This window comes from Thermobia domestica, chromosome 8, assembly GCF_964235325.1.
Source record: "Thermobia domestica chromosome 8, izTheDome1.hap1.1, whole genome shotgun sequence".
Lineage (NCBI taxonomy): Eukaryota > Metazoa > Arthropoda > Insecta > Zygentoma > Lepismatidae > Thermobia > Thermobia domestica.
Genome location: NC_137461.1, coordinates 149261334 through 149392209, shown reverse-complemented (window position 1 = coordinate 149392209; position 130876 = coordinate 149261334). Strand labels below are relative to the sequence as shown.

General features: G+C 33.8%; 1 protein-coding gene across 1 annotated transcript; it reads right to left on the bottom strand.

The window, feature by feature from the left end:
- Positions 1–16896: 16896 nt before the first annotated feature.
- LOC145693273 (clavesin-2-like) lies at positions 16897–58260 on the bottom strand. The gene is made up of 8 exons (XM_081769117.1): positions 58063–58260; positions 51189–51344; positions 47839–47930; positions 46192–46342; positions 40640–40833; positions 28645–28755; positions 24582–24726; positions 16897–17444 (listed from the first exon to the last, which is right to left on the bottom strand). Exons 2-8 carry the CDS (start codon positions 51331–51333, stop codon positions 17416–17418), a joined length of 867 nt encoding a protein of 288 aa, XP_081625243.1. The 5' UTR covers positions 51334–51344; positions 58063–58260; the 3' UTR covers positions 16897–17415.
- Between the last annotated feature and the right edge of the window lie 72616 nt (positions 58261–130876).

Below are 130876 nucleotides of genomic sequence, written 5' to 3'. Positions count from 1 at the left end.
TAGTGATATGCGGCACGAGCGATCAAATAAATGAATTTGTCGTAAATTGAAGGGCTTAAATTAGTGTCGTTGCCAATTTAGGGATTTTGTCGTTAAATCTAGCGATTTCATTGTATATTTTAGTGAAAATTTGCTTCGTTTACCAGTGTTAAACTAAGGATTTAGCAACTTTTGAAATGTCGTACAACAAAAAACTAGCATTATTTCCAATACGATTATGGTTTCCAGCGATTTTTAGCAGTACGTTTAGTGACATTATTGTTAATGTTGTTGGCAACACTGCTTATGAGAAAGTTCCACTGTTCTTCCATTCTTGACAGTTAACTGGGCTCACTTTACGTTCTTCGTTCAATAAATTACATGTATGAGCGAAATATATCAAATGCAATTTCTCAGTACTGTGACGTGATGTGCAAAAATTATCATCATTTTCGTTTTCTACGCACCAAAATCATTCAGAACCACCTATTCTTTTCCCGGGAGGTAAAAACCATGTTGGGCAATGTAATCATCCCGTATCCAGCATTCAAGAGGTCATTCAAACACAATTCAAGTAATACAAAATGAAATAGTAATGCATATGTTTTACGTATGTTTTACGCATCTTATGAATGTGTTTGTAATATTATGTGTTTTCCATCCTTCACACAGAACCTATTCTTGAGCGGTGGTCCACAAACTACTCTTTACGAAATATAATTGAAATTTACGTAATGCAATACAATGTCACTGCTTATCCTTCAGCTATCAGGAGAAATTTAAAGGTAATAGACTCTTTTATAATTATAATAATGGATGAGTTGAAAAAGGTACATATTCCAAAAATATCACAAATTAAACTGAGATAGCAATTTTTTTTTCTTTGGACGTATCTACATCCATAGAGCAGAAAAAGAAACATATTTCACTATTGCAAATAAGCTTGTCAAAAATATGTAAATGCGATTGAGTTGAAGAAGGAACATATTCCAGGAATATGTCCCTTCTTCAACTCAGCCGCGCTAGTGCTCAATGTTATGACTTGAAAGGTGAACTGTTGTTTAAGGTAATGTTGGTTATGTTTAAAGTGGAAAGTGAAGAATCCCATTGCGAAAAGTAGTGTAGTGCAGTTGATTAGTGTTTCTTTGCTTTATACCTAGTAACAATGTCCGAAACAGACAATGACAGTGGTGAACCAAGCCGTAAAAAGGGTAGAATTAACAAATTAAAACGTGTACGGAAGATGGAAAGTTAGCAAGGCGTCGAGGTGAGGAGTTTGTAGATTCATCAGGCGTTCTTGTTCCAGCCAAAACAACCGGCCCAAGCTGTGAGAAAATGCATGGATAGTTTCTCTATTGACGAAAAGAAGAACATTATTAAAACCTTATATAGTGGCAGATCTAAGAACGAGCAGGACACATTATTAGTGAGCCTAATTGAGAGGCATGAGGTTGCAAGGCTCAGACCATCGAATCAAAACCCAAAGCAATACGAGTCCTCTTTCAAGTAATTTGCCATGAAAGGGACGAGCAGATTTGAAGTATGTCGTAATGCGTACACAAGCCTTCATGCGATGTCACACAAAGTTGTTATTAGGTTGACAAAGATTTTGGCTTTTTGGAAATTCCCTATTGACATGAGAGGTATACACGAACACCTTTCTAATGCTATTCCAGCATCACATCTAGTTAAAATACATGAACATATTGGTTAATTTCATAAATATGTTGCACATTATACGTCTACATCAGTCATATATCTCGATGCTCAGCCTAATGCGGCAAAAATGCATGAACTTTTCATAGAAAAAATTCCTGACTTGAAGAATGTAATTAAGTATGAGTTTATTTGGAATATTTCAAGAAAAACTTTGGTATCCTAACTACAGTCTGAATATAACACTAAACTTCATAATACAATCTAACCTAACCTAACCTAAGTATTGCTATGTTTATTACAGACATGTTTTATGGTAGGGTATGACATTGGACCTTGTATGTAACAAAAAAAAAAAAAAAGACTGATTTGCAATGGCAAAGTAAAATAAATCGTTTTAATATTATTATCTCAGCACTTTTTCGCAGCTCGGTGTGTTTTAATCACATAAAAAAATTACTAATGATGGTCAAACTCAAGAAAACAAGTTTTTATAATGTTTTTTCGATCAAGGCTTTTGTTTTTCAACTGTTGATCCGCTAGATCAAGATGATTGACGATTGTCTTGTCTTGTCTTCACTTTTAAGAAGTGCTGAAAAAATAAGAAGGGCACCAGGAAATGACCAATTTGTGCCATAAATGCTACAAATAATATGGTAGTAAGTTAAATAATTTCTTCTGTAGAAATTGTACTAATAAACCTTCTTGAATATGTCAACACACTTTTATATATATTTTTTTAAATCGAGATTCCGGTTTTTTTAAGAAATTGTATCATAGCTTTAATTGGTATTCGTTGATTAGAAGCTAAAATATGTTTGTATGAAAACGGAGCATAACCTAGATGATTATAAAGTTGAAAAAGAAATTGATTTCTAAACGATTCAAATAGATCACATTCGAATAGTATGTGATTCATAGTTCCATGTGTACCTTTTTCAACTCACCGATTAAATTATAATTATAATTATAATATCAGTAGTTATCTACATTAGTGAACATTCTTTTTCGTTGTTGTTGTTTATACAGCAACATAGGCTCACCCTTGTAAATAAAATTTAGTCATTCAACTTCTTTGGACGATTCGTTAAATGATTTTCTTAATATATGAAAATTTTAATGCTCTTTGTGACTTCTACGAAAGAACACAAATCCTCTCAAGAGGAAGTGAATGAAACTGGGATTGGTGACTTGCACTTCTCTGCTTATTCCATGCTGTTATTAATTTTACTATAACTGTTTTACTTTGGGTTTTGCACCTAGTTCGAATTAACTATCTTTTTATTTGTTTAAGCAGGTCGCCCCACTCGAGCTTCTCTATACGGTATCAGAAGTATCGAAGTAGAAACACTGATCTCATGATCTTTCTTTATTCATGACAACTTTGCACGTTACTGACCAAGTTCACTCATAAAGTCTTAACAGACGAGCAAGATACTCGGAATGTCTGCTTGAGATACATAAAAATGGTGGAATGATAAGAGTGAGCAAGATTATATGTATGGCATGTAGTAATGTTGCTCGGGTAAGAGTAATTTTAAGATACACGTTGCTCGGGTTGGTTGCTATAAACTTACATATTCTGACAACATTGTTTTGCCAGCCTCTATGTTTTTGAGGTTGAAGATAGGAATGTTCTGTAGAGAAATACTTTAATCGGAAGATGTGAATTTTTTAATACGTACCCTATATGGATCAAGGCTATAGCAAAGAGTCTTCAGCAGAATTGTTACTTATGTAACAATGTAGTCAAGCATTTACTTTTGTTCGATTCTCTGATGGAAGCTTACCGTATGTGGCTCGGATCCAAAGTGAAACTATTGGTCAAAGCCTCAAATAGCCTCAGTGTTGAAAGGGACACAAAATTCCAAATTAGACTCAGTGTTTGAGATTGAACATAATCTTAAAGAGACAGAAAAACTAAAATTAAAATGAATTGCGTATACACGTGAAAGTTGAGAGTCTCAAACTGTGGAAATATAATGTCCATACGTCTTTCAGTTGCTCTCCCAGTCTTCAATTATATATAAAAAAAAATGAACTAATTAATCTTGTTAATTTAATCCAACGTAAAAATAATTTTAATTTATACTACTTTAATCTTTTTTCCGGCAATATATCTACCCTTTTTACACTAAGCGCAGAAACGTTTTCAGTCTCCCTTGAAGACTGGATTCGCCACATTTCTGAACTGACAAGTTCTTTTTTTCATTGTACTTTGGACACAATGTAGAAAATTACATCTAGTAATTTTTAAACTGGAAAATTCTCTAGATTTTAGAATTTACTATTGCAGAATTATTTTAATTCTTATTATTTATATTACTTCTTGGTGCAAATGAACTAGCACACTAGCAAGTCTAGTAACAATAATATTTACAAATGAAAACAAATATTTACAAACGCATTTGTCCAATTTTCACAAAATTTATTCTAGAAGACCGATTAAACTTTAGCCGATCTGTATTGTTACACTCTCCATCTGATTGTCTTTGGTCTCTACCTCAATTCGAGTACTATTTCATTTTGGAGGATTATAGTCCTATCCCAATTCTCATGAATATATCATCCACCTTGTAACTAGGTGACGCACTCAGATTTTTTCACCTTCTGGAGAATTACAGTTCAATACCAGTACAACACCTCTGCATCATCCGTGGCTGCGGAAATCAGAAATTATGTCTTTTACGATAATGCTTTAAAGATTGAATGTAACGTCTGTGTGCCCTCTCGATAAGCGGAGATAAACACTAATGTTGAACATAGTGCATAAACTCATCAAATGTTCTTATTTCGGGCATTATATTTCTTATCCATGCGCCAACACTCTGTGTTAAGCACTTCTGAGTAATCACTGATTCTTCTTCCTCTATGAAGTTGAAAAGTTTCGTAGTCTTCTCTAATTCCTCTAAGATCCTATCGCCAAACAACCATTAAGTTGTACTTTTCTTCTGATTCATCTTGATTTTTACCTTCGTTCTCTATTTTACTTTCTCCTAAAATTTCCCAGTTTTCATCCTGCTCTATTCATTTCACATCACCATCAAAAATTATATGTTCGATTTCATTCCAAGATTCAGATCTCCATCCCATTACGATTAACATATCTACTTCCTTCGGTTTATGATTCATGTCAAAACCCTTCCTCAATGGCGAAGACAAGATATGAAAGTAGTTTGCATCTATATCTCCTTTTCACTGTCTCGAAAAGCTCCTTAATCGATAGGGTGGTATATTAAGATCACTTTAGAAAGGAAAGCCATGGTTGTATGTCTACGTGTCGAACTGCTTTCTCATCAAGATATTAACGATAATAAGAAATACTGCATTTGGCATTTCATTTTTCTACTAAAGAAATAAATACTACTGAAAAAAAAACTGTCCTTTAAACGGTGCTATCCGCTCACGTATTTGATGATTCCTGTAAGAAAGAGGTTGAACTACATCACCTGTGACCAAAGCTAATCTTCAACTATTGTTTTCATTTCTTCATCTATCTCAAACCATACAGAGAAGCTACTTCAGGTAGGGAAATAAATGATAACGGTCGGCATAGTGTCCAGGCTGTACGGTGGATGGTTCAATACCTTCCACCCAAAAGATCTGATTAGCTCTTGAGCTTAAGCAACAGAATAAATGTTCAATTTGACGAAACATTTCAACTATCCACGCTGAACTATACACACTGACGCTACGACTGCAACTGCTGTTGCCTAATGTACATGACATAGTGGAAGACAGCAGAAGTGAGTATTTCAACAAAAACAACTAACATAGTCAATATTCGGAGTGAAGACAACGGATAAAATTGGCTTCCGTTAGAGTCGAGTCATTTCTACGTTTTGAGCATATAAAAAAATGTGTTAAACACTATGAAAAATATTTAAATAAACATGGCAGCTATGTAGAAAAATAGCTTAATATGTACTCCCATGCGCAAAAAAAAATTGCGCGTATACTGTAACTCAAGATTTTTTGCATTTATTCCATTTTCCTTACGTTTATGGGTAAAATCCAGTTATTAGTATGTGGAGATAATAGAAAGCAATTCATCTAAGGAGATATTTCCAAAAAATATAATAAAATAATAAAAATATAAGCAAAAAACAAAATTAGGCTCGGTTTTGTGTATACTGGCAACGATGATTTCTAGGGATTTTTTCAGTAGCAGATCACAATTGCGGAGGGAATTCAGTAGGGGAATCGAGAAGTTGGATAGTGGACTAAAATGTTGCATTTATTGGTTAAAACCTAGTGTGTAGATTGCCTGCCAAATATAAATTAGCTTCTGTAACTAAGATGTCGTACGAAAATATAGAATTAAACAGAAAAACTCTTATCTTAAGGTTCGAAGCGATACGGACCATGGTTATGAAGATTATTTCTTTTAAAAAAAGAGCCAACACAACGTATCCTCCGTGGTTAGGTGGATAGAGTAGCGGAGATGTAGTTATTTTATTATTTTGACACCACATCGAATCCCATCCCATCCCTTTTTTTTTTTTTTTTTTTTTTACAAAACATTATAGGAAGTGTATAATTTTGATGTTAATAAGAACCGAAACAATATAATAAGGAAATAATTTATTGGTAGTATCCTTTAATCGACGTATTTATTCAGTATTAGAATACGTGTACTATTGGAAGCAGTTATTGTTTTCAGTTTATAGTCTTGCATGTTACTTCCCGTTCTTGAACAGCAGACAACTCACTTCGAGTTTGTGTGTCAGGAAGAACATACGCGACCTTGACAGTCGGTTCAGTCTTACCCCTTGTTACATCGACCTGATGTTAAATGATCGTTTATGTGTGTGTGTGTGTGTGTGTGTGTGTGCTTGTTCTTTGCTTTTTAGAGTATTAACTTTCTCTCTTTTTTTTTTCATATCCACAAGTGCAAGAGTGCTTTCGTTGAACGTAATTAAATTATACAGATCTATGTATACGGAACACGAATATTTCCAAATATAGAATGAATATGAACGATAATCATACCATATTTTTACATTATATAATAGCGTGAAAAACTGATATTAAAATGATATAACAAACAGGCATAAGTTTTTTTTTCTAGCATGGCAACACATTAAACGTAACTCATTAAATTTTGGGAATTACAAATCATCACCTTACGTGTCGTTGTATTCCTATTCTTTTTCACGTTCAAGCGACGAAAGAAGAAATTGTAGTAATAGTGATAAAAATCGAATTCGAGATTTCAATGAATTCAAGTTTCACGCCCCCACATATAGAAAAAGTGATTTTGATGTCTGTCCATCTGTTTGTTTGTTGGTTCGTCACGCTTTTACATGCATTCAGATAGAGGCCATACTGTTCGACGTATGTGGATCTAAGTCTAGACATGAAGTTTTTATAACACTTTATCGTTTCGAATTCTATATTCTCCGACACATAAAAATAAGAGTAGTTTACTGAAGAATGAAAATTTAAAATAATTAAATTGTTTCAAAAATAGCTGTAAAGATTTTGCTTATTTTTTTTTTTACAAATATAGTTTGAATCATTGCTCTGAAAAAATACGTAAGGTATAATTTACTGTATGGGATGCGTTTTTTCGAACAATTTTCTCAATCACATTTTATAAATAAATGTATCATTAATAACCTAACAATATGACACAACTCGTTCGTCCTGTAAACATTCAGAAGGGTAGTTTAGCCTACTCTTCAACGATTTTCCCATTAGCGCCTGACCCAATTTTGTTCATATTTCATAAATAAATGTCACATAAATAACCTAACGATACGGCATAATTCCATCATCCTAAAAAGCTAGAAGTGGTATAATACTTTTCGGAGTAAGATTTACCCTACGATTTTGTGGAGAACAACTCAGGCAATTTTGTTCGTATTTCATAAATAGCATAGCTCGTTTGTCCTGAAAAGATACACAAGGGATATTTTATTCTTGGGGATGACTTTTTTGACGATTTCTCAGAAAGTACTCAGACGCTTTTGCTCATAGTTCACATACAATTATTTCCTTAGTAATTCTAATATATGGCAGAAGTTATTTCTAACAGAAATATGACCAATGGGTACTTTACTTTTGGACATAAGTTGCTTCGAACAGTTTTCCGAAAACACATTATTTTATTCGTATTTCCCAAATAAATGTTTCAGTAATAGCTGCAGCCTAACACGAGTCAGTTTAAGAAATTCGAGCGAGAAAATTCAGTGCGTTTCATCCGTACCCATTCTTAAATATATTTTTAAATGTTACACCTAATCACAATTTTCCTAACAAAATCGAAACTTCTATTTAAATGTGCCTTGTTGTTGTCAAATGGTTCAAGTGCATTGGTTCTGGATTTGATTCCCGGTGAGAGCTAGTGTACTTTTATCCAACGTTAAGGTATAGGTAATAAGTAGGTGCAAAGAGAAAAGTGTTGAAACAAGTCTAACCAACCTAATAAATAATACAAAGAAATAATACAATATTACGAAATTATAGAAGAAACGTTGTTAATATTAGATATTTGCGTGTGAGATTGTCCAACTGATGACTGTCAACTCCAAAGGTAAGAAAGTGAAACATCCAATACCAGGTTAATCAGTGGTCTCTAGGTAAACCTATCCTACTAGGAAGTGATTGAGATACCAAAAAATGTTGTAATCGCTGAGAGACATGTTAGGAGGATACATTGGGTGAGAGACTAATTCATGAATAGTCTGCACCTTCGTTGGTGTATTGAAGTGCGTAGGTGGTGTGTGTTTAGCACATCGGGTTCCTTTGTTGTTAGTCCCAGCTTTTTAGACCGGATGCAGTTATTCCCGGTAGAAAATACAAAAAAAATATACATTTCTATTACTATTAAAGTAAATAATTACACTCATTCCCTCAATGTGATACTTGTTTGTTTAATTGTATACAGAGAGCTGATCCATGGAAAAATCGTTCATATCGACAGATATTCTTGTAAATAATAGGTAAAAGTTTGCGTCACACTTATAACGAGATACTTTGTATCGATTCAAAATTGCATATATCTCGGGCAGAAAGTGCTTTTACACAAGCACTATACCTATTATAATGTTAATTAAAAATAAAAAAAGAAGAATGTTCTAACATAATGAATATATATTATTGTTGTTTTGTTGGATGCTATGTCGTTGTTTGTGTGAACATACGTTAAAAGGGAATCAAAGAATAAATTACTTAATATTTATCATCGGCTTGTAATTTCATTAAAAAAGGTGATCATCTTAGTGAATATAACATTCGAAGATATTTTAAAGTGTAAACGAGTATTGCCACTAGAGATATACTTATATTAATTGTACTAGGGTTGATGACTACCTTTGGTGAGTCGTTGTACACTGTTCATTTTGCTGGGCACGCCAGTGTGCCACGTTATCCAGTTGTGGCACACTGGAATATAGGATATGGCTTTCTAATTTTTCCCAACTATTTTAACTGCTTCAATTGAAATGAATTTATAATAATAAGAGAGTGAATTTAGTCTTCTTACCCTTCGATTTAGAAATAAGGTCCGCTAGAATTGTATATATAAAAAATAATAATACTCAGAATTTTATAGAGTGGTTTGTTTTATTCGAAATGACATACTTGCTGCAACTGTTTGGGTTGGAATTATTTGAAATCAAATCTTTGAGTTTTACGACCCACGGTTATACCGGCTAGGCTAAAGGACACGGTGATGATGAGAAATGAATGCAATGGGTGGAATGAAAAAAGTGGGAGAAAACGGAAGAACCCCGAGAAAACCCATGCACATGGTGTTTCTCCACCACAAAATTCACTTGGTGCGAGCTGGGGTCGAACCAAGGATCCCATGCACCAAAGTTGAACGCTTTATCACTGAGCCACCGCTGCCCCTCTGAAATTATTTATAGGAGAGAGTGTCTACTTTTATGAAAACTTGATATCGAACACATTTGTTTAAAAATACCAGCTTTTTGTGAAATATTGCTTAATATTCAGGAAAACCTAAGTCAATAAAATAATAATAATAATAATAATAATAATAATAATAATAATAATAATAATAATAATAATAATAATAATAGTTATTATTATTATTATTATTATTATTATTATTATTATTATTATTATTATTATTATTATTATTATTATTATTATCTTAAATTAAAAACTCTCTGGACCTAGTGCATTGGCACAATTCCACGAATCAAAAAGAATGTGTTTACTTATCATATAAGTGTAGAAGGACTTAATCCCTTTTGCTTTCAATATAAAAAGAAAGTGTCCAACTGTCAAATGATATGCTATATAAAATGCCCTATGCAACATAATGTAGTATAGAGTCATCATTCCAGGTTGTCTAAAGAACACTTTCGTTTTAGCAAGAAAGGAAGAAAATAGAAAATACTGAGTTTTAACCTAGTAGAAAGTTTGCAGATTTAAGGGAAAATGCACAGAGTTGTTGGATATAAAATGTAGTTCGGATTAATGGAGTAAGACACCGTAAATATTTTATTGTTTGAAATATACTGGGAGTGACCAAGCCATTACATATGGAAATATCGAAAGAGATACGTTAATGGTGTTAGTTGCAAACTTTTTTAGAATTGAAAAAATTAAGGAAATCTCTAAAACTCTGATATCACAGATCCAAATTGACTGACTGTTAAGTAAAACTGCTAAATGTGAGTAAAGCAAAAAAAAAAAAAAAAAAAAAAGTATTAATGACCTGTGTTAGTTTCAGACATATCATTCTCATATCAAAACTACGATAGAAGTAAATTATGAATAAAGGTGAATTCACAGCTCTGAAATACCAACAAATGATTTTGCTAGATGTAACTTTTCAGAAAACTTTTTTATAAGGCTTTAGATTTATTTTTTTTGTGTGTGTGTTTATTAGCTTCCCCATGCCGTAAACGTCGCCAACTCCTAGTGGCTCACTTGCCGGTAAATGGCGATCGTCAATATAGCGACGCGTCGAAGGATTGACGCTAGCGTGCCACTAGTAGCAGGGATTCGTCGAGTCGAAGCAGATATCTAGAATCGGGGGTATTGAAGTTCCACAACGTAAGAACGAGGACTTCATTTTGGTCCGCGCTCGTTTGATTTGTCACGGAGAATCGTAAAGGGACCAACATGAACTATCGCCAGTCATGTGCATGCGGTTATTATTATATATTATTTTTCCCTGACGAATTGTTATTATAAGGACAATATTTGAGCTCCGGGGGTCAAGAGTAACTCCTGCCTTTACATCATGAAGTGAAAAATCTTGAGGTGGGTGCGTATAATTGTATGAATTTAGTTGGCAACTGTCGCCGATCACTAGCAAGTGAATATGGGAGAACTATGAAAGAAGTAAATAGACGCTTGCCATTTTGTTATAAAATTACATGACGAGTGCATTTGATTTGATTCCGAACAGTTGTCTTCAAATATACACGGTTAAAGAAGCACTCTGATTAGAAATATTAAAAAGACTTCAACGATTTATCACTCTACAAGATGGTTCACGCCCAGCTCAGGGCGCTTTCGTTTTATTTTTTAAAAAATGTTTTTGGACTCATCTTGATGCAAAGAAATTACGCATATAGGCGATTTAACGTATTTTAGGGGAATAATTTTGTGGTTCGTGTGCGTTCCGTCGCTTGTCTGCCGGTGGTGGTATAATTTTCAAAACGGAAGTGGGACCAGTTTTTGGCTGCGGGACCGCCAATTTTTGGGGACATGTCACTAGTTGCCTATCGGTGGTCCATCGACGTTTACGGCATGGGATTGTCCCCTCACGAGTGAGGCAGATTGTAATCGACCAAGAGTGTTTTGGAAACATGGGAAACATCTTCCGACTTCGACTTCTGAATAATCCGTTTAGGATCAAGTCGAATCAAGGCTGCGCCACGGAAAGGTAGAACAAGTGAGGCAATCGTTCCAAGCACTACGCTCGACAGCTTCCGCCTCATTCACGACTTAGACTCTTCAGGAAAAGTAACAAGTTTATTACTTGTAATTTATTCTTTGAGTCAAAGTATTTTGCAATAAACCATCGTTTTGTAAGATATTTTTACGATTGTATACTATTAATTTCGAAAATTGTACTCATAATATAATTTCCCATCATGGATTTGAAAAAATCAAAGTTATAACAAAGAAAGATCTCCAATCCACATGTCTCTTCATGTTTGATATGGAAGTCTCATCTTCATTATTGATCCTTAATTTATTTTAGTCCTAGGCAACGCGAATCGACAGGATGGCTCTAAGTGAAAACATTCATTTAGATGGTTAAGTAATCAGGAAATTCCTGCTGTTATTTCACGAAACCCAACAGATCTTGAGGAAAAAAAAAAAATTTGCTTACCAGGGGGAGGGAGTAAATCATCTGCTTACGTTTGCTTAACTAGGAAGAAGGCAAGGGCGCCGATCCTGGGGACCAGGCCCGCTCAAAGCTCATGTAGGCCTCCTTTGTATTTATGAATATACAATATTTGGCATTATTTGAGTGTAATTTGTCTTAAAATCCTCATATATATATATCTTCGGCATTTGAATGCCCCCCCCCCAAATTTAAAGAGAAATTGGCGTCCTTGGAAGATCTAGTGAAATGAATATAAATGTGATAACGTAATACTTGAACAACTCTATCTAATGGAGGAAAGTAAATTAGTATTCAACACTTCTTTCAGTTTTAAGCATTTCAAAGATTCTCGTAATTTAGTAGCGTCCCGGATTTGCATTTTTGAAGTACGGGAACTTTATCTATACCTTAACGTGGGAATCGGTTTCGGACCATGCACTTAAGCCGCTTTGCCATAAGAGGCACAAGGAGTTTTTCTTTCGATTTCCTCAGGAATATTGCGAATGGTATAACTTTTAAAACTATGTTTAAAAAAGAATACACATCGACATAATAAGATGATAATCTGATATCTAGGAAATATATTGAATTGTTTTTAATTTGTTCTCACGCTTCCAAATCAGTACTTATGCTTTTTTTATTCCAGCCTTTTAGTATAAGCATTTCAGACTATTGTCTGTTCTAGGACGATACAATTCTAGTTCATGTATATGCTAGCTTTGGAAATACAGTAGTTTCGCTTATCCGATATAAACAGGCAGGCAGAACGCTGGATAATATGGATGTGTTAAGAAAAGACCTATTAAAAGTAAAACTTATGATATAATTTTACATATTACGCATATAATAATAATGTTTTATAACAAATAACTGCACTGCACTGAATCAGGGACGTATCCAGCGTGAGGGCCTGAGAGCTGTCTCTCTCCGAAACAAAAGCACTTATTAATAAACTTGCCTTTACCCTTTTGAGGTTCTTTTATATCAGTTTACTAGTAGTCAGTGTCCAAATTTTGGGCAATGTGCTGTTGTCTTGTTATAATTCTAAGAACATACCATAATGCCATTATACCAGATGGAATTAAAGAACAGTTTTAAATAGGGGGAGCTTCATTTCGTTTCATTTCGTTTCCGTTCTGGTTTTAACTTAACACAAATAAGCCATTAGTAATACAAGTATACATTTTCCATAATTCGTAATTTTCCACCTTAAAACAAATCTGAAATTGGGTTTATTTCCTGTTGGTAACGTTTTCGTGATAAATCACCCGCAGTGGAATGATGTCCATCCTTCAGCCAAGAAATAACTAGCTCGTCTATTTCGAGCTTGTCTAGCGGTGGGTCATTAACAGTGATGAACAACAAGTTAGACAATGTTTGAGCACTTAGTCTATTTCTAATATCAGTCATCTGTAAATTCATAAGGGGAAATCCCCGTTCGCACTATGTCATGGAAATTGATAATATTTCTACCCGATTTCTGCAACTCCTCATCGACAATCTGCTTGTTAGACTTAAGTCTGATAACGATTTTCTTGGTCAATTTTGAAATACTCAGCAAGAAGTATCATCTCTCTATCACCATACATCTTTTCCATATCGACCATGTCAGTTGGCAACGTCGACACATGGAGAACAGAAACTTCATCTACCACGCCTTTCGATAGAGAATCTTGTGCATAAATTATTAATTAAAGCCTGATAAACTGATGATTTCTTATTTCTTTATAAATTTAATTTTTGTAATTACACATGAAAGTTTGATGCCATTACCAAGTTCCTTTCCCCGTCTAGAAAGCGAATGGGAACGAGGTTCCTGGAAAGTGTTCAGAGGTGAATGGGAATTTCCCTCCTTCTTCCCCTTCAATTACCACACTGGTGTTTGCCATGTGCCAAATTACGAGGAATTTCAATTAAATTATCACAGTATAATTATTTCCTTGTTGAATTATCGATACCTTTCAGTGGAAAAAAGGGTGGATTTTGAAAGTTCCAAATCAAGGTAAGTAGACCAACGTAAAGGGGGAGAAAATTGTACAATTTTCCATATAATTATGCGTACAATCCAAACTTAAAGTTTCCGTGTAATTAAGCTTACAGTACACATTTTATGCCTATTTTTCTCACAACTTTATGGGTTGACATCCCTGTGCTGTAAGCGCTCCATATAATAAACACAAGCTTCAGCAATTATTATAGTAGAAAGCAATGGATATATGAAGCCAAGCACTGTATTTTTTGTTTCTGATTTTTTCCTTCTTAAATAACATCGATCGTTTTCGATCATTTTTACAAACCAACTCACTACCAATTTTCCATATATAGAAAGTCCCCCCTCCCATAAAGGAGAATTTTAAAAAAATGCTAGGACACATTCTCTTTTATTTTCAATAAAGTGTTAATACACTGAATTTCAGCTCCGTAAGTTTAACGGCTTGCGAGATACTCATTTTTTTTCTAAAAAATTCAGATCCTCACTAGGATATTATGCAATATAATGAAAGCAATATAACATCCCAGTTTGGATTAAGGCCTAACTATATACCAAAAGTAATTTCATTTGACTTTGTAATTTGACCGTAATGATCAGGCACACATAGTTACATTCAAGTTTTTATATAATAATTTATATATTACAGTGATTCAAAAATGTATTTTTTCCAGTAGTTAGCTGCTCTAAAAACTCACAGGTCTCGAAAGCCAAGTAGTAGTATAAGTCCTATTGCTATTATTGCAATTAAAAATATCAATATCCAAAAGTGCCTGAAGTTCATTTTTCACTTGGTTAGATATACAAACCTCAGATAAGTAGACAGAAACAAATGGAAAAGGAAGGTCTATCATCGTCATGCTATTGACCCACGAACCACTGACCCACTCAGAAAACTTGACCCATTGACCCACTCCATCTCTGCTGTCAACATCCATTTTTTTAATGCACTTCTATTTCTCTATTGAAACTCATCACATAAGTATTTGACTCTTACTCATTGGGTACTTTTTCTCATGACTTCATGCACTTTTACTTAAGTGGCTGTAACTCCAGTAAAAGTTCACCACTGAGACAATTGATACTTTGTTTAATTTCAAACTTAACATTATTTTAAATATTTGTGTCTGATAATTGATTTTACGTAAGTTTGGAAGCAACAAATAAAATTACTGACAGTTTGCTACTGGTAATCTAAAAATTTATCTCTTGTAAAAAATACACATTTTCAAAATCTGGAGACAGTCACCATAGTATAAATCTTAATACTAAAGGTTCTAGTTAATAGTATATTACGTTTAGGAAACAGCGTATGTTACATGCAGGTACGTAACCAACGGTTTTTAGAGTGTATTATTTTGCTTGTAATACAAACTTTGTTTAAGTTAACGAAACCAAGTGAATACAGTTCATAGAAAAGAAACAGAAGAATCTTTGGATTGCGGTTTAGTATCCTTTTTCAACAACGACCTTATGTGAAGTTGGATATACAGTTATAAACTGAAATCGGAACTTACATAATGAGCCCAATTTAATCTTTTTCCATAGGAAATTGAATCTGGTGCCGCTCTATGATATGCATACGCACTAACCACTTGAGAGGAGAGTAACAGTTAGGTTGTTGTCAATATTTTGGAGGAGATAGAAAGCGATATCGAATTCCACGACATTGGCTATTAATGATGTGGCATATCAATGCTCATTGTCACGTTCATTGTATCTCAGTCCATATCCTTCATTCTTGTTTTCTCTTTCAATATTTTTGCTCTCGGTTTTCTCTCCTCCACTCCGTTTCCGATACCGTCGTGATTACTTTCGGTGAAAGGTAAGGAGAAGCTGTAGTTTCAAATACTATGCTTTCTTGTCTCAGACACTGTTGTTTAAAAGTCATCAAACTAGTGGAGTAAGAGAAGTAAAGGTTTTGGGTTTTAATCATTCTTCAACAAGATATTATGAAGAAATAACAACATATAGGTAGATAGATACATAGATATAGATAGATATCCTGAAATAATATGAACTTGCAAGCTCGAACCTCCCTGCCTCAACATTATTGAATTTCTATGTATGCTATTACATCAAATTAAGTCAAAAAGTTCAAACAAAATCCAATTTTGTCAACCAGAAAACGGAAACAAGGAAGTGCAATCTCATTTCAATGTCTTGCAAACGATGCAAATTCATTAAAAATTCACTTTACACTTACAATAAACGCAAACACTTGACACTTGACAAGCAAATTTGTACTGTTTCGGATCTTTTTTTGTGAAAAGCGAAATCTCACTACAAATAAACGAAGTGCACAAAATCACCATGAAAAAAGTTGACCAGACAAGTGGGAGATGAAAATAAATGAACATATTTCTAAGGTATGTTGAGGTTTCTTGAAAACAGTAGAAGCAATTTTCTTCTCATAGTTTCTTGTGAAATACTGAAAAAAGCAGTGTTACTGTAAGCATCACCAGAGTAGAAATGTTGCTACTACATCTCTACTAGCTACGTACAAAACTAGAAGTTTGACTTGTATTTTAACTGAGACAACATCGCTACCTTCGTTCTATATAAAGAAACAATTGCCTAAGGGAAAAGAAGAGTCAGAAGTTTCCTGGTCAGATATGAAACCAGAACAGAGGTCTTCCAATACAAGAAGATACACTTTCTGAAGCAAGACTTAATTTTCATAATACCTTTTCGAGACGGGTTATTCTCATCTCTAGTCACATAGACAATCCTAGTTCGGGCAGGTATGAAATTGCAATGCAGAGATAATATACAAAACGATGAATAGAATGGAAAAACGCGTTGTTTTAGCTTAATAACATACGAAAGATGTTGATAAGGGTGGAGGTAATCGATTTTTCAGAGGTGAGGTTGTAAGTTCAAGTCTCGCATCTGGTTCAGGTTAGAAAAGTAATTTTTGACTGTTCTTAGGAAAGATTAATTAAACAACTTTTTAGTTTCTAATGTGAAGTGTCTTTTTTCATTTATTTCTTATAAGTAATTAAAATCACAAATAATAATAGTATTAACACTAAATATTTATAATTTAGCACGAAAGTCAAAAACACTTACACATACACCACATCTTTACTTTGAAGGCACATCTTTCATTCGATGTCTTTTGAAAGTTAAATAACTTACACACTCTTCTATGAATGTGAGGTATTGTTTAGGGCAATTTGAAAGCCTCTCTTGTCTTAGAAAAAGTCAGTTTACTCATTTCAATGTTATATTTAAGTCACTATTATAGTTTGTCAGTGTTCATTAAGTTAGATCAGTCGCAGAAGCAATTTCCTGTATGAGTTATCATTTCACTATATCACGCCCTTCAAAAGCGTCCCACGACTACTAAATTCTACTAAGGTAGCACCATTTCTTCAGCGAGTATTCACAATATTAATAAGTCTATTTGTACTTTGAATGTTGTACATTTGTGAGCTTCCAGAAAATCAGTTAGATTTCTCCATTGCTAGCTTTTGAATCCATAGTTTCTCATTTCTGAAAGTAAATGAAAATCATTTTACTTATATGCAAATAATTAAAATGAATTATTAATTCCAATCACTGAAATTATAACTGAAAATCTTGCGTGAATTTGCAGTAAAGAACCCACGGTTATTTCGTAACATAAATAAGCTCTGTTACTGAGTTTGTTAAAAGATACAATCAAGAACACCATTATATTGTATCTTGTTCAAATTAGGAACTACTGTAGCTCTAATAGAGGTAATACTTTAGATATAATAATTAAATTTTGATTTCATTTATATCTGCGTTTACTTCTAAATATTTACTGTGCGATATAGACGATATAAATTCTGCAAGTTCCCATCAACGCAAAACTAATTCAACAATGCAGATGAAACTATCTGTTTAATATAAGATACTAAACGGCATCAGTGATTAGTAGGAGCAGTTTAAGTCCATTATGAGAAAACAAAATTTCGTCTGCTATGAAACAGTTTGCCATTAATATGATTCATTAACTACTACAACAACATTGTATAACAGGTATTCATTTAGTATTAATGAACATGTTTTTAAACGGAAGCTGCTACAATCTTATCACTTCGCCTAAACTTAGGTAAAAAAAAAAAAAAAAAAAAGTTCAACTAGCTTAGCGCACGAGATCTTGTCCTGAAATTATTGCGCGGTTGAGGAAAGTGTTGCCAATAGATGGCTTCAGAAAATAGGTAAATATTGCACAAGATATCTAGCCATAAATGGCTATACTATTCTAAACTTGTATTTAAATGTATACGTAACAGAACTTAAGAATAAAGTGAGCAAAATATACAATAGCTTTAGTGTATGATGTATTCCAAGCTAAATCAGCAGATGAGTATAGTTGCACCATCATCGATTTTGCTCATGTATTGGTATGTTATGAGGTATCAAAAGAGGTGTTGAAATACAAAGTGTCAGATGCTGATGGTTCACCGTTTCCAAGATAGAGGGTACTGAATACATGGAAAATGTTCTAAGCATGCATATATTAAAATATTTGTAGTTACAGTTTGGTGAATGTGAGGAACGTGAAACTTTGTTACAGTAAATACAGGGGAGCACACAAGAAATTAAGAAACCAATATCTTCAATGTTGCCATCACAATGATGGGTCAAAAATAAAGGTCATTAACACACAAGTGATATAAGAAGTTTGGTCAACTTTTTGGAGTAGAAGGGGAAAGAATCACTAACCTTTATTTTGTGGCTGACAACCTTGGACCTTCCTCAGAACACCGGTGTATATTTTAGCTGGTGGTATGTTGTTCCTTCTTGTGTATGGATGTTATTGTAAGTCAATGTTGTCAATATTGGCCATATTTGGGCGGCCATATTGCAAAAGGGCCTGCAGGTAAATTGTTAAGCATGTGGGAAAATAATCTGGCGTTGTATGTCTCCTTCCATAACAAATATGATTTGGTGGTTCGCAGTATTGTCCGAGTTATCAGAGGTGCAACATGGGTATGTTCACATAGAGAAAAACATAGTCGAATAGTAATATAGATATCTATGATTACAACTCATATGTTCATTATAAAATACATATTATCATATCAATAGGGGGTGACATGCAAAATGAATGCTGACAATTTGATATAAAAGGAAAATATGTTAGTGATCCATATGCAGTAGTGGCAAAAATCAGAGTCAGTCTGGCAACCCTGCCTGGTAGCAGAATTCATTCCAGAACATTGCATCTACAATGTTTGCTTTATTGTATTTTGCTAGTGTGAATGTATTGAGTGATGTGTAAGTAAAATATTATTGTAACGGCGGCAGCTGCTGAAGAAAAGAGTGTCTGCAGAAATTACAACTATGTGTGAGCACCACAAGAAGATGTCTTGCAAAGTACCACCATCTGTATGGACGGAAGTGCTGTGATTACACACATGTTCATAAGGAGATATTAAGAAAGAACCTGAAGAAAGTCACTGTTGAGTTTGCGAAGAAACATAATACCCAAGAAATTACACTAATTCTCGGTAAATCAATATGCACCACATGTATTAAAAGGTTATTAATACATGGATGGCATGCTAAGTGGCTTGGTAACAAGACATTTCAAACATGCTCAACATTTATCGGACGATGCGGCATATACCAATGATAACATATGTGGGGCAGACGTGCTATGACCTGTTGTTACATTTGTCTTCAGTTACAAATCCTACAGAACAATGCATAATACAGGTAGGACTACCACAATTCTGCAACAGAACTCTAAACAACAGTTGCAATGATGTTTGACTTACACACCACTCAACACATTCAAACTAGCACAATACAATAAAGCAAACATGCCAGATGCAAGTTCTGGAATGAATTCTGCTACCAGGCAGGGTTGCCAGACTGACACTGATTCTTTCCACTACTGCATATGGATCACTAACATGCTTTCCTTTTATATGATATTGTAAGCATTAATTTTACATCCCAACTCCTACTGGAATGATAATATGTATTTTATGATGAAAATATGAGTTGTAATCATAGATATCTAAATTACGTGTGCTATTCGACTATGTTTTTCTCTATCTGAAATATGGGTGGCGCGGTGGCTTAGTGGTAGACCTCGGTTCACCTCCGGTACTTGGGGTCCCTCGTTCGATCCAAGCTCGTGCCGTGTGGACTTTGTGGTGGACAAACACCGTGCTCATGGGTTTTCCCGGGGTTCTTCCTTTTCCTCCCTATTTCTTCATTCCACCATTTCATTCATTTCTCATCAGCACCGTCTCCTTTAGCCTAACCGGCATAGCCGTGGAACGTAAAACTTAAAGATTTTCCTTTTTTCTATCTGAAATGCCCATTTTGTACCTTTGATAACTCGGACAATACTTCGAACCCCAAACCATATTTGTTATGCAAAGAAACATAAAACGGCAGGTTATTTTCCCGACATGCTGACAAATTTTCCTCCAAGCGTTTTTGCAATATGGCCAATATTGACAACATTGACTTACAATAACATCCATACAGAAGAAGGGGCAAGATACCACCAGTAGAAATACACACCGATGTTCCGAGGAAGGTCCAAGGTTATCAGTCACAAAATAAAGGTTACTAGTTCTTTCTCCTTTTACTCCAAAAAGATAACTAAACTTAGGTCACTTTTTCGTTAATGACCTTTATCTTTGACCCACCATTGTGATGGCAACATCGGATATATTGGTTTCTTACTCTCTTGTGTGTTCTCCTGTATCACTATGTGCTGGGCTACTGTGACAAAGTTTCATGTTCCTCATATTCACTAAGCTGTAACTATAAATATTTTAATATAAGCATATTTGGGGTATTTTAAACGTGATCAGGTCCCTCTATCTTGGAAACGGTGAACCATCAACATCTGTCACTTCGCATTTTTCAACACCTCTCTTGATACCTCATAACATACCAAAACATAAGCAAAATCGAAGACGTGAAACTACAACATTTTTTTTCAAAATTGACTGATTTCGCTTGGAATGCATCGTATATCTACAAGATAATTGAAATATTTTTCCTGATGTTCTCAAATGAAATACTTTCATCATGAACCCATACTTGAATTATTTACAGTACGCTTTGCTTGCATCCTTGATGAGATGTTACACTTTCCTGGAATTGTTTCCTTTGTCCGTAATTTTTGCGGTAGTATAGGTTACACGTCGGTCACACTATAGTTCTAGCATAATATTGAAAATATACCATCCACACCTGATTCGCGCTAAATATCGTCACTGAAATTAGCTAAGGAGGGCACAATTTCCAGAATTCTGGTAGACGTGCTAATTAAACAAAAATGGTAAGTAAGATATTTAAAATGGATTGTGGCATGGCACTGTAAATTCTACAAAGAAGAAAGCATTATCAAAATATCAATTAATATTTTATCATATTTTATTCATAACTGTTGAGAAGTTTTGATTGGAAAAGATATTGAACTTCTGCTAAAAGAGTTATTTATAATACAATAAGTGTAAATAACTACATTGTAGTTTTGAGGGCCGCGGTGGTTCAGTGGTAGAGAGTTTACGTCTGGTGCATGGAGTCTTTGGTTCGATCCCAGCTAGCGCCAAGTGAACTTTGTGATGAACAAATACCGTGTACGTGGGTTTTCTCGGGGTTCTCCTGTTTCCCTTCTCTTTCTTCATTCCATCATTTCATTCATTTCTCTTCATCATCGTCTCCTTTAGGTAAACGAGAATAAACATAAAACTTAAAGCTTTCCTTTCATTTGTACATTGTAGCTTTGTAAATCCAATGTTGTGATATCGATTATTTTAAAATTACTAAAACTACCATTAAACGTAATCTCCTCGAAATGTAAAGTAATATGTTTACTATAATGCAGCAAATTTTACACAGACACATATCAAGAAATTGAGGAAACAAAACACGCAGCTAATTAAGATTCTCTTAATATTTCTAACAAGAAACTTGTCGAAGCTGGTAATACGCCCAGGTAATTTCATTGCTATATTTTCATCTCTTTACCTATAAGGGTTAATGGCTTTTGCTAAGTACACAAAGATGGAAAAGAGATAAAAACTAACAGGCCCACTTTACACAAACTCACATAAGAAGAGCAAAGGAAAATCAAAATAAACAATTTTGTAGACCCGAAATCGTACTTACTACACTTTACTACAACAAGTCAAAAAATCAAAATACCTCGGAGAATTGTCATAAAAAACTGTTGTGCTTTCACGAGAATCTGCAAGTTTGTCCTGTATTCGCGAAGAAAGTAAAAAATTATATCCGTAGAAAACTATATCGTGAGGATATTCTTGCATACCTGTACACATAGTAGATAATTAGGGAATCTCTATTAATATATTTTCTGTATTTGTTAGATGTTTCGTTGACAAAAGTTTGAAGTAGTCAGAATTCAAATATACGTACATAGACTTCTAGGAGTATTGTCGTTTTATATACTCTCATTCCACATTTTTTTCGTCTTTGCCATAAGCATTAACTTACGAAACATAATGGATTCCTGTCTTATTATAGATTAACGAATTGTGTATGTATTAGAGACCTGCACGGGCAGGGCTTGGGCGGGCCGACTCTGTTATTTCTTTGGGCCGGGCCGGGCATGAGCTGGGCGACACTGTTTTCTCTTCAAATCGGGCCGGGCTGGGGCCGATTCATTTTTGCAATTCTTTAATAATTATTGACTTTGGTTAAACGATAATTAGAATAAAGGCAAACGTTGAAGAAGTGTGCCCGTGAAAAATGTTACAAAATGAAACTTTTAAAATTTATCGGGCCCAGGCCGGGCTTGGGCCAAGAATTTTAAAAAACTTATCGGTCCGGGCCGGACTTGGGCCGAAAATCTCCAAAACTTTTCGGGCCCGGTCTGGACCGGGCTAGATACATTCGGGCTGGATTGGGCTCTAGTATGTATCTGTATTTAGAGACCAAATATTGAACTTAGACTTTAATTAATTATTGTATAAAGAACCCAAAGACACTTATGTCTATTATAAATTTTATAATTTAAAACAATTCATATTATTACCAATTTATATTTAGTTGTTATTTCCATTATACATTGAATATACATTGTGTTTTGAATCAACATCGACAACTTTTGGGTTAAGAACAAAAGTATAGACCAACTCGAGTGCACAAATGCTTCCTTCCGGACTTATAGGTTGCCGAAAACATGAAAACATGAACTTTAAAGGTTCATAGCTCCAATACTATGGGATCTACCGTAGTCGGGTCAAGACTTTATTTAGGAACTAGTATGCGCCCTATCCATATATGGATGTTTCAGAACTCTGTGGTACTTCCGAAACATTTTTTATAGAGGTAATTGGTGAGTACTTCAAATTATATACCCGTAACCAAACTGCCTCTATAAAAATTGTTGCATGAGTACCTTAGGATTCTGAAAAAATATTTTTGAAATTAAGTGAAATCTTTAAGTTTTACGTCCCACATTTATGCCGGTTAAGCTAAAGGAGACGGTGAAGATGAGAAATGAATGAAATGGTGGAATGAAGAAAGTGGGAGAAAACGGCAGAATCCCGAGAAAACCCATGAGCACCGTGTTTGTCCAGTACAAAGTCTACACGGCGCGAGCTGGGATCGAAACGAGGACCCCAAGCACTGTAGATGAACGCTCTACCACTGAGCCACCGCGCCCCACAAATGTAGTTTTGGATAGCGTACATATTAGTTTCTAAGTCTTGGCCCGACCACGACAGGTCCCATAGTTTTGGAGCTATGGACCTTGAAATTTCATTTTGTCATGTTTTCCGAAGCCTATAACTCCGAAAGGAAGCATTTGTGCACCCAGGTTGGTCTATACTTTTGTTCTTAACTTGGTGTCAGGGATCACCTCCCAAAAGTTGTCGGTGTTGATTCGAAACACTCTGTATATTGAATGTATAATGAAAATAACAACTAAATATAACTTGGTAATAATATGAATTGTTTTAAAGTATAACACCTGTAATAGACATGAGTGACTTTGGTTCTTTATACAATAATTCATTAAAGTTTACGTTTAATATTTGGTCCCGAACTACAGATAAATACACAATTCATTAACCTATAATAATACAGGGATCGATTACGTTCCTTAAGTTAATGCTTATGGTAGAGACGAAAGAAACATGGAATGAGAGAAAGAAATATGGCATGGACGTTTGTGTATCCAGGTTGTTCTATATTTTTTATCTTAGTGTGAGGAATCACTTCCCAAATGTTGCCGGATTAAAAAAATTTTAGTTTAAAAGTATCAACTTATGACAGGTAATTCGACAATGTCAGTGCCATCTTGGTTATTGTATATCATACTGTGATGAATGCAGTAATTTAAAAATTAAAACAATTTCTACGTTTAACAAACTAAGTTTACATAATATAGTCAATTCAATTTTTCGACTTTCAAATTTTGAAACCCACAGGGGTTAGAAGAGAAAGAGAAGCATGTTACTAGTGAATGTTGCTCAATTTATGTAAATGTCGGAGAATGTGCAATATTACCGAAGTATCGAAAAATAGTAAATAAAGTTCAGTGTAGATGTGGTAGTTCAAGCCGTAGTCATTAGTTTAAACAATTGTGGAGTACGTTTTGATTACGAAGAATCGTTAGAAGAGCTTAACAGTTTAACAACTTTTATACAAGTAACATACCTTTAAACTCATCGTAATTTGAGTAAATAAACTTATACCACTCTTTAGTGTCGTATGAAGGTTTCTTGCCACCATATTCTTCTGGAAGAATGTTTGGACTGATATGTTGGTGGAGCGATTCCAAGTCATTCCCATGGAAATAGACCTGAAACAAGACATAATAATAAGTTATATGTTTATAATAAAAGGAATTGCATACTTTGTTGTGATATTGTTTTTTTTTTTTTTAAATTCTTTGTGTATCATAGAATTGATTTTCTACAACATCCAATGATATTACACCTTATTTGTATAGTATGTCGTCCAGTTGTATAAATGTTCAATGTTGTCCTTTGTGGTAGAGAAGAAACACCTCATCTAGTTCTTTTCCATGTGGTAAGGTGCCAAGAACCGACGACACGTTGCCACGTTGGATAGCAATAGATATGCGTTGAATTAGGAAAGGTGTTGAACGAATATCTTCAGTAACGATAGAGATGCGTCTGCCTACTTCTCTAATAAAATTAAGGCTTGCAAATCCCCAAGCACCACTAGTCCCGATGGCAATTGGAGCAAAAATAAATTTTTATCAAGGAAGTTGTTATATTTCCTTTGCTTTTCTACTTCTCTACGACTAGCAACAGCTCCAGCATTCATAACAGCATAGAATTGATTATAATCAATTATAATAAATCGCACCCAATTGTTTCAGTCTTACGTTAGTGAATTTCTTTATTTTACATCATGAGTAAAAATCTCATTTTTGTTGCATTTTATAAAAGATTATCTAATTTTTATTGCATTTTTATTGCAGATTTATCTAATTTTTATTGGAATTTCTTTAAAAATTTTAACTGTTACGCTTTTTAGTTTTCATTGTGTTCTCAGATTAAACCAGTTCCTAAATAGCTAAATTTTTGGATGGAATGCTGTAGTAAAAACTTTTCTGAATTCTGAAGCTCGCTGGTACGAATTCAACAGAACATTTAGTCCTGTGCAACAAACCAAAATTTTGTGAGAGGTTGAGTTGCATAAGCACGCACTTCGAAATTATTTTTAATTACTACTAATTAGAGTGTTTTTAATCATCAAGTATAGCGAAAATTATGGGAAAACACTGTATCATCATCAAGTTTTTGTTATTACTGTCATTTCACATTTTGTCAGGAAGGGGTAGAGGCAAGATTGCCGAACGACATAGAAGTTGCACTTCCCCATTAATATAATAATATATTTTTTTAAAAAATAAGTATTTCTCAAACTCAGGAGGACAATTGCTTTCTCCCTCTCCTTCCCAAATGACGTCACAGTTTTATATATCTACACAAAATTTTAGGCTTCCAATTAATATGGAAGTGCAATTTTAGTTGCAAGATTTGGAATTAACAAAGAAACAGCAAGATAACGTGATATAAGAATGGTACAATCGTGATACAAATTTTATCATATTAAAATTTGAAGTGCCGATTTACTTCAAATCATAAGTTGTGTGAGCAAATCACAATAGTTTTGGAGTTAAAAGTTTGGCTGTAGCCAAAAAAAAAAAAAAAATCCAAGTGAAACCATGAAGAATATCCTGTTATCGTAAATTTTATACATTAATTAGCTACCTAAACAATTGTGCTTTATAATTTGTACTCATCTGTATGTGTGTAAGAATAAGTAGAAAAGAGAATGTAGAAAAGAGTAATTTGGCCAATTTTAAAATTCCATAAATACTTTGATGCAAAAATACTTTATTTTCTAAAAATAATAATAATAATAATAATAATAATAAAATTATTTCTTGACTTTAGAAACTAATATCTTTGAGATAACTCCAGATTTGTGTGAAGATGCATATTTATTTGGAAAAGTCTTCTTAATAATGTTCAAATGTCAAAAATAAGTAAGCAATAATAAGAAATAATGTTTAGTAATATTTTCAGTGCAAATCTATTACTGGAAGCATTAGATATATTATTTGTTATTTACATTCTTTCTCTTATTATATCGTCCCTTAACAACAAACTATTTCAATTAACGCACCACGACACTATATGCAGTGCGTAGTGATCCATAATCAGTGGGTCGTGAACAACTGATATGTCTGTGAAACTACTGATGAATCAAGAAATTATATAAGATTAAATATAATAATAATATATCAACGAACAATATTTAACCCTTATTACTTATTCTAAGATATTTTGAAATTTCAAATTCAAGTAAAAAACCAAGTATATATACATACATACACACACACACACATATATATATCTATATCTATATCTATATCTATATCTATATCTATATCTATATCTATATATATATATATATATATATATATATATATATATAAATATATATCTATATATATATCTTTATCTATATCTATATCTATATCTATCTATCTATCTATATATATATATTCATGCACTCTAAAGTTTATGACAACGCTAATCAAATTAAGCATATGTCATAATTTTATTACACAAAAACGAGGAAAAGGTAGAAAAGGGAAACGCAACAGACATCCGTTCCCATTTAGAAGTGTTTGTTTTCAAATGTCAATACGGTATCTCGTTATTAAGAGGAATTTTCTTCTTATAAGATAAGTGCAGGTAAATACTGCATGTTAAGGGTGTTGGATTTTTTATGGTCTTAATTTACATGAAACAACGACCAAGACATGTGCGTTGGAGAGTAGCCTTTTCCGCCTCTAGAAAAAAAAATGTGGCAATGATGCGACTCATTTCTATTTTGTACCCAAATTAAAAGGAAAAAAGTGTTGCAAAATGGTGTATTTACCAACACGTGCAGCTAATTACACCAAGTCTAGGATACTACTAGAAACCTGTAATAAATCTTCAAACTGCTTACATCGTCTTATACGAACTCAAATATTACTATGGGGGGCCGCGGTGGCTCAGTGGTAGAGCGTTCACCTCTGGTGCTTGGGGTCCCGGGTTCGATCCCAACCCCCGCCAAGTGAACTTTGTGGTGGACAAACACCGTGTGCGTGGGTTTTCTCGAGGTTCTCCCGTTTCCTCCCACTTTCTTCATTCCATCATTTCATTCATTATTCATCATCACCGTCTCCTTTAGCCTAACCGGCATAACCGTGGGACGTAAAACTTAAAGATTTCATTTCATTTCATTTTCAAATATTACTACACAACATGTCTGAAGCAAAAATAGAATAACCAAAGTGGAAGATGAAGGCAAAAAGATAAAATGGAAAAAGATAATCAGCAAAGTTGAAATAAAGTTTCAAACTGAAAAATTTCAACCAAAAAGAAGATAAACCAACAGTGTCACTGTACTGTGATTTAAAAAACCTACTCCGATATTACGTGGAACATGTGGGAAAAATGAAAATATCTTTGTATCCTGCACAAGCCCTGGTGTATTTCGGTGCACCATGCTTGGTACTGATTTAGTACTAATGGAATCACAAATATTAAAATTACACTTACAAAACGAAGCGTTCCTACACGGACACGAAATAATGAGTACATTGCTGTAAACAATCGGCAATGTTCTGAATTACCTTGATACTAATAACGGATTCTTACCTCTATTGAAATAATGACATCCTTGCACGGAACCTTCCCGAAGCAAACAACAGTGCACGGAGTGGCGGTCTCAGCTCTGTCTCCCAGAGTATTCGTCAAATCGGACTTGTCCAAAACCGTGGCACATATTAGAGGCACATTTTAGCCAATTTCGTCGGAAACGTACCAGTACTGAACACTTGGCGCATTTAGCTGCACTGGCGTATATACCTGCAGCTACTTAGTTTCAGAGGAATTTTATATATACTGTACATGATGTGATCACGAACTTTAATATCCTTTTAAGGTTGGTTTTCGAATTGGATAGGTTAGAAAACACTGCAAGTATGTAGATGTAAAATACAGCAAAATAAATTTTACGGTAAGATAAATGAAGAACGAAAAAGAGCAAATTGGCTCACATGTATACCATGAGTCAGACTAACTCACTCAAACTGGGATTGGATTAGGGTAATGCGTTCTATACTTAGATATACTTAACTAGAAAACTTCTGGTTTCTTACAAATGATGTATACTCTCTACTTACCATTTGTTGCAATCTGGGTGACATCATTGGATAAACAATTTTCGCCAACGCACCGAAGACATAAGGTTGAAATACGATATGTAAAGCATATACTCGTAGAGGATAGGCATTCTGAAATCAAAATGAAATATTTTTGTGAATGCTAATGTATCATAAGAAATTAGATCGATGTAGAAAAATGACATATAAAAGTCATACTTTATAATATATACATATAATAGGAAAATAGGATTAAAGTACTACCAAAACTAGTTACCCCATTACCATTCATAGTTTATGACTCTTACTTTCCTTTTACTTTTATCGCATATCCCTTCATTTCACATCAAGCACCGTTCAAGAACTTGGAGGCGAGTTAGTGTGGTGGAAGCAGCTTACACTATGAAGATTGATGGTCTTCCTTTATGATCTCTGAACCTGCCAACTCCATAGTATACAAGTTTCGGCAATAATCCTCAGCTAACATTAATATAGAGCCTGATGAACTTCTATACAATATAGACAAGTTTGAACCTCATGTGAAGCCCCAATTGTACGACAGCTCTGTTCACAATGGCTCGACAGCGCATATCTACTGGAGAAATTTTCTTTGCAGTTATATAAAAGGATCTTCTATTCCACTCCTGTTGAATCGCTTTATAGAGGTCGGAAATTGTGTGTATCTTACAATAAGAAAGAAAATATTTAATAAGTCTGAAGACATAGTATTCTATTCGAATTTTATCATAACTATGTACTAGGATATTGGAAAAGAAACTAACGCGAATCTTCATCTCTCTGTGGAATGCTAGCTTTGCAATCTCTCCTCGGATAGGCACCTTGCTCTGCTGCAATTTCATCCAGTTAGTGTCAGCTGTGTAGAAAGTATAGATATCGTTGTAAATATTTTTCAAAACATAATTGTGATAATAGACAGCACTGACAATAAACTGATTTTCACATTATTGGCTACATAACGAAGATTTAATTTTCCCCTGTAACAAAAGCTATTCACAACCGCAGTCTGTGTGTTAACTTTCGATGCACTTATCGAAAGAAATTGCTCCATCCTTTTTTCGACATTTCTGTAAGCTACGCAGTTACTCGAACCTTTCCAAATGGGCCAGATCTTTCGACGTTTTGTTTAAGGTGACCACTAACTTCCACCGATCTCCCGCTAGGTGGTACTCGCACAGCTTCTTACAGCTCACTTTCCGTTGCACGACGTGGCTAGTTTTCAGAGCAAAAATATTTGCCATATGGCAGGGGCTCTCGGGATAGCTTTTCTGCTCTCATTTTTCCCAGGATACTTTGCGGTTGGTGACGTCACGTGGAGGTATCGCGGTATTTTTCAAATTCTGCATAAATGCAGCAAAATTCTGCATAAACAATAACACTACTGTTTCAAGATGGGGAAAAGTTATCTTACTTGTGCAGTAGCTCATTCTAATAACATAGGTAGCAATACAAATGAAATAATGTTCCATCGATTCCCTAAAAATAAGATTTATTTCCCGCTCTAAGCGAAAGAACACTTTTAATGTGGATAACGCACGAATATGTTCTGCTCACTTTTCACCAAAGGATTATGAAAGAGTTTGAAAAAACGAGCTTCTAAGTTTCCTGCAAAAGTAGTGTTTAAGATCTGACGCTATTCTTTTATTATTGATACCAAACTAGCATTGGAAAACAGGTGTGTAACAACAATAATTAATTTTACTTTTATGACATTTGTTTCTGAGGGCCTGAAGCTTAAGGAGTTTATGTACGTAAAGCGAAGTGGAAGGGGGTACCAACGAGTGTATAAATGTATACTCTCATATATTCTTTAGTTTAAATGATTTTCGTTAAGTTTTGTTAAGTATCTGAAACATTATTCTAGCAAAGTGCACTTGGAGCAGAACATTCATAGGAACCTATTACGAACCGAACCAAACCTAACTTTACCTAATCTAACCTAATCTAATCTTGTTTAACCGAACCGTACCTGTTACGTACAAATCACATTGATTTTATTCCTTCTCGAATGCCACATCGTGTGACAAAATCATTTGTTCTGATCCAAGTGCATTCTTACCATATTCTTATAATTGAAGGGCTGGCCGAGAGAGGGGCTAAGCCACAAAAACTAAATTCCGATAAATCGAAGGGCAAAGTTTAGGACAAATAACTGCAAATTTTCCCCTGTGAATGTGGTTCTTTTATGTATGTATACTACTCTATAGATATTTGTGCAACTTATAACCTGTAATACATAATGTAAAATGTGTTATATTGAATAATAAACAAATATTAGTAATGTAAAGGAAATATTTTGCCGTCACGATTTCTGGCAATTTGGTTAATACACACTAAATACAACGGGTTAGGTTAGATTTCTAACCTGACCTAACGTAGGTTAGATTCCGTTATATTAGGTTAGGGTAGATTAGATTTCTAACATAACTTAACCTATCCTAACACAACCTAACCTAATTTGTTATTACATACCCGGAATCTCTGAAATTACGAATAATGTTTGCTTTATGTATTTTACCACCTGAAATGTTCTTATTGAGAGGATTGGTTTATGGAAAGTATTTGAACTCCTTCCACCCTTAGAATTCACGTTTCAATGAAAGTGCAATGACAAAAATCCATAATGCCACCCTTCCCCACGCCCAAAGAAGATGACTTTGGTTTTAAACGGTATCAGGAGGTCACTATTCCTTTCAGTGACCCTGAAAATTATGGACTGGACACTAATTTCGGCTGATTTTGATTATTTGTCACCTCCTTCCTATCTCCTCTCATCCCGAGCGAAAAAATTATAAGATCCTAAGTTAGGCCTAGCTGCATTAAAGTACCAAAAATCGTTAAAGTTGGTCGAGGAGAAGTTAGCAATCATTGTTACAATGAATAGAAAATGCCACCTCTTCCCCTTAAAACGGAAATTTTCAAAAACAATGGGACATGTTTTCTTTAAGCTTAATGAGGAGTTTATATACCGAGTTTCGTCTTTCTAACTTGATAGGTTCGTGAGATACTGTAGTTTAAGTACAAATTTTGAACCCCTTCTACCCCTTAGGATTCGCCCTTTAATCAAAGTAATACCGCCCAGGTCAACTCATGTACGGTGCTAAAAATTATAAAAATCGATCCAAAGCTCTAGAATAAATTAGTGAGTAAACATTATATTCATTTTTATTTGTATAGATAATTAATCATTATTGACGGTATTTATATATTTATTACATTATATGTCTCATCTGTGAGTAGAAATAACTCATTATTTGTATTTGGAAAGACAAGAAATATCATAATTATATTTTGAATCCAGTTTTACGAATAAAGCGCGAAGTGTAACAAGCAGGCAAGCGAAAAGATCTTCACCGATACCTCCACATGACGTCACGGACAGGGAGCCAATCAGAATGCTAGTCGCGAACTGGGGCTACCTGTTATTTTATATACCTTGGCCATATGGGTCATCAAGGGCATGGAGAAAGGACACAGAACCGGTCAGCTTCACTGGGATCTGTCTCAAAACTGGGTTAGTTAATGATACAAGGAATGGGAGCAATCGTGCTCCATGTTCTGCACTGTGATTCGCAGTGGAACGTCAAAAAGTAAATCAATGTTTCGGGCACTGTTCAACTATGCAGGAACAACTAAAGTATGCAACAGAAAATTCTATAATGTAGTCTTCCCGGAATCGAATCACCTGCGGTGCCATATTCTTCCTGAGTCTTTTCTATAGTAATGTATGTTCTTCGTAGCATCGGTTTTACACGTGGACACAGAATAAATAAATAAATAAATAAATAAATAAATAAATAATAATAATAATAATAATAATAATAATAATAATAATAATAATAATAATAATAATAATAATAATAATAGAAATGTAACAAATTTGCTAAAAGAAATAATGTTCTCTACAATAGGTATAAATTACGGCTACTGCTATGATCATGTATTACTAAGGATGTCAGAGATCCTGCAAATTACAGGATAGTCCCTTATTTCAGATTAGGTATTCAGTGTTCCTGCAAATTTAATAGGGAAATGAACATACGTACTGTATCTTCCTGCTACTCTTCCAGAAAATAGCCATTTTTAATTTTAGATTGAGCTGTTGGTTATAAGAAGCTAGGTAAAATTATATTGAAATAATTTTCTTCTGTTAAGATGTTGATATTTGGGGCATATATTTATCATATTTTCGGGTACAGTTGAAATGTCCCAATATAACAATAATTATATGTAAATTTCTTAATAAGTTGATAACACCGAATATGACATAAAACACGGAAACTTTTTATACTAGAATAAGTGGGCTAACCACCTATTGGTTGTCAGAAAGAGTTGGCATCGCTGTTATAAATATAACTGTTTATAGTAAGTAGTACGATCATTTGGAAATTAGTAAGGTCATCATGTGTTGAGAAACATACAAAAGTTGATTAGTTGTCATATACCTAGGTACTCGTAAATATACAGTATTCTTCCAGCTATTTACTTTCTCAATTGATTGTTAGCTTTAGCTAAAAATTACTTATCTATTACATAAATCAGGGAGAAAACATTTTTTTAACCAAAATTTTGTTTTGTTAAAACGGGAATTCATTTCAAAGGGGTAAAGATATTTTGGTGGCTGCAAACTCAATATGACGATAAATTATCTTAAAATTTATAAATTCACTTCTATAATTACACTAAATTTACAAAAAAGTCGGGGTTTTGGGGCAAACCATAACCCACTCCCTGTGTACGTCCCTAGGGAATGATATAATTCAAATTTTTAGTTCAGGTAAATATCCTGGTTCGCTTTCCCTTTCTGCCGTCCTATATATATATATATATATATATATATATATATATATATATATATATATAGGCCTATATATATATATATATATATATATATATATATATATACAAGGTGTTTCAAAACAACATCGACAACGTTTGGGAGGTGATTCCTGACATGAAGATAAGACAAAAAGTATAGACCAACTTGGGTACACAAATGCTTTCTTTCGAAGTTATAGGCTGCCGAAATCATGAAAAATTGAACTTTAAATATTCATAGCTCCAAAATCATAGGACCTACCGCAGTCGGTTCAAGATTTCACTTAGAAGCTAGTATGTGCCCTATTCAAATATCCATCAGAATCCTGTGGTACTTCCGCAACAATTTTTATAGAGGCAGTTGGTGAGTACTTAAATTATATGCCCGTAGCCAAACTCCCTCTGTAAAAACTGTTGCGGAAGTACCGCAGTATTTCGAAACATGGATTTTTGAATAGGACATACAAGTTCCTAAGTGAAGTCTTGACCCGACTACGGTAGGTTCCATAGTTTTGGACCTATCAACCTTTAAATTTCAATTTTTCATGATTTCGGCAGCCCATAAATCCGAAAGGAAGCATTTGTGCACCCAAATTGGTCTATACTTTTTGTCTTATCTTCATGTCAGGAATCACCTATCAAACGTTGTCGGTGTTGTTTTGAAACACCCTGTATATATTTACTAACGAAAATAAAACGAATGAATTTTTCTCAAATATATATTTACGTTACACATATTTTTCTGTAATAATACAATAAATAATTTGCGTATATTGTGAATCAGTGGCGGATCTAGAAGATAATAATAGAAGAGGCAGCTAAAACCCAGCCTTTGATAGGTTTACTATAAACTTTGAGAAATATCTAAATGATAGCTTAAATATTTTTGTCAATTAAAATACTGGGAGTTTAGGCTCTCTTGGTCCCGGATTAGATACGCCACTATTGTAAATGTGTATTGGTTAAGCACTTTTCAAGCTGCGTGTGAGATTGGCTATCCTGTTCTTGACATCACGACATGGCGCTTCCTCAGGTTGCAGATCGAGGAGAAGGCCTCTAGATATAGAGGTTAGCTGCAAATATACTAAATAAACAGTCGCGGACAGACGATAAGGAGTGGTCCTCCAGCTTGGGGTTTGGATAAGGCTAACAACCTCATCCTGTAAAAAAAGGCACTTGTTCAGAAACATTCACAAAAGCCTCGGACAAAGACTGATAACTTGTCACGACTCAGCAAAAGAAAATGGACATGAGATTTGGACCCAAGAGGAACGGGAATGGTGAATGGCGGAAACTTCATAACGAGGAACTACATAATTTATACGGTTTACCCAACATTATTAGGGTCGTCAAAACTAGGAGGCTTAGGTGGGCAGGTCTGTAGCTAGAATGGAAGAAAATAGAAACGCTTTCAATCTTGACTGAAAGACCAATAGGAAAACGACCTTGCCATTAGGAAGACCTAGGCGCAGGTGGGAAGACAATATTAAGATGGATCTCGCAGAGATAGGAATACAAAGTAGAAACTGCATAAAATTGGCTAAGGATAGAAGTCAGTGGAGAGCATTTGTGAACGCGGCATTGAACCTCCTGATTCCATAGGCCATAGATTTATTTAGTTAGTTAGTAGTAGATATTACCGGGCCTCTACGGTTGTCTTCTGTAATCAAATATCTAACTGAAACAGTACCTCGATATTCTTCGAAATTAAAAATGGGAGTTTTAAATCTGTGTTTCTGTCTGTTGGTATGAATATTGTTGGTATAGCAGTGTGAAGCGAATTGTTGGTGTTATTGTATGTGGTAGATGATCCATGAATTGAATAATCTAAAGATGGCAAGTTGCCGTTAATATACTCCAGTTAGTTATCTTGTAGTTTGAATGTTGTCTTCTGTCTTATGAACGACATCCAGTAAAGCGTTTTCTTCACAATAATTTATTCCGTAATAGTATTTTCTTACATGATTCGATCTACTAGTTGAAAATACCCATTCTTCGCACGAGGGCTGCATTTGGAAGTTAACGTCTGTGGTAGTATCTCGATTCATCTCAGCGACCGCGAAAACTATGGATTTGATACTGATATCGCTCATTTTGGATTATTTTTACATGTCTCGGTAACCCATCTGCCGCAAGTGATCTCTGGCCCGCATACAATGGTATCTGAATTTGAAAGTCATCGCTAACGGAAGTGTAACGATTGATCTCAGCAACTGCGAAATCTACGCATTTGACACTAATATCGGTCATTTTCTACAACTTTCACATGTCCCGGCAATCAACCCACTTCGTTCGAATTAAAAAAAAAAAAAAACGCTTCGTCTTGGTCTGACGTCTGGACTAAGGTACCAGTGACCAAAAATTTGGGAACTCGCGGTCCACTCGTCTGGTCCTTAGGCCCCACAAAGAGAGAGAGGGAGAGAGAGAGAGAGAGACAGAAACAGACTCTTTATTACATATATATATATATATATATATATATATATATATATATATATATATATATATATCAAGGGCTCGGGGCAACAAGTGGACAAGCCACAGTTTTGTGAAAATCCTTTTATTTGTTTAAATGGTGTATTGTCAGTATATCTACATTTTTAAAAATATATTTCGTCAGATTCCCTCACGATGGGAGCACTATCGTGACAGTCACGTTGTTGCCCAAAAGGTTTTTATTTCTTTTTTGATAAACACAATGACATGCCACAGAGAAACATGGCGTCCTGCAGCTTTGATAATGCTGCAAACAGAAGAAAATTGTTGAATTATGATGATTTGGAGAGCAAAAGTAGTGGAGATTTGAGTGTGTTTGATGAGATAACAGATCAAGACTCAGATTACGAACCGTCAGCAGACAATGCATCAACATCGAGCGAGGTAATTAAATCATATTATAAATTGTGGCTTGTCATAGTATTATATCGAAACTTTTTGAGTTTTATTTAGCTTGTGGCTTATATTATAATGTTCCTATGATAGCTGCAGAGATAAACGACGTGTTCATTTTCTTTTAAGTTTACTGGACTAATGAATCATTTGGTTAAGAAAAGTGGGAGGTCTGAAGTAAAGAAAAAAATTCTTCTACTCATAACTCCAGATTGGTTAGGTTTGATTTCCTTAGCAACCATAACATTAAATTATCTGACATGATGTTCTTGTACTTCTAAATACTCGCATGAAACAATTAAAAAATGCAAAATACATAGAAGAGCTTTTCCTTACTCGAGGCACTCCTCTTTAATCAGGAAGTGGTATTAGTGTCCTGAGTCCTAATCACTCAAGATGACGTTCGCCTGCTGCATGATATGAATTGAAACATTATTTAAAGCCTTGAATACAGTCCCCACTTTGCCATTTATTTGGAACCAGAATTGTCACAGGTCGGATCATGTTTATCGTGTCACTATGATTCTTGTTAAGTGATTCTTGTAAATGCGACAGAGTAAATTCAATTTTTTTTTCGAATCAGAAGTAGGGGAAAGAAGCCACAACATAAACTGTATATATGCCTAATTACTATATTATACAAAGATAGGATTATGTACTTAGCAGCCTTGATCCAAAATTAAGAGATTCCATATTCCTCAAATTGAACGAGAACAATAAAATGACTCTAGCTCCCCAACTGTAGTTACTAGTATCCCTTATTCTACCGGTAAATTTAGGATCAAATGACTAGAAAGTTCGTATATGTTTCGGCATGGAGCTAAATATTATAATATTGAAATCCAGAGGGAGCAAACAAAAGAAAGTCACTGAATTATTTCTTCGTAAAGAAAGTCATAATTATGATGTCATGTCTTTCAGTGTTGGCTGCACATCAAATTCGTACGCTTGATCCTAAAACAAAGGTTTTTGAGACAGTTAGACACTATCAAACTTTTCATCCAATTTTCTTGCACATAACTCTGTGAGGGTACTTTCCTAATATTACCAGACATCTTCACCAGTAGATAAAAGGTATATGTTCTTAACCGGTTTGTTTAAAAATTAAGTCGAAATTTCCACCAAGTTACTTTACTCTTTAACATGCCTGTAACAGTACAAAAGCCGGGACTATGCTAAGTACAAACGAATATAACTTGCTAGGAGAGTCCTCCTAGAAACATTACATATTCCTCTAACTTACCTGTGGGATCATATACACGACTAAAAATTGTATGCAACAAAATTTAATGTAATGTTTAATAGTGTCTAACGCTCATTACTGTGCTGAATGTGTTTCATTTGCTTGTAAAGGGGTTAGTGATTAACTCTTATTGCGATGCAATAAGTGGTCTGCTTCTTTTCGTTTTTAGTAATTTTCAAATATTTTCGATGTTGAAATACAAAGTATCGTAGCTAATAGTCCTATTCACTGCAGATTCCTACAAACAAATCATTTCTTATGGTAACAAGAGAAATATAGGGTAACAAAATCCCTGAAGGTGGTACAAATTAGAAGACTAATAATATATACGTATACCTACACTAGCTAACTATACTATGGTTAAAGTAAATATGCATAATTATGTTAAAATTATAATTTCCGCATTTCTTGCTACTATGAAAAGAATAGATGAATATCGACCTTTGCAAAAGAATTGGATTCTGATTCATTGTTGAATCATTGAAATCACTGCAGCTAGCTACTTAAAACTCTCCGTTGTATTCTTAGTTACCGGCGAGCGAATTAAGCTGTGACAATGTTTGAAATAAGATTTTCGAAGTGAAGACTACATGGAAGATAAGTGGAATACCTCTGTTTGGTCGAAATTGACTTATTGATACCAGTGTGCACACCTTGAAGAGTACAATGTAATACACTAAGGAGGAAACATATTCTATCATTTCTAAAGCTGCTTGTGGAAAAAAGCTCTTCACAATTCCTCAGAGTTGGTCGACCACTTTCAATTTCATTGGATAAACTGAAACCAAAATAAAATGCGCCACTAAGGATAAATAAGAAGAAACTTGAAGATGTAACAAGTCTCTTACCATTCATTCCTCCCACCTACAGCACCTACTTCCAAATGATGATGATGATGAGAGCAATGTGAAACTTATTTAGTATCTATAGGGCTGGCAAAATTGGATTTCTCTCTAATGTTATACAAACAGGAAAAAAAGAAGCAAATTTAACTATAAGTGTAACAAGAAAAAAACATTGTGTAATAGTTTGTTTTGAATGTATATAGTTACTTCAATGTTTGGTTTTAGTGTTACAAAACTGCCCAAATAAATACTTTTCGTCCAGAAAAAATGGTTTTGAAAATTTATTTCATGAAGCATGTCATAGTGTTGCCCCAAAACTTTCATTTCATGTGTTATCTCTAAGCAAGAAAGTGACAAGCCACAAATTTTAACATTTTCTGCCCTAAAATAGCGATTTTTACAAAAAAATTATTGGTAAATCAAACTTTAACTTGCAGTAACGTATTCATGATATATTGATGCCTGAAGTAACAAATAGTGGCACACATAGAATCAATAACAAGAATTATGGAATTTTTTAAAACTTAAAATTCACTGTACTGTAAAATTTGTATATTGTGGCTTGTCCACTTGTTGCCCCAAGCCCTTGATATATATAATTCAAGAATTAGGTATGAGACTATTTTCTTATGTGGCAACTCTTAAATGCTGCGCTCCATGAATGTCAGTTGAATTTGATTGATCAAATCTAGAAGTCGTAGAGGTTAATACGCTTACCAAAACTTTCGACTTCCCTTATTGTAGTGCAATTAAAGTGTAAATGAAACACAGCTTATGTCTATACTTAAAATTAATATTTTAAAATCAATCATACCAGATTTGGAAACCAATCTATATATTAATTAGGTCTGCTATTGCAGCTTTGCTATTGAAATGCATAAGAAATTTTCACAGAAAGTCTTATCTGCATGTATGAAATTTAATTTATTAGTTTTAATTTTATTGTACCAAAATCAATCGTGTATATGTAAAACCACTTACTCGGTCGATAAATGCAGCCATAAGTGTCCACTTTGGCAGACGCACCTAACTCAACAAGAGGAAAATATTTAGAAAATAAAAATGACAATGGTGTTTCCGACAATGCTATGTAGGCTAAAGAACATAAATGATAAATGGAAGTAAATGACTATGAAAAAATTGGTGGAATAAAATGAGAGAATCCCAACAAACCAACAGACATGCTTTGGTCCTCACAAACTCATATGACATGTAAACGGACCCGTAATCTCTCACACCAGAATCCACCCATTATATGGCAATCCCGACTACTTCAAGTTTATAGGATGAAGTACTAAATTTCTCTCCTGGACTTAATGGTACATGTATTGAAACCTGATATCTGAGCATCTATCTTACTCATGGTTTACCCGTTATTCAATGACCCTACCTTTTCAGACTTGCTTTACAACCTATTAGAAGAATTAAGTAGTTTTCGCACCAGAGCTGGATCTCGTCAAGCTCAGTCGGATCCTGAATGTCTCCTAGTTATGTATACTGGTTGAGGAAACTCTCCTAGCAAGAAAAAAGCTACTAGAATATCTGTATTGGCATTCGAATGTTGGGCAAGTTCACCTCCCATTTGGAGTACATGATCTACAAGTTAACAAATACCATTATTATGACTATAACCCGGTCAAGACTAACCCTAATCCAGGAACCCCAGGAATCCCTAGGGAAATTTGTTGATTCCTGACTCTGCCTACCTCAGGAAGTTCAAACTCCGTGCTGAGGTGTTAGGTGCCCAAACGCACACATTACTCGCCCATTTTGGAGATATCTCGAAGGTTTCCCGATAGAGACAACAGGGTTTCTAATTACGATTCCTCCCGCTAATTACGGAATAGATACACAATGCATTACCAGTCCCTGTGGTTGATGTAGACCGTCTGTAGAAGACAGACATTACCGTTTTGAGGGCTGTGATCTTGCCAGGTAGAAGCAGCAATAATTGCCGATATCACTTCGTTCACAGAAACAGTTCAAAATGTATATTATGCTGTGCCGATATACGGTTGTTTATCGCGGTAACGAATACTAATTCTACCACTAGAACTTTCAACTCACTAAACACTTCCTTAGCCATATTTTGAAATAATTCAATTGAACCAATGCCGTTTTTAAATTGTAATAAAATCGGAAAAATTTAGGGGGACCCGGTCTCACCTAAACTCCCCATGCATACGGACCTGCTTTCACTTACCTCAACATATTGCAAAGTGCCCATTACATTCCGAGGAAGACACCATCGTATTAGCTGCCATTTGTAGTTTCTGGCGTCTACGAGAATAACGAAACCACACCTTTGGCTGTCGATTTCAGCAGCCATTGAGAGAGCGGTTAAATTTGTACATCTTGCGACTTCTTCAAAAGTCATTTTACTGGGATCACAATTTCCTACAATGAGTAGAGAAAGAGGAAGAATTATTATAAGCCTTCCTAGTAGTCCTGGTAAATATAGTGTATATGTAAGCTAAAACCTGTTTACGGTAAGAAGCTGAAATTACGTAATTAGCTACATAAGTCTGTTACTAGAAATCAAACAAAAGAGAAAACAGTTCATTTTCTTTAATATTACAAGTGTAACATTAAATCATTTATAGATCATTAAACACATTCGCATTCTGTTTCAGTTTAATCTACGGTATGACACTACAAAATTACAAGTATGCTCTAAGTTTTTACGTTTGAATACTTTATGATGCTGAATACCTGTGCCATATTTGTATTTTATCCCATAGATTTATATAAGAAATAATAATAATAATAATAATAATAATAATAATAATAATAATAATAATAATAATAATAATAATAATAATAATAATAATAATAATTGGGTACCTTTTTAATCAATAACCTGCTTTTTATTAGTCTAATATTTAAGTACTCTTATACATACTGTTGGTAAGATTAAAACTAGGATATGCACCGGTAATTTGGAACAGCCTGAAAGTACTCTCGTGAACAAAATTGAAATGATCGAAAAGTACTTTTCTAGAATGTTTTAATTTAGAAGTGGAGTATTAATCTAACGCGTCTGAATACTGAAAGACATGGTTTAATTTGGAACCACTGGCTGACAGGAGAAAATTGTTTGATTCTGCATTTGTAGAAGAAATATTGACAACCGATGTAACTCACACTATTTTTTAAAAAATAGATTTTAAAGTCCCAACATATGAGAACATTTTGTTGCATCCATATAATAGGAAACCCACTTTAATCTCTAGAATGTTAACAAGCTATAATAGATGTACATTTTAAAATGTGACTTTATTCCAGAATTTATAATATAACTTAGTAGTTGCTTTTATCTTTCATTTTTGGCTTTCACTTTAGGAATTACATAGAGTTCACTCCTAGAGTTTATCTTTATATTAATTAATGTAAAAAGCTAATTATTATTAATCATCTTTCCTATGTTCCACTGTTGCAATAATACTGAAGTATGTATATGATAAAGTGCTGTATTTTTGCTTTATTTCTGTTTTCAGCTTTTCAGCAAGTAAATAAAGTTTATTATTATTATTATTATTATTATTATTATTATTATTATTATTATTATTATTATTATTATTATTATTATTATTATTATTATTATTATTATTATTATTTTCTTGAAGTGGACTGAAAATTTATTGGTTTGATTTTAATGGTTTCTTCTTCAAATTTATTTAAATATCCGTTATCTCGTTAAAATTAAACGTTGTTAAATGTAATTTTAATAATCGATAATCATATTTAATCTAAGTAATTTCTATCATCCAAACCGTTTTAAAAGGAAAGGGATATTCGATTAGATTTGAGGAAGAAATCAGCAATACCACGTCATTAAAATATCATTTCACTTAAAGAATGTAAAAGTCAATCCCTACGTGATTCAATGAGCCAAAAGCTAAAATGATGGAAGTACTCAACTTTGTTAAAAAAAAACTATGTTAGAAACACAATCTTAATATATATAAAGTAACGTGAGTGTTCGTCTATTTGTCTGCGTGAGTATGTCCATCATCGGATTTTCGCAAAGAAAGGACTTATCGAGAGCCACTAAATTTACGAAGCCATTTCTTTTCGATTTTCAAGTCGAAGAGGGATTGGGCGGCATTAAAATTTAAAGTGCGTATGTGTACAGTGAACCATATTGCCTATGAGGTAGGCAATCCACCTGATTTACTTCTGTTACAGGTTGCTGGCCCGAACCAAAGATCAGAAAATTACACACGTATATCGTGTATGTCTGCAGAAACTAACCTTAGTATTAGTATCATAATGCAATGAAGAAAATAACACATGTTAAAACTAGCATATATTAAAACTTTTACCCTCATTGGTGTAGAGAGGTGGTTGAATGTAATTACGTATGGTTTATTACACGGTGAGAATTGGATATTTTAAGACAATTCAATTTCAATACAAGTCCATGGTCCATGTATTACTACCATTTTAGATTCACATTTCAATTCCAAGGATTGTGGGTAACACACGCCTCGTGATACTGCTTTTTCATAGTGCCGGCATTGAGACATATGAAAATAACAGCACAGCCTTGTTGAAGCGAATGAAAGAAGGAACGTGGAAATAGGAAAAGTGTCACGGTGTTATTTGAATTTGCAGTACCTTATTCAATTATGATACTCCATCTCAGGTGGTGAACACAAGCCGTTGAAATAATAATAATAATAAATTTAGTATTCGTCAGTGATCCATCAAACATTTCATTTTATAAGAATAATAGCTAAGTAAAGGTACTATAACATTTTCAAAATCCTTAGCATAAGATAAATACATTCATACTCTAATTTCTGGAGTGTACATTGCCTTGAAGGATGTAATAAATATCTAAGTGCTGACATTGAGAATTATTATTAGATTTTGTTTTGAGATATGGACAAAACTTTACGTCGTCGTTTGACATAATATTAAGTAATAAACAACGTAACATATTGTATTTAATCTTTTACGGAAATACCTTGTGAGTGTATGAATTTTCTGACATTACAACATTTACATTACAACATGTACTTCTTTGGATTTCAATAATACTTTGCCGGTAAATTAAATGCCTTAATATTGCGGTGCAGTTCGACGATGTGTATCGTGGGAGCAAGGGGGAGCTAACTCCCTTGCCATATAGAAGTGGCAATGATCATGAAGCTAGAAAGAGGAAACAAATGCCACTCGCAAGCTTTGGCACAACTGAACACAAACAAAAGTGGCTCTAATTGCTGCATCATGCATAGTTTTTGAGATCTAGCATAAAACATAATCCAAACATTTAAATTTTTCCGAACTAAGACCATCGTCTCGCAAGTGCTTTCTTCTCATTTTTACCATGTACTCACTTTTTTCTCCTTGTAATAATAGTCATGATTTTTTTGCAATAGTTTATTCACATACAGAATTACTTTGTGTCATAAGCAACAATTTTTTAGCACTTTGCCCTCCAGAGAATCCCCAAAAATGGCATCAAAATCACAAACTTCAACTTTCGGACCCCCATAAATCTACGGTGCCCAGTAGCATCATAGCTGTGGATATTTCTACAGACTCTTTACATACAACGTATTCAGCATAAAACTTATGAACGTCCTAGTTTATGCCATTCCAAAATACAACCCCTTTAAAAGTGTAATTTTCTGTAGTATTTCTGGTGATTTCATGCATTGGTTTATAACCCTGAATATTTATTTAGACGCAAAAGCTTATATTATCCGTGTACCTCAGTTTCGCCTGTAAACATTCGTTTTTGATTGGCGTTCATCTGATTCGTACGTCCTGAGCAACTGTAATTTTCGTAAACGCTTGCAAATGTAAAAATCGGCACTCCACCGTCAACAAAGATGGCCGCCATTCAGGAACACTTGCACATACGACAACGTGAATGATGTTATTGGCCTTCTCATACACAAGGGCCATCACACTCATTTTTTAAATAATTTTCGGAGATGGTCGAGCAACCATCTCTGGACCACTTCGTATGGATTGATCCACACGTGCATGGAACAGAGGTAGGCCAGCCAATATTTACGTGTGCGTTTCGTTTTCATTGAATGTATTTAAGTACAAAAGCTAGAGAAATGCAGCAATGTTTTAATGGTTATAAAACAGTTCATTTGACTAGCCAGAGGTCTCGAATTGTTTATTTCTGAATGAGTAGAGTATTTCTTACATTGAACCTCGGTATTTTGAAGAAAGTATTTACTTGTAACAATAGCTTGAAATTATAGTTGATTAATTATCTACCTGCCCTGTTAATTACCTGGAAACTGACTACACGTATAGTCGTAAATTATTTTAGTATAAATGACATTCTAGTAAGGTATATATTGACGACATTTATAGATTTCACAAATAGTTTTTGGAAATTTGACAGGAAGGGGAAAGAGGGATGATATTCATTATCTTAAAATATCCATATCTTGGAATCTCTAAATGTCAGAGACATGAAATTTGGTATGGGAATTTCTCACTTAAAACAATTAATCTCATGTGTCAGTGTATATTTTAATATTTAGCCTAGAAGATATGAAAATGGTGTGAGAATGTAAATTACAATTACTGTAATAAGGTGTTCATACCTTGGAATCTCTTAAGATTAGACATGTGAAATTGGGTATTCGAACTTCTCATATAAAATAATTAGATATGAGTTTCACATTTTTGTTTATATTTCCAGTACAAGAAAAGAAAGAATACTAGAAGAAAAAGAGTGGGGTTTAAAATAGGGCGAAGTTCAAAGCTGCCCGAGTGCCAGTATACTAATATTGAAAACCTATTAGTGACATAGCAAGAAAATGTAATTTATATAACTAAACTTTTACAATACGAGATTACGAAAGTATTAATGAAGTTTTCTGGTCAACATTTATTGTATATTTTTAAACTAGAACTTATATCCGTAATATTTCATCACCTATCGTTTAAACATCCTAATTTCTTAATTTTTAATCTATAGCATAGGCAGACGACTTCATGTCACAGTCAAATTAAAATATTTTCTGTTATTTCTCTATGTAAGTTTGTAATATACTTGCTTCAGCTGAATGTTATTGTGGAAGCACATGCCATCAACAAAAAGAAAAGCACAAAATGGGATATGGTAGTCATTTCCATTCTGCATTTTCAAGTTTGGATGGTATTAATACTGAAGGAGTTGTGTGTTACCCCAAAAACAAAACTAATTCATTTTTCTGAAAACAAGATCAGACCATTTTTAAAGTCTGAAAGAAAGGGCATACTTTAGCGAAAGAAGACGTCTGGTAACCTTAGGCATAGCAAGAAAATATTATTTATACATCTAAAATTGACAATTGCGATTAAAGCAACATTTTTTCTTCCTTTGCGCTTATAGCTGAATGTTTTATTTCTTTGACACTGAATATTGCAACAATATTATGTTTAGAATAATAATAATTATTTAGAAGTATATATATGCTTATATAAGGTTGAAACAGATGTCTGTACTTCCAGACGAGAGAATAGGGCCCGAAAAGAGGAAATGTCCTGGTAAAAGAAAAAGTCTTGTAACTCTACAAGCTAAAAATCCAGTTAGTGTTGCACACACTAACTCTGTTCAAAAATTCATGACAATATTTTCAACACCTGGGCCGTGATAAAATCAATAACAAGATGACATTAATTTTTATTACTATGATATAGATTGCACATCATTCGCTCTGCTGATAATCAATTTTCGAATCCGGTAACATACTTCATTCTAAGAGTTAGGAAAATATGAGAATCACATCTTACCCAAACGAAACACTAAAATTTTCCTGCCCATATGGTCTCTCTCAGGAAGTGCATATAAAAGATCTAAATTAACTAGACGTTTCATATCGGCGAACGATTGAGTGGGAAACCAGTCTGGAAGCTCGCATCTTTTTGTGAAATAATTTATTATCTGAAAGAAAAAGAAGGTATGTTGTAAAGCTCATGAAGAAATCTTCACAATAAAAATTCTACTCTATCATTACGGAGAAAAAATTCCAAAGATGAAATACTTAACAATAGATCTAATCGAATTGAACATAATGATATGGGTGAAAATAAAACCTCATGCATTGTTTTCGAGAAAATCAGAAAAGTATTATTTCTTCATAAACCTAGAAGTTCATGTATGCTACCTACTGAGGAGAAAGAGGCACTCAAGTATTTCATCATCAAACTCTTCATTGACATTAACCCAACGACACTACACAAAATGGTTCGGTAATAGTATACATGAGAACACCGTGATCTGCGTTTCTTCTGTGTTCTATTACCACTTCTTCATGAAATACCATAAATTTTCTACGTAGTGCAATAGTAAGAAGTATCCATGTGCACAAGACATGCGATATGCGTTAAATACCCCCCCCCCCTTACACACATAGTCATAGATAAAGTACAAGGGCACTACACATGCAGATATAAAGTACAGGTACGTTCTTTTTTATTTTCGTATCAGTCGATAAGTAAATCAAAGTCGCTTTGTTACCCCCCCTTGGTGAGTTCGTAGATACTTACTGAATAATCCCTCAAAGTATGAGCGTCCAGCTCCTTCGGGAACTGACGCGGCTTTACGTATACTATATCCAATGGTTCATGGCATATAGAACGAATTTATCATTTAATCTCAAACTGTAGTTTCTGTCTATGTTTTAAATGTCCGAAGTTGATGCATATAATAGTGTCAGATGACATTAAGATTAATAAAATTTCATAATTGCTGTTAAGTCTATATGCACAACTTTCAACTAGATTGTGGTAGAAAGACATTTGTTTGAATACTTGTTCAGAAAGCTTTTGTTCGCGTAAAATGAATAAAGTGTGTTGAATCAATTATAATTCTCTGCTATTAACAAAGTTATTTTTTAATGAACATCAAATGTAGGATGATACTAATGACACATGGTGGAAGTTCATGGAACTAAATGTCAACATGATAAGTCATTTTCAACAGATATCTTCACCTGTAAAGGAAGATCAGATCATTGACAAGTAAAAGAATAATAATAGCGTTCTTCGTAGGGTAAGGACGGATTAAGAGTAATATATTCTTAAATATTTAGTCTATTGTCAAATTAGCTTTAAATACTCAAAATATAAGATTATATTTAGGTTAAATATCTTTAGTGTGCTGAGAAACATTTTTTCCATTGGAAACACAAATGGCGGCCGAAAATTATTCCAATTTAGCGTTGTTTCTCTTAACTTAATCTAACCTTTGAGAAAATTGTCAGAAAATTAGTATTTAAGTATTAGTATAACATAAGTATTATAATTATGCAGTAGTTTTCCTTGAACAGTAAGAAATGACTGATAGTGGTGTATTTACCCTACAGACAATGTAAACTCCGAAAGTTAGTCTATATTGAAAAAATAAAAAGAGACCAAGAAAAGTTTGATACAACTTACCAATGAATACGCTTCATCGCAGTTGAAACTGCATACTCTGAGGAATCTCAAAAGAAACTCATCATCAGTTCTTGTATAGAGATTTGGTGTAGCTGAAAACAAAACCACGAAAAAACAATTTGTAACAGACTGCATATTTAATCACTACCTCAACAGAAAAAAAAAGTTGTTTAACGCATTACAATTACTTTTCCATTCAGAAATTGGAAAGTGTAATTAGACAGTAATATATTTCCTTAATCTAATATTACTTTCAATATAGGCTATAAAGATTAACGAATTCTACACTTGCATATTTTGTTTTCATGATAAAAGAATTGTTTGCATTACCAAGGACTAGAACGGTTTAGCATGTTTAGATGTGTAGCGTTCCTACGTTTAAGATGAGATTGACATGTACCATATGGATGAAAGCATATGACATTTAAAATCAAGTTAAATCAAGATCCACTTTTCATGTAATTTTGCTGGTAAAGAAACGAATCTTATACTTAGTTTACTATTACTCTAGGTATTACAGAAGTTATGGTAACTCAGTGATAGATCGCTTACTTTTGATTTGAGAGACCCTTGGTATAATCCCAGGCCATGTGAGTTTGAGGAGGGCATCATCGAATCCGTGAGTTTAGTCGGGATCTTCTGTTTCTACCTTATTTTCATTCCACAAATTCTTTCAAAACCATTCACTTTCATTAATTTTCTGTCCTCTTTAACTTGAAGGACATAAGTAAGGGACAAAAAACGATATATATATATATATATATATATATATATATATATATATATATATATATATATATATATATATATATATATATATGTACTAAACAGGATTTATTAATAGTTTTGCCTCTTTGTTTGTTTTGAGTTTTAGATCCTTTAAGAGCACTGTGCTAAATAAGAGTCAGACGGCTATATACTAAGTAGAATCCCGATCACATGCATACGTACTGGGAATTGAATTCTTACCTCGTGCACAAAAAGAGAAAATAGTGACATCAATCACGACAGAGTTCTCTCAGCTAGTGTTTTCAATGTTCTTTAGGTACACTTAAAATGAAATGAAATATATAGTTCTACCTCACATGTATACACCCTATAGGGTATAGCAGACAGATGGTTAATGAAAGGGAATAATTAAAAAAAAAATGGTGGAATGAATATCTGGGAGAAGAGAGAGAATTTCGAGAAAATCATGGCTACGATGTTATCCACGTTGTCTGCTATTCACCAGGGGCTCCTCGCACCTGGCTATGATATCCATGAGTTAAAAAACTCAACTGTCTTATTGCAGCCAAAAATATTCCATTTCTTATTTCTCACTAATTTATAAAAACAACGGCTCACTTGTAGAGTAATCGATTCTTGTTTGAATGCTCGGTGATTCCACTACGATCCTTTGAATTTACAGTATATAACACCCTGTTCTTTGCATTTAAACGAATTTTCTCATTTTAACTTAAAATTGGCTTTATGAGGTATGCCTTCCACGGTTAGGAAATAAAATACATGGTATGTTTTCCCTTTAATACATTCAAAAGAAGTGCACGAGAAAACAAAGAAACGTTAACTAATATTCTAGATCTTCAAACTAGGCAAAAGCTTCCTTGAATTCTTTAAAGCTGATAAATGGTGTAAAAAATTCTTTTCTAAGTTGTATCTGTGGATATTTTGAATACATATTAGATGAAGATGATTAAACAGAAAGCAGAGACTATATACTTAACAACATCAATCAACAACCATTAAACGATTTTTTGATCGAATGGAAATGAGCATTTTATCTTCTTAAAATTGTTTGACATAACTGCTTGGCCAAATTTTATTAACCGAAAATGATCCTTAAAATTGAGTTTCTTGGGGGCAGGCAATGTACGCCACATTTTCCAGCTTACGAGTAAACTGGAGAAAAAAGTTCAACATTGTCATGCTATACAATCTAGTTGCACATACCAAACAAATTTCTTCTGCCATCTACAGGTACAGTACATTTCCGAAATTACACTACATAAATACTATTCTGTGGTCCAATCCCAAACCATTTCTCCTAATATTTTTCTAACTCAATATCACGGAATTAGTGCTTAGTGTTTTCCTCCTCCGAATGGCTCAATTCTAAATAAACTTGCATTCTTTTTGACGATAACCACTGCACATATATTCTTGAGCCTTTTAGTTGGTGAGGTTTACCGAACTTAACAGCGGACACCCTTGGCAAACGCCGAAAGTATTCGATGGATGCCTTGTAGTCTATGTTGCGTAAAAATATTTGTAATAATTGAAGATTATTTCATAAAGATCAAAAGTTATATTCTATAGTGGCATTAGTTTCAAACAAATTGTGCGTAGGTAAAGTCTTGGCTTAAGTGATATATTAAGATTATTTTTGCTGACACTACGAACTTGATGGAGAGTACCCATACAACAGCCAAAGTGCAATATTATTGCATATATTAATTTAAATTGTTGCAAGAGCATACTTGAAAATAATCATACGGATATCTTTAAAAGTGCTTCTCTACACAGAGAGAAAAACGTATGTGCCAGACGTAGAAACGTAGATTATATGTGTAAATTCTGTACTTTTTGAACTTAATGTACGACAGTACGTAACATCCTGCACCAAACGAATAACTGAAAACTTATGTTTTATAATACTTTCTCTATAAAGAAAAAACTGTATATAGGCGAGAACGTTTTTAACATATAGCTAACGTGTGTAATATATGGAAGAATGTTAGATGCCAGACATACTGCAGCGGCATGATATAAGCGGGAAAAAAGCAGTATGTATGCAGAATTACTGGAAGACACTATTAGTATTTTGATATAAATTTTACAGAGTAAATATAATTATTAACTTATGAGTAAAAAAGGCCAACATTTCTTTGAAAACTTAGAACGCAAACATTATAACAGAACGTCAACGAATGATCTCTCTTAAATTTACTTTATAGTATATTACTAATATATTCTTTACTTTATATAGGCTATATATATATATATATATATATATATATATATATATATATATATAGCCTATATAATGCAGAAAAATTGTCCTCTTCAAAAAATGTGATTGTTCAACTAACCTATATACGTATTTTTTCCTTTTAATAAAATGTTTTTACTAGTATGCAATGCGGAAGTTTTATAAGTTTTTGCTTCTGTAAGGTCATTTTCAGATAACAAATATTACAATTCATATTACTTCCTTTTAAGAGAGGTCTTTCGTTATCAACGTGATAAAAAATGTATATATACATTCCATGTGCTATATGTCCTTTAAGAAAATCTGGTAAAGTATTCATATTTATTAATCACTAAACATTTAATTTGTGATGACTTACCGAGAACCATATCTCTGACCGTTTCAATATCTCTTTCAACCTTTTCTCTGTCATTTTCTCCAATTCTTGCCATCGCTTTTATCCTCCATTCTGGCTCATCAGATATATGCACTTGGCTACCGTAACGTGGAATTACAGCAGTCATTTTATCCAATACTGTGAATATGTAATTAAAATAAATGAAGTTAATAATAAAGGTATAAATATATTTACATAATATTTTTTTGAATCGTTTAATGTGTAGTTGGCATGTATATTGTTGAATCTATTGCATACTATTATTAAAATAAACTATTAAATCTGCTTTTATTTTGGACACACCTCTGTGTTTACATATCCATTTCTTCTAACTGAATATAATCCAATACGCTGTTATGTAAATGCAAAGGTCTTTTGTACTTAGGACGTTACTGAAAGTTGAACAGTTTTCGCTGGACTAAAAATTGTGATGTTATTTTGCTAAAAAAAAAAAAAAAAACTCACCATAAGGGTTAGCTGTCATCTGGAATCCATAGAATCTATTATTTCCCATTCGATGCTCTAGAGTCACAGTTTGTCTCACCCTTTCAAAGTAAATTACACGAAGGGAGCAAGAAGCAGCTATTATATTACGTGTACGTGTTACTTCAATTTTTCAGATTTTAAGAAAGTTTGAAATTCAGAGCAAATAATAAAAAACATATTTAAATGCATATATATATTCAGAAAAAATATCCTGTATTATCTTCATCATACTGCCATCCTGTATTATCTTCATCATCATACTGCATTCTGCCATTATTGTTAGGATACTTGCCTCATATTGAGAAGTTTATATGTACCACAATCTTCAGTTAATTTCTTCATCTTGAGGTAACAATTTTTGTTTTAATACTATCCATTAAGTAAACTCGATTTTACCCGTCCCTCTTTTTCCTGCCATCATATCTTCTAGCATATATTTCTTGATCAGTTCCTTCTCAATGAACGCTCCAACCTATTTATCTTAATATTTTAATTACATTATCCATATTTTTATATCCACGTCTCCAGTCTCTTTCCATCATTTCTGCGTTGTGTCTACTTTTCTACTCTACAGATTAAAACATAGAACAATTTATGACACTTTATCTTAACACTTTATTTACTCAAGTACAAACAAAATAAGAATTTCCCTCTTCCTGGATGCTTCTTTTGCAAAAGCCAAGGATTTACTAAAAGTTATCGGTTGATTTGGCATATTCTCTATTTTAAATTCCGTATGCTTATCTAAAATTAATATTTCAAAATGATTTGTTTCCTAGAATAAGTTAATTCATTATTTTGAAATGATTATAAAGTTCAGAAATTTCATAAGTTACATTACGAAAGAATTTTAATGTAGCTAAATTGCCCATTATTCCAGTGCCGTGCCGTGGGGGACGAGCGAGACGATGGCTCCGGGCGCCCAAGTAAAGGGGCACAAAATTCGGGAAGAAAATAGAAAATGGAAGGAAAAAGTTATAAAATGGGAGGAAACAGTAATAAAAGTGCTCAAAATCGAGGAAAAGCAGCATTTATTTTTCAAAATTTTCTTACGCTTCGCGCCGATAGTGGTGCTTGGCGGCTGATCTGGTCTGTTGACCTCACTTATATGTATGAGGGCACCGTCGTATACTCTCATTCCGAGCGTTGATTTTCGATGGCACGGCACTGCATTATTCACCCAATAGTTTGTAAGATAAATGGAAAATATTTGAAACACGTCCAAAAATATTATTTTTATAAATCGTCTAGGTCGTTAGAGGGCCTTTCGTAATCCCCAATCTCTCTGTTTATTGAATAACTGAAAAACAATGAAGAATTCAAAATAGTGCAATAATAATAATAATAATAATAATAATAATAATAATAATAATAATAATAATAATAATAATAATAATAATAATAATAATAATAGTCCTCACATCATGTAAAGGTAGAAATAACGAATTTAGTGAAAGCAAATATAAATATTTCATTCACTTTCCTTAAGTTCATTATTTCGCTAAATATTTTATGCATCAAATAGCTGCCATATACCGAGATTTTTATGCTTGTGTGTAGTCTAAAGATTAAAAAAAAAGAAAAAGAAAAATGTTTAAAAGAAAAGTAAGGACATGCTAAAGTGACACGGAAAACATGTACATTGTTGTAAGGGGAAACTTCTGAAACCTCAAGTTCGTTTCCTAATAATGCTACACTGTTGATATGGTGACAGGCCAAGGAAACAGCCTGCTAAACTGGTGTTGCTTTTTCATTTAATATAGAACGCTTTACAAGATTGAAGCCCGAGCGGTTGGTGCATCTGGAAAATTTCTACCATTTTAGATAGAGAATGAACTATATTAAACAACTTTCCTCTTTTTATATTTCTTCGTATCTTTACTCATACGGAGTTGGTCTATGGACTCGGACTTTTGATATACCTTGTATATTTTGCATCCTTTGTGTTTTATTGTCATATTGAGTACAGATTATCGTAGGTATATTTTATATTCAAGTTAGACTTCAAATAAATATTTGTGGAACCTTTTATGTTAGTAAGCTCTTCCTTTTCAATACATATGAAGATACATAAATAGATGGATAGATAGAGAGGGGTCTACATATATGCGTGTTTCTGTGTGTGATAAAATTGCGAAACTGCGAAGTTTCTGACCACATAAGACAAATAGAATATCTACTCTTATCTTTCATCTTTGGCAATTGAAGGAGATTTCGAAATAAGTCTTTGATCTTGACCTAGGAATAGGCCAAGGTAATAACTAACAAACAGTAGGAAAATAAAGATAAATAAAAATATAGTGATAAAAGTTATTGATAGTTAGTAAGAATTGTAATCTTTCTTGTATGACAGAAGATACCCCTTTATATCTACACATACATATATTCATAGAGTACGTCATTTGAGGCAGGCCAAGTTTCTTGTGGGAAGAAAATTTGTATGTTTTTTGACCTCGGCTTGCATTGAAGAAGAAGTAGGTCACACCATGTTCTGATAGCCTTTACCTCCATCCTCTCGCTCTGGTTTCCCCTTTGAACTCATTTTGCAAATTGATGAGCGAATCTCTCAGCCGCTTTGCAACAATACTTAAACGGTCTACAATATTATACACGTTTAACTGAAACAAATGTTGAAAAATGAGACATATAACAATCGAGAGATCTTGAAAATGAAATGAAATTAAGTATTTTAGTTTTGCTTCCCACGTTTATGCCGGCTAGGCTAAAGGAGACGGTGATTATAAGAAATGAATAAATTGGTGGAATGAAGAAAGTGGGAAGAAACGAGGGAAGCCCATGGATCATGTACGAGGGCCATACTACTTACTGAAGTGAAATTAATACGAGAAATACACTGACTAAGATCTTCATTATGACAAAACTAACACGATAACAGTGAAAAGTATGATTAATAGGATACAGCCTGTAGTTATCATTAACTCTTAAATGTTGATGTCTGTTTAACTAAAATAAAATAACTAAAATGAGATATATTTCAGCCGGAAGATATCAAATTGATTAAATAAGCATTCTTGTGGGCAGACGCGCACCCAGAAAATTTTGTTGGGAAAGGTCAAAGCTTGAGGTGGACGTCCAATACAGCAATCCACTGTGACTATGCAGTATTACTCTGCATTCGAAAAGATGATAAGAAATAGGAAAATGCAGACCTATAGTTTTATTGAGAAAGTGTACAAATACATGTCTAGTTGGGAATTTTTTAAAGAAGGAATCCAGACCCCCATGGGTACGCTCCTGCTTGTAGGTAATTTCTCATGTGTTAGTTTAGAGAAAATAGAGAAAAGCGAACATTTAAGACGTTGAAAAAATGTCGTTTGTGGCCTATAATAATTGATAATTTTTAAACTACTGCAATATATTCTTTATTTACTTACGCACTATACGGTACATGTGGAAAGTAGCAGAATTAAATAATCGTTCTTTACATTCTGAGAGTCACACATACACTTAATAGTAACGTAATACTACTAACAGTTACCTACATACTACTTGAAAATCCCATCTTCACAGAGGATTGAACCCTAGACTGTCCAGTTGGAGTGCAGTCAACTTATTAACTACATCTTTACAGACAGATATCCGTATAAAATCTATAAATGAAAATACAAACAACAAAGCCAGAAATTTTGTACTCCTAAACTCAGAGGTATCAAGTATTATACAGGGTGTATAAAACAATCCGGTCACATAGGGCTACTTGATTATGTGTAAAAATATGATAAAGCGGATACAGAAGACAGTTGTTCGAAGTATGTGGTTTTCCATGTAAAATACTGGAGTTTTTCCAATAGTATCAGGCTTTTAAGCGCCACATTGGTAAGGTATTTTATCTTATGTGAGAAACAAACAAACAAACAACTTTGCTAGTTCAGCAGTCGTATTGAATAGGGCGTAAAGGTACGCAAAAGTGACATGGTGAAGGTGCACTTGTTATGTGAGGAAACTTAGAATAGCTCGAAACTTTTTTCAACAACGCTGTATTGTCGGCGTTATGAGAATTCAAGGGAATAGTCTGGTGAAGTGGCAACATTGATATTCATTTAATATTCAACATGTTACCAGCAAAGAGCCCAAAAGGTTGGTACGATTGAATAATTCGATCGTTTTAGATTGAAAACCATTTATTTTCAACAAAAATAAACTATTTGCTGTGCAAAACTATATATTAATACTTAACAAGTACATACTTGTGACAGTTTCGCCAACTAACACTTTGGCTTCATCAGACTATATTGTTTTGCTCAGAAAAATTTTTGCGTTTAATTATATATCAAGCAAAGCTTCTTCTTATGAAAAATATTAAACCTAGTTTCATCAACTTTTATCACTTTCTACTTTTTTTTTGGTACACGTATTTATAACAGAGTTCTCCTATGGCCCCGAACCTTTGATACACCCTGTATTTTGTCTGCGATTTATATATTGTGTAGTATAGTGATAGCCAATTTATATTGCATTGAGGCCAGTAATGAAAACATACTCCACGTATTCCTACATCGTTGTTTAGCCGTGATGTGAGGTGGAAAATTTTCTTCTATATTTTTCCGGAAAATTTTCCGTTCTTAACAAATATCAGTGATCAAGTAACAATTCCTCAGTATTTATAAAATTGATTGAATTCATGTATAGAAATATTAAAAATTGAAAGATCGTTTAAAGAATCTGAAAATTTTCACGGCTGAGACAAAGCTAGAGAAAACCGTCTTATGCGTATTAAACTGACGAAATCTAATATTGTAAGATCAAAGGTGGATTCTGAGGGAAGAACGCATTGAAATTTTTAAAACATTCTTGAAATGAAGAATCGTTAGATTTTCACTTCATGAAACGTTTTAAGACAATAGTTATTGCCAATAAATTTTACGGCTAAACAACGATGTAGGAATAAGTGGAGTATGTTTTTATGAATCCTAAAATATTCATAACTTTTAAGAAATTGAAATTTTAAATAATAGAATGGAATATTTGTGTTCTACGAACTCAATGTATGTTCTTTGCACTTTGCATATACACACACACATACAGGGAGAGAGAGAGAGAGAGAGAGAGAGAGAGCGGAGTTGAATTGAGTTGATTTTGAGTTTAATGTCCCTTTCAACAGCGAGACTATATAAGACGGGACCAACTGATTAACGTGGAATCCGAACTGCATGAGCTCCCGCTGGGAATCGAAGCCAGATCTTCCATGCCAAGAGCGTGTATGCTAACCGTTTAGCAACGAAGAAGCTCGCAAATGAAGAGAGAGAGAAACACTGTGTAAATTTTACCGCCCAACTTGAAATATTAGAAAATTTTCTGGTTCCCAAAAGCTAATTGGAAAATTATAATTTGTTGCTGACTAACTTTCCTTTACAGAAATTCAATTTTGTAGCTGAATGTGCAGTTAAATATAGCGGAAAATTTTCCACCTAACATCACTATACATAATATCCAAAATTGTTTGTCTTATGAAAAGTTTTTTCCACTTGTCTCTACATCGTGATGAAAATTTTCCGATCTATGAAAATTCCTTTCACTTGTTTCTACAAAGGAATAAAACTTTCCGATTCACAAAAAGTTGTTTTACTTTTTGCTTCAAAATGGTGAAAATTTTCCGACTCATAAAAAGTTCTTCATTTTTTCCATATAAGACAGAAAATATTTCGATTCATGAAAAAATTGTTTAACTTGTTCCTACATAGTACTGAAAATTGTCTCAGCCAGGAAAATTTTCAGATTCTTTAAACGATCTTTCACTTTTTAACATTTCTGTACATGAATTCAACCAATTTTATGGTTGCTGAGGAATTGTAACTTGATTATTGATATTTTTTAGAACGGAAAATTTTCCACCTCACATCACTAACTGAGGCCCGTGACAAAATAAAAACATATTTGAAACACAGGGATATTTAAAATAAGTAATTAAATAAAAAATAATATAGAATGTTTGCAATTTTTGTATACTTATTGTTGTAACTCAAATATTGAAACAAACCAAAAATATTTAGTGCACATTAGAAGAACAGGCATTGTTTTTATTCGGAGAAGTGAAATTTGAACTTCTCTTTACAAGAGTTTGAACGATAAGTAATATAGGCCTACTTCATATCTTTATTCATTAGAAGAACAGGCATTGTTTTTATTCGGAGAAGTGAAATTTGAACTTCTCTTTACAAGAGTTTGAACGATAAGTGATATACTTCATATCTTTATTCATGGGCCGGATAAAGCATACTCGCAGTTGAGAATTTGGCACGTAAGCTGCTACTTGGCCAGCACTAACTAATTCCTTACATGAAGCACGTTAGACATATTTTGATTGGAAATTTAATGAAATTTAACCTCGTTATCCTTAAAATGCACTTACCTTATCGGTACATAAATCCTAAAGAAGTTAGATTACAGTGTTGGATACTTAAAACAGGTTATTGTATATAAATACTCCTCCAGTGTCTATGACTATTCAAACACAATATAGAAGTGTTAGCACTGAATCTGTTTTGGATACTAACAATCGTTTCATAAAATCCTACCATATATTCCGCTAAAGGCTTACCACCCTTTGGAAGTCATATGCTCGATAAGAAATCTCTGACAGATAAACGTGTAGTCTCACATGACGTTGACCTCTGACTGTTGATGTGTCAAAAACCAGTCAGATAAGAAGTTCCGACTACCGGATCAACTGAATGCAGCGTCTGGCACTTCATGGAAGCTTGTCTTGGGATACGGATACTCAGCGGGTAGAGGGGAAAGGCAGAGGAAGGATTAATCTGATGAAGCACTTTGAAGGATTTCTTGGATCCGGGTTCTGAGGCATGCTGTTTCCTTGTAGCCATGCACTTGGAAGCTGATCTGTCGCCAAAGAGATAATGTTGACGAAAATAATGCATAATTTATTCCTCCTTCTCGACCCTCACATAATACAGAATGTCTCAAATTAGTATAGATATAAATTTTTAAACATAACATCACAATGGTTGAAGCACATAGCTATAGACCTATAATTTTCATTGTGTTATGTACCTGACGGAAGTAAATGTTTAAAACTGCCACGTACATAACCGACAACGAGTAGCAACTTATCGATTGTATTGTTTCTAATGGCATATCATCACTTGTCTGCTCAATTTACACTCTCAGTACCTAGAGTGTGTGTGCGTTTTCGGTGTTCTTTAGTTTCTTTAAGAATGATGAGCCTGATTTATACTTAAATTACCTCAATATAATGAATACTATATTTGTGTGCATTTACAAAAGTCAAAGAAGGCACGATGGGTGAATGGTAGAGGGCTTACCTTTTGTGCATGAGGGTCCCTGGCTCAATCCATGGTCAAATAAATTTGTGGCGGACAACATCATATCCATGGGGTTTCTCGGAGTACTCCCGTTTCCTTCCACATGTTCATTCCACCAATTATTTCATCATTATTTACTTGCCTTCATCATCCGTCTTCATTAGACTAAGGGGCATAATTAAGGAACGTTAAAGTGAAAAGTTTTAATTCGTTATATATATATATATATATATATATATATATATATATATATATATATATAAGGCATACATAAAAATAATCTATTAACTTCCTAAATTGATCCTGTGAATTTATAAATTTATACGGCTTGAAGGGTAAATAGGTAAGTAGAGAATGGCGCAGGACCCAGTTGAAAACTATATTAGGAAAGAGAGGAGTAAAAGGTTTAAAAGAATACTTAATACATAAATAAAAATTGGCAAAGTATGGTTTGTCTTTATGTAGTAGGAAGTTTCTGAGTCCTGTGTTCTTCATGGGTACAATCTTGACCAAATCTGCTTATCGATTGGTTAATTGAATGCACAGGCGTCAATTCCCACCGGGACACCAGGGACGTGTTCCCCCAATATTTATAAAACAGTTTTCGTCCTCCAATATTTCAAGTATCTTAGGTCAAATATGACCCAAAAGATGCTCAATCTGCAGCAGTTTGCTACGTTCACAGAACAATGAAAGACAAAGTTGATGTGAAAATAGTAGTACAAAAATTTGTTTTCAATTGTGAAAAAAGGCAGTCAGCTTTCGGCCCTATAAAGATGAAGTTGGAGTAAAGAAACAAACTGGTTTTGTTTAGATTGCGAGCAGCAAAGCAATTTTAGTTGTTTTAAAAAAAATAATTTTCAACTAATCTTTCATCTAGTATAATTTTTAACTAGTATACATTGTTGAGCCTCATTTACATTAGTTGCAAGCTTGTAGACCTAAAACCCGTTTTCAAAACTTTGAGTGTTCACTTCACACTATCTTTTATTATTATTTTGTTTTTGACATACACTTGCTGTCCAGCAGCGTCATTTCAGATTTGGCTTGGAAAAGGGGGGGGGGGGGGCAATATCCTTTTACAACGGTTATCGTTTGTCATCGTTATGGTCAATCTGTACCTGTTTCATGTAAAGGATCAGAGGCGTAATAGCTGAGCAGCTATGCGAAAAGGAAGATAAAAAGAAATGTCTTGAGGTTGCTAGGTAGAAATAATAAATAGATATGTGTGAAGTAACGATTATTGAAATGTAATGTGGTGAGACTTCTTCTAGAATAAAAAAGGTAAAAATATAGTTACCCTCGAAAAAGGATTTATTAATCTGCTAATATAATAATTCTTTTGATTACTAGTTATCCATACGTATTGACTTGTCTTATTATGTTTATAAGTATAACGAACTTATATCTTTTTGGTGCAACGTAACCCGGGACCCTGTATAAATCTTGAAGTAAAGTAAAAATAGGGTCTTAATTTTTATAAAAAAGGGACGTATGAATATTGAATGTACTTTTTTGCGTAGTGGGAGAAAAATTATACGTCAATCAACTATGACTAATATACACAGTGAAGATATGTCCGTAATTGGTAACTCAGAAGAAGCTATGTCTGAAACAGTGAATACTAAGCAGATCTTAGAGATGATTCAAAATCTAAGTAAATCCATGCAATCGAGGGATGATAACTTGATACAACAAATTAATGATGTTGCTGTGAAAGTTAATCAACAGATGTCTAATGATATTGCACTGAAAGTTGATGAAATTAAACAAAATACAAATCAACAAATACAGCAAATTTCTCAGGAAATTGATGAGAAATTAGATGTAAAATTTCAACAGTTTGCTGATAAATCGTCACAAGATATCAATACGTTGAAAAGGTCTATAGAAGTTTTAGAATCCGCTATAACTCAACAAGCATCACAAATGAAAGACACGACTTCTAAAATTAATAATCATACTCTACAAATAGAAGTTTTGGAGTCCGTTACTACACAACAAGCGACTCAAATAAAGGACAATATATCTAAAATTCACAACCATAGTCTTTTGATACAGGATATGCAGGAGGAGCTGGAAGAACATGAAAGAAAAAATTGAAGAAATTAAAGCGAATGCAGAGTGATGATGAAGATGATTTAGATGATAGGCTATCAGAAGATGATTATGATTTGCTGGAAGAAAACTTAGGTGTCAAGGTTCAAAGGAAAAGATTCAAACGTCTTCCTAGAGTTGAGGATAAAGATTCCGAAGATGAAGCAGAAGAAAACGAACAACAGGAGAGAGACGCTATTGCAAATCAGTTGTTTGAGGGATTAGATCATGAAGAAGAGAAAACTTCCGAGGCCGGACAGCATGCTGAAGCTGAGCAATATGATGATGAACAGTCGGAAGGTGAATATTCAGATGAAGATGGCTTCATTGTGGATGATGAAGGCAGACCTGAGAAAAGGCGAAAGAGAAAACCAATATTTACTGATGCTGCATTACAAGAGGCTCAGGACATCTTCGGTGTTGATTTCGATTATGATGAATTTGATAAATACGATGATGAATATGAGGATGATATGGAAGAAGATGAATATATGGATGATGAAGAAGGATAAGAAGGTGAAAGAAGACGAAGAGCAGAGAAAGCAACACGCAAGAAACCTACAAAGAAATCTATATTTGAAATTTACGAGCCTAGTGAATTGAAACGTGACCACTTCACAGATCTTGATAATGATATAACGAATACAGATATTCCTGAGCGTATGCAACTCCGTGATGTACCAGTTACTTCTTTCCCTGAAGGCTCGGATGAACCAGAAGAAGAAGCAGAATGGATTTACAAGCAGGCATTCTGTAAGCCCACAGAAGAACTGAAGGACGTGTTTTTACGCTTCCTTCTGTATTATTCTCACGAGATTACTGAGATGCAACAGGCATGGAAACAGAAAGAGCGAGAACGGGCCAGAGAAAACAGGAAAAGGAAAAAGAAGAAGAAAAGGATAGGAAGCGATGAAGAGGAAGAGGAGGATGAAGAAGAGGAGCACGTGGAAGAGGCAGTGGATGACAATGAGACTGTGAAACAAGCGGTTCGAAGCTTACCCTATGCCATATGTAGGAAAGCTGGTCTTGATGGTTTAGTGGAAAACTTTGGTCTGAGTGTTGAGCAGTTCGCTGAAAATTTACGTGATAATTATCAGCGACATGAAGTAGAGCAGTATCCTATCGAGCCATTAGAAGTTGCACGCGACTACACCAGCAATAAATTTCCCACAGCGGAGGAGGTTTTGAGAGCAGCGTAGTTCATGGTTGTCACTCAGTTGTCGCGGGAACCTTTAGTGAGACAATGTGTTTGTGAAGTATTCTTTGAGGAATGCTTGATTGAATTTAAATGATGTTCGTTAATCCATCTTTATATATACGCGCTTAAGCAATGCTTGAACTTGATACTGTATGAAATGATTGTGTAGCATATATGTTGTCTTAATTATTTTTGTTGTTAATTTATTTTCTCATTGTAATGAATTTTAAATGTTATGTTTATCTTCATTTATTTTATATGCTCAAGATAGGGCAGATTTTATTCAGTTAAAATTCCTGACATCGATCTTGAATTGAAGTTCCTTTAATTTACTGCGTTATTTGCAAAGTTTAGATGATTTAGTTCTATTTTTGTAATCTCAATTACTAATGCACTAAATGGTGATCGCTAGTATGTTTGCATGCTATATAGACTTCTGATCTTGTTAACCTTTAATATGATAGTGATCTTTATTTGTAAACAATATCGATTGTACGTACATGGATGTTTTCGCATATTGAAGGAATGAATAGTTAACTAGTAAATTTGCAGAACCCTATTGAATAAGTCCATCGACGTTTTTAATATATGGATATATGAATAATTGTAAAAATAAAAGAATATAATATTGTAATATGGTATATATATATATATATATATAGAAATGGAGAAGTAAATGTTCGTGTCAATGTAACATTATTTAATACGAGGGCTATTCCAAAAGTGAGTAATGGTTATCCAGGGTTCTTTCCTTCGTAGTAAAGCTACTGCGGAATTCCCGTCCATGGCGACATTTTATACAACGGTTATCGTTTGTCATCGTTATTGTCAATCTGTACCTGTTTCATGTAAAGGATCAGAGGCGTAATAGCTGAGCAGCTATGCGAAAAGGAAGATAAAAAGAAATGTCTTGAGGTTGCTAGGTAGAAATAATAAATAGATATGTGTGAAGTAACGATTATTGAAATGTAATGTGGTGAGACTTCTTCTAGAATAAAAAAGGTAAAAATATAGTTACCCTCGAAAAAGGATTTATTAATCTGCTAATATAATAATTCTTCTGATTACTAGTTATCCATACGTATTGACTTGTCTTATTATGTTTATAAGTATAACGAACTTACACTTTGATATAAGTAAAATTTCGCGTTTTTCACTGACTTACTACTATTCTATTGACAAAATCTATATAAATCTCAAACTAGGGGGGAATACGCCTCTCTGCCCCCCCTAAATGACGCCCCTGTTGGTATCATTAACAAAAATTATAAAACAAGATTGAGGTCTACTGTTTCAGTAAACAAACAAACTGTAAACTGTATGTTTTTAGTACCACGTTTCCTTTAAAAAAATGACTATCAAAGGTAAAAATAAAACAAAAAAGTTAAATTTTTGTTTGCTTTTTAAGTCAAAAATGCTTTAACCTGAAATGTACGGAGACTATTTTTTTTTAAATATTTTTCTCAGGTGAGGACTCCCGGACCCTCCGCTCTGTCTCCTCCAAAGTTTATGACCTGCTGATGCCAATGATTGAATGAGTATAACTTCCTTTAAACTGAAAACTATTTTTGGAATAATGTTGTTAATATATTTCTTTATTATTTATGTAAGTACCATTAGTAGCACTGGGGTAGCCTAACTATTTGAGTAGAAAAGGATAGTTGATAAAACATACTTAAGTTTAATTATGAAGGAACAATAGTTTCATAAAGTCAGTTTGTAGTTAAAGCTTGTATCAGGAAATTTTGATAGAAGCATATGACAGACATCTACATTATAACAGATTCCTAATTTTCAATTGTTGCTAATAGGCAGCTCGATCCATAAGTCTTTATCATACTATGTAAGCAAAAACAATTTATATATGTTAGCTTAGAGCAGAGATGTTTACTCGTATGATAAGGTATCGGGAGAACAAAAAAGTTTTACACGATCAATTTGGATCTGATAAGTGTAATGAGAGTGATAAAATATAACAAAATGCAGACAATATATTATTGCAGCTCGAATACACTGCCATATTGGATGTGTGAATACATTTTAAAACATAAAGCAAGTAACATAAACATGAATATTTGAAGAGATCTTTACAAAAATGTGAGGAGGAAGTTACATCAGAATATAGAAGGTTAGAAAAAGGAGGCGTGTAGTAAAATAGATAAGACAATTATTGTGAAAGACAGTAAACAGCAAATAATCGTACCTGAACTCGTATCTTTGGTATGAATATAAACAGGGTCAGCGTGACTATTATCTTGTCAAAAATCGGAATTATCACTTTCCACAGGTGGCTTTTCTTTCTACTTCTTATAAAACTATTAAGGGTCCATGCTACAGTCCTGTAAGAAAGAGAGTTCTGTACGAAATCAATCGATGTACACAAAAAATATCATCTCTGTATACAATATATTTCAAAAGAATTAAAAAAAACATTACATTTCTACTTTGTCTTTCTGGACAGTAACCATGTATTTTAATTGATTTCTAAAATGAAAAAGTATTATTTTTTTAAAATAATGCTTCAATTTCAATGGCACCAAATCCATGCGTACAACTAATAAGTTATAATATTTTTTTTCAAACGTTTGCATTACTATTACAAAAAACTGAGCATTTAGCATAATGAATTCTGTAAATTATTGGTAACTCAGTACATACTATATACATATTTATTCAAAAAATATTGGAACAAGTCACAGACAGATGATGTGATTTTCAAATCACGGCCTATGTTTAGCAGAAGGGGTCCAGGTCTTTTCTCAAAAAATGTTACAGTTTTGGTAATTTCTGTTCACATTCGATTAGTTTAGGGTAGGGTTGGTTAGTTTAAGTTAGGTTAGGCTAGTTTAGGTTACGTTAGGTTAGTTTAGTTTATGTTATATTAGTGTAGGACTCCCGCACAATTTTCCGAAAAATGATAGAATTTCGCTTATTTCTACTAATATTACGTTAGTTTAGGTTAGTTCAGGTTAGCTTACATTAGTTTATGTTAGGCTAGGTTAGATTTGGTTACGATATGTTACGTCTATGTACTTGCATCACTCATTTCTCCTGTAAATTTTGCGTTTTATACGTGCTTCTGGACCCCTTGTACTAAACATACCCCCAAATCACATACCTTATATGAATTTTCTTGGGCTAAGATCTTTCTCTTTATCATCAAGACTCGGTAACATTGAATTTTCCGTGCAAACTGAAGTGAAAAAAAATGAACACGCGCTGTTACAGCGAAGGAAAACATAATCTTAACGTTCAATGTTACTTTTAAATCACAAACCTAATTTCAATCAATTTCTCAAATACTATTTATTTTATCAAAATACAAATTACGAATTCATGGTCTTTAGATACATACCTGCAACAGCAAATTTTCTTTCCTACCGCTATTGGTTTATAACATCGATACAATGCACCTAAAACTCACAATACTGCTGATCGCTATGCACGATGTAGGCACTAAAACATATGACACTCCACATGCGTCAATAATTCATTAGGAGTCCAGTAGAGGCGCTGATTCTTGAAAGCAAGTTCGTACGCTCAAGAATTCACGAAGAATTTCAGCAAATCCACGGCTAACATCACGTGAAGTGTTATGACATGACGTAGTTTGTGACTTCAAATACACTATGGCCGGTACAGGGTTAAACTGTATGTTCACATCTCATATAGCCTCTGTGTTGACAAGGTGCCGACACATACGATATTTGTACTTTGTAATGTCTAAGTATCTTCGAATATACTACATACAATACGGTCTAGAATGTGCAAAGAAACTATATTAGAAACGACAAGTAAATATTTCCCCATTCTCCCTTCTCTCAATGAACTACATTTACAGTAAAATAAGTCAACAATTGTAATACACTTTTCTCGAAAAAACAATCATAATACATAATGAAAACTACTAAGATTATTTCATATTTTCATTCTGTCACGTAGAACATTTAACGGCAGAAAAGAAAGTGTCCCCATAAAATTAATGAATAAATGTAGTTTCGAAAATATAAATGCACCGCAATAGTCCCATACAAATATAAAATTGATACCTTCCGATTTCATGGTTCTTTTTAGATTTACCTTGATACCTTATAAATAAGTTTATAGTTTCAGAGGTGTGGTCGTCCAAAAGCTGAAAAAAAAAGTGTATCGCACTATGGATTATTCCGAACAAAAGAAACCATGAATGTGGCGTATTCACTTCCGTCTTTTTCCTACTTTGGACCAACCACTACTCTCTGTTTCACCCTAGGAAGATTATAAAACAGAAGTACACCAAACGCGTCTGTCAGAAAGGATGAAAACATATGCATATGTCCCTTTATACATATGCATATGTCTCGTACAACAAGGTTATGGACTCTACGGTTGCCTCTATTTGCAGAACAAGTGGAAACTGAATGACGCAAGTTACTTTATGTACTTGTTTATAACAATATCTTTACTTAAATAACTTAATAGTGTGCATAATCCAATTTTATGTATGGCCAAACGGCAAAGCAGAATGAAAAGATTTTCGGTTTATATTAGACCCCAATTCCAATTGAGATGTTATCATATCATATTGATTATAATAGTATATCAAGGAGGAATAGGGAGGAGTACGAATTTTTGCAAAAAATTTAGTATCTCGCCAACCGCTCAACTAAGAAAGCTGAAATTTGACATTAAAAAAAAAAGAAAAAACAAACAGACAGCTAGCAATTTGAGCGTTTTTGATAATTCCCTTCAGATTCTAGACACTTCTAACATTCAACTTCTTTACAGACACCTCTGGATAGGAAAGGAATCCAATTCTATCAATCAGTATTACATGTTTATTGCATCAATTTAAAAAATGTCAGTTTGTTGATTCATTTGTTTCCTTTATAATTACAAAGTAATCACATTCCTATGTCTGGTTTTGTGAAACACATGATTTCATTGTTTCGGAGTTTCGATCAAGACAATTAACAAAATAGACATGTTTAACCCTAGAAAGGTAAACTACGTAAATTTTACGTGTACGAGTTGGAAACACTGATGTGACGTAGCAGGAACTGTGTGTAGAAATACAAAACTCTAGATATGCTATCGCGGGTTAGTTGGCTTGAAGTTCCGACGTTAATTACTTCGGTAGGTGTTATGTTGTCTGTGCCAAACGATTGAGTGTAGAACTTTATACGTAAATTTGACGTATGTTTACCTTTTAACGTAAAATCTTACACGTAAGTTTAGCGTGTGTTTACCTTTAGCGTTAGTTTTCTTGCACGCATTTTTTACGTATGTTTGCCATCAATGGATCATTGTCATTCGTAAATATTTAATTATTACTACAAAAATGGACGAGAGTGGTGCAATAAATAGCGAGGAAGCTATTTTTGCGGATATTAGAGGAACCTCTGTCGGAGTCATCTGCTTCTTCTTCTGATCTCACATCAAATTCAGCATTATCTTCCTCCATTTCTGAATCTAAGATCCAGTGAAAATGATATTGAACAACATTTTGTGTCAGCAATTCGAACTGTTGAATGTGAAACCTCCAATTCAACCAAAGAAGCGGCAAGTTTCCACATGTAGTATAAACGAACATAGCAGTTCCGCCAAGCATTCAAGAGAAGAATCTGGATAAAATTAGACAGAGGGCAGTATATTTTAGAGATGAGAAGGCAAATGAACTTCCAGTTGACGAAAGGCAAGTGAAAGTTAGTGGTGTTACTAAATTGCTAGGAAAGAATGGTCCCTGGAACACAAATCCAATGACAGATTCAAGTGGAAAGATCCCAAGAAGGAACACTGCTATAACTGCAATAAGCCAGTATGTGGTGAACATCAGATCAAAATGTATTATAACTGTGTGTGATTTGCGAACCAATCTGACTTATAATGTAAAAGAACTATTCAATATGAATTCAATATTTCCTAGTAACAAAAATAAACAGTGATATATCTAGACTTTCTCAGAGGTTTGTTCTTAAGTGTTAACAATGTTTATTTTGCTTTTTTTTCTATGTACTTCTAAAAGATTTAGGATAAGAGCAGCGCCGTAACTTAGATCTTTTCTGAGGGGAGGGGGGGCAAACATTAATATGTGTATTTGGGCCCCCTAGATAAAGTTGTTTTTATAATTCTTGTGCACCTCTCTTTCCATTTTCTCTTACTCTTTATGGGTCCCGGAGCCTGTGGGTCCTCCCACACGGCAAGATCTGCGGGGCCGTTACTTACGCCCCTGGGCCCGTTCCATACATGACAAATTAATTAAGGGGACAATATTGACAAATCTCAAAGCCATACGAATAAATATTATTTTTAGGGCCCCTAATAGTAAATATTCGTTTACTGAAATGGGCTCACGACTCATTTTTGTTTTATTTACCTTTTGTGTGCTTTTTGTTTATGTAATGTAGCGAACCTGTTGGATGCTTCATTTATAATTTCATGTTCGTGCCGTATATGAGGTGAGAAAATTTTGTCTTAAAAAGGGGCCTCTCAAAGGGCGGGGAGCTTTCCTAGGTTGCAGTTGTCACTCCTGCCCCTACAAATTACGGCCCTGGATAATAGTTGCGCTGTAATACTATCTAAACAATAAAACTTCAATTTTGGAACCTTGAGCAAAGCAACAATAATAGTTTCTAAATGAATCGTATATTTATAAATCATTATTTAGTGTGTACGTAAATATTACGTATGTTTACCTTTAATGGGTTGATAGTGAAGTTTGCCTTTCTAGGGTTAATCCTCTTCTGGGTGCAGCAGTCCTTTCCAAGAAATAATTACAGCGTGTAATTTTTTTAAAAGCAAATTGATACCTACAAATAAAGGTTGATAGGGGGGAGACCATTAAACCAGTTATTATCAGTAATAGTTGAGTTACAGAATATATTGCTTTGTAAATACAAACTCTTTTAATTTGAACATCTAAGTAAAAGTTCCTCGCATACGTATTGATTCCCTTTTTAGTGGGAGGGCGCGCTTTTAGTATATGACGAGTTGGTAGTGGGTTATATGTAAAAATAATCGAAAACGATTGACATTAGTGTCGAATTCATAGTTTGGGTGTCAGCTGACCCCCCTACACTTTTGGGCTGGCTATCGGCCTGAGGTGTAGTATAACAAAAAATTAAATTATGTTCATTTTTGAAATGAAATGAAATCTTTGAGTTTTACGTCCCACGATTATGCCGCCTAGGCTAAAGAGACGGTTATGATGAAACAATGAATGAAATGGTGGAATGAAGAAAGTGGGAGGAAACAGGAAAACCCCGAGGAAACCCACGTACACGGTGTTTGTCCCCACAAACGTCACTTGGCGCGAGCTGGGATCGAACCAGGGACCCCAAGCACCAGAGGAGAACGATCTACCACTAAGCCACCGCGGCCCTATATGTTAATTTTTGTAGCAGTAGTGTGGCCAGGGAGGTTCCGAGGCTATACAACCCCCATTTTTTTAAATTTCAGCATTATTATTTTTGTCAAAGTTATACCTAGCAATTTTAAAACTGTCAAAGTTTATAGCCTATGCTATTCTCATTTTCAGTATTCTTTTTTGGATTTTATTGTTATTTATCAATTCGAATTTATGAACCAGTTTAAAAGAAGAAACGGTTTTGGTGAATTCGGTCAGTAACAGAATTTAAAATGTATTTGAAGATTTTAGAAACAAATTAAACTTTAGAGTTGACTTGCACGGCAGTTTATAATTGATCATGTGTGCAGCGTAGCTGGTACGTTTGTCTAGCATATTAATATAAGTACTTGCAACTCTAACTGTAGCAGACAACAAAAGAATAAGCATGGCACAACTAAGAGTGTCAGATTTACTTTTCAGAAAAACTTTTTTAAAATGTAGCTACTTTTGCAGTAGATACACAAAGAAAGTAAGACTAACTATAAGAATCACAATAGAGGTATGCAAACTCATTCTTTATCAGTTAAACTTCTTACGATAAGGTAAATTTAGCAACATGAGCTCAGTTGTTGCCACGTCGACGGAAGCGGGATGACAGTTTTGCTTCATTGTGTTCTGTGATAGTTCAGTGAATTTTGTTGCGCGCGTTTCTTCTGTTGTGTTTTATTTTACTATTTTCTTGTTATAGTTATTCCGTACGTTTTTCGTGTGTTATTATTAGTGTTGTTATTAGTTAATTTTGTGTTTAACTGCTGTAGTGTTATTTTTGGAGACTAGCTGAAAAGGTAAACCTCTTTCTACTGGTGAGAAAACCATGTTGTTAAACGTTTATTCATATTTTCGAAACCAGGCAGTGAAGCTGGAGAGAGGGTTTGTCTTTTGGCGTCAAGGCATCCCTGGAAAGAGGGAGAGTAATAGTGATTCATACCATGACTGAGAGTGTGTTAATTCCTGGAGCTGACCTCGTTTTTCGGGCACAAAAGCAGGTGATTATCACGGAGAATTAAATGCAGCAAAATACGTATGAACAACATTTCCAAGAAAAAACTCCTTCCGATTATACCGCCAAATTCCGTGATTGTTATTGATAATGGCCTCACACACTCAGTAAAAGACGAAAAAATTCTTAAGAAATCATATACTAAAAAAGAAATTGTAGAGTGATTAAGAAATAAAGATGTTGAATGCGATTCAAGCTGGAACAAATTTGACGTAATAGAAATGTTAAAATAAGGTGTTTCTAACATAGAAATTCCTGCATAATAGACATCATTGCAAAGGAAGCCGGACATCAAATTCTTCGTCTCCCCCCTTATCATTGCGAAGTCTCTATCACAGAACTTGTGTGGTGTGAAGGTTTGCGTGTTTCTTGCCTCTAGGAGTAGATTACGTATGGTAAATAATAACACTTCCTCTTCTATTATTATTATTATTATTATTATTATTATTATTATTATTATTATTATTATTATTATTATTATTATTATTATTATTATTATTATTATTATTATTATTATTATTATTATTATTATTGAGTCGCTTACCGCTGCGTTGTTTGGTTTATGTTCTTCCTTTTTTATTTTCTCAAATCGGCCTCCTTCTACTCATAATAAGTGGCAACGTCGCGCTGTAAGACGTCTCACGTCATTGTCATTTCGTCATTGAATGTCATTTCCGTTTTATAATATTCTTATCGTGAGACAGAGAGTAGGTTCGACCATATCTGAGAATTATTTATGAACTAAAGGGAATGCCTTGCACTGAGAGAAGAAACCTGATTTTTAGGGTAGAAAATCTGGAGAGGTGAAATTTATCAGGACTATGATCACACGAAAGATATTCGGCATTAGGCTACGTACATGTCTGTTCCTTAGCCAGTAACAAACTACAGACACAAATAAACATAAACCATGTATGTCCTTGATAGGCACGTAAAGGATACGGAAAACCGTTATTATATACTTTGATAAAAGATTGTCTGGTTATACGGACACTGATAGTTACATTCTTGTGTATGATCTAGATTTTCCTTATGGCTATAATAAAGTTACAGGGAAAGGAAATGAATACGTAGTAGTATCCAGAAAATTTGTAAGGAACATGCGTAAAGATGATACGTATGCAGCATCTAGGCTAAACTAGCTCTACTCCTCCCAACACAGTACAGAAAATCTGTATACTTGTGGCTTTCTTTACGCTGATGTGAATCACTACTTCACAGTTCCTTGTGTTCGAAATAACACGTGTTGCAACGTATTTCTTTTGGATATCTCTACAGATATGTACTTTTTCCAACAGCTTTGTAAGCATATTTTCTTTTCCTTTTTTTCTAATTTTATTTTTTTTAATTTTGAGGTGAGAAATCACCTCTTAAATTTGTGAGCCTATATCATTAGCGGTATGTTTATATCAAATTCAAGGAGTGTTGATCTCCTCTAACATCCAAAGAACGCTCCTAAGTTATAAGTATATTTCTCTGTCTGTTAGAAGATAATCTTCGTATAATTTATCACATTTTCACTTGCCATTTACTTTATTTGTAATTTCTCAAACAAATATATTGCTTAAGGTTGAGATTATAAGATATAAGGTGCAATTATTATTAAGTATTCTGCTTTTCGGCAGGTCCTGGGACTAATGGAGATTTTTTCATTTTATTTTTATGTTTTTTTTTTTTTTTTTTTTTTTTTTACTTTTTAGATTTGAGCCTAGAAATGTTTCTTCCACTTTTCTCGGTCTTCAGCTTCCTTTTCCAACTCTCAATATTTTTTTTCCTATCTTTCAAATTATCGATCAGCTGTGTTCTTCCTATTCCTCGCTTCCCTTCCATCTTTCCTTCTATGGCAGTGTGAAGAAGACAATTTTTTCGCAAGATGTGTCCAGTTCAATTGGCCTTTCTACGAAGGATGGTGGCTAGAAGTGTCCTATTCTCTCGTATCCGTTTTTAAACATCTTCGTTTCTTCTCTCTGTCCATTTTATCTTCTCCATCTTCCTCTAACACTACATTTCGAAGCTCTTTAAGTATTTCTTCTCTAACTTCCGCAATGTCCAAGCATCTGAACTATACAGTCCAATGCTCCATATACATACAGCACTTGACCAACTTCTTAAGTCCAATATTGAGCCTCTACCAAATGATAATTAACCCATTTTGCATTTAAATATTAACATATCTCCAATTAAACTAACAAGCTTATTTTTAAAATAATCTATCATATTTTTAGCGTATAAATAAACAAGTATTAATGTGATCTGTAAACCATGTGAAGGAGATTGATTTCTATGGTGTGATATCTTCGACATTATTATTTAAACCGAAAGTGGTAATCGATTTGTACCACTTCCAATTTTTGTAGAGACATCAGAATAGAGATGGAATATGCTTTTCGGACGGTTAATTGATTACAGAAAATCCCTTCTCGCTATATGTTATCGCTTTTATTCTACAACAATTAGGTTAAAACCGGAAGTAGTTGGTTTCATCTACTTCAGGTTTGAGTAGAGGGTTAAGAGATAAGATAGTACATATTCTTAGAACGTTAGGTCGATTCCATAAAACAACTCTTTTCTATCGTTTAGCCATTTATCATTGTACATTAATATTGAAAACGGAAGTCTTAATAGATTAATACCATTTTAATTTTAGTAGAGAGGTAAGAACGGAAATGAAATGAATTATTGAGACTCTTAATCTTTTGCAGAAAATTTCCTTTCTTTATCTATTACTGTTTCTACTCCCTGACGATCAACGTTGAAACAGAAAGTGGTTCATTTTATGACAACTCTGGTTTTAACAGAAAGATTAGAAGTTTAATATATTTTTCATACATTTAATAGATTGCAGAAAAAAAACTTTCCCGTCATTTCGCTACTGTTTTAGCTTTATAAAGATCAAAATTTAAATCGAAAAGGGTTAATTCCTGGTACTACTATGGAAATTAGGTTGACCATGGAATCAGGAGGCTTAATTGATTGAAGAAAGTAATTTTTCATTAGTTGGCAACGTTTTCTCTATATCACAATTAGCATTAAAACTAAAGGAATGTTTTTTACCAGTTCCGGTTTCAATAGGGAATTAAGGGAGAAAATGATACTTACTTTTAGGACGCAGTATTAATTTAATTAAACTGTATTGCCCTATCTTTCAGCGTTTTTTCTTCTCTATGTAGATTACTATTGAAAGCGAAGTCGTAATAGATTTTACCATTTCAGGTTTAGTAGGGACATAAGGTTGGAAATGAAACGGATCATTGAGATGCTTAATCAATTGCAGGGAATCTATTTTCTCTATCTATCACGGTTTCTATTCCAATTTCTATGAACATTAATACAGGAAATGGTTTATTTTCTGCCATTTCCAGTTTAATAGAGAGCTTAAAGAGTAGATAAAATATAGTTTTGAGATGCTTAATCGATTGCAGAAGACCGCTTCTCGCTATCTGTTATTTTTCTGTTCTATGTAAATCCAAAGAAATGTGTTGATCCAATGAAGATATGGTTGATTTAAGGAGCGAAAACTTTAATTTGAGAGGCCCAACAGGTCGAATGGTTGAGTGGTTCAAGATTACAATGAACGGGATGGTGTATACTTGCTTATGTCTTCCAGTAGAACCATTCACATTGTTAAAATATTTGGGGATTAGTCAATTACAACCCATTCTTCTTTCGATAACACATTTCCTTTGTAAGATTGTTACACATCTACCGTTTTTGTAACTATGAACTCGTAGTAAGTGTTGATCTTCAACCAGGATCTTCATAGGGCAGTCAGTCAGTCAGAAGCACTTATCTTTTGATAATAAAAGAAATGAAGTTCTAGGTCCTTCTTCTTCCTGGATTCTTTTTAAAATTGTGTATACATCGATATAAACAAACAATTCACTGTTTCCCTGCAAGAAATGAATTGACTTCATTATGGATTTCGGAGATGCCGATACAGTTTCTTTTCTCGAGGTTATCAAAGGTTAAGCAACCAGAATGTACTTCGTAAAGTAAAAAAATAGAAGTTTATCAGTAATATGGGAACTCCATGGGAACGAAATAACAGCTACAAGTAGTAGTATTAATACTATTAAAAGTATTATTAATTTAAAGATAAAGCATTTCTACACTTCCGTTATGTTGTAAAGCTTTAAAAGAGGTCAAATACCTCCATGGTCATTTATATCAACTTCCTAGTCATATAAACATGTGCTGTGATATAGTACATAAATCTTTAACGTAATGACTCAAAAGCATTCTTTCACCTATCTCATGATGTAAATATTACATTAACAACATCAACAGCAACTACTTCTATTACTACTACTAGCTTTTATTATTATTAATTTATTCAATTCAACCAACAGGTGCAGAACCTGCAAATGTTCTGTACAAAACGAAGTAATAACGTACAGTACACATAGGATAACAAAGCAAATTAATATAAGTTTCTTTATTAGGTGTCATATGTGCAACACAATGCAATTATAGTTCGCTCTTACGAAAGACATCCTGTAAAATATTCCCCGATTCTACATATTAATGAATTATACTGCGAATAAATGTTTGTAATAGATGATGCTTGCAGAAATGCCCGTTCAACGAAAAATAATTGGGAAATAATTGAAAGTCATACTTGAATCACTCACTTCTTAGAAAGGGCAGCTGAAAGAAAATGAAATGGTAGAGTTCTGGCTCATTCAAATGCTAAGTATGATAAGTAAATAATAATAATACTTTTAGACGGTGCAGCCGTAAATCTTTGAGAAGAATTAAAGTAATTCTCTCTTTACTACCTTAAGATATTCAAAGTGTAATCATTAAATAAACCCATTTTAAGCGACTAAATCTTTTCATGAGTTTTGCCATTTTATGAAATTATTATATTATAAAAATCTTCCCCTCCATATCTTGAAAGCAGAATTTTCGAAAACACTGGAATACGATACAACTTATTTTTAATGAGAATCTCATATGTTAAGTTTCATCTTTTTCAATTTAATTTAATTTATTTCGGAAAAACAACAGGCTAATGCCTAATTACATTTTTCCATTATGGTATGATATAAATACATATATAATAACAAAATAATATTATATCAATTGTATCGTAATATACTTTAAAACACATATAATAAAATAATAATATGAAAGCAAAATATACGGTCATACATTAAAATACACATAACATGATATACAGGATACAGCAAATTTATATGGAATGTAAATTTTGTTTATAACTAAAAATATCTATATCTGGGTGCCCTTGTAACATCTTATTATACAATAAACACATTTTTCTGGCAGTCTATATATCCAATGCATTAGTTCTTTGCGCTGAGTGGTGGAATATGTCATTATGGGGTCTCGTTCCTTTATGTGGGACGTGAATTTTGATTTCTGATAACAAATATTCTGTATCTATTGCATTATGAAGTATTTTATATAAGAAAGATAAAATGAAATGAGTTCTCCTGTTTTGAAGAGATTGTAATGAATATTTGTTTCGAAGACCTTCGTAGTTCTCACATTTTGGATATACCTGTTTCCTTATATGTCAAAAAGCGCAGAAATTTATTTTGAATTATTTTCGATTTTGTTTATATATTTCTTACTATTAAAACCCCATATCATCGCTGCATATTCCACCTTAGACAGTGAAGGCAGTGTTTAATGTTTTCATGACATTAGTGTTTTAAAAAAATCACTTCCTCATTTCATTACAAAGCCAACGTTCCTAAAGGCCTCACCAACTACTCTGTTGACATGAATATGGAATGATAAGTTTGACTGCAGACTGACTCCAAGGGTGATCAGCAACATAATCCACTCTCTCAATTGGGATTTGATTAATAGTATACACATTGCTTACATAGTTTATTTTCCTGCTGTATGATACTACTTTACATTTTTAATACTTAGTAGCAACTTGTTTGATTCATACCATCGGGAGGTAGCATTAATGTCACTTTGCAAAGAAATAGCATTTAATTCTGTGGAGATACTGCGATAGATTCTTAGATCGTCAACAAACAACAGTTTGTGGGAACATGCCATTACAGGTGGTAAATCGTTAACAAATAGTATAATTAATGGAGGTGCTAAGTTCGATCACTGAAGCACACCAGAGTCTACGATATATTCCTTAGTTAAGATGTTCTTGTATCGAACTCTATGTTTGCGATGGCAAAGATAGGACGCTATATGTTGTTGAAGATTTTGTGGAAAATTGAATGTCACAAGTTTGCTGAGAAATATATCATGATTAATTACGTTGAACGCTTGGAGAAAGCTGTATAAATTACATATACTTGTTCCTTTTTATCAATTTGATTAGTTATAAAGTGTGTGAGCTCTGAGAGATTAGTCACAGTTGATCTCTTTGGCATTAAGCCATGTTGAAAGGGAGGTATTAATGACCGTACATATGAGTAAATTTTTTCGTATATAATATTTCAAATACTTTAGATAGGGCAGATAGTAGTGTTACCGGTCGATATTTTTTTATTTGGTCAGTAGGAAAGTCCGTTTTGGAAATAGACAGTTGTCGCCAATCTTCAATTTCGTAGGAAATGTAAAAGCTATTCACTTGTTAAAAACAACTTGTAGGAGATGTTTCAGTATTTCTGAGCAGCCTTTAATGATATATGGTGGTATTTTGTCCGGTCCACAAGATGACCATGGTTTAAGTTTTTAAATAGCATTCTCAACATCTTCGATTTCTATAAAGTTAATGTTTAATTTATTCAGGATTTCTGAATTATTGTATTGCTCCATAGGAATAAGATTGTATCTTGATTTATTGTGTGTCACTTGAAAAGTTTTCATAACGCATTTGCAATAGCAGCATCTTTACTCAAAGTTTTATATCATAATGAAAGAATCTTCCTATCTTGATCGAGGTCTCTTGACATATTGTATTATTGACATAAATTTTGAATCCCCTCCTCTGTATTATACGCATTTTAATCAAGCTGACATAATGGAAACCCAGGTCGTGATAAATATACTATCTCCATTTAAAAATTCATTTCAAATCTTTAACTCACTTTCCTGGATGTGATTATTAAGAAGATCATTTTAAATGTTATTTATAAGATGCAATAAAAGCTTATTCTCTTCCTGGAAAATAAAATAGTTAAGTGCTTGGAGTAGTATTTAATTCAGTGCATTTTCAGAGTTAATTTTATTGACCACTATTTTGTTGCGGAATTGGAGTGAATAACTCATTACTTCTCTTAATAATAAGCACATCAATAGAATAATTTGGTTAATATTCTAATTGTCACGTACCCGCCAGGAAGGACAAACAAAAATCTCTTTCTTTGTTATCTTTAAGCATTAAAAACAGCTCAAGATATGGAAATGACTGACAACGACGGAAACCAGTATGGAACCGAATAAAACCTGACCCCGCATGCTAACACCCAACCTTCAAATAAATGACTATTAAAGTGTTTTAGTAACTAGATAAAACGAAAAAACAAAGATAAAATTCCAAATAAAAAGGTGGGTGGCAGCAGCGGGGGCTTCTCACACTCACTCTCACTCTCACACTCACTCTCATCGCCGTTCTTCGCAGTGAATCTTCTCGACAAAGTGATTGAAGAGCTGACCTTCCTGGAGTATGGGACTGAAACCTAAGTCATTTTTCTCTATCCTCTCTCTGATTTATGAGCTGTGGATTTGGGTAGCGAAGTCGGTATCCCGTGAGGGGATAACTTACTGTAACACACTATACTACCTGTAATACAATAGCCAATAAACCAGTTACTGTCTAAATTAAAATAGTTCCTTTCAGTAGACAACATTGACACCTAAGTAGTTTCTGTAATTGTCTCTTTTGAGTATTGAAAAGATAATTTAGAGAATCGAAACATAATAATTGTTAAAATTGGGAGACTCTGATTTTTGTTTAAAAATCGAGTACCTTAGAAATTTTAATGGCATAGATTTTATGTACTTTTTTAATATATATATATATATATATATATATATATATATATATATATATATATATATATATATTCTTTCGTATTAAAGCTCCCATATACAGTAAATGTAACGGTCACATGTTGTAATTTTGGTCGGACTTAGCCTAAAATCAAAGATTTCTTCATCCTTTATTGACGATAATGGTAATACGGATAATTATGGTAATTAATAAATCTATAATGACATTTAAATCATTTATTGGAGATAATAATGTTAAGAGTAATCAGTTTAAGATAGCTATAATTTGGAATTTAGTAATTGTATTAATAGGTGTTAGGTGTTATTATTATATTTTTAAAATGTATCATTACTTTTCGCAGAAAGTATTTATATACATTTGTAGAACGCCAACAATATCAAATAAACGTATTAATTCTCGGTAAAATTTTATACGACGCGTTAAATGCGCTAGAGAATCAAGTCCACTTCTTGGTAATTTGAGACATATTTCATCATTAAGATCTCTTGTTGAAACTCCTTTCAGATTTTAAAAGATTAGTGTTCAGATGATGTAAATAACTCTTATAATATAAAAAGCAATGTTAACTTTTTCATATGCTCACGCGCATGCATAGACCTTATCTCTTTTTCCCACAACTTTAGTAATTGGATCTGATTCCATTCTGCTCCATATATACCGGTAATCAGTATAACAAAATTTTAGAGGAATTGGGAGATATAAGTTTGTATATCGCTTATATATTGTAGAGATAAATGTGGACCAAGAAAAGAGCTTTGAGGCACTCAAAGCATAGGGTATGTCCCTCATTCATTCATTTCATAAAACGCTTAAGAAAAAATTAGTAATATTTTCTTTATTACTTTCGTTGATTTTTGCTCTTACGAATTGTGAGATTTCAGAATTGTTAGTAACTTGCAGATCTTCCTGTGATTTATGGCGCACCTTTCACATCAATTATTAGAAAAAGCACTAAGAAGAAAAGTCAATACTTGTATCGGCACTAGGGCCAGTAGAGAAGTAAAAGGACTATCTACATTGTGGACGATAATCGCACTTTTTTTTAAATACCAGTCATTTGACTTCCATGATCGTCACTTCGTATTCAGCCTTACTGATGATTGTTACCAATGAAATAACAATAATCAACTCGGGAGGATCGAACTGTAAAACTAAGCCAGGTCAGTTGCCGTAAACGCATCAGACCCAGGAATGTATAAGAAGCAAATCCTAACAGGACCAGGAAAGAACACTCTCAACCCAACTCCTTGCAGATGAGGTTAAAATACATACACCAAAAAGCGTCTGGTAAATCGATTGTTACGGTCCACAAGGAGAACCAGAAATTTGTTTAACATATTTTGTAGAACATAAAGTAGATTTAAAAAATGACTTTGTTGGTTAAGTATGAGATTTCTACATCCAGATAATAACCAATGAGTGGTAATAGAGCACTTGCTTCATTTCTTTAAGACGACAGGTGAAATAATTAATGTTCTACTGAAGAAGCACTATAATGTGAAATATTTATTTTAGGCGGAGCTGGCCATATGAGTCAATCACCATCCTCTTGCCATACATCAGTTTGTCTTCTACCAAATTAAATTTTAATGAGGTCGAAGATGGCTTGCGAATAGTTCAAGATGGATTCCCTTTGAAAGGGGACATAGTCGTTAAGTTGACAAAATATATAGTGATTTAATTTGATGCCACTAATATATAACAAGTGACAATTAGTGGGAGTTGTTTAATCCACCAATACGAGCAACATATTGCATTTTGGAACGTTCAAAGATAAAGCAGTGAATAAGATTTTCGTTTCAGGATTGTTAGATACGTCGAGTTTAGTTTCCATCAGGACGTTAATTTACTGAAGAGGAAACTTAGTTTTAATACTATCCTTTTGGCTGGAAATCGGCTACTACAATAAAGTTACTCGCTCCTATTCTTACAATTAATCATGCTATGCTGTAGTTATTATCGAAATATTTTCCTGTCATGCGAGAACTAAATAATAAGGCACTTTTGGAAAAATTTGCCCAATGAAAACTCACCCTCAGCAATAAATTACCTTGCGAATTTTTCATAAGAAGGGACTATACCATATTCTAGAATTATTAATGAAATATTTGTTTATAAAATATCAATAAATTAGCAGTCGTATTTGAGAATATTACCAAAAAATCACCAAAGAATAAATTTTCTTTTGGATATTTTCGTCTCACGCAGCATTATAGAGTTAATGAAATATGAAATGTCCATGGGAAGAAGGAAAGATGTCCACTTTTGGGCAAAATTTAGATTTTCATGCCATCTTGTAGAGCATGTTGAGCAGTTTCATTCAATATATCAAAAAGGGGGGAAAGGTTTACGGTTAGCCTGCTATAGCTGTTTAAAAAGTCCTTGTAAAATGGAAGAGAGGACATCGGCATCACTTGCAATGGAAAAAGGGGGGATGTACACTTTTGGGTAAAATTTATATTTTCATGGCACTCATTTTATTCTTATTTTTCTGCCTTTTTTTGTCGATAATGTTCAACTGTGTATATGTTCCAGTGTTGACAGACAAATACAGCTAAATATAACTTCAACAATCTATTTGTTTAAAAAATAATAAAAGAAATATCTCTCAACATTCATCATCTTGAACTGTTCTGTGACTCTTGCAGTCGTCCAAATAAGAATTATCTATACTTTATTCAGATGCCTTCACTACGGTTCATTCCCGTTGTGCCTACTTCCCGTTCTGCCTACAGACCCTCCAGCACTTTAAAGAAAATATTTTTAATTATCTTATCTCTAGGCAGAACGGTAATTCCCGTTGTGCCTACTTCCCGTTGTGCCTACTCTTTCGAGACGGGGAATTATGTGCAGGGAGGAATTTTTGTAGGGAATATTTCTTTAGTATTTCTAAAAGCTTCTGTAAAAACAACCACCACCTCTACAAGTTTCATCATACATGGAAAATTGGTTGACTCAGTTGCAAGGATGTTAGACATTGTATGTGAAACAAACATTAAAAAAAAAAAAAGATCTAATATCAAGCAATTTCAGAACAAAATTTTATTTGGGTTTCCAGTAGCTTACCTCCAGCATGCTAAGACTTGCAGTACTAAAAAATGCCACAGTTCACATCCCCAAGACATGTCTGGCCAACTATTAAACAAACAACGCAAGAGGATGCATAAGGCGGCCTTTAAAAAGAGTGTTTGTCTCCATCATATCTCTTTCCTCGAATTGATTGATTCAGTTGCCAGTAACCCGTTTGACATTGTATCTGAAACGAACACGAAACAGACTTACTTCGGGCTAATATCAATTCATTTCACAACCGAATTTTAATCGGTTTTCCAGTAGTTTATCTCCAGCATACTAAGGCTTGCAGTACTAAAAAGTGCCACAATTCACATCCTCAAGACATGTTCGGCCATACATTAAACAAACAATGCAAGAGGATGCATAAGGCGGCCCTTTTGAAAAAAAAGAGCCTTTGTCTTTTACATCACTGCTCCTTCTTTGGCATTACCTTAACAGGTAATTTGTCTTCTAACACGATTCTATACTACATGCAATGTTACATATACTTATATTGTCAATGTAAATACTACATATCGTCAATGTTAATACCATATATCGTTAATATAGCCAATATATTTAAAACATCTCACCATCACTGTTCTAAATGCAAACAGTATGCAACTGCATCTGTGTAAGCCACCAAGTCTATTACATGTGATTCCAGACGTGCCTTCAATGATTTTATTTTTTGTTCAATTCGCTTATATTTCAGCTTTGGTTCCTTCGGCTTTTTTCCTACCTCCAACATCAGCATACAAGCTTCATTCTCACTCTGTTCTTGCTGCAACAGCTGTACAAATGTAAAAATATTTGGATGTTCTCTTGTCAGTTTTCTGTTTAATTTAGAGTGCCAGTCCTCTACAACATTATTTGTTCTTCCCTCAACATTATCATATTGGTTCCATATATCTCTGGAAAAGAGAGAAACATTAATTACATAAAACAAATCAAAGCTTGACAATAGACATTCAACAACGATTGGAAGTTGCATGTTAACGTCTGTCGTAGATAACGTTAAGGATAACGTCTGTTGTTTGTTGTTAGTAACGGTAAATTTATAAGTATTCAGTTTTGTAATCATTACACTAGTATAGAGTTAATTTCAGATCTCTGGTATCACAGATATTTACGATTATTAGGAAGGCTAGAACCACGTGTAATAGGCTTGATGGCTTACATAGATGTGGTTGCATACTGTTTACATTTTGAACAACGATTATGAGATCTTTATTTAAATTGCATTGGGTATATTGACGATATGTGGTATTTAGTATTTACATTGACAGTATAAATGAAATGAAATGAAATTTTTAAGTTTTACGTCCTACGGTAATGCTGGCTAGGCTAAAGGAGACGGTGATGATGAGAAATGAATGAAATAGTGGAAAGTAGGAGAAAACGGTAGAACACCGAGAAAACCAACGCACACGGTGTTTGTCCACCACAAAGCTCACCTGGCTCGAGCTGGGATCGAACCATGGACCCCATGCACCAGAGGTGAACGCTCTACCCCTGAGCCATTGCGGTCCCATTTTTTTCTTTTTTTACAATATAAGTACGACATATTGCGTGTAATACAGAATCATGTATAGAGGACAAAGCACCTGATCATATATAGAGGTGATGCCGGAAAAAGATCTGTGATGTAGAAGACAAAGGCTTTTTTTAGAAAAAGAAAAGAGACCGAATTATGCATCTTCTTGCATTGTTTGTTTAATATATGGCCTATTACGTACTGCGAGCCTTAGAATGTTGGAGATGAACTACTGGAAAACTGAATAAAATTTTGTTGTGAAATGACTTGATATTAGACCGAAATAAGTTTATTTTCTTGTAACTGAATCAATTAATTTTCCATTTCTCTGTAAGTATTAAAAAAACACATCTCTACTAAAGTAGACGTGAATAACGCTGCTAATAACAAAACTGTACCTAGTCATTTTTTCTGAGAAGAGCAAGTAAGATAACATTTAAAATATATGATGAAATTTAAAGGAATAGTTATTCTTCTTACAGAATCTATTAGAATTACTAAAGAAAAAATCCCTAGAAAAGATCCCTCCCTGCACAGAATTCCCCGTCTCGAAAGAGTAGGCAGAACGGGAAGTAGGCACAACGGGAATTACCGTTCTGCCTACAGATAAGATCATTAAAAATATTTTCTACAAAGTGCTGGAGGGCCTGTAGGCATAACGGGAAGTAGGCACAACGGGAAGACACCCTTCACTACATTGCACATGAAAAGCAGAGGTTCACTTCCATTCAAGTAACATTTCCAGTATTTTTCCATTATTCAGATGCCAGCTTAGGCAACTTTACCTTTCCGAAAGCAATGTCAGAGAGTCGTTTATACGATGTTGAATATAAGGTCAACAAAGTCAGTGAAATTTTGTATCCCACTTATTTTCCTTGCCTCACTCTCCGATACTTGATACTGATTCGACGATAAAAGTACATTTTCAAAATTTGCGTTGTACATTAAAGTACCAAGTTAAATTGGTTGGGAACAGTTTGAATAGGATGCTATGGCGTAATTTATAAGATCTTTTCCACTTTCTTAGAAAGTTGCCTATCTCGAAAGAGAAATGTCAGTATCTGCAAGTTTATGGAAATCCCAAAGAAGTAATTAGGGGAGTAAAGAATGATAAAACCAACAAAGGAAGAAAACAACCTATTTTTAATAATGTTGTTTATAATTGTTTTAAAGAAAAAATATCGCCTCCTTTTTCCGTTTTTCTGCCTACAATAGACCCCTTTTATCCAAGTACGAACCAACTTCATGTCAGTTATTCTGTATTCTTTTACTTACAATAATAAACATTGAGCGTAAGATTTTGTAAGCTAATTTTTAAATATAATAAAGAACTTGTAAACCAAATTTGAAGCATTTTCGCCGATTAGTTTAGGAAATAAAATGTTTTGAACTTTAAAAACCGTTTCTTGAAAAATTAGTGAAAATGGAATCCCCCCCTTTCCCCTGTACTCTTCATATTTGTATACGAAACATGAACAAGAACTAAAGTGATCTTAAGTGATTTGTATACAACCAAAGGTAGTTTTGTCAAGTCCAAAATACGCCTCTTGAAAACAGTTCTTATTTGTAAAAGAACATAGTGATCGCTTTTGGCTGTTGTAATGGTCTGCCAAAGCAGCTCAATAAAAATTCTGCTGCTTTTGTTATAAGTAAAAAAAAAATGAAAAAAAGAAAAAAAGAAAAAGAAAAAAAACGAATAGTTTGGTGTGATGAATGTAGGGGGACGCCGAATTCTATTTCGCCCCAGGCGCCGAAATCTCTAGCTACGGCTCTGGCCGGAAGTCATCAAAATCAATCCAGCGATCTAGGAGTTGAGAGATCACTCATAAATCCCATAACATCATAAGCATACATATTACATCATAATATCACAAGCATAACATCAGTATACATGAAACACCAGTAGTTTGTACAAGAAGAATAATATTTATTTATTACATAATATATGAAAATAAGGAAATGATTAAAATAAATAAAGATGAGCAACTCCTTTAATGTTGCCACAATCAGTATCACTTAAGTAAATAAGTCAATAACGAAGGGCGTCCCCTTGGGCGTTAATCCTATCGATTTCCAGGCTAGTTGACATGTGCTTTTTTTCCCTAAACTTCAGCTAACAAGGGACATTACCCAAATGTCCGGCTCCGATTTCAATATTTTTTTTTTTTCAAATAGAGGGAATGTATGCATTATTTGTGATGACAGAAATTTTTGCTGTGGTGCGTGTTTCTTATTATTACTTTTTTAAATATAAATTTTAAGAGTTGTGATGTGGTTATTAGAAATTACTGCAGAAGTCCCTTACTACCTTTGTAAACGGAGAGTTGATGAAAGAACAACCATGTAGATACATACAAGGCCTAGGGGGAAGTCGTGTTGAAGGTATGATCTTGAGGGCAGCCATCCTGAAATCCACCATTTTGAATTAAGGTCAAATTTTATTTAAATAGATATAGGGTAATATGATACATAATTTCGGGCTAGAATTTAACCAGGAAAACAATGGTAAAGTAAGTTTTCAGATACGCATATTTGATTGGAGTTACAGGCATATTAATAGTTTATACTTACTATGTGCGTAAGTCTCTTACCTCCGCTTCTAACCCGGGTATTAATGACAATAAGTGAATAAACGCTTCGGTAATACAGAGGGTGTTCAGTCTACATTTGTCCAATTTCGACTTACCTAAAAATTTAGAAGAATCCATGGCGCCAGGTCCGTAAGTGCTCGATGTGTTTCCCTTGGTTCCTAATAACATCCCGACAGCGTAATTTCCACTGTAACAGGCTTCTCTGAAGAACTGGTAGGGGAATCTTGTCCCATTCCCTTTGCACAGCTTTCCAAAGTCCTTCCACAGTTGTCACACGCCGTTTTCCCACAACCCGCTTCAGCAATCCAAATTCACAATAGTCCATAGGACTTGCATCTGGAGATTTAACAGGTACCTCATTGAAAGGTATCATCTGTATACCACTCGCCTCCTCCATCTTCCTGTAGAATTCGAGGGACGATCGTGAGGTAAGTGATGAGGCCTTGTCCATGTGAATGCGCACCAGATTGGCGTCATTTCCATACAATGTTGGAATCTCATGCTCGTAGATCGACCGCATGATCTGCTCCTAAAAATACTGCAAATTTATTTTGCAGTTCTTTGCTACCCTATGAATCTTCAGTTTTCCTCGGTAACAGTAGTCAGTAACGACCATGAGCCCTTTTGGGAAGGATTCCTTACAGACACGGACCCACCTTCTGAAGTTCTTGGCGCCTTTCTCTCGGTACATGGTGGCTCTCGGTTTGCCGCAGTCGGAAAGGTAAATCGAGCGTTACGACGTACATCCATCTTTGTTTAGCCAGATTCCTTTCCGTACAGCTTCCGGGCGTTACACTTTTGTTCCTTTTGGTGGGCATCCGTGAGAAGATGGCCGCGAGCTTTCATGACGTATTCCAGCTTGAGTTGATGGTGTAACGTCCGGCTCACAGTTCCCAAAGACACGTCAAGACGATTAGCCATACACCTTTGTGTTGGCGGATTTTCTTGCATTGGCATTTTGCAAAGTTTCCTCTGCATAGTAGAGGTGGCCTTGGTGCATTCCCGCTTCCTAGGCAACTTCGTTGGTGATCCAAATGGTGGATCTTCGTTGCCCTTGTACTTTTTAATAACATTTTTATTCAACTTAAACTGATGTTGCAACCATTCTTCTTGCACTGTTTTCTAATGACAGAAACACCAACGTGGGCGTCATAAAGAGCCGCAACATAGCCTTTTCAAAAATGGCTTAGTTTGGGCGGCATTATGGTCACAGAGCGGAAACCCACGCACTTGGAAACAAATTTAACACAACACTCACAGCAATGGTCCTGTTTTGTGCGTTATTGTCGTCCGCGCGGAAAAGCAACTCCGTTCCCAGGAATTCATTGCACAACGCTGCAGGACGCCACGAGCCAGGTCGGGTGAGTCCATTCTGCTCGGGAGGGGGAAGGAACGAAATCGGCCAAACGTAGGCTAAACAACCTCTGTACATATTATGCCTGGCGGCAAGTTGTAGGGTAATGGTAACCTTAATGGCGCTCTCTTGAAATCGCCAGTTTGAATTAAAGTGAAGTTTTGTAAAATGAAAACCATAGCATGTGACACCTCATTTTCATGGCAAATTTTGCCAAAAGGCAGTGGTATGCTTATTTTTGTTCTATAGTTAGCCAGTACGAATTTAGGGCTGCTTCTAATGTGCAACAAAGTCCATTATTCGATCTTTCAAACTGACAACACTCCTAATTTTCACCGCATGTTTTGAGATTCTAACTGGCACTTTGCAATTGTTGTAATGGCTAATGTTTTCTAAATTTACTATATTTTTAAGACTTCAATTTTTCAGTTCATGAGTAGTGTTGGGATAACCAACCAGCAATCCTTCTGAATTTTGAAAACTTGCAAAGTAATTATTTATTTCCTATACATGCCCTTCAAAAACTCGTTTACTGACATGAATCATAGCACAACAAAACAACTCCAACTTTGCATTCAGGTAAACCGAAGATGTAGCTTGTAATGGATAGTAGATGAGACGATAAATCAAATGAAAATTCATTTCAAGAAGGAAAACGAAATATGATTGTCGTGTAAAAGAATGGTCTTTTGTTTTGTTTTATATTTATTTCTTTATTGTTTATTTATTTATTTATTTATTTTCTATGGCAATTCATTACCTAGTCAGACAAAAATTTCATTCATTTCCTAGCGATTGTTGACGAAGGTTCATATTTGTATGATTTATAATCAGTTTTGATCGGGAACTCGATTAAGTTACACCTCTTTATAAACAAGTTACCTGTTTTCATATTATGTTCACGGAATAAACAGCGTGTTGGGAACAGTCATATTATGCCTCTTTGATATTTTCTATCATTCCTTCTGTTCGTTTAAAGTTTTATTTATTAAAAATATTTTATTGTTTGTCGTTTGCGAAACATGTATGCTACATTTCCTGATAATTGTCTATTCATATAACAACAATTTGTTATAATTTCATTTATATTTCTTTACATCACATAGGTCCCTTGGCTTCTCATGTATTCTGGTTTGAAATAAATAAGTACATTCCAGCAATATTTAAAATTAAGAAAGAATGCTGAATGTTTATCCCAACAATATTCATGAACTGACAAATCGCAAGTCTTAAAAAATTTAATAAATTTAGAAAACATGAACCATTACAACAATTGCAAAGTGCCAATTGGAAACTTTAAATATGCGGTGAAAATTAGGAATGTTGCCAATTTGAAAGATCGAATAATGGACGTTTGGTGCACATTAGAAGCAGTCCTAAATTCATACAGATTAACTATAGAACAAAAATAAGCATACCATTGGCTTTTTGGGAAAATTTGCTATTAAGATGAGATGTCATATGCTATGGTTTTCATTTTACAAAACTACACTTTAATTCAAAATGGCGGATTTCGAGAAGACTGCCGTTAAGGTTACCATTACCGTACCACCTGCTTCTAGAAATAATGTGTATTACCGAAGCTTTTATTCACTTATTTTCATTAATACGCGGGTTAGAAGCGGAGGAAAGGGACTTATGGATCTCGAAAATTATGGATTCGACACTAATATAAATCATTTTGGATATGTTGTTTCTAACTTTTCCTCCTCCTTTCTCCCGATGATCATGGGGGCTAAGGTTGAATTTGAACTGAATCTGTATTGGAGGGTTTCTATTTATCTTAGCAATTACGAAAATTATGGATCTGTCACCAATGTCGGTCATTCTCCACAAGTTATTTTACCCCTACTCCCGATGACAATGGGGATTAAACTTGTACTTGAACTGCATCAGGAGTGTCACTATTCATCTCAACGATCCCAAAAACTATGAATTTGACTTTAACATCCGTCAGTAGTTCGCTCGTGGCTATATAGTTAGCGTAAGCATCTTTGGGTGGGAAACTCGGATTTAATTCCAGGCGTAGGTCGGCTTATGTGTTTTGAGTGACCCTTTTAGCTGTAGGTCCATGTTTCAAATAGCCTTTGCTGCTGAAAGAGACATTAAACTCCGATGCACCGTTATTAATATCCTTTTTGCTAATATTTACCCTCTCCTTACTCCGTACCAAATCCCATCCCCTAACCAGCAAGTTGAAAATCGTTAAAAGAGCTTTGTGCTTCATTTGGACTGGTGAAGACCTATCTATTTACAAAATTTGGTGGCTCTAGGCCATTTCATTTGATACTAGTATTTGATTATATTAAATTCCTTCATTTCCTTGCAGCACGACATTGGCCTACACGCGAATGTTTCAGAAGAGAAAGATGACCTTGGAGATTCCTTTTTGTATATATTTTGCTTTTATTGTTCCACACGTTTTTGCGATTTTATTCAGTTGCTGATGTAACTACTAACGTCAACATTATGTTGGCTAAGCACATACATAGTTCGATGTTTCCTTGAATTAACGAGAGCTCAATCTTATTAATTACAGCTGCGGGATTTGGGCCACTGCAAAATTTAATGATTTTTGTTTTTATCCTTTTTCTTTTATCTTTCCTCCGTTGCGTGGCTAGGCATAAACATAGATGTATTGGGCACATACGGTATTCACATAGATGTATAAGTTAGGGTAAGTTCATGGTCTTTTGATAGGCCTATATAATATATATGCATATGATACATACGCGCTGAGTGGTCACTGAATTGATACCACCCTTCATACAGGAAGGCGTGACCAGCAGCTGAGTTGATAACATGGCCACTCCGACTATTGTAAAGAAAGAACACACTCAAGACTACATGTTGGCAGACAGTATACTGTTACAGTGGGTAGTGGACAGGATACATCTGCATGATGGTGGGTGCTCAAATGACATGTGCATCAATAACCCCCACACAGAACATTTGTCGGAATCGTCCGTTCCATTGTAGTTAAGGTGAACAAGGTATGGCAAGAATATGGGGTAACGACCTCCAAGAGACGGAACTGTAGTGGCATACGAAAGGCCACATCACAGGGGAAGCTTCTCGTCAAACTATTCATGACAGCCAAACAAACGGGAATTACGAGACCAATACAATAATGGAAGCACAACACCCATATCCCACGCAAGTAGGATATTTAGACATCTATGCAATACTCGTATGTTTTAAGTTTCTGACAAAACTTTGGCGTATTTAATACTGGACAAACCATATGAGACCTAAAGGAAAAATAATCATAACCATCCTTATAAATTAAAAAAAAAAAAAAACCGCAGTTCATTCTGTTTATGCTGATAGAACAATGTCAGCAGCGTACTGGTAGTTTCAATCTGATACCAACAAACACATGCTTCTTCCTACAAGCGAACGGTGCACTAACACTAATTATAACTCCGCCAAGTTCACTCGTCTGGTCCACTTATCCAGGTCATTAACATTACTTGGATTTCATTTCATTTTAATATTGAGAACAAATATGCATGTGGTATAGTGTACAAGATTGTAGAATATAACATTTTCTAAGAAATACCGGCGATCACTCGTTTGTGAAAGACAGATCGGCATAATGGGACTTCACCACTTTAGAACTATAATATTTGGTTCTACTCAAAATTGGCCATAATGAAACGTCCGTACATAGAAGTTTAACTGTAATTGAGTTGCAATTCTTAGGTTTCATCTCTGTGATTTCTCAAGTAAGTGGTCAAAAATATATACAGGGTGTTCCAAAACAACACCGACAATGTTTGGGATATGATTCCTGACACCAATATAATACAAAAAAAAAAAAAGATAAACCTGTTTGCAGAAATCCATCATCTCGGAGATATAGGCCGCCGCAAACATGAGAAAATGAACTTTAAAGGTTCATAGCTTCACTACTATGGGACGTACAGTAGTCGGGTCAAGACTTCACTTAGGATCTAATATGTGCAAAGTCCAAATATCCATGTTTATGAATTATGCGGTACTCAAGCAACAACTTTTGTAAAGTTATTTGGTGAATACTTCAGATTATATGCCCATAGGCAAACTCCCTAAGGATGCCACGGTTCCATAAACTTAGATAAAGTACAATTTTTTTAAGTGTTAGAAAATAGTTATAAAACAAGTAACACGAACGTGGTAACGCAGATGCAAAGTCCCTTAGCGTCAAATACTACGAGCATTATACGACTTATTTTGAACACGTAAACAACGAAGATACAAGGAATTGAAAATTAGACTTTTACCAAAGAACTTTACTTCAAAAAAGTGTTTAGATAAGTATCACATCCAATTCCATACGTGGTTTACAATGGACAGAAAGGTCATAATGAGGTTTAAAGCAATTTTACATTTCATAAGATTCTGGAGATATGGGAAAATAGTTAATTTTGATATATTATTTAAAATTGCGTATTTGAGGAAATTTCTGAAAAGACTTTTTGATTTATTTTGCTTCTCTAATTTTACAACTACTTTTGGTAGGTGTGGTTATAACAATTACAGAATTACATAATTTTAAGGGGGCACGATGGCTCAATATTAGAGCATTTATCTCTGGCGCGTGAGCCCCCTGGCTCGATCCCCTTCCAAGTAATTTTGTGGTGGACAACTTCGTGTCAGTGGGTTTTCTCTGGGTACTGTTGTTTCCTTCTACATTCTCATTCCACCAATTCTTCCATCTTCATTCATTTACCTTAATCATAGTCTTCCTTAGTCTAACAGGCACAATCGTGTTAAGTTGAATATATATATATACCTAGGTATCATTTCGTTTTTACATAATTTTAAGCAGTATTGCAATTTTACTAGTATTTATCATATCTCCGGAACAATTTGACATATCAAGTTGCTCTATTCTGTATTATGATCTTCAAATCCATTGAAAGCGATCTAAAACAGTTTTTTTAAATAAAGGATTTGATAAAAGCCAGATTTTTAATCTCTTGCACCTTCAATTCTTTTCATTCGAAATCTGGTATATCGTGATCACAGTATTAGACACTAAAATATTTTGGACAAGCATTATTCCATCCATCTTACGAGCATAATCACTGCTATACCCTTTTAGGATTTTTGTTAACATTTGTTACCATACATAGTATCGCTTTTGACAGCTTATTTAGGTTCTATAACAGATATTTAAGCCGGGATTTTTTTATTAGTCAAGTCAGGGATGGACCAAAGAATACACCAGATGCTTTTTCGAACCGGTTGGTCAACTTGACTGCGCCAAGTGGGTGCGGAGGTGTAAGGCTTTTTTATTTTTTCTTAATGTAAATATTTTTTTTTCGTAAGGTGCTAATTTCAAAAAAAAAAAAAAAAAAAGACTAGTTTTCACGATATCAGATTGGAACTTTGCATACCAATTTTGTGTACCTTCAAGTATTTCTCAAATTTATCTGAGATTCCTACGTCAAACCGGGTCCGGGCATGAGGGACGCAAGTATTCCGAGGGGGTGATTTTTTCAGAAAAATTTCCGGCTTTCCCCGATTTTTTCAGTTTAGGTAAATGATACGTACAGTCCGCAGCAAAAAACCTGCAACGTGAGCATGTAAGTTTATTGTGAAACGACGAAGTCTTTTGCTCCAAAACGTGTGCAGGGGAGGACGCCGAGGTTTCTCCTGGCGTGATTCGTGTCACTTAGACGTTATGCTGATTCCCTGCGCTGTTAGGCGTTGTTTCACAGTAAGCTCACATGCTTATGTTGCAGATTTTTTGCTGCGAACTGTGCATGTGAGTGGTACCGTTGGAAATGGCTTGTTGTACTAAAGAAAATAATGTTTGAACCATGGCTTTACGCCAAATAGTAATGACGCAGTAAATTTGTATAATATGTATTTATATGTGTGTGTATATCTATAGAGAAGTCCAAATTCAGATTTTAAAAAATCTACCCTTTGTTTTCAAGATACAAGATTGAAAATTAGCACAGGTATTATGTTCATAACAGCATATTTTTTTAAAAGAAATCAGATCCCTACATCAAACTAGGCTTGGGTCAGAGGGGCAAAGTGTTTAGGTTGGATTTTCAAAAATACTTCCGAGTGTTTCCTAATTTTCCGGTTCAGGTGTACGACACCGACATGAGAGTGGTAGCGCTGGAAAGGGCTCTTTATACTAAAGAAAATGACATTTGAACCATGACTCTAGGTCAAGTGTAAATGGCGCAGTATATTTTTGAAGTATATATATGCACCCAAAAACATTGCTATTCATCACGAACTGAGTTGTCAGTTCTACGGCAGATTCTGAAAGTGCCCCCGTTTTGATTCAATGAATAGCAGAATTGCCGGGTGCATGTAAGTAAAAGTTTTATCACGATAAGTTCAAAGTTTCTTTTTCATTGTTTTCTGGAATTGCATAATGTAGACTGATCCTTAACACACCTTTTGATGCACTGAAACATCCACACTGTTGCCAATTCAGAATGTTAATTTATGAAAATCACGTTTTCCCTAGTAACCCCTCACAGATGCCTCATCCGATTAGTTATCGGTGGAAATGAAAAATTCTTTTTTTTTTTTCATTCCATAGTTTCCAAGCTACTGCAACTATACAAACTGAAAATTAAGGACAGAACGTCAATACGTATGAATTCTGAGTCAGTTTACGTTACTTGTAAAAAAAAATTGATTTACACCTTTGGTTACATCTGGCAACACTGTGTGGTTCCTAGTGTACTTTAATCGTTGCTTCCTAGTTTAAAAATATATGTATAAACAAGGTTCTATTTTGGTATTTCCATTTTTTGTGTACCGCTTCCGGTTCAAAAGTTCTACAATCACAAACTCAGTGTTGCGTTGTATATTGGATACCCTGTAGTAGCTGTTTGAGTGAAAGCCTAAAATTTACCTCAAAACGTGGAAATAGTAAAAGGGATAGAGGCTACCAATGATTGGATGTTTGTGATACATTATCATTCTTAGTTTGCAATACTGAATAAAAAGTAATGTATTACAAGTTATCGTTAAACATATAGCTCTGAAACATTCAATAATCTACCATAGTGCTATTTGAAAATACAAAACGTTGTGTTTGGCTGACAACAATGTTAACATGATGGTTTCAGATAGTATGTTAAACTATGTGTTCCTGCCTATTTTCGCATGGTACAAAATGGTGGAATATTTATCTTGATATACTCTTGTAACTTTTAAACTAATAAACAAGAAACAATGCCATATGTTTCTAATAAATAAAATAATAATAATAATAATAATAATAATAATAATAATAATAATAATAATAATAATAATAATAATAATAATAATAATAATAATAATAATAAGATATAAACTAATAAACAAGAACAATATATATATATCAGGGGCTTATAGGCATCATTAGGAGGGCGTGGGGGCTTTTTCCCACAAGGGCCACTATTAACATTTCACAAATCAAATTGTTCGGTACTTTTTGATGGTACAAAGTCTGTCATCTTTCCATTCGAAAAATTTCTTAACAAATCTTTTTCAGTAGACATCAACACAAATGTTTCCTAATGTTCCTGAAACATGGTACTGCTTAACCTACTTTGAATGTATTTCTACTTTGAAAAACTTCTTTCACATGTTACCTGAATTACAGGCAAAGTCAATAGACATTTGTAGCAAACCTGGATAAGCATTACTATGCAAATTACACATCTGCAAATTAAAAAAAAAAAGAAAAAACACGTTGTACAATTTTTGCAACACGTATTACACTCGCCTTCCTTCTGAAGAAATGTTTTTTTTTTTTTTTTTTTAAATTCTGAATAAATTGTGCCATCAGCACAATTAGTCGTTCCTTTTCGGTTGTACTCGTTGTCAAGACAGACTTTCAAGAATTCGCACCTCCATGAAAACTCCAAGAGAAGACTTTTATAGAATCCTTGTAGACTTCTTTACTGAACTTTTCCAGAAGGTAAGTAAATTTATCGAAAGCCGTGTTTGGAAGTTCTATTCCTTGATTGAAGTTCCTAGGTCCAAATAATCCATAAAGTATCTTGCTTCTTGAATCTTGAAGAAATATTCGAAATTATCGTATTCAATATTGTTGAAAGTTCTCTTGAACTTTCGGCTATCGGACATAGTTTCGGATCTACAAGGTGCCGAAAGCGTGGAAAAATGACTTTCGGATGCCAAAAGTTTGGAAACTATCTAACGTAAAGAGGGCGGGTAAAAAATTCACTGAAGAAGTCATACCTGCTGTATTGAATTTTTCATGTTTCACAATCCTACCATGCACGCGCAAGGAATTCCCCAAAGGAATGTAGGGAGTCCCGGATAATCTGCCAAATGAAAATTCGTCTAAATGGATATGAATTGATAGGGTTTCTACCAGGTAACAATCATTCTTTTGTATTAAGTCGATGTCTGGAACAAATACAAAATGGCGGACATCTTTATGCCCGTTGTGTGTGGTTGCATAATCGCCATGTTCGGATGCTGGCCAACAGTGACGTTCTGAGCATTAAGTGTACCGAATTTGTATTAAAATGCTCTAGAAAGACATCTGGACTGTCCGTAGAGCACAACAGATCAATAAGGGTGATTCACATGTGTGGAAACACTTTACGAAAAATGCCCAAAAATGCACTCATATTCAGTAAACGTGAGTTCAAAGTGTCGGAAATGTAAAGATTAGTTTCAAGAACATGAAAGCCATTGCCGATTCACCAATAATATTTCCTCAATCCAATGCAATATGATGTGAACTGTTGCATACCAATAAGGATGAAACAACTGAGGCCAAGTTTAAATTGTGCGAGGGGACTCACAAAGAAACTGGGTAAACTAAATGAATGTTACTAGTGGGATTGCATGATCGATGTTGAAATGTGGCCAATGTGTGTGTTGATATCAACATGTATCTAATGGACAAATGTCAACATGTCCCACTACTGCTGGGACACCATCCCACCTGCGAAAAATAGGAAAACAACTACTCGGGTCTTGAATTTGAGGCCCTGGGCTCCTAGTACGTTTGGAAACTGCGACCACGCGAGCGAAAGGAAGTGCTTTAGCCATGAGGCCTCGAGGGAACCGCACTTTCTCTGTATTCATTTCTTTGAGGAGTACCCTCTTTGTTTGGCAAGCGCTCTCTTACAGCCTCCCGACATGCCTGTGTGTTTCATTTTGTTATTCCTACTGCAAAGTTGTAAACAATCAGAGCTTTAAGACGTTTCTTCCTATTTCTCATGTCGTTTTATTTTCCATATCTATGGTGTTCCAGCAGTAGTGTTACATGTGTTTATTTCCGTCTTTGTCTTGGCATGTGCACTGTGTGTAAAATACCAATTTCTGGAGGTCCTTTCCTATATTTCGAGTACGTCATATAGTATCCCAGAAGACGTGGGACATGATACAAGTTTGTTATTTTAACGCTCTATCAGGATTTGAACCATGGATTAAGAGATTTTTTTTCATATGTGTCGACTGTGGGACAATGTCCCAAACAAAGAGGGACATTGATACGATCTTGTTCTAGTTACGTTCTACCAAAAAATGCACCAGATGTAACAGCGGAATGTACAACACTTTTTCCCCTAGTTTTCGCACTTGGGACGGTGTCCCAGCAGTAGTGGGACATGTTGGCATTTGTCCATTAGATACATGTTGATATCAACACACACATTGGCCCCATCAATCGATCATGCAATCCCACTAGTGACATTCATTTAGTTTACCCAGTTTATTTATGAGTCCCACTGCACAATTTAAACTTGGCTTCAGTTGCTGCATCCTTATTGGTATGCAATCGTGCACATCATATTGCATCGGATTGAGGGAATATTATTGGTGAATCGGCAATCGCTTTCATGTTCTTGATGCTATTCCTTACATTTCCGACGCTTTGAACTCACGTTTACTGAATATGAGTGCATTTTTGGGCATTTTTCGTTAAGTGTTTCCACACATGTGAATCACCCTGCTTCATCTAATGTTGTCTACCGACACTCCAGATGTCTTTCTAGAGCATTTGAGAACAAATTCGCTACACTTAATACTCAGAATGTCACTGTTGGCCATCATCCATACCTGGCGATTATGCAACCACACACAACTGGCATAAAGATGTCCGCCATTTTGTATTTGTTCCAGGCATCGACTTAATACAAAAGAATGATTGTTACCTGGTAGAAACCCTATCAATTCATATACATTTAGACGAATTTTCATTTGGCAGATTATCCGGGACTCCCTACGTTCCTTTGGGGAATCCCTTGCGCGTGCATGGTAGGATTGTGAAACATGAAAAATTCAATACAGCAGGTATGACTTCTTCAGTGAATTTTTTACCCGCCCTCTTTACGTTAGATAGTTTCCAAACTATTGGCATCCGAAAGTCATTTTCCCACGCTTTCGGCACCTTGTAGATCCGAAAATATGTCCGATAGCCGAAAGTTCAAGAGAACTTTTTTTTTCTGTCTCACGGCAGGAGTCACCTGCCAAGAGCTGTAACACTTATTTTGTAACACCCGGTATATATATGGATTATAACTTGGTAGAGTTCTTCTGCGTAATTTAAATTGATGTTTTTCTGTTCATCATTATTTACCTAATATGGTAAGAATTAGCATTGAAAGTGACAAAAACTGAAGTATTGTATTGATAATAGTATCATTAAAGGGATAAGATTCATATTAAGAGCTACAATTAAATAATTTTATACACGGCCTACCCGTTAGTCATTTTTCTTTCCTTCCCTTTGTATGTTTTATTTATACTGACAGGACATTGTCTAGCAAAGTTTGGAGGATACATATTATCTCTCGCGATTCTCCCAATTCGTGTCAGATTCCTATTTAATCAATTGTTTCATAACCCATTAACTTTTATTGATCGCCCATCTCTTTAGCCTAAAAGATATAATCATGGGACGTAAAGGTACAATTTCATTGTTCCCTTACCCTTCAATAAAAGCAAATATCAGAAAATTCCATTTAAATCGGTATCTCTTAAACATTTGTGCAGAATTTCATGTACCGGTGTGCAGGACCGATGGTTTTGAAAGCACGGTAATAAGCGACGAAAATGACATTTTTTTTTTTTTTTATTATTTTTTAGGGATCAATGTTCGCTTAGACCCATCTTGTGCATAGTTTAGGATTATATTTTCTTTTCCAAAACTGCGAATTGCTATTCTCAACGGCTTCGAAAATATAATGAAGAGTAAGTGATTGAGTCAATATGTCTATTTTTAAATAAGTATATATATATATATATATATATATATATATATATATATATATATATATATATATATATATATATATATATATATATATATATATATATATATATATATATATATTAATATTTACATTGGGTAATACAATCTATTCATACACTCTTGGGACGTTCATGTGATCATATAAGAATAACGTCTTTACGCAATTATAAATCAGCTGATTACACATTCTGGCATTTGGCCATTATTTTCTTTGCAGAAAGAAAAAGAATTGGAATTTTGCGTGCTAACATTATAAATAATAAGCAATAATTATTATATTTATCACAGAGCGTATTCTACATATCACAAATAATTATTAAAAAGGAGCCACATTAAATATGAACTTCAAATCATGTGATTATTGTTTTCTTATTAATTTGTCTAGCTGCATACCAGTACATTGAATACCATACACGTGGCATCTTGGTTTGTGTCGCCTTTATGTTGTTCCATACACAAACAATACTCGTATTCTGGGCATTGTTATTAAAAAACATAAACAGTTCAAGCAAAACTATATGTCCATTAAACAGATGCAGAGTACAGGCTAAGTCGGACAATAATAATTATTATAATTTCTGTTAATGTAATTCAAGAGAAAAAGTATTGAAAATTTTATTTACACCTTTCCCTTTTCCTTGGAACACTGAAAATAGGGGTGTTCCAAGAACCGGTTAACCGGTTTCGGTTCGGTTTGGGAACGGTTCGGTTCGGTTTGGAAACGGTTTTGAGACCCTGCACAGCAAAATGGAGTAAGTCTTAATATTTCAAAATGTCTCGAAAGTAACTTACGCCACTTTGCCATCCAACGCCTCATATGTTTAAGATAATTAACAGTTTATTTTATATCTTCTTATATATAAAATATATAAAATATATAATATACATGAACCAACAAGTAAGTGTTAGGATAGGGGAAGAACTGACGGAAGAGAGTGCAATTGGAAGGGAAGTTCGACAAGGATGCTGCCTCTCGCCAACACTATTTAATGTCTATCTAGAAGAGATAGTGAAAAAGAGTGTACATGATAATGACCGCATTTCTGTAGAAGGTAGAATGATTAGATGCATAAGATTTGCAGACGATATGGCGCTTGTTCCAAAATCTGAAAACAAAATCAATAAAATGTTAGAAAACCTGAAGATGGGCTTTGAAAAGTATGGGATGAAAATAAATGTTAGAAAGACAAAAGCCATGGTGTTTGGAACGAAAAGGTCTTTGTCAAATATAAAAGTGGGAGGGGGGAAAATAGAACAAGTGAATAGTCTTCGATATCTGGGTAGTATTCTTAGTAATGACATGAAGTTCGAACGTGAAATAAAAGCATATATAGGAATGGCGAAGGAAGCCTTTAGGAGGAAGAAAAATCTGTTTTGTGGGACCTTGAATAAAGAGTTGAGAAAAAGACTCATAAAATGCTTCGTGTAGGGTGTTGTACTGTATGGGGCGGAAACGTGGACATTACGTAAAGATGATGAAAATCGACTGGAAGCCTTGGAAATGTGGGTGTGGAGAAGAATGGAAAGAATTAGTTGGGTCGAACGGAAAACGAATGAGAGAGTGTTAGAAATAGTGGGTGAGAAAAAAAACACTTTTAGATATTATTAGGAAGAGGAAGAGAAACTGGTTGGGACATTGTCTAAGAAGAGATTGTATCATGAGGGACGTCCTAGAGGATATGGTGGCGGGAAAGAGAGGGAGGGGGCGAAGGAGACGACAATTAATGGATGATATAAAAACAGAAAGATCATACGCGAAGACGAAGAAGTTAGTAGAGGACCGTGGAGCATGGAAGCTTTTCAGTTGCGGCAAGTGACTTGCCAATAAAGGCAGAATACCTATGATGATGATGATATATACAAAGATCAATTTTTTGTTTTTTTTTCTGCCGTATTCGTGAGTTTTCATTGAGCTTTCACTGTTTTTTTCCTTCACTAATCATGCGTCTCCTTCAGTCTAAAAGTCATATTTTCTAATTGTGGGTCGTGAAATTAGATGTTTCATTTTTTTTTCAGCTTTTGTGCATAGAAGCCCACACTATCTTCGCATAGGACAGATAAAACATATATCTAAGTAACTGTAGAGAAGAGACCATAAGGCAGAATTACAAATAGACTATTATAGATACTAGTATAAATGTCCCTCTTTGTACAGGAAGAAACGATTTAAGGGAAATGACTTTAAGGTATATTTGGAAGCTATTTCCCTTACGATATTTATTTGAATAAAACTGAAATAAGAAAAGAAAATAAAATCAATTCGGAGGTGATAACTGTGTTCAGAAGGTTCATAGTTATCACCTGCATTTCACATTGTGCTGCCGTTATTTTGTGTAAAAACTTGAGTTTGCTCCTCGGGGATACGACACTAGTTCTAAACAGAACAAGTCCTAAAAATCATTTCGCGTCACAAGTCCTAAACGGCACAAGTAGTTAGATATGGTTACCACGAGCGCACTTTTCCCCTTCCACCCATAACTAACAAAAATTATGAAGCCGCCACTGACTGTTACACTTTAACGCAGAAGGAACCAACTAATTATACAAAGTTACACAGCGCAAAGTATTCCCATAACTACAATGCTAAAGTGAGATTGAATATGCTTTTATGACATTTAAAATCATAAAAACTTACATCTAAAAACTTACAATCTAAAATCTTACATCTAAAACTACAACTCTTCTAACTTATAATGCCCCCATGGTAGGGTATTGATTCCATCCTTTAAAACACATCTCTTATCATCCACAGAACTTAAAGCTAACTTATTTACTTCTATACTGTACAAATCGTGCTTATAACTTCTAATCAAATTCATCTTCTTATAATATTCTCTTTGGCTAATCAAACAGTCCTTATATTCGTTAAATGCAAGTTCTTTATACACGACACTCTTCTTAACACCTTTAGCTTTCTTACAACACTTTTCTTTATCGAACTTACCTTTAAAGTCTTTATCTGCTAAATCTATTTGAGGTGCTTTTATACTATACATCTTACTTCTTAAACCCACAAACTCTTCTATGATTGTGCCTTTAATTTCATCCTTCATCTTACCAAGTATTTTCTTATTGATTTGTGGTATCTTATATTTGTTATCTTTAGGGTAATCACTCGTGTCGAAGTAATCTATGTAATTTTTCATGTCCTCGTACACATCTTCTGTTTGGATATGGTATATATAACTATCGGTATCTGTATAACATACTTCTATTTTGTCTTGATATTTTGGTTTCATCACATTATAATGGAAATCGTACATTAAATATTTTGACAAATCTAGAATTGACATACCAACATAAATCGGTTTGTTAAATTGCACTTTAACCTTGTTCATGTGAATTGCTACTAAATTTTCCGTAAAAACTGTAGTACTCTTATAATTTGGTTTTGCTACAAGCTTCTCGTATTTTTTCTCATCAGTTACAAGTTTAATATTAACTCTCTTTCTAATATTCTCCATAGTCTTCCCAAATACTGAATTATTCATGAGCTTATAAAAGTCTTTTTCAAAATCATTTGTTGCTTTCGTTCTCATCTGTGTGTTTAAATCAATATATTTCTTTAACCAATCTGATTGTTCGAACTCTATTACTCGATGTATCTTGCTAAGTTTTAATCCAAGTGAAAGACATTGTTTTAGGTTTCGATAGTGAATTACATATTTTTGTTTGTCATATAGGGTTGTTAATAGCTTTGATTGTTTTGAACCATTCGGACATATGTTTTGAGGAGCTAATGGATAGTCTTTGTGATAGTCATGTAATTCTTTAGGATATTCAAGATCAACTTCTAATATGTAACCAGTATCAGAATCATCAGGTATATTTGTGAAATCTATTTCTTCAATCTCATCTTCACTTAACCATCTAAATCCCTTATACGCTAGATATTGACTCATTGCCCATCCATACAAGTTATTAGCATCTAGATACATTAAGTAAGAATCTTATCTGTTCTTATCATAATCTTCCATATACTTATTGTTTGCTTTTACATACCTTTTTGAGCATTGGCTAATTCCACCTCTTATACCTTTCTCTACCATTAATACCATATCATAATCCCACAACAATTCTAACTTTATATTTGGCATCTTTAACATTGCATCCCAAGCTAAACCTGGTGCCGTCATATACCAAGCAGGATCAAGATCATAAACTTTAAGACATGTTTCTCTAAAGTTCTCAAACACATCTGCTAACAATAATACATCTGTTTTCAAATATAAATCATGGTATTGTCCGAGATTCTTAATGTCAAATGTTTCCCATACTTTCTTTGCATGTTCATAATCTTCATCACTTATATGTGTGTTCATAAGCTTGTTGAAGAATGCTTCCTTTAAAGGTAATTTTCTTTCTCTAAACCTATCCCAATTGTTAACATAATCATATGGGTAAACACCTTTTCTTATTACAAGCTGAAACTGTTCTTGATTAGGATAAAAGTGTTGGGTATGTATCATTTGCTCAGGTTTCAAGTTCGATGACAATTTGTCTAAACTAGAAGCCATAAATCTAAATGAATCTACAAATTTCAATTTAATAGTTCCAACCTTTTTACTGAATGATATGTATCTTTCTTCATTATTGGGTATTAGATCAATTTCTTCTTTATTACATCCAAGTTCTTTTATAAACAAGTGTGAGTCATATCCTGTCAAGTTATGTATGATCACTGGTACAAACTTTGGTACTTTAACTTTTAAATTGCAGTTATTACATAGAGGTGCTATAAATTTTCCTGTTATATGATCGTGGTGCTTAACTTTATAATTTTCTTTAGTATACTCCTGCTTACAGTAATAACAACATTTAGATTCATTGAACTCTTTCCTCTGACTTTTTGTTAATGGTAATTCGTTATTTTGTTTGTATATGTTCGATATGTGTTTAGCTTCTTTTGTTAACAGTCTTATAAATTTCTTAGCAGCGTTCTTACCTCTATACAAAACAGGATTAGTTTTACTTCCATCGCTCTTTACTACATAATAACAAAATCCAGATGGCTTATGTTGTTGATATTTTTTCGTATATGGCTCGTTATCTGGATAACATTCTTTACAACCCATAACTTTATGTAACAAACATTCAAAATCAGCATAAATCACAAATGGCATTTTCATTATGTATTGGTAGTTTTTAAATTCAACACATTTACCTTCTTCAGGCATTATTATTTTTACTGGTTCATTTAACGAACAATCTTGCTCATGTTTATTTAAAGCGTTTTGAGAGTAAAAGTATAACAAACATCTGTCACATAAATATTTTCGAGCTCTCCTTTTTGTTATTTTAGTACTAACTAATCTACTTAGGTCTTTAATCCAACAATAATGTGTTTTAACTTGGTCTTCATTTTGTTCTTTTATATATAATAAATTGATATGATTTTCTTTCTTGTTTTGTGTATGATATAGTATAAAAATTGAATAGTCTTTATCATATGCATAGACATTTATAGAAATATTAAGTAATTTTTCGGCTTTTGAGATGTCACTTAGTTTTACAGGATAATGATGCCTTTTAATTTTTTTTCTAAGCCTATAACAATATGCTTATACTTCGGTGGTCATTGTGGATCTTTTTCAACAGGATGTAATGCAGAAGTGATTGAATATAAGAAACATTTTTCATCTTTATTCTTTACATTTATGACTGCTTTTTTATTTTTAATTTTATCAGGTAGATCTATGTATGTTGATCCTCTATATGGTGTATATTTAACGATTGCTAGTTGTAAAAAGTTAATGTTTATAAGAGACCAACCAGAACCTCCAGCTTGGAACTCATCCATTCTTGTTCTTAATCTTTGTTTCATCTTAGTTATTTCTTCTTTTAAATTACTTGATTTATATATTTCTTGGTTTTCAGTGTTAAAATAGAAGTTTTGAGTTTCTTCACCTTTTTTATATGTACAACTTATATAAAGATTAGCTTTCAATGAACTATGTTTACTTAAGCTAATTTGTAATCTGTTTAATATAGCTTTAGATGTAGCAGTAATATATTGTTCAAGTGGATCTTGTGACTTATAATCTGTTGTAAATCTCCATGTTTCTAATCTTGTTTTTAATGCAATGTTCTGACGTTTTACATCGATTGGTGCTGATTCAACTTTGATTCTTGGTTCTTCAAATACTTCTTGTTTAAATGGGAATATATTTCTAATCTGTCTTCTGCTTTGTTCATCATCATATTGTCTAAGAAGGTCTATCAATTCTGGTTTTCTTAATCGGGAATATCTTCTGATTCCCTTCTCCTTACATTGTCGTCTTAACTCTATTACGGTAAATCTAGTATAATTACTCATCCTATTTATTCTATAGAAAATCTTATTATAACTAAATTTTTATCTTCGCCAGATTATTTCAGTTCATTTTTGTACTATTTTTGCCTCTATATACCCTAATTCAAGGATCTGCGGGTCCACCAGCACTGGACCCCTTTCAAACATACACCTAACATTGTACACTCCTGCCATTGTGTACATATTACGCGTTGTATTAGAACAGGACTTTCACGGGAATAACCCATCAAAGTCACATATACACATATTAAAATGAAATCATTTCTGTAAACTTACTCATCATCATCATAATCATCACTACCATATTTATATCCATCATCACTACTCAAATCAGATGGTTTTTGTTGTGCTATTAATAATTCTTTTTCCTTTAACAGTATTTGCTTCTCTAGTAGTGCTGCTAAGAGTTTAAGATCATGATGAATTAGTTTAAGTCTATCATGTAATAAATCAAATTCTTTCTCCATATTTATTATTAGAAAATTAAGAAAAATGAGTAAATTAAAAAAAATTAAGAATAAAAACGAACATGACTAGTGCTAAGGAAATATTATCTTACAAACCTATATTTGATTGTGTATGTAAACATTTAGATATTGGTGGTTATAATGATGAAGACAAAATAAATTTTAGCGTGTCCATAGGTATGTTAGATCATTTGTTCAAGAAAGCCAATAAAGAAAAGAACTCATTTCTTATACAAAACGTTCTCTATGCAAACGTTATGGACTTGTCTGATGAAATATTAGATTCACTGACTGATGAACAATGGTTATCTATAGGTTATGATGATTATGAGGAGGAATATAACTATGATCACGTTACAGAAGATTTCATACGTAAATATCAGGAGAAAGTTAATTTGAGTGAAATATGTTTATGGAAAAAGTTATCAGAAAAGTTGATAAGAGAATTAGCTGATAAAGTTGATTGGGGGATTATTTCAGGAATCCAAGACTTATCTGAAGACTTTATAAAAGAATTTGCAGATAGAGATGATTGGGGGATTATTTCAGGAAGCCAAGACTTATCAGAAGACTTTATAACAGAATTTGCAGATAAAGTTGATTGGAAAGAAGTATCGTATAATCAAAACCTATCTGAAGAATTTATTAGTGAGTTTATAGACAAAGTTAACTTTGATGCTATATCTTATGGAAGCAAACTCTCTGAAGGCTTTATACGAGAACATGCAGATAAAGTTTCTTGGGAGTGCTTATCTGGATCTCAACAATTATCAGAAAACCTTATAAGAGATTACGCTGACAAAGTAGATTGGGAAATAATTTCAATGTTTCAAACTTTAACAGAAGGATTTATTGCAGAGTTCAAAGACAGATTTCATTGGCATAGCATTTCAATTTATCAAGACCTCTCTGTAGAGTTTATATATGCATTTAGACATTTTATGGATTGGAGAGTTATAATAAGAAAATATCATAATAATCCTGATTTAGGTGATATATTGAATTTAGCATTTGATGTTACAGCAGATGATTTTATTTAATGTTTAACTAATTAACTTTTATGGCTATTATACCATAAAAGTCGTAACCTTTACAAATATCTAAACACACAACTTATTGTTAATTGTCCCTTATACTTAAAAACAAATCAATAACAAACTCATCATCTTCTTCTCCATCCGCATTCTTTAGGTCTACATGACAACCATGCGAAATAACACAATCATACTTTTCTTTTACTTTATTTAGAAGGTTAATCGAGTTTGGGTCTTTGGTTTTAGACGATATAGTCATGTCTGGATATTTTTCTTGTAAGCATTGTAATCTTGTTTTTATGTTACACTCTTGAATTCTTCCAACCCAATACCTGTAACTCTCATAGCTCTTTACTTGTTCTCTTTTGTTTGTTTCGTACTTTTCTAATATCTTTTGTAGTTGAATAGGGGAGAGATTCTTTTTAATAATAACTAGTTTGTGTACTTTCCCTGGATCTTCTGTATGTTCAGCTGCGATTGTTTTAAGGCGATCTATTTCCTTTTCTTGTTTCTCATTGTTTATACGTAATTGATTCATTTGTTGTTCTATCTCTTGCACTCTTGCTTCTAGTTGCTCCTGTTCATCCTTGTATTGTTTAAAGTCTTTTGTGTAATAGTCGATAATGATTTGATTGCATTTAAGGTAAAACTCAGGAGAAACCCATCGAGATATATCCAAAATTAACTCTTTACATACATATGTTCCTCTTATTTCGTTCCATGTTTCACCTTTACCTCCTGTTATTGTTTTGATAATTTCATCTCCTATTATTATAGTAGATGAAATATACTCTATTAGTTCTTTTGATTCTTTATTTTTCAGCCAATTATCAAATCTTTTCCCACCATCTTGACATAGTTTAGTAGCATTGAAATATCCTGTACTCTTATCTATAATCAATTGAAATCACCAAAAATACCATACCAATAATTGTCTTTAATCTGTTCATAATAAATATCGTTTAAACTAAGAGAACTATCCATAGTACTCATATTTATTATATAGAAAATGTTGATTTTTAACTTCATTTTCATTACCACCTAGTTCTACTGTGTAAGATGACTTTTTGAAGTTCCTAGAATCCGAGGAACTTTGAATTTTGTTAAATCAGCCTTTTACTAGATATTTAGAGCGACCCCTCGTATATGAGGAGTCGGTTATTTTTTGATCGTAGTATTTTATTAACTCTTGTGATTAATTCCAACCCTGGAAATATATGCTATGGGGTTGCGTTTCGCTACCCCTCATCACATTTAAACCAGCCTTTTATGGTTATTCCATAAAAGACAACATTCATATATTTACACTACAACATTACTCTTATCTACCCAACTATTATGTGAATCATCAAAACCTAGCCATTTAACGTATACTTTGTCACCTTTCTTTCTTAACACCTTTTCCACCAAGTATTCATCTTTGTTTCGTCTTTAATAGTTCTGGCTCGTAAAATCTGCCTTGTACATTCTCTTCTTCTAAATCTTTAATTCTCTATGTAGGCGGATTGGATGGAATAACTTCACTAATAACAAATACTTCTGTTGACCAATTAGGTGTATATCCTTTCTCAAATAACCCTTTCGACTTACTTATACGAACATGATCACCTAATTTGTATTTGGGTTTAACACGCAAATATTCTTTCTCATACACTTTCTCCAATATTATTCGCTCATTCTTCTTATTAACTTCTATAGGCTTTAAACCAATTGTTCTATGAATTTGATGATTATACTCTTTAACTAGTGTTGGTAATATCTCTATCCATTTATAATTTCCTTGTGTTGTGAACCTTTTCCACATGTTTTGTTTAAGTGTTCTATTGAATCTTTCAACAACAGAAGCTTTCTTACCACTATAGGTTGAGTAATGATTAATCTGATTTTCCTCCATTAACTTCTTAAACTCTTTATTGTAAAACTCTTTACCTTGATCAGTTTGTAAGTTACTAGGTTTTCTCGTTCTTAATATGGATTCGAATGCTTCTGTAACATTCTTACCACTCTTACCTTTAACAGGTACAGCAAACGCATATTTCGAAAACACATCTATAATCGTTAGCAGATACTTATAACCTTTATTTAATTTGGAAACACCTTTTAATACTCCACTATCCATTTCAACAAGATCAGCTTGCCAAAGATCATCGATACCTTTTATAACTACACTTAATCTGTCAAAGTTTTTTCTAGATGGTTTGTGAATTTCTTTTATAATGTCTTCTCTAACACCTTTACCTTCTTCTAGTCAATCAGGCTTTTTAACGAATTGAGTTTTAGTAACACCGCATACAGAACAAATACCTTTCTTCAGATATCTTCCATTCTTTGTTTGTTCAATTGTAATGGTATCTTTCTCCGTATCTGTCAATTTCTTACACTTAACACAATACATCCTGTTTATTATATAGAAAATCAATAACTACCGCTGTTTAATATTAGGCTATCAACATTGTCATCATCATCATCACTATCTTCATCTTCTCTTTCTACATGCATAATAAGCAATAATAATTTACCATGTTTCAGATCAGAATCTTTAGATGGTCTAACTGCTAATTGATCATTTATATTGAAGTGTAATGGAAAAGTTTCAATTAGAGAACCATTTAAATATATATCTATAAAATACGTATTATAAGACGATTCTATATGCATTATCCTACCTTTATAAAGTAATTTGTATGCGGTAGATAGATTATGTATTAAAAAGAATGGATTTTCAACATTTTCTGATATCAATCGACCTGGAAGCTCTATAACATAACTCCGTTTGATGAAGTTAAGATCTTCTTTTAACATGACAATATCTTTTCTCACAACTGTATTATCTAACTCCGATATCATTTTAACATTACCAAAGATATCCATATTTATTGTATAGTAAATGTTTTTATGAAAGCTCTCTTTCTATGTACATTACAACAAACAGTAATTGTCCTTCTTCCATAGCAGAATTTTTATTTGGTTTAATCGTAATTATATCGTTCTTCTTAAAGTCAAAAGGTATCTCTTTAATCAAAGTATCACCCAAATATATATCTAGAAAGTATTTATCCAAACTTAAGTCCATGTGCATTATTTTCCCATTATAGAGAAATTTGTAACCATTAAAGAGATTAAATATTCTAAAGATTGAGTCTTTAACATTCTTAGTACTCAATCGATATAATAGAGGTATGGTTTCTTTCTGCATAATCAATTTACTACTATCCATCCTAAGCTTTTGAAAATATTCTTTCTTTATGTATGCGTCTTGTAACGTTTCTAATGCATCTTCAAATCGTTTTCTATCGTTCTCTAATTGGGTTTCTATTGACCTAAGTTGACTTACGCTAACAACATCATTTAAATTCTCCAACAATTTTAATTTTTCTTCACTAATATTAACATCATCTTTTCTATCTTTAACATTACCAAATATATCCATACTCATTTATTATACAGAAAATGTCCATCCTAATTTTTCAAAACATTTCTTTAACATCTCTATTTGTTTAGATGAGTGTTTAAAATCAATATCAACATGAACATCGTGCTTTTTCAACAGATAGTACAAAACACATTTTAAGTTAATAAACAATACTCTTTTCGGATACAGTTCTTCAAAGGTTTCGTATAAGTTTTCGAAGTCGCTTATAAGTGTTTCTTCCATATGTCGTAAGTTTAATGGTTTTTGATCGGTAAGGTGATAGTGTATTAAATAGGCATCATCATAATATTTTGTGTATTTGTTTTTCTTTAGTAATTCTAAAACATCTTTTGTTGATATTAAATGTTTTGGTATATTTTTAAATTCATCATTTAACACCTTGAACACATCTTCGGGGATAATTTTATCCTGTAAAGCTTGCAGACGAGATAACTGTAATCTAAATCTTTTTGTAGTATCATACCATGGTTTTCTTATGCAAGCATCTCCCATTCCTTCACAAGTACTGTAAACAAAACCATTCGCTACAGAACAATCATCACAAATGTATGTGCTCCCACCTTTTGTTAACGACTTACAACCACAATTACTGCATTTTAATGGTGCGGTGCTATAATTTGACATGTCCTTTAAGGTAATTATTGGGCGTAACTTTTCCAACTCTTCTTCCGTGTACAAAAATTTAGATATTAGCATTTTCCATAAATCAATAGCTGTATATACGTTGCTTCTATCTTTTAAGTCTATCTCACTAACATACTCAAAATACTGATAAAAATTATATCTATCTAGTGCATCGAGTTCATCCTGATGCTCCTCAAAATAATCTAAAAATCTATTGTGTATAGCTTCCATATTTATCTTAAACAAAACTTTTATGGATACAACCCATAAAAGCACTTAATCATTTTTAATCATATACATAACGTCACTAAAAGAATACCTTTGATTTAGAAGATTTAAAACCTTAACACAAAGATGACCACATATAACTGAATTAAAGTCTTGTATTCGTTCGTCATTGTAAAATAAGTTTTCGGTGCTAAGATATTGTACTAGCTGCTTAGGAGGAACACCACCATAAGAATCGAACACGTACTTTATGTTGCTATCTTTCCAATAGCATATCCAATGAGTACCAATGTTTTCTGATTTATCGAGGTTAACTATACCACACTTATGTACATAGGGTTTTTGTGGAAGTTCATCACTCATAAATACACATCTAAATCGTTTTATCTTTAATTCTTTAACCAACCTCTCTATATCGAAGTTGGTCAATGGTTTTAGTTTTTTGACTTCTTTGGTTTACCTGTTCCCTGCTTTTCTTCCATAGCCATATTGTGTCTTTTTTGTTCTTCAAGATCTTGTTTATTCTTCTTAGCATCCAATACAGTTTTAGTAATCGCTGCTGCAACACCTGCTAATGAGCCAACTGCTCCTAAAGCTGCTAGAATGGCTGGAATTGTAAAAATAAAACCACCCATATGCTCTTTCTTAATCTTTTTCATTTGTGCAGTAGTTTAAGTTAAATCCATTCCTTTACCTTCTTTAATTTTCTTAGATTTATCACTAAGTTGTTTCTTTGTTAATACATGATCAATATTTAAATCCTTTAGTTCGTTGTAAGGAACGCTAAACATACAACCTTTAATAGAATACATCTTCCTATTTATTTAAGAGAAAATCTTAGTTTGTAAAAGTATCGTTGTTGTTGCTCCACCAAAATCAATTAAGGAATCATTCTCATCTGTTATCCTTATCTCAAAATTGTCAACCTTGTCTTTGGATATAGGAAAAAATAATGGATAAATAGGCTCATATATAATACTATGTTTAAACTCGGCATCTGTTTTAAATGATGCTATAATTCCTGTTTCTCTATGTGTGTATTCTGTATCTTTAACAAACATACCATCTGCTATATTACAGTGAACATTTATAGTATCGAATGGGTGAAACTTTGGCAACTTACTTCCAATATGTGTTTTGTTTTTTTCTAAAACTTCAAGAACATTAAACCCGAGGACAGTACCTATACCCCCAATTGTAACATCATTACTATCAGTTTCTATTTTCACTCTGTTTCTTAAATGATCTTCTGATAATGTTATGTTGATTGACTGAGATTTTAAATACTCATTAAGTGATTTCAAATTGTATTGCCCTTCTGATATAAAGACTTGTTTATTACCATACGAAAAACTGTTTTTTTCCTGTTATGTTTGGAGTTAGATACGTACTGTAAAACCCAACTAGTCCTATACTTAAATAGTTGTTACTGTTGTCTAATTCGTAATGGAGTTTCTTCTTTAAAACAGAAGTATCACTCGTTAACATAATACCTTAGCCATTTGTTATATAATAAATGAATGAGTTTGATATACCTAGAGATATTCCAAGAGAGAAAGTAATCAAGTTAATAGAAGATGTCATTCAAAAGTTAGAATACAGTTTAAAGGAAAAGACAAAACTACGAATTGTTAAATATGCATACTACACTTTGATCACGTTATCAGTTATACTTTCTGCAACAACTGGATTTATTAATATTTTTATACCTGTAACAATTTACTCAATATTAACATCTCTTGCAACTGGAAGTGCTATAATAACAGGTTTGTCTTCTAAGTTGAACATAAGCAAAATAAAGGATGAATATAAAACCATTGTCACTTGTATTAACTCATTTAAAGAACAGTTAGAGATGATAATAACATTAAATGGTGAAATGGATAATGAATATATAAAAGATACGTTGCTTAAGATCAGAGAACAACTTAAAGATATAAGATCATTATGAAGGTTGTTACGATTCTATGTAAGAACAAAATATCAACGGGCATATAGAGATTTTAAAGGTGAGCAAAACGCTCACCTTACGGCTCATCCTCAAACTGTTTTCGTTAACGAACCCGGTCTCTACTCATTCTTACTGGACGTCACTGATGAAGGTTGTGTTTCAGTTTTACGATCCTAACTCTATCAATCTGTTTAACCGCCTCAAAGAACAAGAAGCTATCACAGCCCAAGGCAACACTCTTAAAAACAGACAAATACAAAAACCAAGGGGCTATAGGGTAGCCCCCGGTAGGTTTAGTAACAACTTTACACAAAGAGACGATTTTCTCTATAATAAATGAGTAAGAAAACTATTAATTAGGATGTAAGAGATGATAAAAGAAACAACAGCTAAAAAAAGAAATGGAGAACTTATACCTGATGATATTCGATGTCTTATAGTGGGTCCGTCTGGGTGTGGTAAGACGTTTTTGCTATTTAATTTTTTATTACAGCCAGGTTGGTTAAACAATAATTACTTCTATATATATTCTAAAAGCATGAATCAGCCAAAGTATGAGCAGTTAAAAGATTGATTTGAAAAACTAAAGTTTAAGAAGCAAATAGCAACGTTCTTAAGCGGTAATGATTCTATTGTACCTATTGATGAATGTGAAAAATACTCTGTCGTTGTGTCTGATGATTACATTTTAGAGAATCAAGATACTGTTAGAAATTACTTTACAAGAGGAAGGCATAGACATTTAGACTGTTTCTATCTTGCACAAACATATTCAAAAGTACCTAAACAGCTTATAAAAGATAACGTTAACTTCCTGTGCATATTTAGACAAGATGATACTAATCTTAAACATGTGTATAATGAGTTTGTTGGGAGATATGTCTTACGATAAATTTAAAGAGATATGTTCAAAATGTTGGCAAGAAGATTATGGTTTTATAGTAATTGATATGACAAGGAAGGTAAACAATGGTAAGTATAGGAACAAGATAAAACACTTTATAAACGTTTGACTTTTTTACGTTTATTGACTTTTTTCACGTTTGACGTTTTTTCACGTTTATTGACGTTTATTGACGTTTTTTGACGATTATTGACGTTTGTTCGTTTTCTATATAATAAATGGATGAGAAAGACATTAATGTGAATATCAAGTTAAAGGAGTTCTTGATAAAGGGCTTCAAATCTTGGAAGAAAGAAAGAGCAGGTATATATGATAAATTTAAAACACAAGAGCAACCTGTAATTGATGCTATTCTAAACTTGGGAAGTGAGATCAAAGAAGTAGCAGAACAAAATAAAAATCTAATAACTGAACTTGTTCCAGTTGTACATAAGACGGCTTCGATAGATCCTAGTCTACTAGAAACACCTAAAAAGATAACTTATGATAGTTCTCCAAGCAGTAGTGATACACCTATAACGGGAGAAATAAAACAAATGAGAAAACAAATTAAAGACAAAGTGGAAGGAGTAGAGCCTTTAACAACAGCCCAATGATTTGGTAAGATTGCAACGAAATATTATAGTAAAAGAAATGATAGTGTATTTGGAATAAGAACTGTAGAAGAAGATGGAAAAATAATAAATAAGGTAGGAAATTCTGAAGTTAAAGTGAATGGTGATGATTTGATAATTAATGGTAAAACTTATAAAGGAACAGAAGGTCTATGGGAATTGTTAACGATGAATACTAATAAAACCATTGAAGATTATGATGATGACGATTTTGACCAGTACAAGGAAATAATAATAGAATCAGATGCTGCCTTCCAAAAATATAATCGAGATAAAAAATAGCATCTAGTAGAGGTTCTAAGTACATTAATATTATCAAGCCTATTTGGGATAATTATATTAAACCATCTTTACCTCCAACACCACCAAGAAAGAAAACACCAAAGTCTGGGGAAGGAATTAAACAATATACCGAGATACCTAAAGAATATGTATGGATGGATGACGTGAGAAAGCTTATAGATAGGCTAATTGTTATAGATGGAGAAGAAAAGGCTGGAAATGATAACTTTTATAATGAGAAAGTAGGTATAGTGAGTATGATTAATAACAAGCTTTCACAATTTATTCCTAATGATCCAAAAGGTATAGGTTATTTGATTAAGATCTTAAATACATTACCACCACGATTCTGGAATGATGAGAAGCTTGGAAAAAGGATTAGTAAATGATTTGATTAATAAACTTCCAGTTGAATTACATATTCCAGGTTTTAAATTTTGTGGGCCTCGGACTAAGCTTCAAGAAAGGTTAGAAAGAGGTGATGAAGATATTAGCCCATTAGATGAGGCTTGTAAAGAACACGATATATACTACAGAGACAATAAAGATACAGAGTCAAGACATATTGCAGATAAGGAACTAGAAACTAAAGCATGGAAAAGAGCATTTAGTAGTGATGCGTCAATTGGTGAACGATTAGCTGCTTTTGGGTTGGTACTGCTATGAATGCTAAGGTTAAGTTAGGATGGGGATTATAAGTTTTTAAATGTTATTATGTATGATTCTTTTATGGGTATATCCCATAAAAGCGTTGTTTCAAGATTTTCTTTATAATAAATGGATAGTGTTGAGAGTTACGAGTTATAGGGTTTTAAAGCTAACACAAGAACATTTAATAATTTGAATGAAGCTAACAAAGATTTTGAGTTTGATTTCGATGTGGGCGATGGCTTTATACATCCACACAAAGCAGATTGTCATATGACTTTTGAAGTTGTTGGTGCATCAGTTGGGGGAACATTTTGCGCAAATGATACTATAAAACTTGTAGATAACTTCTTACCCTTCTTCTTTTCTCAAATTGACGTTAGAAAGCATGGAGTTATAGATAAGATTGAACTACCAGGAATAACATCCACAGCTATTGGAACATTAAAGATTTCCAAACCAGAAGTTGAATATCTAAAACAAGCAGGATTTGAAAAGATGATAAACTTGGTCTAAGAAAGGACTTTAGTGTTTTGTATCCACTAAGATTAATTCCAGGCTTTTTAAGTGATTAAAAGAGGTTATGTGGAAAGGCGGATTGAGAATAACATTTACAAAAGCTAACAACAATAACGATGTCTTGTACAAATGGACTGGATCAGGAGCAGCTCCTCATGATGGAAAAATAACAATAAAAAGTATGGAGATAAGAATGCCTATTGTTGAATACGAATCTAATTATGCAAACAAGTTAAAGTTGAATATTCTTAAAGAGCCTAAAATCCTGTTTTCATACCATACTTATCAATGTGTTCAAAAGACTGTTGTAGGTTCTTTCTTGGAGTTTGATGTTACTACTCAATTTAATTCTAGAAAATTTGATATGCCTGATTTCGTAGTTGTAATGTTTCAAACTGATAGAAGTGGCAAACAAACAGCAGATGCAAGTAAGTTTGACCATTGTAAGGTAAAGAATATCTATCTTAAGAATGGAAGGAATGAGGTATTTCCAAAAGAATCAAGAAACTTAGATATTGCTAACAGGGATTATTTTAAGATGTATGAAGATTATACTGCATTTAAGAGAATAACATGTGGCAATACTGAAATGTACTATGGCCCTAAAGAGTTTATAGATAACAGACCAATGTATGTATTTATTGTAGTAAGAGTAAGAATGTATCGGCAAATGAGAGAACAAACAAAGATTGTAGTAGACTTTGCAGAAGCTGTGGCTGCTAATACTATATGCTATGCGATTTTAATTGGACAAAATAACTTTACATATGATCCTAAGAATGAGAAAGTAGTAGAAGAGTTTTAAATAGTTAAATGTATTTTATGGTGTTAATGGAAGTTTTCCATAAACGCAATTAACAAAAATGATTAAAATATTTTTGTGAAGATAAAATTTGAAGAGTGTTCATTGATTCTCTATATAATAAATACGATGGCGAGTCATATTGAACTTTTAAATAAGCTTGGAAGTCTTCAGCAAAAACAAGTTATTGGATTAAGAGAATTAGAATTAAATACAGAATATAAGATTGTGAAAATGGAAAAGATTAAAACTAAGTTTGGAAAGAGCATTTTAGTTGAATGTGAAGATTTTAAGGTATTTCTTCCACCTAGATTTACAAAACACTTAACAGATAAAATGAATGATGAGATCGTTAAAAATGGAATAAAAATCAAATACACTGGTTTAAAAGATAACTATCCAACTGTTGAGTTCTGTATGTAAATTTCAAATGAGGATCGGTTTTGTGAATCCAAAAAATAACAAAAATGAACAAAAATATGTCGTCAGAAGTAAAAAATGAAGTGGATAGAATGGATCCTCAAAAGAAATTTATACTTACTAATAATTTCAATGTAATTGTGAAAAATGTGCAAACCGAAATTCAAGTAGTTTTTGATATTAACGACTGTCTATTCAGCTTGAATTATGATCAGTGGACAGAGTTTAAGAAGTCATTGTTTCCTATTGAGAACGAGGTTAGCAGAAGATTCCGTTATCAGTATCCGAACTTGTAATTTTAAGTATGTTTTAAGTGTATAAGTGTTTTTATAGTATCAAGACTATAAAAACTAAGACCATTGGATATATAGAACATAATGTCAATTGAATTTTAAAGATCTATGTATAAATAAGGGATTTATGTTAGTTTTTTGTAATTATATCCTTAGAGTTATGCAATTTATAAGACATTCAATAGACAGCCAGTTTATTTCTCTATTGAATGTCGTTTCAATTTTGAAAATCGGTAAATATTTGACGAAGTTATAGGAAATTCGAAATTTCGGGAAATTTCAAGAATTTTTACGGGTTTATTTTTGAGTTTTCGGGGAAATGTTATTCTTTAAAAAAGTCTTGGAATTTTATGTAGATTATGGTACTATTTTTATTTTTTAGATTTGATGAAATGTTGTAGAAATATTGAAAAAGTGGTAATATCCTGTAAGTTATGCAACCATTTATGCATTTTATAAAATTGGTTATGTTATTAGTATTCATTTACCGTTTGAATTTTTGAAGTCGGTTAATTAGGGACCTTGCTATTGAATTTTAACGTTATTTGGGGGTGGGACTGCCAGTTTTGCCAACTCATTTTTAACAATTATAATATTTATTAGTAATGGGTTGAATTCACCCCTATATGTTTTAAAGCGATATCTTTAAAAATTAAAATCCTGGAACGTTCCGAAAAAATATATTGAGTCGGAGAGACTGACTTTTTTCTTTTTTTGAACATTAATGTTTTAGCTATATTTACCAGCTAGATGGCTATGATCAAGAAGTTACTCACCTACTCAATAGATGGTGTTGCATATCATGTAGTTTATCACTGAGTGTTGATGGGAAGGAAAGAGAGAAAGAGACTCAAGAGATATTTTGTTGTGGATTCAGTGACGTCGTCTAACAGCTATTATACAACGTCATCGGTACGGCGCTCTCTGGTAAAGACAAAAAGAATGATTGAATATGTATATGACGTAGTCTAACAGCTATTATACAACGTCATCGGTATACAGCTCCATCTCACGAGTGCTAGCTAAAAAGTTTGTTGGCATGAGAAGGCTAATGTATATATGTATGTTAGTGTGAGGAGAAGGAAAGAAAATCGGATTGAGCGGTCCTGTGCTGGTACTGGAATCGTTCAAAATGAATCAGTGACAGATCACCTGTTCCGGAGTTGTATGTATTCCTTCTCATTGAGTTTTTAAAGCTAATTATTAACGGATCTTCATGATTCAAGTGTCAAATAAAAGCTTATAAACTGGAGATTAAGATGCAATAAATATATTTTGTGTAGGATTTCATTGTAATATTTTAGATGTAAGTTTTTATGATTTTAAATGTCATAAAAGCATATTCAATTTTACTTTGCGCTATCCTTCTGCGTTAATGTACAATAGTCAGTGGCGGCTTCATAATTTTTGGTAGTTAGGGGTGGAGGGGAAAAGTGCGCTCGTAGTAACCGTATCTAACTACTGGCACAAGACCTAAAAATCATTTCGCGGTACTAATTCTAAACGGCAGAAGACTTAAACGGCACTGGACCTAAAGATCTCTTGTGGTGTTACCATCGCGTTCGTGCCAAGAATACTGCTAATCTGTTAGTCAAAGTTTTAGATATACTGTTTCATATTACGGAACGAGATTCTAGCTTAGTTCTTACAAATAATTTTTATAAATACATATTCTATCGTTCTGATATAAAATAAATAAATAAATAAACTTTATTCAATAAAGTCTATTGAGTGATATGCATAAAGACGACTAAGTACTAGTAAGTATAATCTCACCTCTTGAACGAGATTAATCTACAAGTGAGTTCTTACTCGTAATTTGTATGCATAAAAATAATGTATAGGAATGAGATTGTTCTCACTGTGACATTTCGTGTGAACTTGGCTTTGAAGACGTTTCAACACAATTGACGTAATGAAAGCAATGTTTGTATTCTTCCCTTTTCTAAGTCAGGAATTCAGAGGTGTACATCAAGTGAAAACATGTCAGTAAAATTAAAATCAGTATCGTTATTTATTCAGTATAAAAGCAGGACTTTTCTTCTGTTGGATTAGATTGATTAAAGTATGGCTACTTTCGTTTGAATATTCCAGCAATATAAAACAGTGACGACTAAGTTCTTAACACCATACGGCCACAACTCTATTTCAATTTTGAGAAACCAATTTGGGAGCACTCTTCTATTTGTGATAGGGAAACAAAACGGAAGTGATAACTCATGCAACAGTAATATATATATATATATGAAATATTTCAATGTCACAGAAATACACCCTTTAGACTAAGGGAGACAATGATTAAAACAAATGAATGATTATGGAAGAATTGGTGGAATAAGAAAGTGGGAGGAAATGAGAGTACTACGAGAAAATCCACGGACACGATGATGTCCACCAAAACCTCACTTGGCCGGGGATCGAACCAGGGACCTCACTCGCCAGAGGTAAGCTCTTTACAGTTTTTTAAAAAAGTTAACTGATACACCGAACGAGTCTCAGTAACTTAATTTCCTTATTTTACTCTGTTTTTACTTCATTGCACAGTCTACAGTTTTTCTAGTAACTTCCTTAACAATAGGTGCACGAACACAGAAACATAGAGAACAGTTAAAATTTCAAAGGCTTTTCCACCGGGAATCAAATTCGGGACCCCGTACTACAAAAGAGCATGTGCTAGCCACCAGACCAGCAGGAGGGGTGGAAGCACCACTGAGCCACCGTAGCCCCTTCTCATACAACAGTGTTAGGGGTTTCCACAGATTTTGTAAAAGAAATGGCAACCCGAAAACATCTAGAAGAGGCTAAAGAACGGGAACTAAAGTTTTTTTTTAAAAAAAAGCAGAAAAATTCGATTAGCTCCAAAATTATAATAAATAGAAAAAATGATAAATTGGAATCTTGTTCCTCATAAAAGGTTACATGTATGAGGAACTTAGAGGAACATAGGTATATACATAGAACATATGAAGAACATAGGTATTTACATGTAATCACACATAGAAAGTATTGGAGCGCACATGTTTAAATCGGAGGTGAACGGGGCACCGGTAACCCTAAAATGAGGTCCACTATGAATTACTAAAGAACAAGAAGTGGTTCCTTCCTACATCACCATACTTATTTATTATATTTATTTTTAACATGTTTTTGTTTATTTATTGTATTTATTTATCATTGAGAGTGCAACGTGAGAGCAAAAACTTCCTTCTCATTATTCAGAGCCTCTCTGGTTTCCAGTAAATCCCCAAGAAAATGCTGTGTGATCCATTGTACAGTTTTTCAAATCTATATAGACGTTTATAGTCATGCACATCGGAGTCTCTCCGAACTTTGAACACTTTTCTTCTTGGCTCCACATCCATAAATTCTGCCATTTCGATCCATTCTCACACACTGTGAGACAAGTGAAACAGGTACTGAGGTGGTTCAAAAAATTTGTAGATTAATCTCAGCTAATTGAAATTGTACTCAACTTCATGCTACGAAAAGTGAGAAATCACAGTTTCATTCATAAGTTCCAAGCATTTACTCAGGTACCTGAGATTAAAGTCAAATGATGTCACATTGGATGATATTCATAAAGATGAGTAAGTACTAGCGTGTATAATTTCACCTCTCGAACGAGATTAATCTACAGGTTAGTTCTTACTCGTAATTCGTATGCATAAAAAGAACGAATAGCGAATGAGATTGTTCTCCTTGTGACACGCAGTTCCGTCTCATGTGAACTTGGCTTTGATGACGTTATGTAATGAAAGGGATGATGTAATGAAACGGATGTTTATTTCTTTCCCTTTTCTAAATCAGGAATTCAGATGTGTGCAGCAAAAACATGTTAGTAAAATTAAAATCAGTGACGTTATTAATCGAGCACAAAAGCACGACTTTTCCTTCTCTTGAATTAGATTGATTAAAGTACGGCTACTTTAGTTTGAATATTCCAGCAATATAAATCAGTGACGATTAAGTTCTCAGCACTACACAGCTGCAACTCTGCTTTAAGTTTGAGGAGCCAATTAATATTGGACTAGCGTCAATTACCCGCTCCGCTGGGTTAAAATAAAAAGAAAAAATAGTAATATGTTCAGTAAGTCAGTCGCTTTTAACTATTACTGAAGCGCTCTCTAATGTCAGACATTCCCGATCATTTTTATAAATCTGTATCTTCCCCTACCCCAAGTTGCGGGGCTGAATTTTGATTTAAACGGCATCGGAAGTGTCACTGTTCATCTCAGCGAATCCGAATACTATGTATTCTGCACTAATATCAGTCATTTTCGATCCCACTCCTCCTGTCCCATGTTGAGGGGTATGGTATCGGAAATGTCACTGTTCATCTCAGCGACCCCCGAAACAATGAATTCGACACTGATACTGGTCATTTTCGATCATTTTTATTTATCTCCTCCCTCTCCCTCCCACAAGCTGCGAAGCTGAATTTGAATTTAAAGGGGATCGGAAGTGACACTGCTCATCTCAACGATCTCGAAAACTATGGAATCGACACTAGGTATAGATCATTTTTGTAATCATTTTATGGATCTACCCCTCCTCCAAGTTGCGGGGCTGAATTTGTATGTAAACGTAATCAGAAGTATCACTGTTCAATTCCGCGACCCCGAAAACTATAGATTCGATACTAATATTACTAATTTTCTCATTTTTAAATATCTCTATCTCCCCCTCTCCTAAGTTGCACCGTGAAAATGATATGATAAAACCCATCCCAGGTCTGAACCTCATCTATGTTGAAAATTTGATCGAGATCGGTCAGGTGGTTCAAGAGATTAAGGATACAAACATAGTGACTTTTAATTTTATGTATATAAACATAGAAAGGGAACATTTTGCAATTGTGATGGGGAAACAAAACAGAAGTGCTAACTCTGCAACGGTGTTAGGGGTTTCTGGGCATTTAAATAATTCTCTTCCTCGGTTTCCCGAACACATTTAGAATAGGTTAAAGAACGGGAGTCAAAGTTTAAAGTAAGCAGAAAAAATTGTAGGTAGCTGCAAATCTAAAATGCTGAAATATTGAAATCGGAAGTGGTCGGTGTATCGGTGACGCTAAGATGGTGTCCACTATGAATTGGCAAAGAACAAGAGGTAGTTTCTTCCTACATCATCATGTATTTTTATATTTATTTTTAATATATTTTTTATGTATTATATTTATTTAAAGTTTAGAGTGCAATACATAAGACTGTAATACATTTATAGTTAAGAATGCAAGATAGGTTTCGCCATTCTAGACACTTTGCTGCTTCCCCAGCTGTTCTAGCCTCAACTATACTGTGCAATAAACGTTGTACAGTACTAACGAGGAAACTCATGAAGGTAACAAATGTCTCATACGTGGATAAAACGAAAAAAACAAAACAAGAAGTAACAGGAATAGTAAGACAAATTCCTTTTCTGTTAATATATTCATCCTCATGTTCACCTGGTTTCTTGTTAACAATGTGTGTGCAGTACATTACTCCTATAGCATAGGAAAACGTGTATTTTTTTTACGCCGTATAGTTCTCGCATCCTGAAGCCTTGCAGTGGTTTAGGAGAATTTTAGCCATTGTTCCACTTTTCCTTTAATATTTGCCACAACTTCCCATTTAGTTCTTGATACTGTGGACTGGTGAAGGCCAACATCTTCTGCAACGCCAGTTTAAAATCCATTGTCCCCAACATAACACAAGAAAACTCTTCTCATTATTCAGAGCTACACCTCCGGTTTCCAGTAAATCCCCAAGCAAATGCTGTGCCATCCATTGTACATACATTTTGGGTTTGAAATCTATACAGTGTGTTTGAAAACAACACCGACAGCGTTTGGGAGGTTATTGCTCACACCAAGATCGTAATCGGGTCAAGACTTCAGTTAGGAACTAATATGTGCGCTATCCAAAAATACATGTTTCAGAATCCTGCGGTACTCACACAGCAATTTTTATCAGGGAGTTTGGCTACGGGCATATAATCTGAAGTACTCACCAACTACCTCTATAAAAATTGTTTCGGAAGTACCACAGAAATGTGTAACTTGGATATTTGTATGGGATACATACTAGTTCCTAAATAAAGTCTTGACCCGACAAAGGTAGATCCCAAAGATTTGGAGATATGGGCCTTTAAAGTTCACTTTTTCATGTTTTCGGCAGCCTATAAATCCGAAAGAAAGCATTTGTGCACCCTGGTTGGTCTATATTTTTGTCTTATCTTCTTGTCGGGAATCACCTCCCAAACGTTGTCGGTTTTGTATTCAAACACCTGTATAGACATTTATAGTCATACACATTAGAGTCTCTCCGAACTTGTGCACTTCTCTTCTTGGCTCCACATCCATAAATTCAGCCATTTTGATTCACTCTCATACACTGTGAGACAAGTGAAGTAGGTGCTGAGGTGGCCTTGTCTTACAAAAACGAAGTGGAATCTGTCCCATGTTTAGGAACGTTTTGATGTCAGCAATCATATGCTAACGAATGGACGTCTAGTGCTACTTGAAAATTTAACACGTTATACCAGTTTGGCAACACTGACAACTAAATAACCTTAAATGTTGATTACTTCCAGTCTCTATGTTAGTGTAAACGTATTTGGACAGGCATAATTTCACTTGATTGTATTATACCTGTAACATTGAACATTTGCATTCACTTCCCCATAGTGAGCCATTAGAGGGACTCGACATTTGAAAACCCTGTATCTCGGAAACGAAGCGACATCAGACCCATGTTTATAGGAACACTTTTACTTATTTGAATGTTCGGAATCACCTCGTCAGTTTTGGCCATGCATTTATGCTACACCCTGTATACATTTATAGCATATAATTTCATTTGTTCAGTAATGAATCTCAAATCTTTGTATTGAAGTAGTGATTAATCATTTGTTACATAAATGTCATTTAATTTAACTTGTCTATCCTTAATCAGTTTAAGTCTTTATATAACATATTGACGAACATCGTGTAAGTTGAATAATGAATATAGTTTATGTTACTCCTAAGATCGTCTGCGAATTCATATCATCCGTTCATTATATAGATATAAAGACAAATGGTTTGTCCTAAAGATGTAATGTAGTTGCCAGTTGCAACATTTATTATGAAGATTCAAATCAAGGTACTGGAAATAATTTGACGTTGTAATTTGGCATTTCCGGGACATCGGAGCGCTACCTTGTAGGGCTATAGGTCTAACTTACTAATGAGCCATATTCATACTACCAGATACTGAATAACAAAGATATATCTTATTTTCACTGGATGGTATGACCTAAGAATCTTTGAACGGATGTATTTTGCTTGCCATCGCTGTTATAAATGAATAAATTAACACTTTCAAAAGCTGGATAAGTTTCACGTATTACTCGTACATTTTTGTAGTAATCTTTGTGGGATGTTTTTAGAAAAAAGAAGAAATTACACAACTACAGTATACCATTTTGAGTAGCGATTTCCATTCTAAGGTGTGTAACAAGCAGCAGATAAGTAGTTACCTGTATTTCTTCTATAAAATTACAACTGTTAACAAAATAATAGAGGTAGCAAATTAAGCTCCGACACGGAATATATTAATAATTGTATCATAACTCCACAAATAAATAAACGAAAATTCATAATTTCATGAAAACATTCACGAGATATGTAAGGATTTGTCATGTATCCGGCCATTAAAGATATCACAGAAATAACCCATCTAAAACACACACACACAGAGGTGCAAAAAGTGCAGCCAAGTTCGTCAGCCTCAAAAAGTGTTGAGATGAAGGTTGGATGAGTCGAATTCCTTGACTACTGCATCTGAAATGAACACTGTAATTTGACGCGAGGTATCTAACAAATTCGAGCACACCAATATGTCTGTTCCTCGTTTCACCGCCGGAATATTCCACCTCTAATGCTGCTGGTGGCCCCAAAACCCACCACTTCCACTAGCACAAAACCCAAGGCTCGTCAACATAATTTTTCTTGACACCTCGTGGAGGATTATACGGTTTTCTTGTCTGGGTTTCGAACCAATAACCAGATTGAAATTTTAAAGGCTGGTGGCGGCCCCAAACCCGCCACGCTCACCACTGCAATCTGTAAGGCTAGTTAGCTTAATTTTCCTTGACATCTCGCTCCAAGTTGCAGTGTTCGTTTCAGAGGCAGTGACCGAAAAACTTGGTTCATCTATACTCCATTTCAACACTTTTTGAGGCTGACGAGGGTTAGTCACACAGAAAGTTGAGTGATTTGCAGGTTTTGCAATTTCATTTGTGTGTAAACGAGAACAGTCACCACTTGAACTTCAAACTATTATTTGCTAAGAACATAAGTATACTTCGTAAGTTGGTATCAATTTGTTATATGAACATAAAGTACCTAAAGATAGACAATAAAGGTTAGTCTAATAGAAAGTGGCACGATTTGTATTTTTTACAATTTGTACAGTGCCTACGTAAGTCATTATTCTGGTTTTCAATTATTATCTGCAGACTCCATTTATGTATATTATACTTTAGAATCAGTCCCCTTGCATGAGCATGAAGTACTTTAAAAATTTCAGCAATGAGTAATGGCTTCTTAAATACCCCATTATAAAGTTTTCTAATATTCTTACAGCCTTCATCGTGATGTGTTTTCTAACCCGAGAATGACTACTTTTTCGGAGGGAGTTGTCTCCAAATCTAAATTGCTGTACTCAACTTTGACATTAATCTCAAATTTTATTTGCTGAGTTGAGTTGATTTTAGTTTAGCGTCCCTTTCAACAGCGAGGCTATTTGAGACGTAGACCTACTTATTAACGTGGAATCCGAACCACACGAGCTCCCGTCGGGAGTCGAACCCAGGTCTCCCACGCTAAAGGCGCATACGCTGCCGCTTAGCCACGAGGGAGCTCTATTAATTTTTATTTGTTCACCAATAACCGTCATAGAGTCGCTTAAGTAAATTGCATACCTCCATGTGAGATATTTGTTGGTTTAAAGAGTAACACTACGATTCAAGTTTATTGTACCATGTGCAAGAATATGATACAGTGAAAGCTTGTTTTAATCTCCTATCAGCTTAGTTGGGATAAATGATAGTAAGTATCCTAAATGTCGGAAAAGTTGGGGCTCTTTGTTTACTTTTCAGGAACGAAAATACCCATAAAACGATCGTGTAAATTTCGTAGACTATGAGACGTAAATTAGACTCAATTATGTTTATTTTTTGAATATTTAAGCACCTAAAGATATAGTGTTTTTAATATTAGCTGAAATGCACATTTATCGCCCTAAAAGCGCTAGCGCTATCGCTTTTGAAAATATTTTGATAGTATATTTCGAATCCCCTCCTCTTTATTTCGAATATAAACTTCAAAGTGTAATGACAAAACCCCAGCTCTATACTTATGCTAATTATGTTTAAAACAAAAATATTTTAAGCGATTTCATACTTTCCTCGCATTCTCCATTTTATGAATGTAACGCAAAACATTTATGCAAAGAGCTTTCGTTCTTTCCTAAATAAGGGTTTCCGAAAACGTTTGGATGTATGTTCCCTTACTTTTAATCACAAGTTAATAGCTATACTGAGGTTCTTCATTCTAACCGGAGGGGCTAGTTATATTCTTATTTCTAATATAAATTTTATACTCTCTTCTTCTCCTTTAGAATAACAATTTTAGTCAAACATACACGAGTAAAGCCCATTTCGATATTGATATTGACTATGTTCCAAGATTCACATGAACTAGCTCAGTCACTTTCCAGGGTGTGCTGAATAACAACATCAACTTTAATGTGGATTAAAATACAGAAAAAGTATCTTAATATCGGAATTTTTAAAAAATCGGAGAATTTCTGCTTGTTTTAATTGCTAGTTTCGGTACCAAGTTAGATCTTTCTAATTTAATGTTCTCGTAAAATACTATGTTCTTAGCATGCATTTTCAACCCTATATCTCGCTTAGGATTGGAATTTAAATGCAAGTTACATGATATAGACCCATTTCGAATTTCGTAACAAGTATACTTGGTATTCATTCCATGCAAATCAGCTATCTTCCCGCGATGTGTTCATAAACAAGATAAATTTAATTTATATTTATTAGACTAGCTAGACTCCGTTCTTCGGATAGAAAAATAGGTATGTCTAAACTATTTAAAAGTTGTGTATCAAGGATTCCCTCCTTCCCTTAGATTGTGTATTTCAATCGAAATGAAATTATAAAAACAGCTAAACTCAAGCGTTCAATTTGCGAAAAAATCAACATTGCCCCGTAGGACGAGCATTTCAATCTAGATGCAATTGTGGAATTTTGCTATTCCATTGAGATGATTTCTCTTTTAATGCCCTCTATCTTCTCCTTGGCATGTTCAATCTTTAGTTACATATTTTTCTCTGTAATTTTTTCTCTTCTGGTTGCTACCGGTCTGTTTTCTGATGTTGCCTAACCGCTTTCGTATGATTTTCTCTTCCTGTGATTTTCCAATCCTGTCTTTGGATATAATATGATTAGAAACTATTTAAAGATTTTACGACGTGCAACAGTGAAAATGAAATGAAATCTTTGAGTTTTACGTCCCACGGTTATGCCGGTTAGACTAAAGGAGACGGTGATGATGAATAATGAATGAAATGGTGGAATGAAGAAAGTGGGAGGAAACGGGAGAACCCCGAGAAAACCCACGCACGCGGTGTTTGTCCACCACAAAGTTCACTTGGCGGGGGCTGGGATCGAGCCCGGAACCCCAAGCACCAGAGGTGAACGCTCTACCACTGAGCCACCGCGGCCCCCCACGTGCAACAGTGAAAAATGATAATATACAAATATATAATAATTAACGAATCCATTATTGCTGCGTAATATATTGTGTTCTTTGAATAGATGTTAAACCCCTACTACTCCCTTTACTAAATACATTATCATCAAAGTGGCATGACAAAAGCCCTCTCTGACGTAGGTTCTAGTCATATTTAAAAGTTCATGTCAATCGGTTCCATCGTTCCACTGTGATACGATCGCAAACAATATTATATTTATTTGTATTAGTATTGAACATTTTTATTAAAATTATCAAAGTTAGCAATTCAAAATACTTTGCAGAGTAGACGATTTGTTCATTCAATAGTGTGCATTAATTAACTTCCTTATAATGTTCGTTGCTATCTATGGAGAAACATATTCGAACTATTGGCTCAAGTGTCTTTCAAATTGTTTAGCGGTATGTGGATAAAGATGAGTTATGTGTTATAATCGAGAGCAGTAGATGAGTTAATTCCACTAAAGGACTATGTTCTAACTACTGAGTTACATGTGACCACAGTTTAATTTAAACATTTTCTTCTCGAAATAAATTAAACTCATTTATTTGGATATTGTGGTAATCGAAATAATACATTAATGACAGTATGTGTTCTCATTTATTTGATTGCATAAATATTATATTCGGATGAATGAACTTACTCTAATATTTTTAGAGATGCAAGGGTCGAAAAAAAACGGCTTTTTTTGGAAAAAACTCGGTTTTTTCTGCTTCGCTTTTTTGCTTGGGAAATTTTGGGCTTTTTTGAAAATTTTGCTTTAAACTGATAAAGCAGACTTTGTTTCGCTTCTCTACAACAAAAAACTGGTTTAATTAGTGGTTGATGCAAATAATAATATGAAACCTCGAAAATAAACCATGAATTACAAAAATATTTTTTTTAAAATTCTTAACATATTTACATTATGAATTATAAAGGATTAACCAATATACCAGGGTATGTAATAATATTTTAACCTCTTATATACAATAAGTACTTAAAAAACGATACGCAAATAACTACCAAAATTTTATTTTTACTTGAAAATATGACACACCCTCTTTTTGAAGCAAAATAAAGAAAAACATGAGAGAAATCTGCACATCAGGAGCTTCATTTCGGGTGGTTCTGTATATTCTTGAAATTTTTCAGTTAAGTTTTAACTTTCATATACATTGTATGAATATTTCGAGCAAATTTTTCACTGATTAATAACATACGTAATAATCTGTTACCACCTATCAGGTGCTTCGGATCTGCAAAATAGGTAAAGCTCCAAATTATGTAATGCACTGACTGTTCCTTAAGCTTGTTCAGATTCGAGAAAGTATTGAATTTTATGTTCATGGATCATATACGTAATAGACAGTTCATCTGAGCGTATGGTTTCCTAGGCTGTAGAATATATAACCACCATCACGGTTTACCCAGTCCTGAAGGTTTCTGAATTTTTAACAAGAAAATTCAACATATCGTTACGAAACTTTTAATTATTTATTTTATTTTATTTTATTTTTTCTTTTTTTTACGAAAAAGAAAAAGGATGGAATAATTATATTTAAAAAGAGTGGAAGAATCAGTCACTGTTCCAGTTCACAAGAAATACGACAAAATTGATTGTAATAATTATCGAAGCATTTCTCTTAACATTCTATTAATAAGATTGACCCCATACGCAGATGAAATTATTGGAGATTATCAGTGTGGATTTAGTCGAAATCAACCAGATATTTACCATTCGACAAATACTCAAAATGAAATGGGAATATATTACCCAGTACATCAACTGTTTATTGATTTTAGAAAGGCTTACAACTCGGTTAGGAGGGAAACATTGTACAACATTCTTACAGAATTTGGAATACGGAAAAAGCTAGATTTATTAAGTGTTTAAATGAATCCCAGAATAAAGTCCGAGTAGAAAAATGCGAGCTTCCAAGTCGAGATTGGCCTAAAACAAGGATATGCGTTATCGCAGTTATTATTCAGCTTTGTTCCGGAGTGCGCTATAAGAAAACTAAAAGATAGGAACCAGGGCCTAGAGTTGACTGGTATTCACCAGGTTATGGTGTATGCTGATGATGTAAATCTGATAGAAGAACAATCGAAAGAAATGCAGAGGCCTTATTAAACGCTTGCAGGGACATGAATAAATGCAGAGAAATCTACATACAATGAAGTTTACAAGGATCGTAATACGGCAAATTATGAATGCGTTAAAACATCAATTATTACTTTCGACACAGTGGATACTTTCAAATATCTTGGATCAGTATTACCAGACCAAATCATACCCACAAAGAAATTAAATGTCGACTGAAATCAGGAAATTCAATGTTATTATTCAGTTCCAAATATTTTTTCGTCGCGAATTCTGTCAAGGAATTTAAAGCTTAAAATATATAAAATGATAATCATGTCTGTAACGCTTTATGGTTATGAAACATGGCCGCTTATGCTGAGGGAAGAACACAGACTGAAATTATTTGAGAATAAAATTCTGGGACGAATATTTGGACCCAAGAGGAACGGGAATGGGGAATGGCGGAAACTTCATAAGGAACAAATTCATAATTTATACGGTTTACCAAACATCGTTAGTCATCAAGTCTAGGAGGCTCAGGTGGGCAGGTCATGTAACCAGAATGGAAGAAAGTAGGAACGCTTTCAAAGTGTTAACTGGAAATCCAATCGGGAAACGTCCATTAGGAAAACCTAGGCCCAGATGGGAGGACAATATTAAGATGGATCTAGCAGAAATAGGAATACAGAGTAGAAACTGGATTGAATTGGATAAGAGGGATACGGACAAAATCTCGCGGCCGAAACCTCGCGGACCAAAATCTCGCTTGGCCAAAACCTTGCGGAATGAAACCTTTCCTTAAAAGTTACCCAATGAGTTTGTTAATATGCAATTCTATATTATTATTATTATTATTATTATTATTATTATTATTATTATTATTATTATTATTATTATTATTATTATTATTATTATTATTATTATTATTATTATTATTATTATAATTAATAATAATAATAATAATAATAATAATAATAATAATAATAATAATAATAAAAAGAAGAAGATACAGAATATCGTGAGCGTGGGCTTTCTTGGGTTATTCCTGTTTTCTCCTACTTTCTTCGTTTCATTATTTA

What these genes read in the sequence shown, in the direction of transcription:
- LOC145693273 (XM_081769117.1), bottom strand. Translation starts at nt 51,333, where the DNA reads ATGACTGCTGTAATTCCACGTTACGGTAGCCAAGTGCATATATCTGAT. An exon ending in GCGATGAAGCGTATTCATTG is followed by an intron (nt 46,343 to 47,838) that starts GTAAGTTGTATC and finishes TTTTTCTTTCAG; the next exon opens with ATAATAAATTATTTCACAAA. An exon ending in AATTTTAGTGTTTCGTTTGG is followed by an intron (nt 40,834 to 46,191) that starts GTAAGATGTGAT and finishes TACTCATTGTAG; the next exon opens with GAAATTGTGATCCCAGTAAA.